Source organism: Panthera leo, chromosome F3, assembly GCF_018350215.1.
Source record: "Panthera leo isolate Ple1 chromosome F3, P.leo_Ple1_pat1.1, whole genome shotgun sequence".
Taxonomy (NCBI): Eukaryota; Metazoa; Chordata; class Mammalia; order Carnivora; family Felidae; genus Panthera; species Panthera leo.
Genome location: NC_056696.1, coordinates 31,772,936 through 31,917,114, shown reverse-complemented (window position 1 = coordinate 31,917,114; position 144,179 = coordinate 31,772,936). Strand labels below are relative to the sequence as shown.

Genomic DNA, 144,179 nt, shown 5'->3' with positions numbered 1-144,179 from the left:
CTTTTTGTTCTTATAAAAAAATGTTTCGTAACCACCTTTGCACATTAATCTGAGAACATACTTGGAATAAACCTCCCCTAAGTGAAACTTCTGGGTCAGGGTAAGAACATTCTAAGGCTCTTGGCATACCCCACCTTTGCTGGCTTCTCCCCCTGCTTCCACAGAAAACATTCCCACCTCGAGATCAGGTATTTGCTTGAACTTTCAGTAATGCTATGATTTTGTCATCATACGTTGGGATTACACCCCATCTGGATTCATCATAACACCAATAGGAATACTAGCTAATAGTTGTCAGGTAGGTACTATGAGTCACACACAAAGCTAAGAACTTTACACTCATTACCTCATGTGACCCCTCATTATGCTACAAGGCAAGAACTTTATTTCCTCCTTGTTATAAAGAAACAGATTTTGGATTTACCTTGGTACATGGGGATGAGGTAGGGATCTAGTTTTCTTTTCCCATGGTATTCTAACATCATTTACGAAACAACTTCATGTTTCCCCCACTTCATGTTTCTCTACACCTACTGGTTTTCCTTTAGACACGGTCTGTTCCTGGGCTTCCTCTACTTTTCCACTGAGCTTCCTGTCCTTGTTCCATTCCTCCCTGTTTTGTTTTGTTTTTTAAGTTTACTTATTTATTTATTTTTAATTTATTATTATTTTTTTTTAGTGTTTATTTTTGAGACAGAGAGAGACAGCATGAGCAGGGGAGGGGCAGAGAGAGAGGGAGACACAGAATCTGAAGCAGGCTCCAGGCTCTGTCAGCACAGAGCCCGATGTGAGGCTCGAACCCACGAACTTCAAGATCATGACCTGAGCCAAAGTCGGACACTCAATCTACTGAGCCACCCAGGCGCCCCTAAGTTTGTTTATTTTTGAGAGAGGCAGAGACAGCGCAAGTGAGGGAGGGACAGAGAGAGAATCCCAAGCAGGCTTCACGCTGTTAGCACAGGGCCCAAACCCACAAAACTGCAAGTTCATGACCTGAGGTGAAATCAAGAGTTGGACGTTCAACCTATAGAGCCACCCAGGTGCCCCCGTTCCTCCCTGCTCTTATCACTGAAGCTTTCTAATGTATTTTATTTCTTTTTTGATTAAATTTTTAATTTTAATTTCAGTATACTTTACATGCAGTGTTACATTAATTTCAGGTATGCAATAATGCATTTTAATATCTGGGAGTGCAGACCTACTCTGTTCTTTTCTTCCCAGAGATTTTATGACTCTACTCATACATTTATTCTTCTAGCTGAATTGTTCCACGCAAATGCCCTGTGTCAGATTTTATAAAAACAAACCCCAGATATTTTTATTAGAATTGCATCAAGCTTACCAATTTGGGAAAATGGCATTTTGCAGTGTTGAGTTCTCAATGTGATGTTTTACCATGTAATTAATGCCCCTTAGAGTAGTTTGGTAAAATTTTTGTGAGTACCGTGCATTTCCTGTACACTTTACTCCTTGGCATTGCTGTTGTAAGTGGGATCTTTTGCATACAGATCTCTGGGCCTCGTGTCTGTTGCCTGGACAGGCTCACATTCAAGGACAGCAAACACCTGAGGGCAGCAAAGTCCCCAGACTGGCTCAGCTCCTGGCCATGAACCTGTCTAGCAAACCCCAGAACTCAGCAAGAGCGGGCCTCTTCAGGTGGGGACAGCTACAGGCTAGGGTACAGAGGGGCTTTGGCTGCTTACTTGAAAGCAGTGACTCACACTGTTTGGGGTCGGTGTCTGGTGAAAAAAAACTATGGACGTACAGAAAATGCCCTCAATGCTGCTAACACTTCCAGAGGATTCAGGGACAGCTCCAAACACTCCTAAGGACAGAAACGGCCTTAAAATGATGGTCCAGCTACAGACTCCTCCAGGCGGGTGGTGCCACGGACAGAAGTCCTCGAGTCTGTGTGACCCTAGGTGAGTCACTTCTCTGTCTGAATCTTTATTTTCTCCGGGACAAAAATATCTGCCCAATCCAGTGATAGCATCATTCACGGGTCAACAGAGGTGGTGTTTGTGAAAGTACTTTGAAATGTGCAGCTCAGTAACGCAAAGGTAAGAGACCATTAATTCCAGGAAAGGGAATATGATGAGTCCCAGCTCTGACTCGTGGTGAAGCCATCTTGGTTTCTTAGAGAGCATTATCGGCTCCTGTGCCACCACTGCCCCCCCTCCCCCACCATGAACTTGGCCTTCGCCTTCGCCCTCAGGAAAGGCTGATAAAGGTCTTCGCGGATTTCTTCTTCTGAGGTTACTAGACTGTTATGCTGACCCAGCTAAACCCATGATTAAGTGGCTGGATGTTGGAAAAGAGCGTCGGGGCTCGTGGTTCACAGATATCAGTTTCTGGGTTGTTATAAAAATTAATAATTAATCCTTTCCTGCATACTGGAGGAGAACAGCCAGGAGTCTTAGCGAAGCCTTGCACAGAGTGACTGAGAGCAGGACAGACTGACAGGGTCCCAGTGAGTCCTGGCTCTGTGTGACCACAGGCTGGCCCTCCTCTCTGACCTCCAGGGGTCCTCACTATAGCATGAGGGGCTATACTCCCATGAAAGTGAATCTGCCGCTGAAAACATTCTACAAAATGTAATAATAAATCCAAATCCCTTACAAGAGATTTTAAAGGTCTTCTGAGTTGTCTTCCTGCTCCCAGCAGCTGATGCCACCTGACTTCATGCTGTAGACATACCAGCCTGTGTGTGTGTGTGTGTGTGGTAGGGGTGGGGGCATGTCACCTGGGGAAAGTCTTTCTAAATATAAATGAACGGCTGCTCCCTTCTTCCCAGGATAAATCTGAATGGGGGAAGGGATATGCTACGTCAGTCTTGCATCCACCCACATCCATATCCGAGACTCTGGGGCAGAGGGCAGAATAAGCCATATGAGGCATGGATGCCTTTCTGACTTCCCAGTTCCTGGCTCAGTGGCTGGCATACAAGAGGAATTTAAGAAAAGACTCTTGGACAAATGAACAAGGCCTTCTGCCATGGTTTGTTTAAACCTTCTCACAGCCTTCCTCTGCCCCCTCTCTGCCAATTCGGGGTCTCCTCTCCTTCTGACTTCTGCTCAAAATTCACCTTCCCAGGATGCCTCCAATGGAACCCTCACCCCTCTCCAGTTTTGCAGACTCAGCCCTGTGTCTCTGTGTCTCTGCTGGTCCTGCTAGGAAGCTGCCGGTGTATGTGCTCCCGTAAATGGCCACACGGGTTATTTAGCGCACAGCATTACAGATTATCTTTGTTTCGCCTGCTACAATAACACATGCACGTGCTCTGCCCACATGCGCAAAACTGTGGCTTCTGTTTCATGCAAGGAATCTAATATTGTTGCAGTATCAGTAGGTAGGTTGCAACATTGGTAGGGGAGAGAGAGAAACATTCAATAGGCTAATTGATTGACTGGTTTGGATGAATATTCAGTGAATTCAAAGTTCAAAATTTCACCCTTCCCAGTTCCCTAGCAATGTGACGACTGGTCCTCATGCCATTGCTGAGGGTAGTAGGGGGGACGGATCTTTAGCTGACCCTCTCACGGCTCTCTGTTTTAGGTGGCCCTCCGCCTCCCCAAAAGCGAGCATGGCTCCCCCTAGCCTCCAACTAGTTCCACTACCAAAGTTCTAAGTGGGGACTGGGGCACAAAGGACCCTCTGCTTTTGCCTTTGCCCTCAGTCTATTCAGCATGCCTCCTCTCACTCAGGGACTTCATCCTGGAGCAGGAAGGCCGGTGCACATGAGACTGACCACTCATGTCTCAGATGTTGGCCCTTCTTTGTCCCATAATTCCCTGGCCCAGGAAGGAGGGGGCTCTTCCCACTGAAGCCCTGCTGTCCCTCTCACCTGGGTTACTAGAGAGTGGTCCATGGACAGCAGCATCAGTATCACCTGGGAGCTTGCTAGAACTGTAGATTTACAAGCCCCGCCCTGGACCTACCGAATGGGAAGCTGCGTCTTAACAAGATGCCCAGGTGATTCACATGCACATCAAAGTGTGAGGAGCAGAACTGCTCATGTCACATTCTGGGTGCTTTTCTGTCCTTGCCTGATGTCAGGCTCTATAATCTGGTCCTCTCACCCTGGGTCTTGATATTCCTGGGACCTAAGCAAATTTAGGAAATCCTGTTCTCTCTTGCCAAAGTCCAACTTTCAGATGCTGCGGGCTTAGAAATCTTGCCTCCGTGCCTTGGACGTCACAAGCTGAATGGTGACTTCTTCTTGTCTCTCAGTGTACTTACTATAACGATCCTCATCCTCTGCAAGGTATGTTCCTCAGAAGCAGGGGTGGGGAAAATAAAGAGGCAAAGATACAGAACTGTGAAGAGAAAAACACACCGGTGTATTTCCAAAACGACTCTCCCAGTTCCAATAGCTCTTGCTGACTTGTGTGTGGGAGATGTCAGCAGTCTATGCAGAGGGAGGGAGACAGCACTCGGGCCTTGGTGTTGCATGTGCTGCAGACATGTCACTTAGGGGGGGTGCCCCTTGCACCATAGTGTCCTCTTTGTAAGGGTGGAAAGCAGAGCTGCTCTCACCGTAGCGTTCCACACCTCCTGGGCAAGCAGACACCTGCCTTTATCCTAGGGGCCTAGAGGGGTAACTAAGCACTTCCCCCTTTTTGCTTTGGCTGCTGGGAAGCTGGAAGTCAAATTTGTGGCCCAACAACGGGAAGTGTGTAGTTATGTATGACCCTCATGTGTGACTCATTCCTGCCTCCATTCTTCCTCCTTACTTTTAATACCTGCATTATATTAAAACCCATCTTTTCTCATAAGCCACTTTAAATCCTTTCTGAAGCCAGGAGGAAGAAATTCACAGGCAGCTACAGCTCTACGTACCTGACCACAACCTGCCCCGCCTCATCTTCACCAGAATCACAGACTCTTTTCTCCAGATGGGAAAACTGAAGCTCGGAGAGGATCAAGACACAAGTGGAAGGCAGGGCAGGGCTGACTGCCTACGTCAGGTGTCTTGGCTCTCTGTGTTCAGAGTCTGGCCCCCAGCAGGAAGCCCTTGGACATAGTTCTCTGTGCACGTGGCAGGTGGGCCAACACTGTGCAGAGAGGGAGCAGACGAGAGATGAGTGCTAGATTTGTACTGGGCCCTAGAACTCTCCACCAGGCATTATGGGGATTTGCCCAGCGGCCCATGCTGTTCGTGCCACATCCACTATTTCCCCAGTTAATTGACCATGAAGGTTCTTGAGGGCAGAGCTGCGGCCAGTGATCCTGTGCGTGGAGCAGGCGCGCGGCTTTGTGGGAGTGTATGTGTTCCATGGCGTGTGCCTGCCCCGCCCACAGGGCCCTCAGTTTGAGGCAGGGGCTGTGTCCCCCACACTGCAGGCACTCCGGGCAAGCTGGTGCCCTCAAAGACTCAAAGTAAGCCTGCCCTCCTAGGGCGAATTTGAGAAGAATGCAGAGGGTGACACGAGGCAGCTATTTAAGAACGAAGAGAATTTATAAGTGCCAACAAGAAAAAATGATTTTTAATTGAAAAAAAACAAACGGAAAAGCAGTATGTGTATTAAGATCCAATTTGTGTGTTTTATAATTTTTTTTTAACGTTTATTTATTTTTGAGACAGGGAGAGACAGAGCATGAATGGGGGAGGGGCAGAGAGAGAGGGAGACACAGAATCTGAAATGGGCTCCAGGCTCTGAGCTGTCAGCACAGAGCCCGACGCGGGGCTCGAACTCACGAACCACGAGATCGTGACCTGAGCTGAAGTCGGACGCTTAACCGACTGAGCCACCCAGACGCCCCCCAATTTGTGTGTTTTAAAAACACGTATTCAGGTTGCCTGGGTGGCTTAAACGGTCGAGCATCCGACTCTTGATTGCGGCTCAGGTGTCATGATCTCACGGGTTCGTGAGTTCGAGCCCCTCATCGGGCCCTGCACTGACAGTGCGGAGCTCGCTTGGGACTCTCTCTCTCTCTCTCTCCCTCTCTCTCTGCCCCTCCCCTGCTCACACATGCACTCTCTCTCTTTCTCTCTCTCAAAATAAATGGATACACTTCCAAAAAATGACTAAAATGACAAATTAAAAAAAAATACACATATTCAGATACATACCTGTAGACATACACACACACCACAGACCCTCATACACAGAGACGTTCCACCTCAATGCCACACACACACACACACACACACACACAGGAGGTCTAGAAGGAAACACCAAACACCAAATTGTTAACAGCTACTTCTGGAAAGAAAGAGAGAAAGTAAGGTTTGGGGTGATGGAGTTTTTACTGCTTAAATTTACTGCTTACACAGACTTTCATACTGTGAGAATTTTTACACTGATGTTATCACTTCATAATTTAAGGGAAGACTGATTTTTTTTTTTTTTTTCAACGTAAAGAATAAAGTCAGCCACGGTGAGCATTTCCTATGAATGTGCAACTAGGATTACGGAACACCTCATTGCATCAAAAGGGCCAGTGTGTTGCTTCAGAGAAAGTCTGAGCGGGTAGGAGGAGGGGATATTTGCTTCCTGGCTGGGTGGTCGTAGGGGGTCAAGAGATGGGCAGCCTTGGATGTCTGGGGTTTTAGCAGCTCAAGCAGAGTTGCTGTGGTTGTGGCAGGAGACATGCAGGAGGGAGCCTCCGGGAGATGAGCAAGGCTGCCCCTACCGGTCCCTCTGAATGTGCCGTGGAACCCAACCTTTTAGAAGTAGGAGGCAATGAGGCAGCTGCCCTGGGCTCCTCCATGAGGGTGGGGGAGGGGCAAAGTGAGCCAGGGTTTGGGGGAAGGCTGGCCTCACACACCCAGACTCTGTGAGCTGGTCATCAGCACCCACGTCAGTGTGGGAGGGCTGCGTTCATTCAGCCACCTAGTCACAATGAGCAATAATTCCCTCTTGTTGGGACTTATGAGTTCTCCTCATTCGTTTTTATTTTATTTTATTTAATCACTTTATTTTTTTTAATATATGAAATTTATTGTCAAATTGGTTTCCATACAACACCCAGTGCTCATCCCAAAAGGTGCCCTCTTCAATACCCATCACCCACCCTCCCCTCCCCCCCACCCCCCATCAACCCTCAGTTTGTTCTCAGTTTTTAAGAGTCTCTTATGTCCTCATTCATGTTTAAACAGCTGCCTTGTGTCACCTTTTACATTCGCCCTCAGTTCGTTGCAGGGGGCAGACTTACCTCAAGTGTTTGAGGGAACCAGCTTGCCTAGAGGAATGAGCTTTGTCCCGGAAGGAGGAGGGTCACCGGGAAACATAAAACACCTAAGGGGAGGACAATCCTGAATGCAGTGGTTCTGCAGAGGAAGCTGGGCAGTGCAAGTGTACTGGGGCATCTAGGCTGCGTTTTTGAGGCAATGGAGAGCCATAAGGTGAGAATGGAAGTTGCTGGGGGAAGGGGGTAAGGCAACTCGTCTAAAGCCATTTGGCCTGGGGTCCTACTGGGGTCACTTGAAAACCACATCTCAGCCTCCCTCCCCCAACACTAACCCATCTGTCCTAAGCGCACAGATCTGGAAGCCCACTGGACCCTAACCAGGCCAGCTCCACTCCCACCCTTCCTCGGTCATGAAAATGACTTGGGGAAAGCCACGGATTACGACCATCCACCCATCATCATGGGAAATTAGATGGTTTGGGAACAAAACCAGCTTTTTGCTGTCTTGTGCAGGCAGGCAGTGGAGGATTATAGCCAAGAGCATGAGCTTTGGAGTCAAAAACAAGTTCAGAAACTAGCTGTGGCTCTTCCCCGCTGTGATCTCTGAGCTTCAGTTTCCTCATGCGAAGTGTGACGCTCATGGTGCCTATTTCTCATGTGGTGTTGTGAGGACTGGACGCAATGATAGGAATAAAACATTTAACCAGCGCCTGCCGGGTAATCTCTCAGTAACAACCAATTGCAAAGGCTGGGACTTCTGGTCTAACAGGACCATGGCGCCACCTTGTGGTTCTATCTCAGAACTACTACTTAATCTCCCTCGGATCCAATGACCCTTTTTTCCAAAGCGTGTTGAGCAGGCTGGGCTTGGTAAAATTTATTACTTAAGTATGTAAAGTCTGTAATGGTGAGTATGGGATTGGTGTCCAGCAAAATATCTTGGGTCTTAGAAAGAGATGCTGGCGAAACATCACTTGGGAGGACTCCCCGCTCCCTGCCACCAGAGATGCCCCTTCTAATCTACCATCATCGCCCAAATACCCTTAGATGTTCCCAGCTGTAGAGGTGAACAGGAAGCAAGGTTTTATTAGCTTTAGAGAGGGAGCGGGGACACATCAGCCGGCTAAAACATCTGTGCTTAATTTCCGAGTGTCCCCCTATTTTCAAGTTCTGTCCTGTTGCAGTTCCCTCTTGTGCTCCCCTCTCCACCCCCACCCCCAGGTGTCCTTGCCTTCTCCCCCCACCTCCCTCAAACCTCACCTTTCCTTTTCTCCTCCAGCTCCCCCAAACCCTAACCTACCACAGCCTCCCCCTTTCCTTGAAAGGAATCTCCACGAGGGCAAGGACTTCAGTATTTCTTCATTGCTATATCTCCAGCACCTTAAACAGTGCCGGCTCATGGCAGGTGCCCCACAATTATTGGCTGAAGGAAGGAAAGCAGATGAAGGTGGAGTCTGAGGAGGGGAAAACTAGTCACTGATTTCAAAATGGAAAGACGATTTTTCTTGCCTCAGGTAGGAGAGGAGTTTCCTGAAGAAAGGGCTGTTTTCATGAGTGTGACCAGTGCAGACACACAGGCCCCACATGTAGCACGACCCGGTTTGCAGAAGGGCCCGGCACCTGGGGTTTGAAGCTCTGTGCTTGCAGCGCTTAATAACTGCGTCTTTGAATGGATGTTTTGTAAGTTGGGTCTGATGGGACAATAGCACATATGTGGGGGCTCAGAGCCTCAGTTCATGCAAGGTCCTGCCTCCCGCTTCCAGCTCCCCCACCCCTTGGTGCACCAGGCCCCATCCGGCTTCCCCTTCCTGCCTGTGCCCCATGACCACTGCCACACTCGGCTCCCAGAAAGGGTGTGCACACGGGCAAGGAAAAGGTCAGGATTGGGGGCCTGTGCCCTGAGGCATCTCAGGGCAGAGTATGGCAGCAGCTGCCCCCCATGCCTTTCTCTCTTCCTGGGCTGGCACCCCAAGGCATGGCTGGTGGGCAACCAGCTGGAGGCCTTGACAGGGGCGATCCAGGTACAAAGAAATCCCAGCTTGGAGGTGCAAAGATCCTTGGGAGTGACCTGTCTGCCATATGCTGGGGCGGTGGCCTGAGGGGGAGATGCCTGGCTGGACTGTAGGTAGGTCCAGAGGCTGGAGGGACAAAGAACTTGGCAAGCACCGGCCAGGGGTCCCCAGATGCCAGTGACAGGGATCTGTGTCTCTTATGCTCAGCTTGGGGCACCCTCCTGGATGAGCCACAGAATACAAATTACAGGTCAGTGATTCCACACATATGCAGAATGTGCTATTTGCATTTAAAACTGCCATGGCACAATATAAAAGAGGAGAATGAAAATTCACAATAGTTTAAAATTTTTTCTTTACTTAAAACATTAAGTAGCAAATCACACAATAAACAGAGAGACAGAGACCTTGGAAGGGAGGACAAGTCTTTTCCTGTACTTTTAATGGTACTTGTTTCCTGCTTTTTGAACAAAGAGCCCTACATTTCTATTTCGCACTGGGCCTACAAATTATACTTAACATGTTTATCAAAGTGGTCCTGCTGGGATTGATCTGTGGGGATACCACAAAGTCATGGATATCAGTTTCTGATTGTTTCGATAATATCATTTGTCTTTGATGGCACTGCATTATCAACTGTGTGATAAACCTGCAATAAAATAGCCAACAATACAGGAGCGGTTTCTTCCCATTTATTATTAACCCTTCATAATTCGGTCTTACTTCATTAAGCCGGAAAGAATAGCATCGCTAGGAAAACATCACATGCAAAATGTGGCAGGCACAGCAAACACTGCTAATTCATATTAGAAGTCAGACACGTTAAAAAAAAAAAAAAAAAAAAGATCCGTCAAAACTAAAATAAGTTTCCTTCCAGGGTGGGGTTTCAACAAGTTTTAGCCTAGATCAGATTTCTCAAGTGTGCACTACTGACATCTTGTGACGGGCACTGTCCTGTGCATCGTAGTCCCATTACATGCAGGCAGTCCCCGCCCCCCCCATGATCAGTCTCCAAACACTGCCAAATGTCCCCCGCGGGGGGCAGCGGAATCACCCCTCCTTAAGGACTGCCGGCTTAGACAGACTGATGAAATGGGGAGTAAAAGACCATCAGAGAGCAAAACCCGGTGAGCGTGAGACTGATGTTCTCTCCTCTTCTGCCAATGCCTGTGAATCATAAATACACAGACTCCCTCAACTAAGAGGTCAACAAATGCAAGAAACATAAATATAGGAAAACTAAAGAATTCTTTTATTTAGTGAGTCCCAGGTAGGTGAATGACAGCCAGCTCATACACTCTCAAATAGGATAAAAAGGAAGACTTCAGACATCACCGTGAAGAACTTCACCAAAGGTGACAGATGGGCACTGCAGACCAATGGGATACTTACAAGCAAGATGTCCCAGCAGTAGCGACCGATCTGTATCCAATTAGGTGTTCTAAGCTCAGAAACATGTACAACCTTGAATCTAGGCACGACTATCGCAAGCACAACACTCAGTAGTTCAAAGCTACCCCTAAGTACTTTTTTTTCCCTGACGTTATTTTCTCCCAACATTTAGAATGTAACGCTTCCCGTTCCAGTAGTAATCACACCCAGGATTAAAAGCCCAACCCACGAAGAAAATGTCATTCTTACTATGAAGTGTTCTTAAAAAAAAAAAAAAAAAAGAGAGAGAAATGAAAGGTGTGGGCATTTTGTACAATGGTTGCAGAAGAACCAGCAAGGCCTGGCTCACTGTACAAAATGGCACGGCTCACGGAACCAGGTGAGCAAAGCTACAGCAGTTGAGTATCAGTCTTTCGAGGGCAGGCAATGTTCAATACGGACACAGCTCTGTGTCTCTCTGCGAGGCTAGAGGCTAGCGCATGCCCAGAATCTGCCTGCTTTTCAGCTGGTAATTTTTTTCGATATCTGACAACGCTTGAGCGCGGAGCTGAGCAGCATGAAGCCTTTTCTTCAGGTCTTTGCACTTGGATTTGAAGGGGAGCAGACTCTCAGAATTCTCACTCCTCTTGACATTCTCTTTACTTTCCCCACTGAAATGAACTTTCTTCTTAATTATCGAGGATGGAAGATCAAAAAGTTCTTTAGAAAGAAAAAAAAAAGAGTAAGTTCAGCCTCTCCTTACTTAGCCGACTTCTCAAACACATTCTTTTTTTCTCTTTTTTGGATGTTTTACTTATTTTTCAGGGAGAGAGAGAGAGAAAATGCACCAGCACGAGTGGGGAGGGGCAGAGACAGAGAATCCCAAGCAGGCTCCACACAGTCAGTGCAGAGCCTGACACGGGGCTCGAACTCAGGAACCGTGAATCGTGACCTGAGCCGACATCAAGAGTTGGCTGCTTCACCGACTGAGCCACCCAGGTAGGTGCTCCCCAAAATATTTATTCAGTTCATATTTGCAATCTGGGGACCTGTGTTATTTTCTCTGGGATAGGGGGTGAGGGGCATGATGCTGGCAGAAATCAATCAACCTTTTAACCCACAGCATTGAAAAATAATCCTGAAATGTGCCAAGGAACATGTTTTATCCTCTTGACAATCAACTCTTAAGGTTAAATGCATTGGGGATTATGGGCCACAACCAAAAATTTGGAAATCAATGTGATTTATTTCTACCCTTGAAAACAAGTGCCATTCTACCTAGAACACATAACTTCCAGAAAAGTAAGAAGCAGAAGGTCTTTCTTACAGATGGCACCTATAGTTTGGGTTAAACATTCAAGAACACTCGTTTCAAAGCAGCTGAACGACCAGAAACTGGTTTCAAAAGGGACCTGAGCAAAGTCAGCATGGAAGAGATAAATATGTGAATTGTAGCTTTTACATGAAGAAAAATTTGCGTGAGGTGGCTACACTATTGGCTACTGACAGAACTATCTGGGGGTGGCGACTTGCAGTTTTGAATTCCAGAATCTTCTTATTTTTCCTTTGTGTTCGTTTAAAGGAAATACGTTCAAATATTTACTGAGCTCACTGTACAGGCCATCGTGGACTAAAGGCCCCATTCCGGTAGGGGGAGGCGGACCACAAACAAGTAAACTAGCACGTGTGAGGAGTATCTGAGGTGATATGTGGGGGAAAAGTAACACTGGAAAGGGAGACAGAAGTGCTGGGGGATCAAAGCTGCAGAGTAAGGGGACTTTTGAGCAGAGACAAGGAAGAAGCCAGGTGGCTCTCTGGAGGAAGATGTTCTAGGTGGAACAAATGGGAAGGCCCTGGGGTAGGGGCTGGGTGCACAGAGAAATGCTACCTTCCAGTTGTCCTGGCACCTCCTATTTCTTTTTTTTTTTTTTAATTTTTTTTTTTTTTAACGTTTATTTATTTTTGAGACAGAGAGAGACAGAGCATGAACAGGGGAGGGGCAGAGAGAGAGGGAGACACAGAATCTGAAACAGGCTCCAGGCTCTGAGTGGTCAGCACAGAGCCCGATGCGGGGCTGGAACTCACAGACCATGAGATCGTGACCTGACCCGAAGTCAGACGATTAACCTACCGAGCCACCCAGGCGCCCCTGGGACCTCCTATTTCATAGTGTTCCTGCTGCAAAGCAAACCTGATTGCTTTTACACTTAACTCCGCTGTTTGAAAGATATCCACCCTTATGGTCACCAATACCTATACATTCACAAGCCAACCATTTACACGGTAAATCCTATTGATGGGATAGTTCTCTAAGAAAGAAGTGTTTAGAGAAAGAATTAGTATTTCCCAAAGTTAGCATTTCATTAAATAGACCAAGAGCTTTTAAAGAGAGGCTGCTGCTTACTGTGATGAGTTTGATGCTTTACATCTTCCTCCACAGGAATTTTCTAGCCCGAGGGTGGGGAGAGGATACTTCCAGCCATCCTGAGTGCCCAGGGCACCGCTTCCTCCTGCTTTGTTTATTTTATGACTCTGATAGGCTCGGTGCTTTTGGCGCTTTCAGTGCTCAGAGCCATAAAGTACCTCCTAGCCCCAAGGGGACACTTGATTCCTAAAGCTCACTGTAATGTAAGTATTTGCCACGATGTGCAACAAGGTGGATCCCGACTATTTATACATCCTGCACTGAAATGCATCATCCTGCTTGAGCTCTCTTCTGCCTTTGTTCAGACTCTCAGGGCAAGATGTAAATCAAGTCCTTCCCTGGAGGAGACGACCCAGCAGGGCCTTCCGTAACTCTGGACAACAGGTTTGATGCATGAAACTCACCCAGATGAACACTTCTCCTCACTCTACCACATTGATTACAATTTCAGCCTACTTTGTCTTGGCGGGGGGGGGGGGGGGGGGGGGGGGGGGAGGTGCATAAAGAGAAAAGCTGGAATAAATATTATAAAAATACTGAAATAATAGGTAGCAATAGTGAGAAAAAAGAAGTTATTTCAAAAGAGATGAAGCCTAAATTTTATATAATTCTTGTTTCATTTACTTCCATCACTCACCACTATAATATTATAACCATCAAACTCACTTAGTTTTGTCTGTTCCATTTACAAAATGCTATCATGCTCACTGAAGTGACAAGATTCTCTCTCAATTTATTCCAGGTGGAAATGACAGCCCTCACAAACTCTGTCCTACATGGTAGGAGGGAGCCATAAGAACTCTGCCTAAGTTTCACTGGAAAATTCAGTTACTCAATTTTTAAAACAAACAAAACACTTAAAAAAAATAATTTATGTCACATAGAAATTTAGAGAAAAGAGGTTTAACGCTTTGCACTTTCCATAATCTTAAAGAGTAGGGTATGGGGTGCCTGGGTGGCCTCGTCGGTTAAGCGTCCGACTTCGGCTCAGGTCATGATCTCACGGTCTGTGAGTTCGAGCCCCAAGTCGGGCTCTGTGCTGACAGCTCAGACCCTGGAGCCTGCTTCGGATTCTGTGTCTGCCCCTCCCCTGCTCATGTTCTGTCTCTGTCTCAAAAATAAATAAAAACATTTAAAAAAAAATTTTTTTTTAAAAAGTAGGGTAAATAAGACGTAGGGTTTCTGTGAAATGGAGAAGGCCCATTAGACTGGCTCGCTGATATACCCACCAACCACTTCTCACTGGAGCACAGCGACAGGCCAGGGCCCACGAAGGCAGGGCCCTGGGAAGGCTAACTGTCTACAAACCGTCTACTCTGAATAACAAGGGAAACACAAAGAGCATAGGTAGATATCAACCAACTGAATTTTCACAAATACAGGTTTCAATTTTTTTAATGTTCATTTATTTATTTATTTTTAGACAAAGAGCGAGAGGAGGAGGGGCAGAGAGAGGGAATCCCAAGGAGGCTCTGCGTTGTCAGCGCAGAGCCCAACACGGGGCTCAATCTCACAAACTGTGAGATCATGACCTGAGCCAGAATCAAGAGTTATACGCTTAACCAACCGAGCCATCCAGGTGCCCCAAATACATGTTTCAATTTGCAGGGGTCTTAGCAAAGACCCAAAAATGATGGCCTATTCTACAGTTAGTTTATCACACCTTTTAAGCTATACTTTTTTTTTTTTTTTTTTTTTTTAATTTTGAGAGAGTGGGAAAGAAGGAGAGCACAAATGGGGGAGAAGCGGTGGGGGGTGGGGACAGGGAGAGAGAGAGAGAGAGAGAGGGAGAGAGGATCCCAAGCAGGCTCCACGCTGTCAGTTAGAGCCTGACGTGGGGCTCAAACTCCCAAACTATGAGATCATGACCTGAGCCAAAATCAAGAGTCAATGCTTAACCAACTGAGCCACCTAGGTGCCCCTAAGCCATACTTTCTATGAAAGATGTGGCACATATTATCTGCTCATGTGGCAAGCGTAAAATGCTAGGATTTTTGCTTGAAAATGAAGAGAAATGTGTAGTAATTTTGGTAATATACCAAAAGAAAAATCTGAAATGCACATTTTTTTAAGTGTCCTAGCTTTAAAACCTAAGTAGGAAAAAAACTAAACATGTAGTTTCATGAGGTAAATAAAATTGAAGATGAAATCATTATGGCTCACTGCCTCAAGTCTATGAACCCATTAAGTAAATCGTTGCTGTAACAAAATTATTTCTATTAAGATGCATATATTCAATGAACTCCATCTTAAAATACAAGACTTCGTAAATTAAAAGGGCTATCAAAGCCCCACGGCAGCGACACCGGTGCCATTTCTTCATCTGTGGTGGCAGCTTCTGTTTGCGGAGCGAATTCTCATACCTGGACCCCCCGCCAGACACAGCAACTTCTGCTCCTTCAGCAGGCTGTAATTCTTCAACAGACTCTCTGCCCTGGCCAGCTTGTCCTCTGCCAGTCTCTCACGGACACAAAGCTCACGTTCCTTCTCTTTAAAAAGGCAATGGAACAAGAAAGATATTAACAAGTGGCTATGGGTTTAAGACGGTTCACATTTGGTAAGCCTACCACTTTTCCTCATCATGCAGCCTAGCACGCCTGACCAGCAGTGCAAAAGGTTCCGTACCATAAACCTGGTCAACCTATTGCTAGGTTTTGATTCAGCATTTTAGTATGTTGTGTGTTGTCTTAGGTTTTCTCGTAAGGACTGGTTTAAGCACAAATACAAGGTCAGCATCAACTTTTGGTCATGTTGTCTGAGAGGAACTCATTTGGGAAAATAAACAACGAAAGCCATCTCTGCTCTGCACTGAAAACAGGCAATAGTCCACTTTCCGGGCTTTGCCTAGCCTCACAGAACAAACCCTCCTTCTTCTGGGTCAATGAGAGCACCCAAATAGAAGCAGAAATAAACCACAACTCGGGAGGTACTTCTTTAGATCAGTAACAAAGGCTATTTTTTTAATTCATGGCCCAGAATTCAGAAAGTTCAGACTTCAGTTGCTCTATGAAACCACAAAACATTGGGAAAGGTTTTAATGAAAGTTTTGTTTTACAAATTCTTTTGACAAAAGCATCAAAAAAAGGTTTCTGGGTAAGCGCAGGTTCTACTCCTCCAGAAAGCAGAGCTCACAGCACTAAACAATTATCATCAGGAAGTAAAAACATGAATGCATGTATGGGATGCCTTGTACGTTCATTTAAATAGAACGCTATCTCTCGGCTGCATGTGCATAAAGCCACAGAAGCAAAATCAAGTGAGCCGTGAGGGTGACGGGAGACGGTCATGACTCCATCTCCTGGCCCTTGACATTAACATGAAGAGCCTCGCTGCTGTTGCTACTTTGCTTAATCTACATCCTGGGTAGCAGGTCTTACTTTGGTGAAGTAGACAGACTTTCGGCATCAAAAACTAATTAGTACCTAATCAGTTACTACTCAAGACTAAGACTTACAGACCTAGAACATCTTTACCCACATGCTTTAATGAATTGCCCAAACATATCTAGTCCCACATGCAATAGAGTTTTACATCTGGGCTGTACTGGGCCAGCCATATCAGAAGTTAGAAGCGATGGTTTTTATTATGGAAGGCAGCAAATGCTTAAACCCTCTTTTCCGATGGAAACAATGTAGGGTATAAATATATTAAAGAAGAGAAAGAAAAAGTAGCTCCACAGTAACATATAATGGCTACTGCGTCAGGGTCATCACAGTTAGTGACCGACACTATAAGAGCACTCGATCTGAAAGAAAGAGGCTCAACGGGGAAGTGCCGGCAAGCTTCATTTACTATTTTCCAATACGTATTTCGGTGTCTCAAGGATTTATCAGAATGCTCTGATAGAACATCGACGTATCAAATACTCTGTTCAGAGAGATTTCACACACATCAGAACAGCCCTCTGTGACGCTCCCTTGCTTTGCCCCCATTCAGACTTACGCTCCAGCCTTTCTTCTCGTGCTTTGAGGGCTCGCTCCCGCTCCTGTAACTGTATTTCCTTTAGTTTCAGCTCTCCCGAGACAGGGCTGGAATCCTGTAACTTCTCCGGTTCCAACCGCCGCCCTCTTCTCTCAGGATTTCTTCTTTGCTCTTCTGCAACTAAGTCTGCTATCAAAGGATTCTCAAGAATTTCTTCAACAGAAGGTCGATGGTAATCCTGGGGGGAACAATGTTCAGTGTTGCAGTCAGATTTCATAACAGAATACTCATCCGAAAAGCGCAGGTACGTTAAAAACAGCATACATTTCTAAGACAAAAGAAAGGGCTTTATGGATGGGTCTTAAACACCTAGAAAGGTGAAGTTCACTAGTGGCTTTAACCCATGAGGTTCTGGGTCCACAAGGTAATGTAGACGTTAACTAACCTTTGTTCCCCCTTAACCTTTCAATCCCTGAGCTGGTGCTTGGTGGCATGCCAGGGCTGCTTTAGGGCAAGTGCTGCCCTTGTATCTCAAAACTACTTTAAGCAAGACCCTCCCTTACCAACCTTCAGTCCTATTTATTTCACCATTTTCCTTCTTTGTAATTCTACAGCATTTAACTCCTACTCTCACATCAACCTGACCCTAGGACATCTTCCTCCCCATCCCAGGACCAGGTCTTTTCCACACAATCTCTTTATTTATTTCCCCTCCCCCACTCCATCTCTGGTCTCTAATCTCTCGGCTGGAGCGAGAGGCTGGGTAATGAAGTTTGATTTGTGGCCCCTTCCCTTACCACCTGCCGCTTTGAGGTAGGCCAAGGGAACTGAGGATTTGGAGCTTTTCTGCAATCCTGTTTTACTAGCCACCATCTGTTAGTGTGGCAGAGAGAGGGAGGAGGCACGAAGAAAGCACAGAAGGTAGGCCAGCAAGGATGTACAACTTGCCAAATTTACATGTTTTCACTTCCCTTAACAGAGTAGATTTAGCTGAGGAACTATAGCTAATGCTTCTTCAGTCACACTGCTTCAAGAGAGAAATTGAGAGACAGAAGTAGACAATGTAATCTTACACTCTTTACCTTTAAATTTAACATCCTTGTAATAATGTCATTCAATTCATCAGAGTAACGATATGGAATTCGCCTGAATTTGCCTTCTCTAATCTTCCCAGCTAGTTCTTTCTGGTTGAAAGCTGTAAACGGAGGCCTGGGGAAAATTTTTTTTAATGTAGAAATGAAAATATATAATAGGAGCCAAATCAAAAGCACAGTTTAAGCTGCAGTTTGTGTTCATGTTTCTTCTGGGATTGTCATCCCTAGCTAAGCTGCCCACCCTTGGCATTACTGACATTCAGGGTCACATGATGTTTGTTAGGGAGGCTGTCCTGTGCATGTGGTATGTTTCGTAGCATTGCTGGCCTCTATTCACGAGATGCCGGAGCTCTCCCTAGCTGTGACACCCGAAAATGCCTCCAGATGTTGTCAAATGTCCCCTGGAGGACAAAACTGTTTCCTGCTCCCTGGCTGAGAACCACTGCTCTACAGAATAGTTTAGGAGGAAACAAAGAGGAGGCAAAGAAAAAAAAATGGCAAAGAATGGGAGCTGTTTTTAGTTCTCCAGATTCCCAGGCCTCTCCCCTGGATTTTTGTTTCATTTCTTCCACAAGCCTGGACGATGTACTCTCCCTTGAGCTAAGTATCAGTCTAGCAAGGGAACCATCTTTCCAGGTTAAAAGCATGAACCAGCCTCAGGGGTTGTATTATTAATTTGCAAATAATTTTTTTAACCCGTCCATCTATGTTAATTTTAACCCAACATATGATTCTTTCAGGCTCAAATACGCATGGATGCTCAAAAAGCTGAACCCAGTGAAAGGGGACAAACCTCTGTGAGTATAAACTTCAGACCAGAAGGCTGTTTTCCTCACACTTACATTAATGCACACAATTCATACAGCAAACAACCCAGCGACCAGATGTCCGATTTCTCATTGTAGGACATGCGATTCATCTGCTCCTAAAGGGGGAAAAAAGGGTAAAAGTGTAGGAGTGAAAAGTTTATTTTGTTTTAAAACTTACAAAATAACCTGAAACAAAAATGGAACCTTAACATTTGGTAATATTGCCCTGGAGAAGAAAAAAGGAAAAAAAAGGAAAACATTTTCTATCTGTACAAAAATATCAGATTCAAAAGACAGATCCAGGGGCGCCTGGGTGGCGCAGTCGGTTAAGCGTCCGACTTCAGCCAGATCACGATCTCGCGGTCCGTGAGTTCGAGCCCCGCGTCGGGCTCTGGGCTGACGGCTCGGAGCCTGGAGCCTGTTTCCGATTCTGTGTCTCCCTCTCTCTCTGTCCCTCCCCCGTTCATGCTCTGTCTCTCTCTGTCCCAAAAATAAAAAAATAAACGTTGAAAAAAAAAAAAAAAAATTTCAAAAGACAGATCCAGTTTATGTCAGATCTTATACCACAGTAAAAAAGATGGTACTTTACATTTTATCTTCAAATTTATAATGGAAAAAAGGCAACGATCTTATCCTAATATACTTTATCGCATATAATTCATTCACTTCATTTCACTCACATTCATTTCACTTTCACATTCATTTCACTCACAAATGTTATTGTGTTACAATAGAGCAGGTGCTGATAATTCAAAGGTGAATATGAGACCTCTACCCTCAAGGCATGCATAATGTAGCAACTCCATTTTGAAAGAACCAGAGCAAAAAATAAAATAAAATGACATAAAAACCCAGAGAAAATTTCAGAATAACCAAAACATACATCTGGTGCACATGTAAATGTATATAGACATAAATGGCTAATTGAATTATCCATTTATGTATTTTTCTCTTAGTCCACAGTATAAATCACAGTATTAACTAGTATTCTCATTTCCTATTTTAAGTATTTTCCTTTCTTCCACACTTACAGTATTAGTCTACCATAGTTCTTATTGTCAACAATGGGCACAGAAGTAGTACCAAAACCTTCAGGAAGCTTCTTGGTGTTCTAAACTCCAACAGGTGAGTCTGATACCACTTCCTGACAATCAATGCCTTAGGGAAGGCTGAACCGATCTAATTACAAGGGCAGGAGGGAAAAGGAACAAAAGAATTACACAGGTTTCAAATTTTCCAAGAACCACTTTTGGGTAATTTTCCTTTATGTTAAAGGCTTTCTATTTAGAATCTGATCCAGTGCGAAAACGACACTGTTCTGGCAATGTCTAATCTTAGTCAAAAACAACACATTAGTGATAGCACTTACTGCTTCAAGCTTTTATTTTTTTTTAAATATTTTTTTTAATTTTTTTTTTAATGTTTATTTATTTTTGAGACAGAGAGACAGAGCATGAACAGGGGAGGGGCAGAGAGAGAGGGAGACACAGAATTGGAAGCAGGCTCCAGGCTCCGGGCCATCAGCCCAGAGCTCGACACGGGGCTCGAACTCACGGACCGCGAGATCGTGACCTGAGCTGAAGTCGGACGCTTAACCGACTGAGCCACCCAGGCGCCCCAGTGCTTCAAGCTTTTAACAGCCATCAGGTAATATCTATCTAGAGTCATAAACAGTTCATACCCTTTGACCTAGTTCATACCCTTCTGAGAGCTACATGCCAAGGAAATAACCAAAAAGGAAGAATGAATAATGCATTCAAAGATGTGCAGAGCAGTGCTCCTTAGAATGGTAAGAAATTCTGGAAACAAAATATCTAGCAACAGAGAGAACAGATAAGTAAAGTGGGTCCGCTGCAGCTCCACTGTAGGAAAAGGCAACAACAACAACAAAAACACAAGTACAAGAAACTAACACTGTAAAAACACATTATCTGAAGTAAGCCCTGAATCTCCATACACAAGAATCACCTAGAGAGTCTACTGAAAGGCAATGTTCAAAATGAAAAGTGGAAGGGAAAACAAAAGCGCAGAGTGCAAGAACTGTTCCAGACACCCAGAGATCCAGATGGATCCGGATCCACTGGATCTGGGTTTGGGGCCCAGGGCTCTGCGTCTTGAACAAACACTCTAAATGAGTCCAAGGTGTTATACAGGGCCCATGTTGCTTTTGAGAACAGAGACAAAACCTATCTCATCTTCGTAATCCCAGAACTTGGCACATGGTAGCCATTCAATAAAAGCTTCACTTTAATTGTTGATATGGAGGAGTTTAAGAGTCTGGTGGTCCATTTGGAAAAAATATAAATTCCAAATGAACAGTATTCATTCCTCACTATTGTATATTACTAAGCAAACAAATAAACAAAACCCTCAATTTCCCTCCACTGAATGCTTAGCGTTAGGATGTTTAAAAAGTATCTAAGTTCTGAAATACTCACAGGAGACATATAATACGGTGTGCCAACAAATGTTTTTGCAAAACTCGTATCATGGTTTAATATTCTAGCTAGCCCAAAGTCTCCAAGCTTAACGTTTTGCTTGCCATCCAGGAAAACATTGGCTGGTTTCAGATCCCGATGCAGCACGGTATGACCACTGTCGCTTCGTCTGTGACATTCCTTTAGGGCCAACGTCAACTGAGTCATCACTCGAAGAACAAATTCTTCATCTAAGTATTGTCTGAAACCAAAGCAGTTACACAGCATATGACTTCTGAATAAGAACACTAAAAAGATGGGATAATGTGAAGTATCTAGTTTTCAGAGTGTACAACTAGGGAAATAAATTATTTTCAAGATAAGGTATGGGTGTTGATTCTAAAGTGCTGTGGACTCACAGAACAAATACAAGAACAGTCTTCCACATAACTAACTACTTCATCCCCAATCCTAAACTAGGATGCTTAACAGAAATGAAACTTGGCCCATTTTCAGCTTACATTTAAAAGATGAATTTACCGGGGCGCCTGGGTGGCTCAGTCGGTTAAGCATCCGACTTCGGCTCAGGTCATGATCTCACGGTCCGTGGGTTCGAGCCCCGCGTCGGGCTCTGTGCTGACAGCTCAGAGCCTGGAGCCTGCTTCGGATTCTGTGTCTCCCTCTCTCTCTGACCATCCCCCGTTCATTGCTCTGTCTCTCTCTGTCTCTCTCTGTCTCCAAAATAAATAAAACATTAAAAAATAAAATAAAATAAAATAAAAGATGAATTTACCTTTCCTTGGTTCCCTTTGTAATTACGCTAGCCAGGTCCCCTCCTTCGCAATATTCCATTACAATGTACAGTGTGGTGTTGGTTCGGTCAATAATTCGATCATAGTAACGGACAATGTTCGGATGTTTCAGTTCACGGAGTAAATTCACTTCAGAAACAAGCATCTGTTTCTCAGCTTCTGTCATGGAGCCATAGTCAAGTTCTTTCCAAACTAGTATCTGAAGTAAGAATTTCCAAGGTATGAATGAACTCATTACATACTCAAAGACAAAGAATGAACGTTCCAAAATTTTAAACTTTTAAAAGTTACTTCTCTCAGGGGCGCCTGGATGGTTCAGTCGGTTAAGTGTCTGACTTTGGCTCAGGTCATGATCTCACGGTTCATGAGTTTGAGCTGTGCATCGGGCTCTGTGCTGACAGCTCAGAGCCTGGAGCCTGCTTCGGATTCTGTGTCTCCCTCATTCTCTGCCCCTCCCCGGCTAGTGCACTGTCTCTGTCCCTCAATAATAAATAAACATTAAAAAAATTTTTTTTAAGTTACTTCTCTATTAAATAGATCACCACTGTCATTACCATCTAATTTAGTTCAATGAACTTAAGAAACCCGAGTTCATTTCCATAATCTTCCCCTAGTTTTCAAGGGGTAAATGATGCCATGGGAGAGAGGTGGAGTCACATTAGGCCTCCTCCAACCCCCTACCCTCAGTTGCTTTGTGGCACGGTAGCAAAAGGTACTTGGGTCAAAGCTGGAGCAGAGGCAAAGTCCCTGACCATTCCCACTGTCCAACCGGTCAAAGTTTTCCAGGGTGAGAGCCCTTAGTAAAGATCCTTCCGTCAGCAGCCAGGCAGTTTCCTCTCCATTGTTTCCTCCTGTATAAGGTCTACCTACACACACTGGAAAATAACAATCCAATAATCCAAGTAATGGATATTTTAAGTGAGCTCTGACTGCAAGACAAAAAGCTCCAGGTTCTGGGGGTCCTGCCTCTTTCCCACGTCCGAGAGGGATACTCTTCTCTGAATAGAACTCAAGACTCAGCCACCTGTCACTAAAGGGAGGCCCTTAGCAAGTCAAAGCAGGAAAGAGGGACAGGGAAGAGAAAGAAAAAAGTAGAGATACATAGATACATCTCAAAACACGCAGGGTCCCAGCCCTTGAGCGAGCCAGGACAGACACAGACCTGGAAGAGATGGCCTCTTCCAGGCACCCCGCCCTGGAGACCCACAGCCCCAGGCCTCTCGCTCTCCCGCCACCCGGGGGCCAAGGGCGCTCGCCGCGGGCGGGTGCGACCGCAGCAGGGGCGGAAACAGGGAGGCTGCCCGCGCTCACCTTGCCGTCGCTCTTCCTCCGGATCTTCTGGCAGCGGCCGTAGGAGCCCGCGCCAATGGTGTACAGCACCTCGTAGTCCTCCGCCCGACTTGGCATGGCCGGGCCCCCCGGACGTTTCCCGCTGGTCTCCCGCAGATCTCTCCGCCGACTCGGAGACCTGTCCTAGCCACACTACCTATCTGGCCACTCCAGTCTCCAGCCCGGTTTAACCGACGCGGGCCCCGGCCTGGCAGCCTATTGGCCCACGGTGAGGCCGCTTCGCCTCTCTGATTGGCTAAAAGAACACAACAACCTAGGCATCTTGGGAAAAGCGTTTCGCTAGGCAACCGTTGTCCGCCTCGGTGTCCGCGTCCGCCGCTATCCCCCTTCTAGGGAAAAAGGGGCGGAGCTAAACCGAAGGCGGGCAGGGGTGGAAAGCGGGTGTGGGCGGATCTCCGCACCTCTGTCCTTCCAGCGGAGCTCGCCCAAGTAATCGAAGTCCGGAGACGTCTTCTTGGACTTCTTTGCACGCTGCTGCCACCAGCTGCCTTCTGATCTTTGCACCCTGACCCCTCACACTACCCACTCTTCTGTGCACATGCCCTTCTCTTAGGTTCCTGAACCCTGAGCCTAGGCGGGGTCACACGGAAGACTTCGAGGAGCTGAGAACCGAGATGAAAAGTACAGAACCACCCCGAAGGGTGCGCGAACCGGGGCAGGCTATGGTTGGGGACTGTGCCAGCCACTATGCGTGTGTTGTCTCGTCCATTCCTCAACACAAACCTATAATGCAGGAATTCGTGTTGTTTCCCATGAGGAAAGGAAAGCACAGAAAAGTTAGATTATCTCTTTTAGGCCTAACGGTCGGGAACAGAAGAATCAATTTAAAAACAGTGGATACTCATAGAGATGATTTAAAGCTTACACATGACTTTAGGGTGTAACCATCATTAGAGAGACTACCTTTTTGAACACCAAATTTAGAGTCCTGTTTAACAAGCACAGGGTGTGTGCAAAACCTCAGGATGTGTGCAAAACCTCAATATAGAATACGGAAGTCCTGAAATACCCAGGAGAATATGGTGGCTCTGAGGCAGAGCTAGTTGAGTTTACCTTTAAGACTCCTACAAAAGGGGCCCATGGGCGGCTCAGTGGGTGAAGCATCTGAGTTTGGCTCAGGTCATGATCTCAGGGTTTGTGGGTTTAAACTCCAGTGTCAGGTTCTGTGCTGACAGCCTGGAGCCTGCTTTGGATTCTACAACTCTCTCTCTCTCTCTCTCTCTCTCTCTCTCTCTCTCTCTGCCCTTTCTCCGTTCACACACACTGTCTCTCTCTCTCCCTCTCTCTCTCTCAAAAATAAAAATAAAACATTAAAAAAAAGACTCCTATGAAAATTTCTTTTATTAGTAAAAGCTACCAAATAGGTTATCTGGGGGTGTCAAACAATTAATTGACAATACTTCATTAGACATAGCCTCTTCTGGGCACCCAGCTCACCCAGTCAGATGCAACAGTCCCATTTCTACCTGGGAGAGGGGGTCAGCCCTGGATGGAGCCCATTACCAGAAAGCTAATAATCTGGCAGTGCATAAATAGGTCAATTTTCTTTAAATATCTGTTCAGCATGAAATTGAAAGGAACTTGCTTTTCTATTAATAAGAATTACAAACCTCTTTATATTAACAATAAGGAATTTATTACATGCACTGAATATAGCATAATTGGAATTGCCAGCCAGAAGAATTTTTAAAGTAACATTCAAGAACACTGTCTTACTTCAGGGAATAAGGCCAATTTAGGTTTCAAAAGTTATGTAAGGAGCTACAAGTGGCTGAGTTAATTGGCATTGTATTTTTTACTTTAGTACCTCTTAACGATTGACATCGGGGCGCCTGGGTGGCTCAGTCGGTTAAGCGGCCGACTTCGGCTCAGGTCATGATCTCGCGGTCTGTGAGTTCAAGCCCCGCGTCGGGCTCTGTGCTGACAGCCCAGAGCCTGGAGCCTGTTTCGGATTCTGTGTCTCCCTCTCTCTGACCCTCCCCCATTCATGCTGTCTCTTTCTGTCTCAAAAATAAAATAAATGTTAAAAAAAAATTTAAAAAAAAAAAAAAAAAAAAGATTGACATCCATGGGGCTCTTTGGCTGGCCTGCCCCAAATCCAGTCCTATACCTTCTCTCTGGCCATGCTTCTACTCTCATGCTTTGCCCCAATTCCCCAAACCTGGCATACTTTCTCAACTACCACCGCCACCCACGATCACCTTTGAACCTGTTATACCATGTGCCTGGAATACCGTCCAACCTACTCCCTTAACCACTCCACCACCCCATGTCTGTCTAGAGGACACAACTTGTCTTTCGATATTCAATGCCAGCTTTCTTTCCTATTTTCCAGGAAGCCTCTTCTAATGTGCTAAAACAAGCAATTTCTCCATCTACAGTGTTCACAGACCACTTTGTACATAAGTCAACACTTACTTTATCATTATTTGTTTACATGGGTCTCATGGTAGTTCAGCTCTAAGCTCCTTGCAGCCAACATAAATCCCGGAGGCATGCAACAAATCTGTGTTAAATGAAAGTATGAGAAAGTAGCTTATTAATAATCATTCAAGGATTTGATGTGAGCCCTAAAGTGCTCATGTTTCAAGTGCCCCAGCCCGATGGCAGAGAATATTGGGGAAAATCCATCCCAAGATTATGGAGAGGGGCCTCTAGACACATATGTTCATTGAAAAAAATATTTATATTTGTTGAGCACTTACTACGTGCCAGGCATAATGATAGGCATCTATATGCTAGGTGGTCATTAAAGAAGAGACAGGGGAGGGTGGACAGGTGGAAAGCGGGTGTGGGCGGGTCTCTGCAACACTGTCCTTCCCATGGAGATCGCCCAGGTAATCCAGTCAGGGGCAGGACAATGCAGCAGAGACCACTAGCCACTAGAGCAGAGACCGTGGAGGCAGAGGAGCATATGCAGGTCGTTCAGGAACCCTTTACAAGAAACATCCCTTCCCCCATCACTTCCTCTCTCCTTCCTTCGTTTTCCACCATTCATTTTTTTTAAGACTCAGCTCACTCCCAGTTTCTTCCCTGAAGATTTCCCTGACTGCCTCCAACCCACTGTGGTCTCCTAAAAGAGGAATTAACTGTGCTTTTTACTCATTTAGAATATGCCAGATACTAGCCTAGATCACTAGCTTCTCATGTATATCTATCTTATCTGACCTATTACAACACAACTCATCCTTCAGCAAATATAAATTGAGACCCTGCCGGGTGATAGAGATACCCCAGTGAGGAGGACTCACATGCAGTTCTGGAGGTGAAGGAGGTACATACACTTGTGTACATCATGTGCGGAGAAATTCAACCATTACAAACTGTGGTCAGAATGAAGAAAACAAAGAATCGAGACAGAAACTGAGATTACTAAAAGCTGAGATTACTAAGAGCTGAGCAGTTCCGTGAGAATGGGGCCAAGGCTTGAACTTCTCTCTCACACCCAAGGTCTAATTCACTGTCTTCACAGACTTTTTCATGTTGTCCATTTTAATTCAAACGTGGTAAAATCCCAAATAAAGAGATTATCTGCCCTATGTCCATGTTTTCTCCTCACCAGTGCCCTACATTGTTCCCAAAGGCACCAACAAATTTTGAAAAGAAGCTAGTTGGGAGACTAATGGGTATCTCCAACCTAACATGTTCAAAATCAAGCTCCTGATCTTTGCCCCAAATTTGTTCTACTCGCCATCTTCTTTGTCTTAAGTGACTAAGGCATATGATTTTGTTGTTGTTTATTTGGTTCACTGCAGTATCAACAAAACGTGCCCAGAACGTAAGTAGACACTCAGTTGGCATTTGTACATTGAATGAATGAATGAATGAGTGAATGAATGAATGAACGAGGGAAGGAACAAACAAAAGAACAAAGCCATACCTCAATGCCCTCAGCTTCCCTTTAATTGTTACATTAAAGACCCACTAGAGGGCTGTAAATCACTGCATAATAAACTGAGCAGTTAGTACCTCCACACCAGTCCGCCTGCAGAAACCTGCCCTTACGGGGAAACTCTGAGATTTGCATATTGAACATTTCAAACTGCAGACAAAAAGCTTTGTGTGTTTCATTTCCACAATTCTGAGGAGCAATCTGAAGTTAGGGATTATGGAAGTTCTTTAAAGTGCTCAATAAAGATTTCTAGAAAGAAAAAGAGAGATTCTTTGTTTATAGCCAGCCATTGGAAGCTAAAATATGTTTCTTAAAAAATGTGCATGATATGGCATGTGCTGAGTAGATAACCATGTTCCGGGAGAAAGAATGAGGTGCTATGGAGGCTGGCCCTAAGACCAACACACCATTTGATGGAAACAGAAGGGCAAGATGCAGCCTAAGAGACAGCTTTGGATTTGATGTGGAGCAACTGAAGGAAGAATAGGATGAGAAGAAATTTATCTTTGAAATCAAATAGTGTTGAATTCTGATCTCTACCACATTTTAAAGAGGGACAGTGTACCCAAGGCTGACTTGTGTTCGATATAAGGGTACACTTTCAGACAGAGAGACATTCACAAATTTTACATGATTTTTCATGATAGTTGTCAATTCAGGATATCTGTTATCTCTAAGAACATTGGGAATGTCAATTGGTAAAGAAGAACATTAAAACTAATCACAGATGCTGAGGCCATAATGTGTTTCTAAGGGACTGGAGTAGCTTCTAGAGAACGTTCCCACTTTTTCCTTCAGGGGGCAGCAGAATGAAAGTATAAAAGCAGTGGGTTTTGACGTCTAGGAGCCCCATTCTGTTTTTCTGAGCTGTGTGACCTAGGGAATCTGTTCCATCTCTCTGGCCCCTACAAATCGAGAGTGACCTTAATGACCTTAAATGACCTTTCCAGCTTTACGTGGTATGACTCTATCTCTATCTCCGGAAAAGAGCCAGAACCCTGGTCTGTTTATTAACTCTTGGTTTGACCCCAGGTGACAGTTTTTATTAAGTAGCTATGTCTGCATTAGCTTCCTCAACATCCCTTCTCTTCATTCTTTACTTGCACCAGCAACATTTACTGAGTGACAGGCACAGCGAGAGTGCCGGACCCCAGAGAGCTCACCTACCACAACACTGTGACATGGCAAGAGTCTGTGAGGGAAAAGCAGGGCTCTTGTGCTCCTGCTCCCGAATCACATAGACCTGAGGCTGGCGTGTGGCCCTGCACACACAAGTTGGATGACACTGTGGACAGTTCCTGAGCCCCAAGCATCTCCCCTGTAGAAAGGGGGACATTAATGCTTCCCTCACAGGGTTTCACTGAAGGTTGGATGAAATAACAGTCGTGTTGTCTGACCTGCCGTAGATGTGATGGCTGTTATGGTTTATAGTAGAATTCTCTCGCCGTGTGGAGCCTCGGAGGGAAACACCACATTAGACTTTCTGCTGACTGCCGAGGCTCCATGACAGGCATTAATACAACCTCCAACCTGCCTGCCCTGGACAGCATTGCAGATGGCAAACACTGCCCCGGATGGCCTGGCTCCTTCCCCTGGCTCTTGCTTTGCCCGCCCCAGGTGGCATCCTGCCCTGGGAGGGTTCTCAACGTTGCATTCAAGGACATTCAAGACAAGGGGAGCAAGGGTGAGGCACAGCTGTTTTCAAGGTGGTTTTAAATCCACTTCCCCAATGATGAGCAGATGTAAAGAGCTCCCAGGTGCCTGCCACCCTTCTTCTGCTGTGCTTACCTTCTTTCTTTCTTGTTTCCTCTCTTTCCCCCTCACTGTCCAGTGCAGAGAGGCAGCTGAGGGAAGCTGAGGAGAGGAGAGGCCCTGGTCTGTGGCACTTCAGAGTTAATTCCCTCCCTCACAGGCCTCAAGTTTCCAGAACTGGCCTCCCTTCGGCCTGAGACACGTTGCAGAGACCTCACTCTTCCTTTCTTAGTTTTCAGGAAACATCTGGAAACCCTCGGGGGAGATCTGCTGCCTGGCCTCTGGTGAACTTCAGACTCCTGTATAGTCTTCCAGAGTTCTTGGTTTGTTGGACGTTAGGAGAAATGACATACACATCTTTCTCCCAAATACATACTTTGAACCCAAGGCACAACGTTCTTCGTTAGATCCCTGCTTTTAGAGAACCCAACACGTGAAATCAGCATTTGCCACACAGGTAATTTAGGGAAGGGGATTATTTGTGACACAAACCACTCACCACCATGTAAAAGTACTTGCTACTGATTATTTTAAATGCCAGTCTTCTAGAGTGTTCTTAAGACATGGTTTAATTTGAAAGGTATTCCTTGCACTTTTGTTTTTCTGGAGCAATTTTGTGGTGCACAGAGAGAAGCCTTCATTTGAGGAGGTTTTGATGACTGTCAACGTATCACTCTTCAGGCCCGTGCCAGGCTGCCGCATCATCACGTTGCCACCCTCATACTACCCTCCACCCTGGGCAGCAGTGAAGGGCAGTCCTGGAGTATCTGGCAAACCGAGGCCACAGTTACACCTGGCATGACTGATGGTGGCCCCTGGAGCCAGGGAAGATAAAGGCCACTCATCCATGCCACGCACTGGGCTACTCACTCTTCTTCATTCTTCAACCACACACCCATATTTGAAATGTTGGTTTATTCCCATTTTTCAGTAAAGAAAACCGAGGCTCAGAATGGTTAAGCCGAAGACCCCAGACCACCATACCAGTTCTCATCTGCAGAAGACAAGACAGAAATGTGTCCACTCACCCTACAGATTCTTGGAGGTCTGACTCACTAATCTCTGAGAAAGCCCCGCATGCCTCCCCCGACCACTCAGTAACTGTATGATTCCTGGAAGGAGTCTGGTCAGAACAAGGGCCTCCAGGGGGAACAGGTCAGGGGTTAGCACGAGCCCGGCTCAGTGGGGGTGCTGTTACACTGGATGGCCACACACCACGGGTAGGCATTTTTGCACAGGTACGTTTGTGCACAGAGAGGTCAGGGTGCAGCTGGGGACGAAGGTCGTTTCTACAAATCGAAAAGCTGTAGCCTCCTCAACAGCCTCACCACAGAAGGGAAGCCAGACAAAACCTGAACAACTGGACTGCAGCAAGCCCTGCCCCAGTGGGGAGCCAGCATGGGACTCCCTGTGAGAAATGAGAAGGGCCGCCCTGGGCACCTAAGGCCCGGACAGGGACCAGACAGTTCAACATCCCCCAATTGCTTAGGGACCCCAGCTGAAGGCAGCCCCCCTCTTCTACAATTTCCTCTCTGCTCCCAGCACCCAGCCATCCATGATATGTGAGGTCTGGCAGTGTGCTTTGGGGGGCCCTGGCCTGGGCTGGAGGCTGACAGGAGCAGGTAGCCAGGCAGGAAAGGGTGGCACGGAAGCACGTCAGGGAACCTAGGATGCCTGCAGAATCCAAGGTGTGCAGTAAGACCCAGTGACTCGCCACAGTGACACATTAAGGAAAAACTAGACCATTTCAGTGTATGGCAGAATTTTACCTCTGTGCTAATGGCAAGGGAGGGGGTTGGTGCACACCATCAGAGCAAGAAGATTATGGAGAAGAGGGTTCTAGAATTCCCTTCAGTGGCTCTGCAACCTCCTAGGTCTGTTTCTTCTTTTGTGAAAAAAGGTGTCTAGTCAAGGGTATCAAAAACAAGGCATGTCTAACTGCCAGTCTAGAGGACCCTAAGGAGCCATGACAATGACAACTAAATGTCATGTAGCATCCCGGATAAGATCCTGGAACAGGAAAAGGACATTAAGGTGGAGAAAAAAAAAACCCAAAAAACAAAAAAACAAATAAACCCAACCCTGCAGGAATCAGTATTAAGTATGGACTTCAGGTAATAAAGTAACAATATTCATTCATTTGTTGTGACAGAAAAACCAAATGTAAGATGTTAACAGTAGGGGAAACCAGGTGTAAGGTATATGGGAATTCAATTTCTATAAATTGAATATTCTTCAAAAATAAAACTTTTATTTAAAAAAAAAACCGTCAATCTGATCTCTAAGGTCTGTGAACTGAGAATTGTTCTCTTTTACTGAACGTGGATTTCTAGCTCATCTCATTTGGCAACATCTTGATGCTTTCAATTACCAGTAGTTCTCTCTCTCTCCCTCTCTCTCTGCCCCTCCCCTACTCTCTCTCTCTCTCAAAATAAATGAATAAACACTAAAGAAGAGAAATAAAGCTGCATTAATTTAACATATTTGGTAATAAAGAAGTCTTTCCATACCCCACCCTAAAGGGTACCATTTCCAAACCCACATACTCTGAGTTCTAGGAATCAAAACGCATAGGCCAGAGTATGACTGCCTCCCCAAAAATACTGTCTGCAATCTCTGTAGTAAGAGACTTTGTGGAACAGCCCCAAAGCCTTCCCAGGCTCTGTTAAATAATGGCAAAGTCCTGGGTCTCCAGGGAGCCCTCAGGACCCTCATGCCTCAATTGTCCCTGTGAGGGGAATGGGATGAGCAGGGACAGGGAGACACTGACCCCCTTCCTGCCCAAATCACAGGGCACATGGCACAGTGGAGACAGGACCAGATCAACCAGTAATGGCTGCAGCCATTAGACCACTGATGGCATGACATTCTCCAGAAGCCCCCTGGGCAGGGAAGCCAGGGCAACTTATATGCAGGCCCACGTCACCTGCCATTGGTGGGAGGGGAAGTGGCCTATAAGAATTAGATGCAGGCATTTGGTACAAATACACCAGCACACACCCGTGATTTTTGATGGTCTGAGATGGACTGAGATGAACTGACAACGCGTGAAATCGATGCTAACAGAAGCTGGGGTTGCGACGGGAGCCCTTCCCCTCACTCTGGCCTCGGACCCTCCTCTCGTCCCTGTCCCTTCCCTCTCTGACTCAGAGCTCAGCCTTTCCTGCTCCATCCACCCTACTTCATGGTGACCATGAGTTTAATCTACCTTCCCTCAGTGCTTTTTCTACACTGAAATCGATGTATAACATCTCGTTACTTTGTAAGCATTCTTGAGCCTTTTCTGCTTTTGAGGCACACTTCCGTGGGAGCCCCGATTAGAACTGGGCCCAGGCTTTGGGGAGGCTGGTAAGGCACTCGACCAGTTTGAAACTCCCAGTGGCAAGAAGGCGGTCCGGGACAGCTCTCAGGGAGGGCTCCAGTGGGGCCAGGAGGCCTGCAGGGAAGCACCACCAGCCTTTTCTCCCGGACAGTATAGGGGAGATCAACAGTTAAGAGCACCAGCCTCACATCTGCTCTAACTTAAATATGGAAGAAGATAAATGAGTCAAAATGTTGGTGCCTTAACTATGTATGAATAGCGGGGAGGTATCTGTGATGCCTCATATCTGATCACAATATCCTCTGGTTCTCAAGTTGAGCATTGATCAGAACCCTTATGGGGCTTCATTTTTCAAAACAAAGATGCCAAGGCCACACCTCGGGTGTCCTGCATCAGGGTCTCTGGTGAGAGGCCAGGTTTCTATGATCTGGGGAAGTCCCCCAGGGGTTTCCGAGGGGCATCCAGGGGCCAGAACCATTAATAGCCACTCAGCCCTGCCCTTTCTCTGCCATCCTGCCTGTCACCATCTGAGGGGGTCTTTTCTTCCCTCCAGAAGGCACTGAAGGATGACAGGGGTGCCTGGCCCCTCACCTGCATGCGCCAGCATGCTCTATTTTGGGGGGTGGAGGTGGGAGACAAGAGAAGACGGTAAGAGACTAGCCTCTGAAGAGCTCAAACCCTTGGATGCTTAGGTACAGAGTGTCCGAATATGAAAACCTTGACCCCCATGACTGAAAGAGTAACGGCAAAACTTTTGCTTTCTGGGGACAGACCTGTTCCTAAACATGCCTCAGGGCCTGATTTGCCCTTGAATTGGGTTTTGAAGGTCAAGTAGGAGTTCGCCAGGGATCTGAGGCCTGGGTGGATGGTAGTGTTCTAGGTGTGGAGAACAGAGGGGCAGCCCTGGGTGTGTGTAAAGATGCTACGTAGCAAGAGGCTCAACCAGGCCTTAAAAGTTCTTGAATCTTGGAAGGTCGTGCTCCATCCTGACAGTGACAGGGAGCCACTGAAGGGTTCTCAACAGGAGGATGGGGAGCATCATCAGATGTGCACTGACATAGACCACCTCAGGGTTGGAGGAAGGTTTTAGGCCGGGAGGCAGAGCGTCCAAATAAGAGGTTACTGTGGGGTCCGGGGCATTTGAAGGCCTCTAAACCAAGGCAATAGCAACACAGAGGAGAGGACACCATCCGATCACGTTTAGAAGGCAGAACGACTGGGACACCGTGACTGGAATGTGGGCAATAAATGGGAGGGGAGAGGGGCCCCCCGGGTGGCTCAGTCAGTTAAGCGCCTGACTTTGGCCCAGGTCATGATCTCGCAGTTGATGGGTTCAAGCCCTGTGTGGGGCTCTGTGCTGACAGCACGAAGCCTGCTTCAGATTCTGTGTCTCCCTCTCTCTCTGCCCCTCCCCTGCTCGTGCTCTGTCTCTCTCTCTCTCTCAAAAATGAATAAACATTAACTTAAAAAAAAAAAATAAATGAGAGGGAGGAGTTGAGGCAGACGCCCAGGTTCCTGGACGCGCCGCCTGGCGAATGATCACTGGGGTGGAGGTCAGCAGGAGGGAAGGGGGAGGCCTGTGGAGGAGGAGGTCAGGCCCTCCATTTGGAGATTCCTTTGTGCAGTGGACAGACCATGTGGGGAGGAGAGACATAGAGATCTGGAGTCACAGCAGCAGGGAAATGACAGGAGGCTCGGGAGCGTGGCGTGGAGAGGGCGTCGTCCCGGGCAGAGTGAGGTGAGCAGAGGGTCACAGGGCACCAGCTGCGGAGGGCAGGGTGTGTGGGGAGGGGGGGGAGTCTATTTTCATGACTTTGGATTCTGTGAATCCCACATTGGCCCAATTCTGCCTACCATGACTAAATCAGGAATGGGGCCAGGGATCAAAAGGAGTTTGCCACTAAATGGTTTGTTTTATGTGATTGTTGGTGGCCACCTTCATTAGGAGTGTTGGTAAAAGCGTTAAAACTACGTTTACTGAGGCTGCTCAAGTGAAAAAGGAAATTAGGACACAGAAGGAGTTAGACGTGTGCCCGGCTCCCCACGCCCAGTGCAGGGAGCGCGTCTGCAGACACGAAGAAGAGGCTGGAGCGAGGGCACCTAAGGCAGGCGGAAAGGCCCAGAAGCTGCTGCTCAGCTGACCCCACCCAGTCCTTTCTTCCCGTGCCACACAAGAGGTGGTGGGGGTGGGGAATTCGCACCCAGGACGGGAAGAACCAGAAAGGGAAGTCTGCAATTCTACATGAACCCTGTGGCCAACTTGGCTCTCGCCCAGGGTGCCGGGGCAGCCGGGCTCAGGAGGCAGCCTCCGGTTCCCTCGAGCGCTCAGCCCTCAGACCTTCTCTACCAAGCCCAGGAAACAGGTGCAGCTGCAGAAGAATCCCCAGGTGTGATCTTGCATCCACTGACCAGGGCCGGGCACTTTTGAGCTCCTCCTCAGCAAATCTTCTCACAGGCCTTTCACTCCGAGCCTGTTTCCTCATAGACATAAAGGAGGAACTTACCCCCCCGACGCCCGGATCTTGGACTTCTGGTCCCCAGAGCTGTGGGACAGTTTCTTGAGGAAGCCACCAGGTTTGTGAAATTTGTAATGGCAGCCCCAGCAGATTGATACACGTCTGTTCAGATTACTGTGGGGGCAGGAACACATCAGGCTATGCCTCCCGTACCTGGGAAAAGGTGACCTCTTTCAAGAAGGGAGAGGGGGAAGCCGAGAGTCCTACAACAGCTTTTTCGTCTGACTTACCTATTTGGCCAGTTGACATTTCAGCTTCTGTGCCAGTCGTGGCTTTTGCTCATTCCCACTCCACAGCCTGTCCATGACTCTTCTCTGCATCTGCTCGTTCACTTATTCATTTGCTCGTCCCGCTATCCATTTGTTTATTTGGTCATTCGATTCATTTTTCTGGTCCACATTCTGTGAGCCAGCCACCAGTGGTTCTAGATACTGGGCACACAGTGGGACACGAGGCAGACGAGAGGCCTGTGCAGGATGCCTGCGTGGCTCAGTTCGTTGAGGAACCAACTTCAGCTCATGTCATGATCTCACAGTTGGTGAGTTCAAGCCCTGCACCCAGCTCTGTGCTGACTATGTAGAGCCCGCTTTGGATCCTCTGTTTTCCTCTCTCTCTGTCCCTCCCCTGCTTGTGCTCTCTCTCTCTCTCTCTCTGTCTGTCTCTCTGTCTCTCTGTCAAAAACAAACATTAAAAGAAAAAAACAAGACATGCAAAATCTTAAAATTGAAAAAAAAAAAGAAAAAGTCACCTGGCCACAGGGCACTTTTGTTACAGTATGAGGCCAGGGCACCAATCACACAACACTGAAGTCAGTGTCAATGATGTGATGTGCTAGGTGCTACGTGACAGAAACGAAGTGTCTGAGAGTGGTCAGCTGGGGGTCCTGACTCCTGACCCCGTCTCCTTCCATGTGGGGGCAAAGATGGCTGAGATATGTATGAATAGACTTGTCATGCTGGTAAGTGTTTTGCTGGCCACAAGAAGTTGTGCATCTTGAGCACAGAGGGGGACCTTAGTTTGTGCCTGCCCCCTCTGCAGTGCCATTTTTGGGGACCGATGGACTGTCGGGCCCCTGTGGCATGGACATGTGACATCTGCAGGGTCTGGATATTTTCTAGATAAATACCACCAGGTGACAACACCAGAGGATTGTGAGAGACTCAGTTGGTCTCTGCAGGGAGTTGGGGGGGCGGTGTCACAAGGGTAGCACAGAGCAGTGCAACTGAAGAGGTGCCTCCTGGGATCGCCAGGGGCACCTGGGACCTTTTGAGAGATGGAAATTCAGGCTCCACTGCAGATCTACGGAATCAGGAACTCTGGGGTGGGGTTACCCCGCAGGTGCTGATGCTCCCGGAAGTTGAGAAACACTGGTATTGAGTACAAGCATGGCTCTGGGGACAAATATGGTCCAGTTTGAGAACCGGCCTTCTGCTTACTGAGGTTGTGTTCTCTTATGTTTAATAAGGGCATTAAAAAAAGCACCTAACTTCTATCACCAACTTCTAAAGTTGTCAATAGTATGTTAGATAATGCATGTAAGTGCCTGGGATTCACTACAAATACAGTAAAAGCTAGCTAGTTACTCTTTTGTTATAATTATTATTCTCCTATCTGCTTATGGAGAACAGGCCTTCCTACCCAACACTTCAGAGCATGAGGAGATTGTTCAAAAACTTCAGTGTGACCCAAGATCCCTTGCAAAATCGCAGCCTGGCTGGCTGGGTGCTCTCTGCTGCCCAGCAGAACCGGTGAGGCTGCCTCGCTCAGGGCCTTATAGCTCTGGGGGTTAATAGGCCAAGAGTTTTCAGGAATCTGGGCCTCAACTTGTTTCAGGAAGTATGGCTAAAGATAAGGTTACATATGCACACTATCATTGCACCACTAGACAATGTAAATCGGGTGCCCCTGCAAGATCTAAGGGAGGAAGGCTGGTGGCATTTTGGGTAGGAGAAGGTGCTGAGAGGGGGAGCAGGGTGATAAATAGGTCTGTGTGTGAGGGGATGGGGCTGGAAAGATAGCCTAGGAGCCCGGGCACTCCAGGGCCACAAGGACCAGGGAAGGCAGGAGAATGGTCTCAGTTTTCTGGTTGCCTCATTGACTTCTGGATTAGGTCATCCCTTTGAGCACCTGTATTTGGGACACAGAGACTAGGAGGTTGTTCAAAATTGTAACAAATCTCAGTGCTTGAAACAGCTTCGACACGGCTGGGGACCACTGCCCTAAGCAGTTCAGAACGGCCAAGGGAAACTTGCACACGCACTGAGCTCAGGCCCAGAAAGTGCATTTCCTGTCCCGCCCCACTCCTCCACCAGGAAGTTTTAACTGAGTGATGCTGGTGGGGGTGGGGGGTGGGGGGGAACATGGCATTAAGACCCCCAGGCCTGATCACATGGTACAACCAGGCTGGAGACAGGTCAGCCTCTTCTTGCCCAGGAACCGAGGTAGGGCCCACACACTTCATCGGAGGACGGCTGCTTTTCCTCAGCTCTTTCCAAAGATTCCCTGGGAGGTAATTCAGTTGTGGGGCCAACATGTCAGGGTCATCCTGTCCCAGAAGAAGAACCATACGTAGCCCAGCTTGAAGCCTATGGCTGCTAGGATGAGACCCTGTAGAGGTTGGGAGGTAGTGGTCTCCCCTGAGGTCAGAGGGCCTTGGTCGTGTCTGCACAAGTGACAGCTTCCTGTGCTGCTCTTGACTTAGATTTTCCTCTGCGATGGCTTCTGTGATCCACCCCAACCCCTGCATAGATAACCAGCAATCTTCCCCTGGGTGGCTCTCCTGGCTTCCCCTCTGGGGCTCCCAAGGTGGGGTGAGAGCACTAACACTCCAGGAAGAGCTATGCCTGTCCAGGGACAAATCAGAGAGAGAAAATAAAAGGTTATATATTCCTGCCAACCTTACATTCAGATATGAATTTTCCTCTGATCATCCTTATTTTTATCGTTTATATGTCTCTTTTATTATCCAGATTCTTAAAAACCATCTAAAATTATTTGTGAAAAAGACATTTCACATCTTATTTGTGAAAAAGACATTTAAAATGTGCTCCCACCCGTGCTCCTGAAGTCTGCCAATTATGTAGACTCTGATTATTTTGAATTTGTGGTCATTTATATACAGCAGGCTAGAATTTCTGAGTCTTTCTCCCTTCTTATCTCTAAGAGGGATGAAATGTAGGGAAGAAAATTAACCCCCCAAGTCAGGAACAGTCATGGCTAAGACACATGAAAAGGGATGGGGGGGTCTGTGCTGAGTTGACCATTGTGCCCACTCAGTCTCTTGATCCTCTCCCTTCCCTGTCCCTGCGCACAATTCCTGTTCCCTTCCCAAGAAAGAGGATCAGAGGCCACTTGAGGGGGAACCTTTCTCTCCCCCTTCTTCTTTGCTCCTCAGAGGTAAAGGAAGAGGCAAGGGAAGCCGGTGCCCTTCCTTCTGTGAGTCCCACCCAGGCCAGTCACTGAATGTGGCTTCTTGGCACATCCACCTTCACGCACCCTTCTGACACCCTGTCTCCCCAGCCTGTCCCAGTCTCAGGTCATTCTGTGGCCCCTAAGCCGTCAGTTGTGGGCCTATAAATCCCCCCCAAACACTAGGACTCTGGTCTTCTGTATTTTGTCTTCTGTCTGACCCCATCGCTCCAGCATCTAACTCTGTCTCCCCCTCTGAGCCCTGTGCGGACTGCCCATTGCTGCTGGTGACAAACCCTGAACCTGAATCTACAGCGGTGCACGCATCTTGTGTTGTCCTAGAAAGACTCGGGGCCTCAGGCTTTGTCTGTGTGATTTCTCTTCTGAGAGAAAGTATACAGCAGGTTGTAAAAGATCATGGACACAGGAGCTCGCCCACCTGGGTTTGGACTGCCACTTACTGTGTGCCTTGGGCAAATCTCACCTGTCTTTGTCGTCGTTTTCATTGTGGTAAAACACACATTTATCATTTTAACCATATAATTTTTTTAATATTAATTTTTTAATGTTTATTTTTATTTTTGAGAGAAAGTAAGAGACAGAGCATGAGCGGGGGAGGGGCAGAGAGCGAGGGAGACAGAATCCGAAGCGGGCTCCCGGCTCTGAGCTGTCGGCACAGATCCCGACCCAGGGGGCTCGAACTCCTGAACCGCGAGGTCATGACCAGAGCCGAAGTTGGACCTTAACCAACTGAGCCACCCAGGCGCCCCTCATTTTAACCATTTTAAAGCATACAGTTCAGTGATATTAAATACATTCATATTGTGCAAATCACCACCACCCAGCCCCAGGACTAATCTTGCAAAACTGAAAGGAAATGAAAATTCTGATAACCTGGTATAACACGGATGACACTTGAAGACATTATACTAAGTGAAAGAAGTCTGTCACGGAAGGACAAATGCTCCCTCATTCCACTTATACGAAGTACCCGGAGTTGTCAAATTCGTAGAGGCAGAAAGTGGAATGCTAGTTGCCTGGGGCTGGGCAGAGGGGGAAGTGAGCTATTGTCTAATGGAGACAGAGTTCCAGTTTTGCAAGATGAAGAGAGTTTTGGAGGTTGGATGCAGAAGCTCTATTGGACACTAATGAACTGTACACTTAAATATGGCTAAAAAGGTAAATTTCGTGTTATATGTAATTTACCACAATTTAAAATTTTTTAAAATAAAAGACCTGGAAACTCTGTACCCTCACCTGTCTTTGCCTCAGTTTACTTATTTGTAAAACAGGAATAATCATGCTACCCATCTCAGAGGTTGTTGTAAGGCTTAGCTGGATGATGTGTGCAAAGGGTTCGCATCAGTGACTGGCCACCTGAGTGCCCCGTGTCAACTATTTCTAGTGTTTCATGTTGAGCAGGGTGGGGAGGTGTAGATCGTAGATCTATTTTTCAGAGAAAGGGGATGGGGTGACAGGCAAGGGTGGGGAGGTGTGGGGGTAGGGGAGTCTATTCCGGGACCTTGGGAATCTGCCCTCCGAGCTGGAAGAATTCCTTGAGGCTTGCTGACCCGAACACCTGGGTCCCAACCGTGCTCCTGAAGTCTGCCAATTATGCAATTATGATCACTTTGAATTTGTGGTCATTTATATACAGCAGGCTAGAATTTCTGAGTCTTTGACTTCGCAAAAGGGTGAGCTGAACTGTTTTGGCATAAACCAGATTGGTTGAGGGCAGGGGAGATTTCTGAATGCCTTAACAGAAGAAACCACCTCTGAGTCCTTCAGCAGGATTTCTGGGAATATGGTTGCAAACTCTCTTACCTTGCAGTTGAGTAGACCCTCAGAGCAATTTTATAAAACGTAGTCATGAAAAAAAAATGTAGTTACATGTAAAAGTCAACTGTATTTAAAGGAAAAAATCACACCCTTGAAAATCTGGGAAGAATTGTCCTCTGTAATTGGGGTGTCACCACAGTGAAGCCTGGGTCCTGGACTCTCTCCTCCTCATTGAACTCCCTCCACGACTGCAGACAGCAATTGAGCAGAGCCCCTCCCTACCCCCACCCCAGTTCCTGTGGAAAGATCCAGCTGCAGATGGGAAGCAGACTAATGAAGCAAAAAAAGGGATTACTCCAAGGGCTTTTACAGCATCTGTTGGACCAAATGTTTTCTGATGTTTGTACTCACTCTCTAGGGATCTCGCTTCAAGAACTCTAAATGACCTCATTCTCCCCCTAACTTTACCCTCAGGCCAGACCTCAGGCCTGCAAGGACAGTTGCCTGATGGAGGGGCTGAGAAGTCAGGACAGGCAGCCTCCGGGTCATTGCATCCTGTCCTTGGGGTGTGTGTGTGTGTGTGTGTGTGTGTGGATGGGGGTGAGCTAGCATGGCCCCTGGGAGTGAGGCCTCAGTCTCCCCTTCCCTCCGCCCTCCATCACTGGCAGTGGCTGCAGCACTAATGCTGGGAATGCTGGAGATACTGGTTTTTCTTCGTTTCTGTTCTCTAGCTTTACTGAGGTTTAACTGACATACAACGCCCCACACATATTTCAATTGTGCACTTTGAGACGTTTTGCCATATGCAAACACCCATGAAACCATTACCGGGAGATACATATCCATCCTCCCTCCCCTCCGCACCCCTGTACCCCTCCCAGGCAACCACTGGTCTGCTTTTTGTCACTACACATTCATTTCATTTTATAGAATTTTATACAAACGGAAGGGTTCACTTTGTCCTTCTTTGGTCCAGATTCTTTCCCTCGGCACAATTACTTTGAGATTCATCTGTTGTCCCATGTATCACCTGTTCATTTCTTTTTAATTCTGTAATTTGATTATCCATTCAAGTGTGGGTGGGCGTTTGTGTACAAGTCTTTGTGTGGACATATGCTTTCAGTTCTTCTGGGTAAATAGCTAGCTGTGGACTATCTGAGTCACATGATCAATGCATGTTTATTTAAGAAATTGCCTCACTGTTTGCCAGAGTGGTGGTTCCATTTGATGTTCCCACTGGCAGTGCAGGGGGGTTCCAGTGGCTCTGCGTTCTTGCCAGCGTTTGATATGGAAGGCCTTTCATTTCATCCGTTCTTACACATGTTTAGTAGTATCTTGTGGTTTTGATCTGCATTTCCCTAACTAATGATGTGGAGCATCTCTTCATGTGCCTGTTCGCCATCTGTGTACCTTCTCTGGTGGCATGTCTATTTGAATCTTTGCTGATTTTTAAAAGTGGGTTGTTTTTGAATTATCGAGTTTTGAGAGTTTTAAAAAAATATAACTATGCACGAGTCCTTTATTAGGTGTATGCACCCTGGTCTGTGACTTGCCTTTTCATTCTCGGAACAGGGTCTTATGAAGAGCACGAGATTTCTACGAAGTCTAATTTATCAGTTTTTGTGGGTCATGTGTTGGCATCATGTCTAAGAAATCTTTGCTTAGGGTCGCCTGGGTGGCTCAGTCGGTTGAGCGTCGGACTTTGACTCAGGTCATGATCTAGCGGTTGGTGGGTTCAAGCCCTGCGTCGGGCTCTGTGCTGACAGCTAGGAGCCTGGAGCCTGCTTCGGATTCTGTGTCTCCCTCTCTCTCTACCCCTCCCCTGCTTGTGCCCTCTCTCTCTCTCTCTCTCAAAAATAAATAAACATTAAAAAAAAAAAGAAATATTTGCTCAACAGAAGGTCACAAAGGTTTTGTCTTATGAGTTCTTCCAGTTTACAGATTTGGTTTTACATTTAGGTTTATGATCCATTTTGAGTTAATTTTCATATATGCTGAAAGGCACGAATCCAAGTTTATTTATTTGCATATGTATATCCAACTGTTCCAGCACCATTTGTTGAAAAGACTAATTTTTTTTCTACTGAATTACCTTTGCACTTTTGTAGAAAAAAGTTATACATTTGTTTCCTAAGACTGCCTAACAAAATACCACAAACTTTGTGGCTTAAAACAACAGAAATTTATTCTCTCACAGTTCTGGAGGCCCAAAGTCTGAAATCAAAGGGTTGGCAGGCAGCACTCCCTCCAGAGGCTTTAGTCGAGAATTCTTTCTTATCTCTTCCAACTTCTGGTGGCTCACACATTTCTTGGTTTGTGGCCGCATTACTCCAATCTCTGCCTCTGTCTTTACCCGGGCTTCACCTGGGGATCTCTCAGGATCTTCCCCTCTTTTCTTTTGTTTTTTTTTTTTTTAAAGTAGGTTTCACACTCAGTTCATAGCCCAATGCAAGGCTCAAACTCACACTGTGAGATCAAGACCTAAGCTGAGATCAAGAGTCAGACGCTTAACCGACTGAGCCACCCAGGCAACCCAGGGTCTTCCCCTCTTCTTATAAGGATACCTGTCATTGGATTTAGGACGTATCCTAAATCCAGAATGTTCTCATCTTAAGATCTTTAACTTAATTACATCTTCCCAGACTCTTTTTCCAAATAAAATCACAACATAGGTTCCAGGTGGACATACACTTTGAGGGAGTGGGATAGAGGCCAGCCTACTACATGCATCTACGAGTGGGTCTATTGGTTACTACAGCTTTACAGTAAGTCGTGAAATCAAGTAGTGTTAGTCCTCCAAATTTGATCTTTTTCAAAGTTGTTTTGGCTATTCTAGTTCCTTTGTATTTCCACATGAATTTTAGAATCAGCATTCTACCAAAATGACTATTGGGATTTTTTTGAGATTGTACTGAATCTATCTGAGGAGAATTAACATCTTAACAAATATTGTGTCTTCCAACCTCTAAATAAGTTCTGTTTCTTCATTTATTTAGACCTTGTTTAATTTCTCTCATCAGTGTTTTGGAGTTTTCAATGCACATATCTTTCATATCGATTGCCATGTTTATCCTTTTTTCATATTTTTTGATTCTATTAAAATGGGTATCAGTATTTTAATTTCAACTTTGATTGTACATTGCTAGAATATAGAAAAACAATTGATTTGAGGATATTTACCTGTATTTTGCAATCTTACTAACTCACATATTAGTTTCATGGCTTTTTTGTAGAGTCAATCAGATTTTCTTCATATTATCTGGAAACAAAGACAGTTTTACTTTTCCTTTCCAGTAGGGATTTCTTTTCTTTGCCTTATGTGGTGGCTGGAATCTCCAGCACAATAAACATGTTAAGAGTGGACATTCTGATGTGCACCTGACCTTAGGGAGAACACATTCAGTCGTTTACTATTATATATGATGTTAATTGGGTGTAGTGTGACCAATCGTCCCAGTTTTCCTGGGACTGAGGGGTTTCCTGGGCTGCACCACTTTCGGTGCTAAAACTAGGATAGTCCCAGGCAAACCAGGACACTTGTCACCCTAATTGTAGGTTCTGGGCCAGTTTCAGTGATTATTTTTTCTCCTCGTTATGGGCTGTATTTTCCTGTTTCTTTGCCTGCCTAGTAATTTTTTATTGAATGCTAGACATTGTAAATTTTACTTTTCTGGGAACTAAATACTTTCATATTATGATAAATATTGTTGAATTTGTTCCAGGATGCAGCAATTTTATCCTTTCATGCCTTTAAGATTTGTTAGGCAGGATGAGAGCAGTATTTAGTCTAAGGCTAATTATTTTCCACTACTGAAGTAAGATCCTTCTGAGTACTCTATCCATAAGTTATTAATTTTTCTAGTCTTACTGGTGGGAATAGGGAGTGTTCCCAGCTCTGTGTGAGCTTTGGGTACTCTTCCCTACATCCGTTGGGTGATTCTTTCCCCCAGTTGGAAAGTTGGGGCTAGTTTCCCCACACACACATGTGAGTCAGTGCTCTGCTTAAAACTTGGAGATTCCTAGGGTCCTCTCTCCACGCAGCTCTCTCCTCCTGGGTACTCTCTTGTGCATACTGTAGCTGCCTGGGTCTCCCCAGACTTGCAGCTCCTTCTCCTCACTCACAAAATCTGCTGGGGTCCACCTCGGCTTCCCTTCCCTGCGTCATGGCTTAGAAATCCTCTCAAGGCAGTACACGGAGGCAGTTGTAGGGCTTTCTTTGTTTGTTTCCACCTCTCACGTGTCAGTGACCCTTGCTGCCTGATGTCCAGTGTCTTGGGAACCATCATTTCCTGCATCCCTCCATCAGGCTAGGAGTTCCCAGAAGGCAGGTTCTATGCTTGCTCCATCAGGCTGGGTGTGACTTGTGAGGAGGTAAGACCTGGGCCTCTCCCTTCCTCCTTATCCCTTCCTCAAAGCATGTTCTAACAGATACTTAAGTCCATAGCATTTCACTGCATGGATATTCCCCCCCGAGTACGTTTGTTTCCATATGACAGGGGTTAAACTGTGGTCCCTTGAGATTGCCCTTTCTTCTCTCAATGGTCCCTGAGACCACACATCCTCTAGGAAGTCTTCCTGGATGGAGTGAGATGGATGATGCATGTCCTTGCCACACTATTTGCCCGAGAATTCATGAATCCCTTTCCCCTGGTTTGCCATTATCCCGAGGACTCCTAGAGCTACTGTTCCCAATCTTGGGTTTCCCCAGGAAGGTTTTAATCAACCTTAACAGTTCTGTGGGAACATATGGGGTTTATAGTTTGAATAACGTTGGGAAGTTTTGCTGGGCCTATCCCACTCGTGGAGATTTGCAGAGCATAAGATTTTACAAGCCCTGATAAATATTATAGTGGAGAGACTTGTTTGCTTTGTTTACACATATTTTCTAAATGTGTTTGATTCCAGTAACTCTTATTTGAGCTCAGAATCTCTCTGGATTATTTATTGTTCTTAGGAAAACGCTTAAAGAAACACTAACCTAAATCATCATGAACAAATAAGGAGACTTCTCTTCTGTGCCTGTCTCCTCCCAGAGACCACATCAGATGAATGTTTGTTGAACAAATGATTCAGAGAAAGACTTTGCAATCACTCTCAACAGCCCATTCTGACTTTATCTTTACAGATTGGGCTGGCTTTCCACGGGACTCTCATGAGCCTCGCTCACAACATCATCAGTGGCCCCCCTCCTACCCCGTGTTCTTTTAACCTCACCTTAGTCATTTGCTCCTATTTGGAATTGGTTAGATGTAACATGAGCAAAGCCTGGGGACACAGACTTATAAGAATGCAGAGAAGAAGGGCAGGACCAGATTTTAGGGGGCACCCTTCACACTGAATTCTATGTGACGGGTACTCCCCAGAGTCATGCATCGTGCTAGCCCTGCAGAAGGGTTTGAAAGTAGACATTCTGTGGGCCTTCTCACTTCCAGATCTCTGATCATACCATTGTTCTGCATGCAATGCTCTTCTGTACATTCTCTTGTCAAAATTCTACTCCAGTCCTAGCTAAGTGCCACCTCATTGAAACCATCCCAGGTTCCTCAGGGATGTTAGTGTCTTCTTTCTCTGTAGTCCCATGGTCTTATCAGAGTCTGCCTTTGAACATAATTAGTTGTGTCCAGGCCTTCCTCCCTGACAAGAATGTGCATTTCATGAAAACAGCGACTCTGTCTTATTCATTTCTGTATCCCTGGCCCTTAACACAGGGTCTGGTCTGGCAGAAGCTCGTGGATCGTTTGAGGGGCAAGTGGATAAATGATTGGAGAGTTAGTGGAAGCTCCAAAGATCAGCCATCCTCTACCCTTCTGGGTAAGTCTTGGGTATAACATACAAGAGTTCTTCAGGGACTCAGGGCGAGCTGAGAAGGAAGAAGGGGAGTTTGAGACATTAAGTTACATGTATCAGTTCTGGACAAACCCAGGGAAATGGTGAGACTCAGCTCAATGTCCAGGCTGCTGTATTGATGTTATCATGTTGCTGGACATTAAAACCTAGTAGATGAATGCTTGGTGTCTGCAATGAGGATCCCCCGCCCCAGCACACACAACTGGACACATTCATGTGTACACAGGGGCAACTTAGGCAAATACGGGAATTATCACATGTGGTCACATCTACATGGAGATATGCAGGTGTGCACTTGGAAGGCCGGGCATAGAGATGCATGAGGTATACAAGAACACACACACACGCACACACACACAGGCTCAGCCATCTTTGAGAGCCCAGAAACACAGCAAGTGTGATAACAGGTATTCAAGGGTAGGGAAGTGAGAGCCCTGAGCAAACAGATGGGCTGTCTGCTGATAACCAAAGCCAAGGAAAACTTGGAAAGACTGAACATTGATCTCTTCCCCACCTTCCCTTCTTCTTTTGCAGAGAGTAGTCTGGGACTTAAGGCAACAAGCCAGCAAGATCCTTCCAGCATTGCCCCCCTGTGAACAACCACGGTGTCTGATACTCAGCAGCCGGAACCAGCAAGCATCCAACTAGCTTGGACCCTGCCTGGCACAGCTCTGCACCAGATGGCAGGGGGTGGCCTCTGGGAAGGGGGCAACTCCAGATAATCCCCTCCTCTGGGCTACCCGTCTGCAGTGATCTGGCTAGTTCCAGCCTCCAGCACAGTGCTTACACCCTGTCTGTATCTTGTTCCAGTTGCTGTCATTACAGTCACAGTGTGTGTGTGAGTGTGTGTGTGTGTGTGTGTGTGTGTGTGTGTGTATGTGTGTGTGTGAGCACACACCCCTGGGTGACCTCTGTCTGGTCAGGAACTTCCAAGGGCAGGGATCATGCCTTCCACAGTGAGGCTGAGCCTCTCTCTCTTGAGCAAAGACCATGGCTCCCTGGGCTCCTCCAGGGGGAACAGGGACTGCTTTCTCCTCACCTGCATATCCCCCCCAAAGGCCCAAAATGAATGTAGTTTCTCAGTTGGGTTTCTATCTGTGGGCTGTTGCAGTCTCTCCCCTCCAGATCATTTGGGAAATCCTGGCTGCTGGAGGGCTCTAATGAGCCTCCAGACTTCAAGTTTCAATCTCTGGCAGGCTCAGAGGCCACAGGCCGGGGAAGTGATCACCTGCACAATCCCAGCTGTGAACACCCCAAAGGCAGAGTCCTCTTGGGTTTCTTGGCATATTTGACTCACTAGGGAGTTGTTGAGAACCTAAGATTTCCTCAATAATTTACATCCATGCTCCTCCCTTGACAGGATCACATGGCCTCGGACAAAGTCAGTGAACACTATCCTGGGAATCTGATCTCCTGGGTCCAATAACAACAACAAAAGGAACAATGGCGAGGATTACTCTGAACTCTGGCCAGCACCTGGGAGGTCTGGACCCAGCTGGAGGCCAGTGACCTGATAACACCACTCAAGCTCAGCAATGGCCTTCTACTTGCTGGGAGGTGGAGGGTAATTGAGAGAAAGGCAGCCGAATGTTCTGGGAGTCTTAGGAAAAAGTGTTCGGCCCAACCTCACTAGCCTGTGGGGCTCCTGAATGTAAACTGAGTGTCTGCTGGGCATTCTTGTTCTTTGTCCTTCTACCTGTGCTCACGCCCATCCTCTACCCTGGTTCCATGTCTTGGTTCCCCTGCATCCTCACCCCTGTCTTCCCTGGCCTCACTCCCTCAACATATAAACACACTTAGAACTTTGGAATCTTCAAATAAATCCCCCTTGTCCTTTCCAGTCACCCTATTACTCTCCTTCCCTCTTTGGATAAGCCACTGGAGACAGACCAAGGGCGTTCCTCACTGTTCACTGCCCACAACCCACTGGCCTCCTACACCTGTTCCACAGAAGCACCCCCTCTCCCCATGACTAACATACCCAAAGCCCCCACCCCCCGGCACCTGAATGTTCCACAGACAAGTTCTGAACTTGTTATTTGCTCATCGAAAGTTTTTTTTAATACCTTCTCTGTGCCAGGAACTGAGGTATGATATGAATACAATTAGGGCCAAGGAGCTTACGATTTGACAGTAAGCAGAAATATGAACCAAGGATAACATATCTAATTGCTAAGGGATACTACTGAAATATGCCCAGAATGTTATGGGAACCCAAGGGAAGTGCATCAAACCAGGAGGGGAGGAGCAACTGGTCAGGGGAGACTTTCTGGGGGAATTGGGTTGGAACTGAATTTTGAAGGATGTGTGGGAAGTGGGTAGCAGAAATTGGGATTTGGGCTATAGGAGTCTTTCACTTTTAAGTGACAGGACAGATTTAAGCAAACCAGGGACACCTGAGTGAAGCTGGCCTCAGAACTCACACAGCATTCAGACTTGCTGCTGTCCTTGCATCGGGTCTGTTCTTTCTTCCTCTGGGTTGAACTCATTCTCTCCTAATCAGTTCAGCTTCTTTCATGTTTCAGGGGTCAGTTGGCCACAGGAAGTTCCAGGCTTTTATCAACTCAGTTGGTTAGCCCCAGCATATATATATATATATATATATATATATATATATATATATATATGTGTGTGTGTATGTATGTGTATATATATATATATATATATATATATATATATATTTTTTTTTTATATATTATATATATAAAATCCCAGAGGAGGGCTCTGATTGGCCCAACTTGGGTCACGTGCCAATCCTAGGCCAATCACAGAGGTGTGGGATACTCTGCTTGACCAGACCCGGCTTCCCTACCCACTCTTGCCACCAGGGGGCGGGATGCTGTGATTGGCAGCTCCAACAGGGCCACATGGAATGAGTCAGGAGAGGTAACCCAAAGGAGAGGGTACCGAGAACACAAACAACAGATGTTCATAACAGAGTACTTTCTAGCCAGAGAGAATCACATGTACAAAACTATACAACAGCCATGGAATGTGTCTTGGAATAACTAAGAGTTTTATATAGCTGTATCTAAGGAAGGACTTAAGGGAGTGACAAGAAAGAAGCCTAGAGAAGAAAGAATTGGGGGGGCCATATGTGCTAAACAACAGAGTTTAAATATTATCCTAAAAGCTAGGGAGACTCTTTGGAAAATGTTATGTCAGATATTTGTATGATCAGATTTTTTATTTGAGAAGAAAAAACTCTTTTGCCCGTAGACCTGTTCTTTTCCCTTCTTCTCTATTTCAGTCAATGACACCCCCATTCCTCTAGTTTCATGAGCCAGAAATCTGGGGGCAACTTGAGGTCATCTCCCTCAACCAAGTGCTTCCTGGACCCTCTCCCCATTCGCCAATCCTTTCCTTTCTGTGACACTGCCTTAGTTCAGTCCTGGGTCTGTTCTTGCCAGGAATGCTCTAGGGGGTGGGGCGGGTTCCTGCTAATATAGACCAAGGAAGGAGGCTTCTAAGCCCCTTCCCAGCCTCGGCTAGACCTGGTCCTCTCTGCTTCCATGGCACTCACGCCTCTCCTCACCATTATCCCACTGCATTATAACTGTGTGCCGTCCTGCTCTGACCCTCGGCCGTGCACATATGCTCTGTGGATGCCTCAGAGCATGAGTCCTGTGTTTCATTTCTAACCCCGGCTGTATGGATAGTGTCCAATACACTTAGACACAGGGTAAATGTTTGTTGATTAATGAAAACACAAAGAAATAAATGAAGCTCACCTCCTGCCATCAACATAGGCAACTATAAACACATGGACAACTGAAAAAAGAAAAAGTTCTAATGCCTTGGTGAAGCCCTCTGAAACAAGGGTGTTTTCCTCATCAACTTTCAATGTTCACATGCTTTTCCTCTATCCTTGTAACCCCTCTTTTCAGTTTCCCTCTCTATGTCTAGGTCTCTACCTTGTCTGGTCATCTATGATATGGAACTGAAATCTGCACTGTGTGTGTGTGTGTGTGTGTGTGTGTGTGCATAAAATGCTTTTTGTTACCTATTTTGATTTTTTTTAAGTAAATAATATCCATACTTGGGTACTTTGTGATAAGTATCACTTCTTGCAACACATTTCACATTTGATCATGTGAAGAGTCTGAGTTTACCCCTGGGATCTCTTTATTGAGGGTTAAATGACAAGGAAGGGGTCCTCTGTGTACCCCCCAGCTAAGGGCCCACAGCCAGTTCACACCAGTGTCAGGGAAGCATACAGAGCAGCCCTTCCCAGCCCTCCCAGAGCCCCTTTGGCTCCTATTTATTTATTTATTTATTTTGAGAGAGAGAGAGAGACAGAGAGACAGAGAGACAGAGAGAGAGAGAGAGAGAAGCGGGGCTTGTGCTCACCTGAAGCAGGGCTCAAGCTCACCGGATGTGGGGCTCGAACTCACCAACTGTGAGGTGATGACTTGAGCCGAAGTCAGAAACACCCAGGTGCCCTCTTTGGCCCCTTTCTCTGTGCAGAACTCACCTTCTCTGGAAAGCTTCTCAGACGGAGCCTGCCCTGCTCCCGACACTCCTCTCTCTGGTCCAATCGCCATGACCGGTCTCTTCCGGGCTGGATCCACACGTGCCTGCCCGCTTGGGAAGCCAGTTGGCCTCGTGCTTCGGGAAGACTGCCAATCCTTGCTTTACACTTTGTCATCTTTCCTTCCTTCCATCCAGGAGCTTCCTGGGGGTGGAGAAACAGGCTGCTCCCGTGTGCCCACCTCCCCCTCTCCTGTACTGTCTGGTTCCACCCTGGGCTCAGTCCCCCAACCTAATGGCTCACAGACAGTTGATGATCAGGCTCCCTCTTATTCTCCCCCAAGACTCTTCAGGAAGGTGACAGTAAGGCTGCAGTCTGACCTTTCATCTTAGCCCCGGGGACATCTGTATGTCCCTGTGTTTAGCTTCAGTTTTGGTCTCTTCCGGGCGGAGCGGGACGGGTCCTGGGGCAGGAGTCAGCAGCTCTGACTTATGCTATCAGGCCTACCAGCAATTAGCTCTGTGACCTTGGGGGTCATTTATGCCCCCTGGCCAAAGCTTCCTCATTTATTGTTCACTTACCCTCTTGTCTTTTGTGAAGATTGAGTAACATCCGTACATATAAAGTGCTGCATGAACTGTAACGTTCCTTTCAATGGCACGTATTACCAGTGTTATTTTAACCCTGGTTCCCTTGCCAGTGGAGCAGTAGATTATAAAGTGGCTTCAACTGTGAAGATATGCCTTGTCTCCCATGTCAAGCAGCCTGGAGGGAATCCCAAGATGCAGCAGCTCCATGGCTCTTGGGTTTCTTCTCACTGGGAGCTGCAGGTGCTGTAGACCTCAGCCTCTCACGCCAACAGCTGGGGCAGGAAGGTGTGGGCCATGGGGGGAGCTGGAGAGAAATGGGAACTGGCTATTACCCAACTCAGGTACTGCCAGGTGGGACAGGACAGGCTCTGGAGGGGCCTCGTAGATGGGGAAGAGGGAACAGCCTCCCTTGTCTCTCTCTCTGTTTTTATCAAGGAGGACAATCTTTCCCAGAAGCCCCCAGTGGACTCCCCCTCAGATTCTATCGGCCAGCACGGGGTCACACTAATCAGCAGACTAGTGGTATAGATTAAGATTCTAAACCAATCATGGTTCGTCCATGCGGTCGGGAGAAGGGCCTCTCTGACACACAAGAAAAATTGGGGTTTAGCCAGCGTGCAGGTCGGGGAGCCCCTCCTGCAGCCTCTGCCCCGTCTCTCACTGCCTCATTCTAGGCTCTGCATATTAGACCTTGCCTTACTCTTTCTAGTTCCTGCTGTCCCTCCAAAGACGTCTTTGCCATTTTTGTCCTCCTTTTCTGGGACTCAAAGTCCACTCCCTTCCCTCCTGACCCACAATAGTTTCATACAACAACCCCACCCCCATAATGGTGACAATTACCTGTACTTCTAGCTACTAAGAAAGCGGAGTCTTTCTCTTCCTGCACCGACTTTCTTGGATGATCTGGAAAACATTTCAAGATCTTGACTGTGCCTCTAAGTTCACACTAGGCCTGATGGGTGGATGCGTGCTGTGGAATCAAGTCAGAAAGCCCTTTTTCCAGGAACAATCCCCAGCATTTACACAGCACAGGAGCATTTCGCACACCCTTGCCTAGACCCCTGTAATCCATCTTGACCCTCTTGAGAGCCCAGGAGGCAGACAGGCCAGACCGGGGCAATAACCCCCTTTGTCAGATGAATCACACAGGGCTCTAGGAAATCAAGGCGCTTGCCTAAGGCCATGGAGCTCCTAGCAGTTGGGTCTGGAGGGGGAATTCCTGGCTCTGGCCCCTGACCGAGCGGCTCTTCCAGGGCACAACACCCCAAGACAACTCACAACTGGCCTGTTTGGATTCCAGACAAGCAGGAATTTGCCAAGCTCCCAAGTTCCAAATAACAAAGGCCCCTGTGTGTGCCAGGAAGAGAGCAGAGGAATTCGGTCTAATGGGATGTCAGGCACAGGGCAGCAAACAATGGTTATTACAAGTTACATTTACATAAGACTCTGTTGGTTTGAAAATTTTGCTCACAGACGTTCCATCTGGTATCTCAGCGACCCTGTGAGGTGGATGTGGCAAGGCTGATTAGTGTTGTACATGTGTAAACTGAGGAAATGTGACCTCGCTGGCTAGAAAGAAGCTGAGCTGTGACCTTCCCCTGAGATTTCTATTTCCCAGGCCTGGATTCTGTCCCCTTGCAGGCTAACATCGTAAACCTACCCCTCAGCTCCCAGGTTCTGGGCTGGTCAAAATGTCAACTAGTTTCTCAGAACAATGCAGAAGGCAGCTAGGGCTTAGAAAGTGGTGTCAAAGCAAATGTGCCCAAGTGAAGAGGGTCTTAGGGTAGGAAGGGAGGGGGTGGTAAGAGGCTCAGAGCAGGCCGGCTGAGCCCAGGCCAGCCTCAGGCCAGCAGCCAGGTGGAGCCCCAGAGAGTCTATATGCAGGAGTGGATTGAGAGCAGGGTGGCGAAATCTCCAGAGTTCTCAGGCCAGTGGGGAAGCTTTACTGGAGTCGTTCCCTGGGCTTTGTGGCTCCTGTCCCAACGCCTGCAGGGATTAGCCACTCCCCTGGAGCCCTGCATCATAGCCACAGTCAATCTCTATGATGCCCTCCAGGGAGTGTCAACATGCTGCTGTGGGGTGACAGAGCCTGGGTCCTTCCCTGTCCCTCACCCCTTTGGCAGCCCGTTTAGTAAGCACACTCAGTAAACAACAGCTGACTGGCGCTAGCCTGCTATCCCATCTCCTGTGCTCTGGAGCTGAGGAAGCAGGTCACTCGAAGAATGAACGACAGCAGCCAGTGAGCAGACACAGAGATCCACAATGGAAATGACATTTTGCCCACATATATTCTTGCCACCCCCTGCTCCCATTCTCCATTGAGAGCCGGCGGCTAGTGAAATCTGGTGGTTCCTGGACAGACGTGTTGGGTGTGGCTCCCTACATTCCCTTGGCCCACTGTCTTCAGCTGCCCTTGTGATGGGACTCACACTCACCTTGGGCACATCCCAGCTCAAGCACACTCCCTGAATCTTTTTGCTTTTGGCCTTGGGGCTTCTCCAGGGCCAGGAAAGTCTCTCCCACCCACTTCAGGGACAGCCCAGAAATTTGGGGAAGTTAATGGCCACAGGGGCAGCCCCTAATCAAAGGGGGACAGGAGGTGGTGGGTGAATGCCTGGCTTCCTGCAGAACTGAGCTCTTGTTGCCTACAATGGCAGCAGCAACAATGCTCCCATATTCACATTTCCTTGTTCCTTTTTCTTTCCTCTAAATGCTGTCTGATCCCCGACTTATTCTGGGAATCATCTCCCAAATAAATCATCTGCACCCAAGTCCTTACCTCAGGGTTTGCTTTAGAGTGAACCAAACTAAGACACCTGTCACTTGGACAAGGTACATGATCATTTCTGCCTACCCGGCCTGTTGCATCTCCCAGCAGCCTTGCCCCCTTGTAGGTGGGTTGGTGTGGTCTTACTAAGGGCAATAAAGAAGAGGCTACCACCTGGTGATCCATTTACATTCTGGTACCTGTTCCCTCTGCCACTGTTCCCTTCTCTGAGCAATTATACAGAAGCCCCTGGAAAAAGAGTAAATCAGGGGCTCCTGGGTGGCTCAGTTGGTTAAGCATCCAACTCTTGACTTGGGCTCAGGTCATGATCTCACAGTTCATGAGTTCAAGCCCCACATCAGGCTCTGTGTTGACAGCGTGGAGCCTGCTTGGGATTCTCTCTCTCCCCCTCTCTGCCTCTCCCCTGCTGGCTCTCTTTCTCTCTCTCTCTGTCTCACAAAATAAATAAACTTTAAAAAAAAAAAGAAAAGAAAAAGAGTAAATCACAGTGGCTAAGAGGACAAGACTCTGAGGCCAGACACCCTGCATCTGAATCCTGGCTCTGCCACCTTCAGCGATGTGATCTTGGGTAAGTCACCTAAACTCTATGTGTCATCTCATTTACATATCTGTAAAAGAAACCTCATAAGGTTGTTGTGAAAGTTAGCTACCCGAGGTGTGTATAAAGTACTTAGAGTATTGCCTGGCACACTAGAAATGGTATTTGTGTTTGCTGCTCTTATCTCCTCTTCCATAAAAGCCCCTTGTGCAGTGGCTTGGGAGGAGGAACAGAGCTGGGACACTGAGGACCCCCAGGGGCCTGGCTCCTCCCCATTCCTCATTTCCTCCTTGGTGGTCCTCTTGGCGGGGCTGACTTCAGGCTGCACCTGTTTTAATGCCCTGCAGTTGCCATCTTGAAATTCTTAAACTTTTTGAACCAGGGGCTCTACATTTTCATTTTGCCCTGGAGTTCTACAAACTATGTAGCTGGTCCCGCCTGGTGGCTCAGATCTTGGGGAGAGGTCTCTGTGAGTGATGAGAGCAAAATAAACCCTGTCTTCTGGCCAAACTGAGTTCATGGCTTCTTGTCTCCTCTGAGGGCAGCGGAAGATGCAGGCACAGTGGAACTTTTATCAGAGTCCTTGTGACTGACAATGGCTCATGGTGGGGAAGGCCACAGGGACCAGCTGGTCCAACCCTCACCCAGAGTTGGGTTCTTCCACCCACCCCTGGCACAGGCTCACCCAGCTTCTTTGTGAATTCTTTCAGCAACAAGAAAGGATCCGTTTCATTGTTGAATCTAATTGTAACTGCTCCTCATTCTGTGGAGTGTTTAAAGTTCTCTGAACCCTTTCACAAGGACTATCTCACTGGGTTGTCACCAACCCACTGTGTGACAGGCATTTTCTAAGGAAGAGAAATTGAGGAAATGATAATTTCCAGATTAGCAGCCCTGGCTGCCCCCACTCAGCCTCCCCCCTTCCTTCTATCAGTGATTGAAATCTCACTTCATTTAGGAAGTCTTTCAGCCTATCGAAAGAGAAAGAAGAACACCTTAATTATTTTTGTACTAAAATTATTTTTCACCTGAGCCATAGGTAATATATTGTAATATCTTTTTTTCACATGTGCTGTGCTTTGAATAACAGTCATAAGAATGGCATGAGTTAAGCAGCCTTTTGAGGAACTGAATCTTGTTTTAAATGTATTTGACTTTTGTTTAAAGACGGATAAAACAGGATCACAGAATCTCCCTCCCTTATTGCCCCAAAAAATAACGCAGAAATTTAAACACAAAACAAAAACACAACGACCTCAAACAGCCAAAGAGTCAATCACACAAGGTAGAACACACACTTTAAAAAGTGCCAGGCAAGGAATGAGATGGAAGCTTCTAGACCCATGTGGTTTTGTCCCACCGCTGATTGTGGAAGTATGTTGAATGAAGAGATCCAGAGCACTTCAGCAGTGCCTTCCCATTTGGAGGGCAGCCACTAGAGGGGATGGGTAGGGCAAGGAATTGTCTGAGAGTGGAGGTCCCCAGTACCTGGGGCCTGAGTGGGCAGGAAGGGGTGTCCTCGGCTTGCCATCTTCCCGGTAAGGTACAAGTGTTGACCAGACCCCACAGGAGGAGCAGCTCAGGTAGAGAAAGCCTCACCATGAGGACCTGGCAGCTAGCACACACCTGTCCTACCAGATGTCTGTGACAGGGTGTTACAGGGGCTCCTGGAAGGATACACTTGTTGCTTCTCACTTGCTCAGTAGATTTACCACTTTCCTATTTCCCAAGCTTCTGGAAAAAAAAAAAAAAAAAAAGAAAGTCTTGTCTGTTCATTTCCTTCTTGTCTGTAGTTTTCAGACTCTTTGTACCTATGTTCTACACCCAACACTCCCACTCCTCACCACCCCAACCCAACCATGAATGCCTTCCAAATGGGAAACCCATGGGGCATTCTGCCTGGACTGGTTTCTCTGTGTTAGAATCTACTCCCATGGTTAGGTCACTACCAGTGGGGCTGGTAAGTTAGTCCTCTTGTCATTCCTTTCCTTCCTCTTTCAATAATGAGTAAGTCAGTCTGAGTCAGTGTTCCTCCTGACACACCAGGTTTTCCCATCATTCAAACATAACTCCAGTTTATTCCCATTACTATGCCTGATCTTACATGGAACAGTGTCTGAAGGCTGAGCAATCAACTATTCCATTTCTCTGCCCTCAAGGAGAAACTGATTCATAAATTCCACATTTGTTAACTCATTCAATCCGTTGCGTTTTTAAGTAACCCTTTAGGAAACCAAAGCCAGCTTACCTTCAGTATAGGCCAGCCTAGGACTGCTCTGAGCCCTGTCATGCCTGGGCGGGCACAGGTGCATCTCTATGAGTCATTGTTCATGCCAAACTTCTCACCGGACAATGGCTTCTAAGTATTTCCAAATCTCCTCTAGGAGATCTGTTCTGTAATCGCACCTTTGCCCATCATCCTCTCTCTCTCTCATGGAATTACTGCTTCCTGGGGTTGATACCCTGAAGAAGTTCTTGGATGGTGGGCTGGACAGCCTGATGGGCATCAGGCTGGGGCTCTTAGAGAAAGATCAGGCTTTGAAACATCACCTTCTTATCACCTCCCACCCCCAACCCCAGCGGAGCTAGCCCTCAGACCCATGCCTGCCATCCCAGTTCCACATAGAGGATCCTCTGTTGTGTACCTGTCCCAGTTCCACATAGAGGACCCTCTCTCGTCTACCATAATACCTCAATAACCAAAAACAGCACTGATTCTAATCTGCCCACTGTCTGCTGGCACCCAAATCCCTAAGGATTGAGTACATAGCACTTAGGACTGGAGGATAAAATGTCAATTATCAAGATATAAACTTCAGAGTCTTCTGCAACTAGAAAGGAAAACATTTTCAAAATTACTGTGGTTTCCTGAATCGTCAGAATGCCTTCAGCACAGGCCTTTCTATTTTAGGATCATATGAAATATACATAGACAACTATGGGCTGGTGGATAGCTTCCAACTACTAGAAATTATATTTTCTTCCCTTTTGATAATTAGTTCAAGGTCTTTACCACAAGTGACATCATGTCTCAGAAGCAAAAAATAGGTCTCTACGAAGACTATGTAATGTCTTCTGTCGAGCAGATCGTATTTCCTCTTTATACCCTACTCTCCTTACCTTCCTAATTGGCTCTCCGACCTCAAAGCTCTTTGTGGCTGTCGGGAGCCTTAAATAATGAGGTATATAGTCTGACTAGGTGAGGTTAGGAGCTTGGCCATGTTGACTGCGTTTCAGTTTATCGTGGAAACCCAAGTGACCTAGGGCTCAGAAAACGGGATGGCAGGCATTACAGCCTATGTGATAGTGATAAAATTCTTAGGAGCCAAAACAGGTCATGTGGTCCACAGGCATAATTTCCATACTCTGTTAAACCCAGTTGGGGTGAGATAAAACAGCCTCCATTACTGAGCATTTGACACAATGTGCTTCACGGAAAAGATCTCATGTAATACTGAAAAGAACTCTTTGAAAGTTTCCCATTTAACACACGAGGAGAGTGAGGTTTAGAGGATAAGAAACATATCAAAGGGGTTACGATTTAAGCTCATGGGCTGAGTCCTGGGTGTTGCTGCCCTTCTGTGGGCTCTTCTTGGACAGGCCCTGGAACCCAGCGGCTGCCACGATGGAGGGACATTTGGGCACTAGAGGCAGTGGTGGCCCTGAGTGTATTACCTGCTGCCGGTGTCATACCCGGATTTCAGAAATGAAAGAAACTTGTTATGAGATTGAAATCTGTCCCTACTTCAGTCTAAAGTCAGGCATTTTCTTTATCTTCTACTGTACGGGGCAGAGATAAAAACAAAATACATTTCATTTCCACCTCCAAAAAGATAAGAAGCATGGATTTCAGATTTTTTTAGTGGCTAATTGTATCTCTGCAACAGCTGAGGGAACAGTTATAAAAAATAATCTAGGACTTGGGAACTATTATGTTTAAAATTGAGGAAAAGGAAATTACAGAAGCTTTTGAATCTATTACCCCTTTAAGAAGTGTACTTAGGGGCGCCTGGGTGGCTCAGTCGGTTAAGTATCCGACTTTGGCTCAGGTCATGATCTCGCGGTTCGTGGGTTCGAGCCCCGTGTTGGGCTCTGTGCTGACAGCTCAGAGCCTGGAACCTGCTTCAGATTCTGTGCCTCCTGCTCTCTCTGCCCCTCCCATGCTCATGCTCTGCTCTCTCTGTGTCTCAATAATAAATAAACGTTAAAAAATTAAAAAAAAAAAAAAAAGAAGTGTACTTCATCCTTTAGATTTAACTCTTATTTACTCAAAACAAAAACCCAAACAGAGGCAATCTGCTGTTTGGGGGGATTTTGAATGGAAACCTGGTTTTAGTCCCCGTGATTCTGTTAAGTAGCCATTTGATGCAAGGGACTCAATTGCACCAGAATGAAATCCACTGGCTCAAAAAAACAAGGTGATGTCTAAAGTTCCTGCTAGCTCTGAAATGCTAAGGGCCAATGAGTTATGCATCAATCAACGCTGAAAATAATATAAAGGTTACTTCCTAACCAAACCTCCATTCTTTGGATATGTGTCCTTTTGATTAATGTGATTTACATGAATGAGTGATGGACCAACGTATCTAATCCTCTTAAAGTACTCAGAAATTCAAAAACCTTCCAACTATTGAAATTATGGGCAAACTTGTTAAAGTGTGAGAATTCTAGACCCAGCTAGTGGTCTTTATTCCAATAGCTGAGGAATTGTTTACTGCGATAGCTGGACTTCAAAGATGGCTCCCAATGAGCCATGACTCCTGGTATTTAGACCCTTTAGTAGACTCTCCCACATTGAATCTGGATTGGCCCTGTGACTCACTTTGGGGTGCCTGGGTGGCTCAGTTGGTTAGTCATCCGACTTTGGCTCAGGTCATGATCTCACAGCTTGTGAGTTCAAGCCCCACGTTGGGCTCTGTGCTGACAGCTCAGAGCCTGGAGCCTGCTTCGGATTCTGTGTCTCCCTCTCTCTCTGCCCCTCCCCCACTTGCACTTTGTCTCTCTCTTTCAAATATAAATAAACATTAAAAAATAATGTTTATTAACATTGGCCCTGTGACTCACTTTAACCAAAGTGACATTTTGCCAGTACTGGATCTAAGCCAAAGGAAGTCTTGGTTGGCTTCTACTTTTTGTGCTTTTTGGAGCCCCAAGGTACCATTGCTCCCACTGTCCCACACTAAACATGTCAGAGTTCAATACATCCAACACAGACAGGCCCAGATGCCTCATTTCCAATGCCATCCTTTGTCCTAACTGAAATGTGTACATTCGAAGGAAAGATAAAAGCCCTATTGTGGGCTCTAGATGCCTTGATTAAAAGAGGCTCCTTGTCACCAATATTTTGAATTGTCTCTTTGTTTAGCATCCTGGAGATGCCTAATGGCTCAGAGGCAGGCTTTTCTTCTGCCAAGAGGGCAGAGTGTCTGAAATGGCAAGTGGGACCCTTCACAGGTGAACCCTGAGGACGCAGTCTTAGGACAGAGATCTTACAGGAATGGATTTCCCGAACACTGCCGTGTTGGGAGTACCCCCTGGGGTCCTCGTGGGTCAGTGGTGTGTGTACCTTGTTTAGAGAGCAGCCTTTGCACTCCCTGTCTTCTATCACTCCTGAGTTCCTCTTCCTAGTACTCTAACTCTTCTGATTTCTCCACTTCTAGGGGCCCTGATCCGGATACAGTGTTAACTGGTAAAAAACGGAAGACAAGACCCTTGTCAGGCAGTTTTGCATGAAAAATGAAACACAGGCCTGAAGATGTCACAATTGATAATTTGGGGAGGCCTCTCAGCCCCATGATTTCTCAATGACACCACGAAGACAACAGCTATAATTGTGAGGACGGCCCAGGGTTCTCTCTCGGCCACGGTAAATAAATGGTGAGAGCTTTACCACCATCTCTAGAGCGAATCTCACCCCTAAAAGTCAGAAAGTACTCCGAGGGGAGGCACCAGAAACCTTCCAGGGGAACACTCAGAAATGAGCTATGTGATACGCTCATGTTGCCTAGCAAAAAACATTGTTCCAATCTCTTCCTTTGCAAAATGGGTTTGATCATACCTAATTAAGAGTATTTTTTTGATTATTAAAAGAACCTGTCTCACTTCTAGTGGCTAGCCAACCCTCCTCCCTTCCATGTGTGTGTTGTTTACATGTGATCTGGATTATTGATACTTCATGTTTCTCATGCCTCTAGGAGTTAATAAGAAGGTTATACAAGTCCTGAGAGGTAAAAATTTATTGATTTATATATCAGCATGTTATGATACGGTCACACCTGCTCATACAGCTGACTTTTTCTTATAGCCAAAAGAGGATGTTTTTCCTTTTAAAAATACATTTTTTCCAGCAGGAAGAAACATTTTAAAAACAAACATTTTCATATTAAGTGGAAATTTAAAACAATGGCTTCTTCCCCTCCACCGCGCCCCCCCCCCCCCCCCCCAACTCATGAGAAATAGGGCTGGTCAGCAATCTCGGAGTGCTTCAAATCTGCTTTCAGTCTTCTGCCCCCAATTTGTTCTTCGTCTTGGACAGAAGCAACTTCTAGGGGGAAAAAAATGCAACCTCAACTCAAAACAGCAGCCTGAATCCAAACAGAAGAAGAGGTAGACTGAACTGCAACGTTTTAACTTATTTGGTAGATCGTATATTTTTAATACATTTAAATTGTTTTCAGTGGGATCAAACATATTCTACAAACAAATACCTGAACAATAAAGGTTTTGAAGGCTCAAAACAAAATCTAAGAGAGACTTCTATCGGTCTACTTAGCTTTGAGACCGGAAAGCATAGAACCAGCTTTAGAAAAATGCAAGCTTCCCATGCACTTCAGGAAAAAGTTTGCATTTGTCAAATTCTTCCAATCAAAAGCATGCTCTGTAGGACTGATGTTAATGCTTCTCCACCTTTTAAAGCCCCTGCAAGGGTCAGTGATAGGAATTTCCTTAGAGTAGTGAGTAGCTTAACTGTGAGGAGTTTATTCAATACTAACAGTTAAACCGAAAAGACAGGCCAGTGGTATGCTGGAGACAGCTCCTGCCGGCTCCTGCCACTACAGCCGATTGTTACATTTTAGTGTTTTGCCAGCAGTTGTTAAACAGCTGTTATTAAAATTATATAAGCCTATAATTGGTGCTGGAGCTCAAAGTGGTTCACCTAACCAGTGAAATTTGTACAAGGGTAAGAAATAGTTTCACAGATCACATATCAGATTGAGTGACAATCAATTTGAGAAGTAGGTGAATTAAGATGTTATTCCATTTTTCAAACCATAGGTAGGCTACAAGAGTTCGGCAAAATCAGTTAAAGCATCCTGGGAGAATCACTTGGCCATATGGAGCTGACAATAACGTATATTTTATTATTATCTGTTAATTGTGTTCTATGTCCTTGCTATCAGGAAAATTTATAGCAAATGTATGTACACTTTGCATGCATCATTTTTTTTTTCCAGGAGAGCGGACTGGTGAACAGTTACCAAGATACCAACAATATACCAGTATCTCCACCATACCATGGGGAAAAATGGGGAAGGAGTGGAGGAAACAGGTTAAAACCAAAGAAGGAAGTACACCGTTTTTCATTTGGTTTTTCGGTTTGCCCTCAGCATCCAGCTGCCATGATGTGCTCTAAGTACATGTCCACAGATGTTAATGCTGAAGAATCTCCAGAAACACACAAACACCCCATCCCCACCACTAAGAAGTAAAAGCACTTTACTTGAAAAAAATCAACTTTATTTTTCTAGGTTAAAAAAAAATAGAACCAGCTATTCATTTTTGTTGTTGTTGTTGTTGTCGAGAAAATGTTTCTTTTGGTGTTCACATCTAAATTTCTGAAAAGGTGATCTGGTTACTAAAATAATCCCGTATGCATTCATAACCCAGATCCACGTGTGACCAGCCCTTTACAAAAATTAATTACAGTTGCCACAGCCTTTACATTCATTCTTATAATACATTACAACATGCAGATACATGAAGAAAGAAAAACAGGTCAACAAGCAGAAGTAAACATATGGCATCAGGAAAACTAAAATCCACCTGTATAAAATAAATACGACTTTGCAATAACTGTGATGAAAATGAAAGCACTTAATGTAACAATGGCAGGTCAATGTACAACTGTGTCATTACCCAGTCACCACAGAAGTTACTGTAAAATGCAGACTCCTCCCGTGGAAAGAACTTGTGCCTCAGTCATGTGTTCAACAGTTCTACACAATAAAAATAAAGCCATTTGAAATATGTGTGCACACTTTGCAACTAGAATACACTTAAAAATTTTTCACTCTTTCAACTGTTCTAAAAAGTATTAAATGTAAAAATCCTCAAATGGAAATTCTGCAGAAAAACCAATATTTTTCTTCCATATGGCTACAGTCACCCTCCCCAACAGTTCAGCACCCTCAGCTTGTTCCCAGGGTCCGGTTCCTGGGATTGTTGAGGATCAATGCAAAATGATTGCAATAAAGCACCAACCAGTGACCGCTCCAGAGGACACCCGGCCCCTTTGTGATCTAGAAATGTCCAATTTAGGTGGTTTTGGTCCCAAACGTATTAGACTCCACCCCCTCATAAAATAAACCAGTATACCTGCTGCCCAGTGCCGCTTTTGACTTTGCCTTTCACATTAACAGACGTAAGGCTCACAGCACTCCATGGCAAAAAATGAGACTAACCATTTTTATTCATCTTTATGGACCCAAGGGGACCCGCTCGTAATGGTAACTCTGGAGTGAAGTCCTGTGTAATGAAGAAAATGACGAACTCTTCCTATTCAGCAGCGCAAATAAAATTTTCTTAAATATAAAAAGAATCCAATAAGACTGTCCATGATTAAAGACTACTTTCTATGATTATAACCAGGTCCTGCTAGTTCAGAAGAGTCTTTAGGGAAGTGATTGTCAAAAACATTACTAAAGACAAATCCACAAGAAGTGAATAACATGAGCAAAGAATGAAGAGGCATTCTTAACATCAATGTGAACGATATTAACACTAGGATGATGTGAGGTTTACATTGGGTGATTTAACATTTCATTTTCATAAAAGGCTTGAGTATAATCGCAATACTGCCAACTCCTGATTATTCAGGGATTCCTTTTCTAGCCCATGGATTACTTAGGCTTTTGTGTTCCCTCTTTTTGCAGCGGTCTTCCCAAATCTTTTCGCCACTCATTAACAGTCAAAAATACATAAATGAGAGAAACTAATAAACAACTGAAATCTTTTTTTTTTTCATCAACAAGCATCCCCAGAAGAAAAAAAAAAAGTTTGATGAGAAAAAAACTCAAACTCGTAAATACACACTAGATTTTTGGCTAACTATGACATATTATTGGATTAATTATCCAGTAACCCCTAGTTCCTTTATAGTGGGAAATTAACAGTTGATTGTAATATTAAAAACTACTTAATATTATGACAGATCTGAACTCAGAGCTATCTTTCAAAAATCTAGATTCTCAACTTATTTGCCCACCCCAAAACATCATTTTCCATTCTATAGTTTTTCTTTACCTTCCACTGGTGCATAGCTTTCTCCATCGTATCTGTACATTTCACACCAATAATGGTTTCTGAAGTTAAGAGTGAACTGCCAGTGTGGTCACTTCTGTATTCACTGCACCTGCTCTTGGCCCATGGCCAAGCAGGGGCTCCACTGCTGTGACTTGTTGAGACCAGGATCCAGTAGGGAGTTCTCAACCTTCTCTGCCACGGGAATCTAGGCAGATCAACTGAGATCAAGAAGTGCTGAGATTCTACAAGCTACTGGTATAAAACTGGCACACTTTAATTTTTTCCCCCTTAACAAAACATACAGTCTCTAAACCTTTCATCTCACTTTGCGCAGAAAGTACAAATTGGGAATTTTTATTCAGTTCTGTACAGTGGCGTATTGCCGCTTCCCTGATTTGCCATATAAGAACACTGATTCTCTCTTCGCATTCCCTAGTGCGAGCAGGAGAACTCCAGTTACTGGTAAGGAGAGCACTATCGATGCTCTCAAATGAACGTATTTTGCAAACAGAAGAAAGAGAACACATTGATAAGCAATCAAAGAGGGATTGATCCGTTGTAAATACGGATCTATTTACAACCCACAGGTCTATTTTCAAAAATGAACTCATGTATCTATTGGTATTTGTCACTCTAGAGTCTGTTGAAATGACTCTGCGCTTGAAAAGTAAAGCATCTTATAGAATAGTTGGTTTAATGTGTACAGTATATTAACAGTATCACGTTCCTTTGGAGCACAGTGATGGTGACAGTGGCTCTAAATCGCATCTATGTATGCACGTATGCATTTCTTTCTCTCTCTCTCTTTTTTTTTTTTTTTTTTGGTAGGAGAACTGGCCACTCCTACCTGTGGTTTGCTTTAGCAATGAGGAAAAGGTCTGTTTAGCTAGGACTGTACATGCCATCCCTGACAGTGAGCAACTTATCCCCCCGATGGCTGACTAATCTCTCAAATGAACAATTTCAATTCATCCTGTAATCTAGCAGTGTTTGCTGGGCCTCAAACAGAAGCATCATTAAGCTTCTCTTTGGCTTCCTATTGTCATCCATGCCTCTTAATTGAGATTGATTTCACCTACTCACTGTCACTGTAAAGCACACAATAAAATGCCTGGACTTCAAAAAAAAAAAAAAAAATCGCATCTGATCACAAGCACTACCGAAGCAAACACATTAACACCGTCTTCTGCATTTTACCAGTAGTGGCATAATATGCAACGAGGTATTTCATTAACACATTATTCTCTTTCATATATGCACGGAATTAACCTAAAGACGAAGCTGCTGTGGACTTCTATTTGGTGTTGCTTTACCTTCCCACATAACTGGGAGAAAATTCACATCTTTTCAGTTTCCTTTTTTGGTTTATTTAAAAATAGAAAACATTAGCCTTTATTTTTATTTTCTGGCCTACTTCTCAAAATTGCCATTTGAATGATTAGCGACAACACGGGAATCTACAATGCTCATATCACAGAAAACTACCACTGACTTACTCAGATCTTAATAGTCCTACAGTCCCAAACTAAAACACACGCTCTGTCTCAACACTGGGAATGCACGGGAAGAGCCGATGCAGTCCCAGCACTTTGTGGGAAGAGTCTGGTTCTACTATGAGGTATAAATCACATGAACATAGTAGGAAAAACATCTTCTCTAGAAATAGACACTTGACTTTATTCTCCTTGAAAGCAACTGGAAGAGACAGGGGAAGCCTTTTGTGCTGGTCTGAATCCTGGTCACACCACCCTGACACAGGCAGCAACGTGACGTGACGACAGAGTATGGGTTCAGGGGTGCTGTGTGACAGCTTGTCACCATTTTGAGCCCGTGTCTGGCTCTAGCTCCTATTTTTCTGATCGAACCCCTATTTCACCTCAAACGGATCACTTAAATGCTTTACAACGTTGGTTTCAGCTGCCCCCGAGCAAACTTGGTGCTAATACCCCAAAACGGGAGACAAAAGCCTCGGAGCTGGACGGAAGCCTCTGCCGAGCATCAGGGTCCAGGTACACGCGCAGAGACAACACAGCCTCTCGAGAATTCCACTCACGGATTAGGCTTACGTTTGCTTTCAGGCTATATTACTAATCCTCTGCTATATATGCATCTGATAAAAGTGCATTTTGTAAAAGACAATTATCAATCTATGATATGCCTTCTGTACAAAAAGAGAAATCAAGTGACCCCCTCATACAAGGGAAAGCACTAGCGATGTAAACACGATATTAGACTGAGCTAGCCTTTTTTAGAAACACATTCTAGTACCAGAATGTGTCCAGTGGACACTGCTTTCCCCCCATGAGAATGCCTGACACTGGAGTGCCACTGCAAACCCCTGGGGAACAGTTCTTCAGAGGGTGCCAATGGCTCCCCTGCCTCGAGGCTCCTAGGGACACGGCTAGGGTCGGTGGAAATGACGGTGCTCTGCAGCACTGCCCTAACAGACACTACGAGCTAAGAGGAACGGACACAACTTTCTGAGCTTGAACTAGATTACCAAGTACATCTAGTGGCAACAGCATTTCTCTCAGATAGTCTTCTAGGATGGTTTTATGATTTCCTCTTCTCGAGTGGGATGTTCGCTTAAGTGTGTGGTAGAGTGTATCTTTTGAAAACATGAAAAGTCCTTAAAACATATTAGCAGGTCATTATATTACTGATCCTCATTTTAGTAGAGTTTTAAAATATCCCGAAGGGGGATAAATATTAATCCATCCATTGAATTTCCTTTGCTTTTTTTTTTTTTATATTCTGATTTGCACATGTAAAATAATGCACACTTATGAAAGTCTGAACTCCTCTGGTGACCTTGACAAGTCCCAGTCAATTCCTAAAACAGGCAATGGTAAAAATACTGAATGATCTTATACCACATATAGCCTGACAAAAATGCAAAAGACTGTATGAGAAATATCCACATATTGCTGAGGGTCATCTCCCTGGAAACAGCTTCCTTCTGGCCCTTGGGAGGTGGAAAAGCCCCTAAAAGACAAGATAGAAATATTAATTTGTTTTACTGTGGTGGTAGGTCTCCCGAACAAAAGCTGAATATTAGTTTAACTAGAATTTCTGTTGTTGGGTTTTTTAAAGCATTCTTCGACTTCCCTTTGTTCCTGAAGAGAGATCTCATTTGAAATAACAATTTTCAAACTGCTGACCCCTTTCCTGCCTCTGAACATTTGCATTTATTTTCCCCACTTGAGATGCTTCTCCTCATCTCTGTGAATAGCAGGTTTAACTGCATTCTTCCAATATCAGAAAAAACACCATCCATCTCCCTCCCCCGCCCCAAGGACATCACGCTCATCACTACGTTTATTTCCTTCTCGGCACTTTCCATGATCTGTAATGATCCAGATCTATCTTTTCTTTTTGCTACAGACTTGTTTACTGTCTGTCTCCTTCTGGAATATAAACTGCATGAGAGCAGGCACTCTGCCTGCCTTGTTTCCACTGGAACCCTACAGATTTCCATGGCAGCCAGGACACAGGATGTATCAAGTTGATATTAAATATTTTCTGAAATAACATAACTTACACTAATTCCTCTATTTACAAGTTAAATGTTTGCAAAAAGCGGTGGTAAATCACATATTATTTTCAAAAGGCAATATTATTTATGAAATATATCTTAATAATATAAAAAGAAACAAAGTAAACAGATGTCTTTAAATTCTTTTCTGGAAGGGAAGGCTAGACTACTTCGGAGCAATAGTACCTAAGGTCATCTTGATAACACTTCAGCATTTCAAATAGTCTTTGTCCTTGCTGATAATCCCTTTGGGTAAGCTGATTCATGTGGGGATTTGCTTCTCACAAGCAATTTACAGAGAGCACTTCCAAGTTGCAAGGTCTATTATACAAATAGCTTTCTTAAAAAAAAGACTTCCATTATTGTTGCTGTAATTTTGCCTAAATATCATAAAGCAAGACATAAAGATTGAAAAAGAAGAGATACTCTCTTCTCTTAATCACCTTGTGCCTTCTTACACATCTATCCTGTTTTATCTTTAAAGAAACTTTGAGAGTAAGACCAAAGATTGTACGTGGTGCAGAAGGATGTCTTGTTCAATGGGTCTTACTAAGAATTCTAAAGACATGCACAGCGTCCAACCCCTGTCATAGAATATGTACTAGTCCACAGCCCCAGAGTCGGAATGTTAGGATCAGGAAGGAATCCTGTTGTGGGTAAAGTGAAAAAAAACCCTAAACACAAAAACAAAGGCATTAATGGTAATTAACAGTATCAGCTTTTGCCCACCATCAGGACTTTGACAGTCTGATTTAAGAGGAACATTAATTCTGAACCAAAAAAATCTAAGTGGGAAGAATATAGCACTTTCTGTTCATCTAAAATCTCATAGCCATCAAAAAAACTTAAAACAACCTTCTCTTCCTTTTTTATCCTCTTCTTATTGTAAGTTGTAGAAATTAAGTGTACAATATACTTAGTTATTTGTGAAAGCACTTTGGTAATGCCGAACATTCTACCAATTTTCTTCTTTCCTAACTTCCTTTCTTCCTCCCTCTCTCCTCCTCCCTTCCCCTCCCTTCCTTTCACCGCATTGTAGTTTTCACAGAAGGTAGAGAATATTAAGTACAGATAAGGGACCTTACAATAAATTGACGTTTTTCTCCCAAGGAGAAAAGTGTAAGGTTGAGTATAAGAAAAGTATAAGTATAAAACTTAAAAAGTAAGATTTATCTCTAATATGTAAAGAAAAGAATAACCACGCATAAAAATGCAGTTCAAAACGATCTCAAATGACTGCAAGATGATGGCATTATTTAAACAATCAAGTAAGTACAATGCCAAATCATAAATGTTATTTGCTATTTCATAAAACAGCCGTGTAACTGTATATGTATATAGTCTTTTGCATACTGGTACCCTCCTGCATTAGTTCCATTTATATAGTTTACTCATCATTTGATCTTGCATATTGCCTGATGAAGTAAAAGCCTGAATACATTTAACACTAACATTGTTCTTATGAATATTCTAAGCTGAAATTCTTAACTGTAGAAATCCTTTGATTCCTTTAGGGTATCTGAAGAATGGAAAAAATGGTTATCTCCCCCAAAGTACATCTTTGGAACTACCACTAACTTCAGAAACCTATGTAATAGGATACTCTGTACCTGTTTCATAAAAATGTGATAAGAGTTCCTCTTTTTCAATAAAACGTTGATAGAGCCAATCAGAGAGGCCATCAGTCTCCAGGGGTACATCTTTAATTGGAAAGATCCTATGAAGAGTTAGAAAAAAAGCAAAAACTACTTTAATTCAGGAATCGAAATCATTCAGAAACACAACTTAGATTTGGTCACTGAAAAGCTGAAGAAAGTTATGGAATGGCCTTTGTTTTTGCCGCTTCTCAGATCATCTTGGTTTTTAAAATTTTGTTGATTACACAACAGAGTTCACTCATTCATTCATTCATTCACTAGCCTATCATATGTTAGGTCCAGCACCAGAAGATGAAAAAATATTAATAAGTTATGCAGTATCTATAAATAATTATTGAGAAATGCCTGTCTTCCTCTGTGGGTTTAAGAAGAAACGGTATTCAGAACAGATGAAGTTTTCAAGTGTAGCTACTTTAGGACACATTTAGAGCAGTCGGATGCTAGGCCGAATGCTGAATAATGCATCTTGGCCATGTTCTTTGGGAGGAGATGTCTGTGAACCAGACAGAATCTGCCTAAATTGGTGCCTTTTCACTAATTAGAGCACAGATATTGGTGTCCTGAAAGGGGCCACCTCTTACTGGAGCACAAATGTGAAGATTCTGTGAACGCGTCCCACCTCAACAGGAAACAGACTGGGATGACTAGTGACCCATAGCTGCTGGATGGGGGATCGAAAAGGGTAGCTGGGTAAATACTATACATTTGCTGACTCTGAAAAGTTTTTTTTTTTTTTTTTTGTTTTGTTTTGCTGTTTCTTGGTAGGGGGTTCTTCTTTTAAATTTCTTCAAATTTTATTTATTGAGAGAGAGTGTGCATGTGTACACATGCAAGTGGGGCGGGGGGGGGGGGGGGGAGGGAGGAGAGAGAGAGAGAGAGAGAGAGAGAGAGAGAGAGAGAGAGAGAGAGAGAGAGAATCTCAAGCAGGCTCCAGGCTCAGCACAGAGCCCACACAGGGCTGGATCCCATGACCCTGGATGATGACCTGAGCTGAGACCAAGAGTCAGACAGTGAACCAACGAGCCACACAGGGGCCCCTCTTTATTTTATTTTATTTTTTTAAATCAAAAGCATAAAGGTACCCAGTTTTAAAAGTCTGCAAAAAGTTTGTTTGTATGAAAAATAGCAGTCCCTGTCCCTCTGCCCTTTGTTTCTCTCTCCCCAGAGGAATTGATTTTTACCTCTTTTAACCAATTATCTTGATATTTATCACCATGTTTCTTCAGTTTGAGGGCCTATCTACTGACCTCCCCTATGGAAGATGGGGATCAAGCTCCTTTCTTTTCCCACCACACATTCATGTCCTTCCCATCTTCCCAGTGCAATGTGCAGTAATTTTAATTAGCACAGTATTAGATGTTTACATTGTTATAATCAGGTACATATATTCAAAGCTAAGCTCTGTAGTAAATCAAGGCTACTATTCCTTTCCTGCTCAATTTTTGTTCTCCCTGAATTGAGCAATCATATTGTTTTCTCTGAATATGTAACTAATTCAGCCATCAGCTCTTGTCTGTCAATTCTCTAGGTCAGGTCTGCAAACTTTTTCTTTTTTTTTTTAAGTTTATTTATTTTGACAGAGATAGAGAGCATGCGCATGTGTGCACAAGTGAAGGAGGGGCAGAGAGAGAAGGAGAAAGAGAGAATCCCAAGCAGGCTCTGCACTGTCAGCACAGAGACTAATGCAGGGCTTGAACTCAAACCATGAGATCATGACCTGAGCCGAAACCAAGAGTCAGGCTCTTAAACTGACTGAACCATCCAGGTGCCCCCGCAAACTTTTCCTTAAACGGCCAGATAGAAAATATTTGGACTTTGCAGGCTATATGGTACCTGTTGCAACTATTCAACTCTGCTTTGTAGTGTGAACGTTGCCTTAGGCAATATAGAAATAAATGGGTATAGGGGTATAGTTATGATCAAATAAAATTTTATTTAAAAAACAGGCAGTGCAGGGTGCCTGGGTGGCTCAGTCAGTTAAGCGTCTGACTCTTGATTTTGGCTCATGATCTCTCAGCTCATGGGTTCAAGCCCCGAGTCAGGCTCTGTGCTGTCTCTGTGCTTGGGATTCTCTCTCTCTCCTTCTCTCTGCCCCTCCCTGACTCATGCTGTCTCTGTCTCTCTCAAAATAAATAAACTTAAAAAAAAAAAATCAGTTTCAGGAAATCACAGTCTTGATTAAAAATTTTACTTTCAAAGCCAAAATATAGTTTTATTTACACAGAAAATAACTTTCCCAACCTTAGTCACCTTTCTGTTCCTCCAAGGATAGTACTACGTTGCTCTAAAGCAGTCATATAGAAGGGTTTTGGTCTATTAAATATTTTAATGGGGTAGGAGATTCTGAGGTCCAGAAACTTCAAGTTTCAGCTTGCTACTATAAAATCCCCTACCAGAATTAGATTTTCTTTTGCTTTGAAAGAACATTTCAAAGCATTTCTTTTGCTTTGAACAAAAAGATGCATTAAAGAACGTCATAACTTTTAAAGAGGAAAAAATACTTGAAATACTTATGCCACATAAAATCATCCCATAGGCTTGTATTTCTTAGCCCTTTCAGTGCTTATACTGCTGAGTAATTGAAAGATCTCTTTCAAATTAAAATTTTTACTTCTGCACTCTCATGTTCTCATATGCCTCACTAAAGTAAGAGACTGAGACTTCGGGGCCGAGATCCCCTTCCACAAACGGTACAGCTTTTATTTTGTTTTGTTTTGTTTGTTTTTAATATTTGGAGAATCTTTGTTCTTTGGGCCCAATTAAAATAATCCCAGAAGGTAGTGTGGCATAGTGACTAAGGGTATAGACTCTGGGATAGATGGCCGGGGGCTGAATTCTGGCTCAACAGCACTTGCCAGCTATGTGACCTGGCAAGAAAATTGTCTAACCTCTGTACGATCTGGTCCCTCCATCTGTAAAATGGGGTTAACAGTATTATGTACCTTACAAAGTTGTTACACATGCGCACTACTGGGCACAGGGGAGTGGCATAACTTGGTATTGGTACTGATGGTGGTGGGGTCATTAAAGGCCGGACCACTCATGGCAAGTAGCTGTGTTTTCCAGCTCTCTGGCTTCAGCAAAAGTTGTAGTGATTAAACTGGACCCAAAGTTGCTATAAGAGTTTGACAGTTCGTGACTATTTTCTTTTCTTTTCTTTTTTAAAGTTTATTTGTTTTGAGGGAGATAGAAATAGCATGAGTAGGGCAGGGGCAGAGAGAGGGGGAGAGAGAGAGAATCCTAACCAGGCTCCATGCTGCCAGTGCAGAGCCCAATGCAGGGCCCAATCCCATGAACAGGAAAATCATGACCTGAGCTGAAACCAAGAGTTGGACACTTAACCAACCAAGCTACCCAGGCACCCCTCCATGACTATTTTCATACGCGTAATACTCTACACATTTTTCACACAGCGTAATACTCTATACATACAGTGTGTGCGTGTTTCTATACCAGTGAGGCAATCACTGGTATAGCCAGTGATAGTCAGCCTCAAGCCAGTCATGTAAAAAGATAAATGTTGTTACCAAGTATTACAGAGGTGAATTCCTGACAGAGATTCTAAAGATTCTTTTAATATCAATAATGAAATAAATACTCAGAGGAGCAGAGACATGGAGATAAAATTTCAAATGAGGGGTCAGTTCCTTGGCTATTTAAACAAGTTTGTCTTTCCATTTCTTCAAAGGGTAACTCTCTACTCTTTGAATTATAAGAAATTCTCAAAGTAGAAATAATATTCCAAGAATTTTAATGTCTCCTCTCTTCCTCTCCCCATTAAAAAAAAACTTTCTCTAAGATTTATTTATTTTTGAGAGAGACAGACAGACAGAGAACGAGCAGGGGAGAGGCAGAGAGAGACATACACACAGAATCTGAAGCAGGCTCCCCTCTCCGAGCTGTCAGCACAGAGTTCGACGCAGGGCTTGAACACACAAACTGTGAGATCGTGACCTGAGCCGAAGTCAGAAGCCTAACCGACTGAGCCACCCAGGCGTCCCTTCTTCTCCCCATTTTAACTAAGAATGCAGATCCCTATGGGGGAAAGTTACATAGCCTGTACAAGCTCCTCAGGCTGTTCTGATAGACTGACCAACCTGCAGTGGACATGGAATCCTACAGAATTTAGCCACTAGGCAAACATATTTCTATGGAAAAATGTTGGCAGTGTTCACCATACAATGCTAAATTCACATTGTCTCATCTGCTACATCTTTGTCCTTGGCTGCAAAAGGCCAAACTCCCTTGTCTCAAGCCACTATCTCTACTTAAAGTGGGTTTGAAAGGGAGATTTTTTTTAAGTCAGTTTGTGAAGTAGCTTTTCCTAGCCTCTTGCCTTGTCTGAGAAGTCTCTTTAGGTACCTATTGTATGAAACAGCCATTTATATTATGAGGACTGAAGGTCTACATCCACCAAGCAAACTTACAACCTTAATTTGCAGGTAGGAAGAGGAATTAACACAAATAATGACTTTTTTTTTTTTTTTTACCTTTTCTATATTTACACTGTTGATTCCTTTTTCTTGTCACTAGAGCTGGTAATACTCTAGTCAATACTGACAACACTGACTGGAGCTGGTAATAATGAGTTTCCTTGTCATTCATTTCTCCTCTTTCTTTAAAAAAAAAACTTTTTTAACGTTTATTTTTTGAGAGACTGAGACAGAGCATGAGTGGGGAGGGAACAGAGAAAAGAGTCACAGATTCCGAGCTGTCAGCACAGAGCCTGATGTGGGTCTCAAACTCACAAACGGTAAGATCATGACCTGAGCTGAAGTCAGATGCTTACCCGATTGAGCAACCCAGGCACCTCTCATTTCTCATCTTTCATGGGGGAAACATTCAATAGTTTACCATTAAGTGTGACATTTACTGAAGATTTTTTTGTAGATACCATTAGTAAGATTAAAGAAATCCCCTTCTATTTCCAGTTTGCTAAAAGTGTTTTCTTTGTTATCATGAATGACAGTTAACACTTCATCAATTGTTTCCATCTATTGACATGTTTTTATAATTTCTTCCTTTATTCTGTTAATGTGATGAATTAAATTGTTTTTTGAATGTTTTTTTTTGACCAATTTTGAATGTTAAACAAAACTTTCATTTGTGGAATATATGTTCTTGGTATGCAATCTGATATGTTTTTTATATATTGCTGGGTTAGTCTTGGATTTATAATCATGGAAGAAATTTGCCTGTAAATTTTCCTTTCTTATAATATCCTTGGTTCAGGTTTTGATATCAGAGTTATATTGGTTTCATAAAACAAGCCCAGAAGTATCCCCTTTTCTATGCTCTGGAAGAATTATACTTAATGTCCTTTTTTGTCCTTTTAGTGACTATAGAATCTGTAGTAATGTCCACTTTTTCATTCCTGATATTGGCAATATGGGCCTTCTTTTTTTCTTGATCAGCCTTGCCAGGAGTCAATTTTATAGTGCTTAAAAAAAATTTTTTTAGTGTTATTCTTTCTACTGTATGTTTTTGATTTCAAGAAATTCTCCTATATTATTATTCCCTGATTTCCACTATCTTTGTATTTAATTTGCTTTTCTTTTTCTAACTTTCCGAGATAGACATTTAGATCGCTGATTTTCAGGTTTTTTTCTTTTCTAACAGAAGGTTTTTAAGGCTATAAATTTTCCTCTTGACACAGATTATGCTATATCCCATAAATTTTTATATTTTCCTTATCATTTCTGTTAAAAATATTTTGTTGTTGTTGAAATTATTTTCTAATTTAACTGTAGTCTCTTAATACACAGTAAACATTAATTATTTCCTAATAATAGATAGAGTCTCATCTTTTGTTATTCTTATTTTTTAACATTTATTTATTTTTTAGAGAGAGACACACACGGGTGCCTGAGCACAAGTTGGGGAGAGACAGGTAGAGAGGGAAACAGAGGGCTCCAATCTAACAGCAGAGAGCCCCATACAGGGCTCAACTCAGAACCATGAGATCATGACCTGAGCTAAATTCACACCCTTAACCAACTGAGCCACCCAGGCACCCCATCATCTTTTGTTATTCTAAACAATGTGGCAATGAAGAACATTATGCAAATGTCCATCCTTCTGTGTACAAGTGCATCTACAGGGTAAAATTCCAAAATGAAATTGCTAAGTCATGGCTAAATGTATTAGTAATTTTGAAAAATGTGGCCAAATTGTCTTCATAAAGATTATATCAATTTATATTCCCACCAGCAATTTATGAGAATGCCTCTCATGGAAAGATTTTTAAACTGGAGAATAGCAAAAGTCAGAGGCTCTGCTTTGGAGGATAGCCAGCAATGTTTCACAACCGGGATATGCAAATTTGGGGACATATTCTTGGGGATCCATCTAGGAGTTCTCTTTAAGTATACAGAGCTCTTGTGTTTTCATTTCAATATTAATCTTAATAAAAATATTCTGAATTATACAGGTAATCATCTTTTTACTAAGTACTGCCATTTGACTTCAGTGCCAATGTTTATAGTAACTTTGGCACAACACGGTACTACTTAAAAGGCCAAAAAAGTGAACGGGGGCATACTCAAGAGCAAAATCTATACTTTCACCTCTTAAAATCTGAGAGTTAGCTCTAACTCTCCCTGTGACTTGTAATATCCACTAAAATGAGACAAGAGATGAGTTCTGCCTCTTATAATGGCCGAGGAGCTCACAGGTTCCAGTTATACATTCTGGACAGAACACCAAAAGTAATTAGTAGAGAGCACTGGAGAGTGACTAAAGACAGGCAGATATTGGAGGAGAGTCAACACGGGCAAGGCAGGAACGGTACTGGGCGAGTTTTCCATTTCTTCCAGCTTTTTACCTGAGGGAAATTCCCAGTTAGTGCCACACAGGGAGGCTTAAAATTTAGAGCGGGGAGTCACAACTTCAAGTCTCTGGATGAGCCCTGAGCTATGTATGTATGGGGCAGAGTCCAGGCAGAAGAAAGCCTCACAACTCCAGCCAGCACAGTTCCAGGTACAAGGAAGGTGTGCCCAGGGCCACGCGGGGAATTTAACCGTTCAGGAAAATGTAATCATCTGTTTCCTCCAAATGAGATATCCTTGAGTATTTGGATTTTTAGGAAAGTTGGTTAACTTCATCCGGAAACTCCAGGAATGTTTTAAAATTAAAAACTTAAATTTAAAAACTGGGTTTTATTTTTTAACTGAATGGCATTACAAATTACTGACTTTTTACTTTTAGATAATTTAATACTATCTTAACACAGTTTTGCAATATAAGCAACACCCTTTAAACTACTCACTTCTACCACACTGAATAGCAGCCAAATGGTTTGGGGAATTATTTGCATTACTTTTTGACTTATAAAAATATACTATTTCTGTAAATATAAAATCAGGCCTAATCAACCTAAGGGAAACTTAGCAAGAGCCATAGGGCTAAAGAATATCTTGAAATAGTATTTAAAACATCTTTAGGGGCACCTGGGTGGCTCAGTTGGTTAAGCATCCCACTTCAGCTCAGGCCATGATCTCACAGTTTGTGAGTTCAAGCCCCACATCGGGCTCTCTGCTATCAGTGTGGAGCCTGCTTCGGATCCTGTCTCCCTCTCTCTGCTCTTCCCCCGCTCATGTGCCCTTTCTGTCTCTCTCTCAAAAAATAAACATTTAAAAAAAATTTTTAAAGCCCCACCTTATAAGGAGAAAAGTGACTAAAAATATGGCTGAATTAAACAGAGGAGTTTGGATTTACCAACTGGACTCTTGAAAGAACTTGGTGACGCTGGTGAAGTATATATTGCTTTAAGTGGGGGTGAGTGTGGAAATGGGGCTGTGTTTTAACAGAAAACCTTCCCTACCATCTGCCTAGAACAGCTTGGACATTCTCTAGGCCTGAGGAGACAGCCAGAAGGGCAGACCAAATGCTCCCTCAAGAGCAATCTACTTTTATTACTCTGTTTGATCACCGTGGGATTAAAATATTAAAACAACTAATCCCCTAATATGGCAAAGTATCAAATGCACTCAATACCAGTCCTCTTGGAATCAAATAAAAGGAGTTCTTGTGGGAAATAAATAAATAAAGAAATAACAGAAATAAATCTTTCCAGTACCAGTAGCTATCCAAATTAGAAACTAGCTTCTAATTTTCAAGAAACAAAAATTCTAATCATCAGTAATCCAGAATGTGCTCTTAAAAAAAAAAAAAAAAGTTTATTTATTTATTTTGAGGGAAAGAATGAGCACACAATTGGGGCAGAGGGCAGAGGGGGAGAAATAGAATCCCAAGCAGGCTCCATGCCCAGTGCTGAGCCCAATGTGGGGCTCGAACTCACAAACCCGTGAGATCATGACCTGAGCTGAAACCAAGAGTGCGATGCTTAACCAACCAAGCCACCCAAGCGCCCCCAGGACGTGCTCTTAAATAGAGTATTCTACCAAAATCCATTGAATCAGATTTAAGAGCACTAGACAAATTACACTTGCAAAAAAAGATATAAATAATGCTTAGCAGCTGGCACCTCTATACATTTGTTAGAACATTTGAATTTTCATGGTACCGAGAATCCAAAGTGGGAGCTAGCTAACAAACAACATGGCTAAACCCTCGATTCAGTTATGCCAACTCCAAGTAAGGGAGCTAATAAACACTGAGGAAGATTTTGAGATGCACAGTTCCTGCTTTCAAAAACCTAATAATCTAGCAGAGGGAAAAGTAAACAAATACTCTACTGCCAGAATATGGTCAATGCTGTGTAAGGAATTTAAAGAACTTCTGTGTGACTTTAAAGGAAGGGGGTGTGTTGTCTACTTATGGCACAGGATACGTGGAAATGGCCTCACTTCAGTTGGCCTAAAAAAGTAATTAGGATTTAAAAAAATTTTTTTAGTTAACAAAGTAACAATATGCATATAGTTTTCAAGAGTCAGAGTACTCCAAGGTTCACATGAAAAATAATAGGCCTATTTTTTCCCTACTGAGATACCTGTTTCTCAGATACAGCCCTTTTCAATTTTCTTTTGCCATTTACCTCCATCTTGCTTATAAACATGCTGCTACCACTATTTCTAGATTATCCAACTTCAAATTTATTCACTGACTTCCTACTATGGAAGAAGGATTTGGCTCTCTTCCCCTTTGTCCTCTTCCCCTTCAGCTTCTTCCTCCTCTTCTCCTACACAGTTAATAATTCTTTCTCAGTGCCAACTCTGTCCCTTGTAACTATGCTTATTAGTTTACATTCTATGTATTTTCTCATGTGTCTATGGCCTCTATTAGACTGTGCTGTCCTCATCGTTGCATCCCTGGTGCGTAAATCAGTGCCCAATCCTTTGTGGGAACTCGAGCTTGCTGAACTGACTTAAAATGAAAGTAATCTGCCACTATAAAACTTACGAGGTGCCATGTGTAGACAGCCATCAGTACCACGGGTGTAGTTAAGTGACACCCACCAGGACGGGTGTGATAAGAATAACTCAGAAATGCAGAAACTGCTTGTCACCAAAAGCAGATTTATGGACAAGAACAGGCAACTGCCAAATTGAACATATCAGAGTATCTCCCAGCATTCAAGTTCCAGAAGTTTTGCTTTGAGCCACTGTCCTGAGGTAAGCTGCTCAAGCCTTCACCCTCAACATGCTAAAATGTAATATTTACAGCTTCCCCCTGAATCCACTAGCAACGTTAAAAAAAAAACCCTCAGTTATCTGAAAACAGAATTTAGTAACTCAGATATAAACTTGTACCCACTTTAATACATGGATAAACCAAGGCTCTAAGGCAGCAAATGTAGGGTCATATAGGAGAGAATTTCAAGTGACTTTAATGTTTACGTAGAAGGAGAGAAGGCAAATAGCACATGGGCCACTGCTTCCTTTCATAGTCAGGAAAAATTCAGCCTGGGACCCCTTCTCCTTGAGCCCTGCTCCTTGTAATAATCAAAACTATAGCAAACCAACATGCCACGTGAAGGTATAAACAATGAAGTGGCATTGTTTAGAACTCAAATTTATTTATATCTTTATTCACGTTGTATCTTTTGAGACACAGTAAGATGCTTAATAAATGCTTGCTGAGTGAACTGAACTATCAAGTAAGCAAAACACGACACTGGTATATTTGCTTAAGAGAATCACACTATTACACTTTCCATGAGTCTAATAACTTAAAAATTTACTGTTAAGGCTATTTTTTTTAAGAGCAGTTTAAGGTTCACAGAAAAATTGAGGGGAAGGCACAGAGAATTCTCCCTGTCTCTCTAATGACTTTTTAAAACTTTTTTTTAAGCTTATTTATTTTGAAATAAAGAGGGGAGGGAGGGCCAGAGAGAGAGAGAGAGAGAGAGAGAGAGAGGGAATCCCACGCAGGCTCCACGCTGTCAGCACAGAGCCCAATGCAGGGCTCAATCTCATAAACCGTGAGATCATGACCTGAGCCAAAACCAAGAGTTGGATGCTTAACTGACTGAGCCACCCAGGTGCCCCGACTTTTTAAAACTTTTAATCTTGAAATAATTTCACAAAAAAATTTGTAAAAATAGTACAAAGAATTCACATATATGCTTCATTCAGATTCCCCAAATATCAGTATTTCCCACATTTGCTTTATGTTAACATTCCTTCTCTCTATATATATCTTTCTGACACATATACATATGAGTTTTCAACTTTTGAGAGTAAATTAGTGTCCCCTAAATACTTCCATGTGTATTTTCTAAATACAAGGGCAGTCTCTTACATAACCATAATGGAATGATCAAAATCAGATTAACACTGATACAATATTATTATCTAATCTAAAATCTACAAACTTCATTCAAATCATGACAATTGTCCCACTAATGTTTATAACAAAACAAAAATAAAAAGGAAAAAGGAAAAAGAAGGTATCATGCTGTAGGAAGAGGAATATAGCAGTAAAATAAGTAAAACAGACTGAAGATGGAACCAATATCAATAAAGGGAATATTTAACAAGAAAATACACTCCAAGTAAAAGGTAATGAGGCCTGAACTAGTCTGTGGTATTTAGATTAAAAAAAAAAAAAAAAAAAAAAGAAACATCGCAGAGGTTTCCTTCATAGGAATTGGTAGCTGAATTTGAGATGCAGAATTAAATTAAAAACTAGAAGGGTCAAAGAAATTCAAAATTTTCATTCTGGGTGAGGGCAGAATGATATCAGCATAAATCCCACTTAGACATCCAGGAGAAACAAGTTTGTGTGAAGGAAAGTGAGTTCAGTGTTAGAAATACCAGGCTTGCAGAAACAACAACTTGTTATCCCAGTAGGGAGAGTGAAATAAGGGTCTGGAACTTGGTAGAAGGGCTGAGAACTAGCAGTAAGACTCTAGAGGGGCTGTTTCTATTTACTCTACTATGAACTCAACCTCCACAGACAAAAGAGGGCTAAAAACAGGATCCTGGAGAAGTCTATATTTAAGCAATTTGTCACTCTGTGTGTGTGTGTGTGTGTGTGTGTGTGTGTGTGTGTGTGTGTGTGTGATCCTGCATTAAATGAGTGGTTAGACAAAAAGACCTAGCTAGCCCTGCCACTTCTCAGATTCAACTGACTTCAAGTAACTAAAAGATAGTGATCTTCAGTGAGAGTTATGCTTAACCATTATTCAATCAAAAATTAAATGCTAAGAATTTTTTTTATTTTGGGAATATAATATTTCTAACAACACTAAATTAACCGTTAGAAAACAAAAATAGTTTCTGAATACCAGTGGCAGTCACTGTGCTTGATCCTGAAGAGGCCAGGGAGGTGGGGAGAGGGCTCTTCATTTCCAAAGCTCATCCTAGTTCTCCAAATCATATTATGTCCAGATTCACGTACTGAAAATAACTTAGTAAATTAGATTTATAGGTTTTGGTTTTTGATCTCAACTATGTCAACAGTACAAAATTTCTTCCATGTATAACTTTTTATCAATATTTGCGAAGAAATTAAGTCTATCTTCTAAGTAGAGGATGAAGATTTTATCTCACTTGAAATGATGGTTCACCTCTTTCAAATTTCAACCTCATTACAGAAATACAGAATTCAACTCACAATTCAGTCAAAATTCAATTAAGACCAATGCCTCTGGCATCCTAAATGCTGCCAAACTAAAATGTTTTCTTTTCTTAAAGGAAAGGGGGGAGGGGAAACCTGTGGGTACAGAAAAGAATGGACTTGTGGGTGGTGAACATTAATAAAAACAGCCAAGCAGAACTAAAAACTTGAAGACTGAATTTAATGTGTAACTTTCCATTTTCCAACTAGAAGTTCTGAACAGTGACTGAAGACAAAAATGTCCATGCTTTTCCAGGGAGAGGCTAGGATACAGAGACAAAGCAACAGAAAACAAGAGGTGAGAAGAAAAGCAGACAGGAAGAAGAGAATTATTAGACACAGCAGAAGTAGGGGTGAAATGAACAATAATTCTAAGCAAGGATAGAGAAAACCCTAGCATAAAAAAAAAGTAAAGACAGGGGTGCCTGGGTGGCTTAGTTGGTTAAGCGTCTGACTTCATCTCAGGTTATGATCTCACAGTTTTTGAGTTGAAGCCTTGCGTCAGGCTCTGTGGAGCCTGAAGCCTAGAGCCTGCTTCAGATTCTGTGTCTCCCCCTCTTTCTGCCCCTCCCCAGATCGCACTCTGTCTCTCTCTCAAATATAAATAAACATTAAGAAAAAATGTAAAAAAAAAAAAAAAAAAAGAAAAACTAAAGACAAGACACTATTTCCTTCTGCTAGGAAAAAAGAAAGCCTAATTTTAGCTCAAGAGGCACTCTTATCACCTCACTCCCAGATGGGTAATTTGGGGGCTGGGGCAGAGGGTGGTAAACCTCTAAGGGTGCATCATTAGTACCTAAGTGTGTACCACTTAGGCGTGAACTACTTTAGACTTACAGTTACTGGGAAAAGGTGACCTGGAATTTGGTCCCCATTATGTTAAATGACTGATTTTCACCATATTAATTTTATCCTACTTTCTTCCAACTTTTACACCAAAAATATATTATAGAAATTTAAGCCTCTTAAAGTTCACTTTTAAATTACGGATAAAGCACTAGAATATGAAAATCTAGACTATACGAGTATTTCAATATGCCGGATTTAAAGGGGTAAAATCTATTTAGCATCTATTAAATTATATATATATATTTTAACTTATTTAAATGTTTATTTATTTTTGAGAGAGAGGGAGAGACAGAGTGTGAGCAGGGGAAACACAGAAAAAGAGACACAAAAGCCAAAGCAGGGCTCAAACTCACAAACTGTGAGATCATGACCTGAGCCGAAGTCGGATGCTTAACTGACTGAGCCACCCAAGTGCCCCAAATGATATTTATTTTACATGTGAACTTATTAAATACTTATAACTACCTGATGAAAATGCATTCGTTGAAATTATGCAAAGGACTATTAGACCAAAATCCTAAATTCTACAGGCAATTTCTTTTTTTTTTTTTAAATTTTTTTTTTTTTTCAACGTTTTTTATTTATTTCTGGGACAGAGAGAGACAGAGCATGAACGGGGGAGGGGCAGAGAGAGAGGGAGACACAGAATCGGAAACAGGCTCCAGGCTCCAAGCCATCAGCCCAGAGCCTGACGCGGGGCTCGAACTCACGGACCGCGAGATCGTGACCTGGCTGAAGTCAGACGCTCAACCGACTGCGCCATCCAGGCGCCCCGAAATTTCTTTTTTTGATTAGGTTTTAAATTGAAGAACTAATACATTCACGTTGTAAAAAAAAAACTTCAACTACTATAATGAGAAGAAAGATCCCTCCCCACCAGAGGCGTTGTCTGTCCACAGTTGAATAGCAACTCTATGGTAGGTCACTATATGTGATATAAAACCAATGGTCTCAAACCACTTCATTTGTTGAATAATCTGTTCATGTTCCTCTGATAAGTGATACTTACTAAATCATATAGAAGTTCCAAAATAAGTCTGGATTTTTAAATCTTTCCATTGATCTGGCCCTGCCCTCATAATTACATTAAACCCTGACATCTGGTAGGAAGTATTCCTCTGTTTCTTTCGTCTTCGAACTACCTTAGCTATGTTCCGTTATCTCTGCTCTCTCAAATGAACTTTAGAACAATCTTGTCAAGTTTCCAGAAAAACCCTCTTGTAACTTTAATTATGTTAATTTTATTGATTAATTTGGGAGAACTGACATCTTTGTAATTTTGAGTCTTCCCCTCTATGAGCACAGTCTCTCTTTCCATTTATTCAGGTCTTTTATGTTCTTCAATGAAGTTTTATATTTTTTCTTCATAAAAAATAAACTATACATTTTTTCGTTAAGTTTTATTGCTAGGTACTTTATAGTCTTGCTTCTGGGAAGAGTATGTTTTTAAAAAATTGTATTTTCTATTTATTGCCAAGATAAGGGATACCAATGATTTTTCTGTAGTGATTTTATATGAAGATTACTGAACTCTATAAATAGATGGTCAACTCAGTCTCTTGGGTTTTCTATGTAGACTTTTGTGATGGTTCACTTTACATGTCAACTTGACCAGGATAAGGAATGCCCAGATAGCTGGTAAACATTATTTCTGGGTGTGTCTAGAAGAGATTAACATTTGAATCAGTAGATCTAGTAAAGAAGATTTGATTGATGCCCCCATCACTGGCAGATGGGCATCACACAATCCGTTGAAGGTCTGAATAGAACAAAGTGGAAGAAGGGTGAGTCTGCTCTCTCTGCTTGAGCTTAGCTGTCTTTTCCTGACCTAGAGACATTAGTGGTCCTGCTTCTTGGGCTTTCAGACTCAGATAGGTACTCACACCATCAGCCTCTCCTGCCCTCCCTTTCCCAGACCTCGGGACTCAGACAGAATTTTCCACTTGCTTTGGTGGTTCTTCAGCTTGCAGACAACAGATTATGGGACTGCTCTGCCTCCACAATCATGAAAGCCAATTCCTAAATTGAACCTCATCTTACAGATCACTCTGTATATCCTCTTGGTTCTATTTCCCTGAAGAAATCCTGACTAAAACAACGACCAGTCATCCCAGTGGATGATATATAGTTCATTGTTCAATTAAGTTTAGAACATTTCCAACACCTTTATAGTTTGGGACACAGGGAAAAACCCTTTTTAATGGTTCATGAAATAATATAAGGCTATGAACCTTCATATAAGATCACTAGGAGGGTATTTTAGGCAAAATTGATACTTGTTATGTGTTACATGCCAGAAGAGGCCCCAATTCTAAATTGAAGTTCCTAACATCATGGGGTTAAAGGGATGGAATGAGGAAGTATCATTTTTTCCTGAAAGCATTGGATGTATTTTTTTGAAGTTTTTTAGCTAATAAAAGCATTCAAAAATCATTTCTGACAACCAGACATTTTATGCATCCTGATGGAAGTAAGTATCACTATTTATGAAGCATTTCTTATCAAGCAAATTCAAACTTCAATCTGATGAAGTTTTAGTCCCTACCCCCCAATTAACAGGAAACAGAAGGGACAGAGAAATACACAGGATACAATCAGCAAAATAAAAATTGTAGCCAGCCTGCAGGGCAAATAATCTGGTACCCTCAAAAATAAACTACAAGGACAAGAAAAAAGAAAGAGAGGGGGAATCAGTAAATAAGAAGAAACATAAGAGATATATTGACCAATTATAATCTAATTGAATCCAAACTGTTTTTAAAAAATCACTTATGAGGGGCGCCTGGGTGGCTCAGTCGGTTCAGCATCCGACTTCAGCTCGGGTCATGATCTCACAGTCTGTGAGTTCGAGCCCGTGTCAGGCTCTGTGCTGACAACTCAGAGCCCGGAGCCTGTTTCAGATTCTGTGTCTCCCTCTCTCTCTGACCCTCCCCTGTTCATCCTTTGTCTCTCTCTCTGTCTCAAAAATAAATAAACGTTAAAATAAATAAATAAATAAATAATCACTTATGAGATAATTCAGAAAAACTGACAATTGTCTAGATATCTGATGGTATTAAGGAACTGTTATTAACACTTTTAGGTATGATACTATGTAATTTTTTTTTACAAAAGAACTCATATTTTAGAGAATATGTAATGAAATATTTACAAATGAAATGATAGGATATTTGAGACTTGCTTCAAAATATTCCAGCGGGTTCTGGAAAATAGCATAGGGAAAACAACATTCCCCATAAGAGCAGGATAGGTACCTGGGCTGAATTTATAGGTTTGATATTTTCCATAAGAAAAGTTTTAGAGAGAAAAACTATTTCTGAAATTATAGCCTCTAAAACTTACAAAAACTTGTGATTTTTAAATTTTGTTGTTTTAGGAAGTAAGGAAAAAAAACAGAAAGGAAAACCAGAATCACAAATATATTAGGTTTATGCATAAAATTACCAAAATAATATACTGTTTTTGTATGTCGGTAATTTTTCTCATACACTTTTCCCTCATCTCTCTGACAATCACTTTCCCCATTCAGATGTAACTTTAATAATACTCTCCAAGCTAACATCAGAAATAACAGGTTAAAAATATCTACTATAAAAGGAATCTAAAACATGGGGTGGAGGGAGCTATATGTAAGTACTAATATATTCAGCATGGCATTATTAAAAGTCAAGAATAAAATCTGACAAGTCTATGACTAATAGGGAAATGGGTCATTAAATGTATATACTATGTAGGATTTTGGAAAGGCACTAAAAATGTAAAGACTTTATAACAATATTTTAAAATACTTACAAAATTTATAATCGTAACACCTAGTACATAGGAAGTATGGGTACAATGTTCATTAAAATGCTCTATGAAAAAGTAGCATACAAATAACTTTTATGCCTATTACAGCTACAGCTACATTAAAAACATACATAAAAACAAATATTAAAGGGAAATATAAAAAGGGAATTTTATGGGAGCATGCTGGAACAGCATCTTCCCTCTATGAAATATTTCCCATAGTTGCAAACTTTTATTTCTGAAAATAATTTTAATGTTTTACAAAGTACATAACAGAAGGCATCTAACAGCATTAGAGAAATGTACTCCTTTAACCCTCCCAATCTAAAATATTATCATTTCAACATGTCATCAACAAAAATCATTAATGAGATATTTCAGATTCCTTTTTCCTCCTAGTTGTTGAAATTCAGTGTGTATTTTACACTTAAAAAACATCTCAAATCAGACTAGCCACATTTTAGGGGCTCAACAGTCACATGTGGCTAGTGGCTGCTATAACTGGACAGTGCATGTCTAGACAGCATAAACTTTAGCCTTCGTACATTCATAAGTATTGCATTTCTACTGTATGCCAGCATTGCTCTGGGAATTGTGAAACAAGACAGATGAAGTATCTGCTCTCACGGGGGTTCAGTTCTAGATGTGGAAGACAGACAGCCATGAGCAAACCAGTAAGATTTCTAACAGCGATTGAATGCTTAAAGATGTTAGCTTCACCCTAATCTTTGTTTCATGGCAGTGGATTGTACTATCAGATTGCAGGATTATATACGTATTTCATACGTATGAAACCTGAGGGCTAAATAATATATAACATTTCAAGTGTATCACACTTGAAAAAGTTAAAGGTGATGACTTTGACATACATACTGGAAGAGGTGATCTCTATACTGCTAATGAGGTTGTAATCTGATGTCACCACTTTGAGAGCTATTTGACTCTACGCAATAAAGGTAAAAATGTGCATACCCTATGATCTGGCACTTCTACCGCTGGGCGGAGACACACCCTACTTTAACTCTCACAAGTACATGCTTAGTGAAAGAGGTATAAAAATGTTCATTCAACATTGTTTATTATAGTAGCAAAAATACTGAAGAAACAAGTATCCAACAGTAGGAGAATGAATAGATGATGTGTGACAATCATATCATGGGAACAGAATAGCGTGTTAACAGTTCAAATAAATGAAAGGGAACCATAAATGTAAAAACAAAAAGATCTAGGAAATAATACAGAGTGGAAAAAATACATGTTGTAAAATGATAAACTACATATGATTGTATACATTTTTAATAACATACAGAACATTATATGTTATAAATGTCTCTGTGTAATAACATTAGGACAGGAAGGTTACACACAAATTACAGTAGTGGCTTTGATAGTGGGAGAGAAGGGGTATGGAACTGGAAAGGGAAATAATGGCAAGATTTTGTTTTTAAGTAATCTTTACACACAGTGTGGAGCTTGAACTCACAACCCTGAGATCAAGAGTTGCAGGCTCTACTGACTGAACCAGCCAGGCACCCCTAGTGAACATATTTTCTTAAAAAATATTAATTAGTCAAATAATCATTTTCTGAATGAATTCCCTCCCTCCAAAACCAAAAGTAAGTTCCTGCTCAAAGTCCTTAATTGGATGTCTTCTCCAAAGTAACCAAAATTCCAATCAAATAAGACGTGAAAGCAACACCTTTTAAAATTTTTAAAATAAAAATATAAACTACTTCTGCACAAGAGGATCATTTTCTCTAACTCAATGTCTTATTTTTGGAGTGAAGACATTTATATTAAGGATATAGATTACTTTTGCTTTTATCCTTATAAACATTCAATCCCTGTAGTTAAAATCTAATCATGTTTAATTTTCCTATTAAGTTCTTAACGGCAGCACACTGTGCCAATTACTTCTTTAATAGGAATAAGCTGTCTTCCAGTGTGACAGTAATAACATAAAAGGGAAAGTGGGAGGAAAAAATGTTCCCTCAAATGTTTCTCATAATTAAGCCTTAGTTCCTTTTTTAAAACAAGCATTACTTTTGAAAAAGATCAATAATGTGGTTGTATGCATACTAATAAAAAATATTCCCCTGGTTAAATAATACATAATACTGGAAAGTAAGTAATAAGGAAGGACCTCTTTTCTCTTAAAATAATAAGTGGCTTAGATGGGGAAGGAACACTAATTTACTAACACTGGATTTGACAATAGTCCATACACGTTATATACCTTAATAATGGCACTTTGCATTTGTAAGGTGCTTTATGGTTTTTAAAAAACTTTTTAATCAGTATATCATTTGGTGCTTAAACAATGCACTCACTGAAGCTGGGGCAACCTCTAGCCAGTAAGGTCCTACGATGGTTTGCCTGAGGAGCTACGTGTGCATTGGGTTTAATTAGCAAAATGGTCTGGGTAATTAGTTACCACTTACTGCAAATTTTCTAAGGAATTAGCTCCAAACATTTGCCTTAAAAGTTTGACTTCTGACAGATAACAACACTATTTGTAAGATGGGATCTAACATATAACCATGTCACAAATTTTTACTTTCTCATTTATGTGGTATTTTAGGAAAGTATTTTATAACATATAGTAACATACATGTTTAGGGTTTGTCTCTTCCAGAAATCCTAAAAGTTTACATATAAACCCAAGAAGAAGTGAATGGACAATGTAGAAAACTGCTCTTGGGAAAAAAATAGTTTATTTCAGAACATTTAAAATAAGCTATTGCACTCTTATGCTTTTTCCTAAGCATCAATACAGAAACTTAAAACCTAGAAGAATGTTCTGCCGTACATTCTGGTAATCTAGATAGTCTTTTCTTATTTAAATAAAGACTAAATGTTTTCTAAGTATTTGGTTTTACTAATACATTATGACTGGAATCACTCTGAAGGAGAAAATGCCTTTTTTAAAAAAAGTTTTGGGGTGCCTGGGTGGCTCAGTCGGTTAAGTGGCCAACTTTGGCTCAGCTCATGATCTCGCGGTCAGTGAGCTCAAGCCCCGCGTCGGGCTCTGTGCTGACCGCTCAGAGCCTGGAGCCTGTTTCAGATTCTGTGTCTCCCTCTCTCTCTGCCCCTCCCCTGCTCATGCTCTGTCTCTCTCTGTCTCAAAAATAAATAAACGTTAAAAAAAAAAAAGTTTTATTTACTTAAGTAATCTCTAAATCAACGTGGGGCTCAAACTCATGACCCTGAGATGGAGTCAAGTGCCCCTCTGACTGAACCAGCCATGCGACCCCCAAAATGCCTTTTTTTGCTCAGAAATCTCCCTACACCTGTATATTCCAATGAGGTATAGAAGAGGCAGCAGAATTTACCTGGCAGCCTTGATAATAATTTCCAAGAAAAGAAATGTATCAAAGAAATAAAAAGTGGCCCAACTACTGATTAATGTTAACTAAGTGATGACAATCAATGATGACAAGTAAATTCTGATGGTCAGGAATGTTACAGTGTTCTAAGACTACCCCAGTCACCCAGAGGCACAGATGTATCACACGGGAAAGGACAGTTGCTGTCCTCCATGAAATATACCTAAAATGTGGTAAAAGTACTTCATAAATACAGAAACTTATTACAGACTTAGTGGTTACTGATGGTTAAAGTTTTCCTTAGCCTATTTATATTTTCAACTGGTAGTTTCTCTTGGAATTATGTTTCATTTAATAATTACCAACCCCAAATTTGCTTTGATTTGATCTAAAATGGTCTTTTAAGCAGTAGTCGTGTTGTAGGATTTATATATACAGTATTAGGTATTTTCATAACTTTCTACCAGCCGTATTATTTCTTTTAAAATAGAGCAATTAAAATACACTCAATACTCTAAGTGGCATCTGATAAATGCTGAGCAGAATGGAATAATTATTTTTGACTCTCACATGTATACCCTAGATCACACTGAAAAAAACTAGCAATGGTACCAACTTGCCCAGCTACACCATAATCTCAAGTAATCATTTCAATTAAATTCTCTAAGACTGATGTGGTGCTTTATTAAAAGAAAAAGTCATCTGGAGCTAGGAAGAAAATAAATACTTTCTAAATGATATGAAACAAAATTGGCTTGTACATATGGCTTAATAGAAAAGTTCTGGAAAAATTATGCTAAATTTCAGGGAAAAAGTACATTAACTAATAATTTTAAAATCTGCCTATACAGTTTCCTGAGCACCTTTTCCATCTCTCTAGGCACCTGTTCCCTGCTTTAAGTAGTCAGCGCTGTTTAGTTTTTCTTGCCAACCACCCCACAGTAAAAGAGAAAGATTTAACTTCAGTTATTTACATTATTCACATTTGTATATACGTGATTTCCAATGTCGCATTTTAAGTCTCTTATTCTAACTGGAAACATCTCATCCTTGTTTAAAACTTTTAAAATATAACCAAACAACTGGAGTGTTGGAACAAAAACCAATCTTTCTGAGAACAGGAAAAAAAAAATGAGTAAGGAGTACCATGTTTGTTTAAATTTATTTTAATTTCTATGGTGTTATTCCCGCCAGGAAAACTCCATGATAAACAATAAACAGTTTATTTTAGAATTGAGAAAACTGGAGGCGGGGGGGACAACTCCCCCCAAAACCCCAACCAAAACAAAAAGCCAATCTTTCTTTCCCTATCTCCCAGGGTGTCCAGATGGCCTTGAACAATACAGGCGGAGACCTAGTCAACCCGTGGGTGATAGAGATTTGTCCCTGGCAGCTGCCACAGACATGGCCCACATCCCTTCTCACAAGCTTCTTGCAAATCTCAAAACTATCCTGATGCCAAGACACCTCACTCTTTCTTGCCCCTTTCACTTCCCCTCTCTTTCCCATCTGAACTTAAGTCCTTCCCTTTTCCTAACACTGGTTAGACAATAAATTTTTTTTAGTAAATTTCTGTAAAGAACAGTGTATCTCTCAGGGTGTCTGGGTGGCTCGGTTGGTTAAGCGTCTGACTTTGGCTCAGGTCATGATCTCACAGTTTGTGAGTTTTAGCCCCATGTCTGGCTCTGTGCTGACAGTGTGGTCATGTGCTGATAGCTCAAAGCCTGCTCCAGATTTTGTCTCCATTTCTCTCTGCCCCTCCCCAGCTCACATACTGTCTCTCTCTCTCTCTCAAATATAAATAAACATAAAAAAAAAAAAAAACCCAACAGTATATCTCTTTACCTGTCACGAGACTCCTAGGGTGTGTGTGTGTGTGTGTGTGTGTGTGTGCGTGTGTGTGTGTGTGTGTGTGTATAAATAAATAACTGGGCATGATGTGTATTGTAATTACTATTTCAGGATATGGTTCTGTATCATGATTTCATCTCTGCTAATCTAATATTTTAGAATTTTCTTTATTATTTCTATGTCGGTAATAAAATTTCTATAGTCAAATATACTTCTGAGAAGCTTCACTTTTATCAACAGAAGTATTTTTTGTATCAAACTAACCATCCCACCTCTTCTATTTACTATTTGGTTTTGATCTCTAAATCAGGGGTCATTAATCTTTTTTTAAACCCGTAATCTATATTGAGACTAGACTGAAATCTGTGAAGCTTCTCTGCAGAAAACTGCACACATCTTGAACATTTTGTATAGAGAAGGAGTTGAAAAATTCAAAATTCTCTGAGGTCAGATGGTAGCTGCACTTGTGGTGAGGATAATGTAGAGAGAAGCTGGATCACCGTGGTATATACCGGGAGCTAACGTAACACTGTATGTCTGTCAAGTATACTCAAAATTTTTTTTTTTTTAATTAAAACAACATCTAGGGCGCCTGGGTGACTCAATTGGTTGGGTGTCCCACTTTTGGTTTCAGCTTAGGTCATGAACTCACAGTTCGAGTTTGAGCCCTGCGTCAGGCTCTGTGCTGACAGTGTGGAGCCTGCTTGGAATTCTCTCTCTCCCCCTCTGTCTGCCCCTCCCCCCTCACTTGATCTAACTGTCTCTCTCTCTCAAAATAAATAAATACAAAAAATTAAAACAACATCTGATTTTGAAGGCAAAAAAGAAAAATTCTCAGGTTCATCCATGAGACCCACAGTTAAGAACTCCTGCTTCAAGTGAATTTCAGGACCTTGCACTTACTTCTGGTAAAATAATTTTGCTAAAAATTGACATTTCTTGAATTTCTAAGATCCCTTATTATTCCATTCATTTTTTAATCCATAAAATAAAACTGTTTTCTACTTATTGGTTAAAAAAGAAAGCAGGGTGAACTATAATAGAATGCCTCTGTAATTAATGTTTTCTTCCTTGTCTCAGTTCCTTTTGGGTATGATGTGCTAGGAAGATCTACATATATCTGACTCAAATACAATCTACACATGTCCAGAACATACACCCAACAGTCATGTATTTTTGCTTGGGCATCAGAATTGAGCTTCATTTATAGATTACAATTTAAAAGTTTATTGAAGGCTAGATAAGCCTCTTCTATATGAAAATAAAACCGTTCCTGGAGAAATTCTTTCAAGGCCTGGCACACTGCCTTATATATAGTAAGTGCTCTGTAAGTAAAATGGACAACACATGTGAAATGTAGTCAGTACAGTTCTCAAGAATTACTTCTTATCTTACACATGAACTTCATAATTTGGCAACGTTAAGTCACACAGTGGACTCAACTGTAATTTTATAGTCCTCTCTTACACACCAAAAACGCAAATTGTAACATTTAATTTTAAGTTTTAAAATTTTAGTTTCAAATTATTCCAAATTTGTACTTCTATGTGTAAAACTATGATGGTTTATCTATATGAAAACATGTACCTATCTACTTGCAGTGAGTATGTAATTTGAGTAGTTTTCCGCTTGAATTGAGGGCTTTTGTGGCAATTGTGATCTTTCAGTGGACCAACTGCTCAGTTTGTAACTTAGCTGCCATGGGTTGAGTGAGATCTTTGGCCAGGAAATACAGTAAAGATAAATGGCTTATAAAGCGGTCAAATCTATCCAAGCCTCATCAGCATCATGCTTTGATATAAATACCTACACATATTTGCATGATACTCTTTTTTAAAAAGCAATCTACTTTTAAAAATCTCAAGAAGCTGCAATATTCAATACATGTTTTTGCTGTTGTTTATGCAAATGAACATGTTAAAATGTTAAATATTAAAATACTAAAAATTTTAAAGTAGAAGTTTCAGCTAAATTCTCAATTTAATCATTTGGAAAATCTTATGTGATTTAATGACTTAAAAACAAATTTCATTTCTATTCATACAAATCTGCTTTGCCCAAATGAGTATATATTTATGTTTGATGTTTGCCCTTAATCACCCTTGCTCAGAGTGTCAGGCCATCAAGTAATCATAGTGCCTCTAGAATACCATTTTGAGAGACTTTTATCACTCAGTGAAAATAACTACTTCAAATGATATTTTCATATTAAAAATTCAGCATAAGAATGATTTTGAGCCAACTATTTTCACTATTGATTAAAAATTTAATTTTAAAACACTGCTTGAGATAATACTTTAAGTTGGATATATGCTGAGTACTAACACAAAACTCGTACCTGTAATGTACATGTGTGACTGTTGGTTTCCTGTATCCAAGGATCCAGGTTTGAATATCTATGGGTTCAGCTTTGGGATAAGCTATAGTTGTATCTATTATCCACTGGAGGCCTTTTGACTTGCTCTCTGAGGACAAAACAAAACAAAACAAAAACACTTAAAATTAGATCAATTTTTACATTATTTACAGCAAATAATATAGTACAAGTAAAGCATACTGATGTATCTTTTGCTTTAAGAAAACAGATGAACTTTGGTTGTTACTGTTTTATATGATATAAGGATGTATCATTTAGTGTATCATCTTCATTTAGGATGAAACCAAGCATTTCCTAATATATTATAAAATGGCTGAATCTCAAACAAATTAACAAATAACAGAGCACTATTATTTATTGGACATGCACCATTCAAGCATTCAATACAATTACTTACTATCAAAGTCTAATTTATATTTTATCAGTCATAAGAACTGGCCTATCAAAAAGTCAGAAGCTAAGGTATCACACAACAAAAGTAAAAAAAAAAAAAAAAAAAGTAAAAGTAAAAAAAAAAATTAATAAATACTGGAATAAGGTCCCAAATTAAGCATTTTAGTGTCACACGATTGTCAGTTGCTGTTTTTATTTAACACAAACTCCTCCCATTTTAGCAGGAGTTCTATACAAATAAAGCAATAAAGCTGTCCACCCTTTGGTAGGTACAACAGGTAACTGCTATTGTGAGAGGCAGTAAGAAAGTTCTGTTCACTTTGGTCCTCTGCATGCTGCTTTTATTCCCCGCATGGAGTTAGAGCAAGAATTGAGAGATGAATCTTCCCAGAGAGTACAGATAGCCAGACTTGTGTGATAGTCTGTCCTTTGTTTGAAGTATTTAAGAGATCTCTAAAAAAATAAAACTTAAACATAAGACTAAATGTGCATTAAGAATTAATGATATTTTACTTGTGTATATCAAATAGCTAAAAGCTGACCTTTGAGTTAAAAAAATTTTTTTGATAATATTCTGAAGGGGAAAAATACCCATAAAAATAGGTTTAAAAAAAAGAAAAGAAAGAAAAGAAAGGGCACCTGGGTGGCTCAGTTGGTTGAGAATCCAATTCTTGATTTCAGGTCAGGTTATAATCTCATGGTCATGAGATCAAGGCCCACGTTGGGCTCCACGCTGAGCATGGGGCCTGACTGGGATTCTCTCTCTCCCTCTCTTTTCTGCCCCTTCCATGCTCATGCTCTCCCTCCCACTTTTTCAAAAAATAAACTATCAAAAAAAGGGTTTAAACAAAAATTAGGTAAAATAATAATAATGTTTAAGTAACCTATTGGTAAAGGAACAGAGTATTTATGTAAGGAAACACATTTTAACAAGTTACCAATGATGTACATGCTGAAATGATTAGGAGTAAAGTATATACTGATGTCTGTAACTTACTTTGAGTGCATTAAAAAAAAGAAGATGGACTAATGGATGGATAGAAAGGTAGAAAAAGACAGGATAAAGTAAATATAGCAAAATGTTAATTACAGAATCTATTTGGCCAGCTAGTGGTATATGTGCTGCCGAAGCAAGCACTCAGCTAGTGGATATTAACTACAACATTCAGCTTTTGTGGATGCTTAAAAAGTTTTATAACAAAATGGTTGGGAAAAATCATCAGAGTTCAGTTTAATATATATTAAATCACACAATAAACAAAAAAATACTAACCCTTAATCAGACACAACTTAATTTTGATATGTGTATGGATCACATATTAAAACAGATATAAAGGCCTGTTTTGTGTTTATATGGAACAAAACACTAAACAGTGAATATGAATACTAAAGAAAATAAGACACAAAATACCAAAACATAGAGAAGAAAATGGTAAAATACAAGTAAAACTAGTTTTAGGGTATATAACTTTCTAGAATTTATTTTTCCTAAACATCTAGAATAAAAATTTTAACTAAGGTAAGATAAATTATAAACTACTTTGCTTTGGTTATAAAAAGAAATTGTTTCTCTCCAAAAGAAAAAAAATTTCTTCACTATTGTGTGATCAATATGACAATTGCCCCTACCTTTGAGATCTAGACACCACAGGGTATTATTGACAGGATAAAACTATTGCAAAACAGCAGTCTTTATTAGTGCAACTAATTCTATTTGGAAGACCTTTGCCTTCAAGCCTTGGCTTGGCTGACATTGCCACAGTGGCTGTCTGAAGCTATTCTGAACTTTCCTTTTCTATTAAAAGATTATTTCAATTTGTCTTTTTAATAGATGATGAAAGATTAAGAGAGCTGACTGCCAAGCAGCTGCTTAAAAAAACACATGAATGGAAAACTCAGTGCAATCTTACAGGCATTATCTCTATGTCTGGTCCTAACCCTCATTTAAAAACACATATTTCTGAGGGCCAATCATTTCTATTTTTATTTTATCTGAAGAATATATTTTTTAAATAGTAAAACACTACTGAGGAAACAGGCCTGGTGAGTTTCTTTCAGTTTTTTAATTTATCATTTGTCACCAAATTTCACAGTATCTCAGATAAACTTGTTCAAAACAGTCTTCGTGTTACTGGCACAAATACCTTCTGCAAACCTTCACAATGCACCAGGCTATCTCCAAGACAGTTGCATCTTTGAGTGTGGTTTGCATTTTCCTGGCCATAAAAGTAATACATACTCATTATAAAAAAAATTCAGGGGGTGCCTGGGTGGCTCAGTCGGGTGAGCGTCAGACTTCGGCTCAGATCGTGATCTCAGGGTTCCTGAGTTGGACTCTCCACCATCAGCACGGAACCAGCTTCAGATCCTCTGTCCCACTCTCTCTCTCTGCCCCTCCCCTGCTCTCTCTCTCTCTCAAAAATAAATAAACCTTAAATTTTTTTTTTTAATTTCAGAAAAGTATTAAGAAATGGGGGAAAATCATCCATAAAGTTATAGCTCTGAGAAGCAATCACTGATAACATCTGGAATCTCTCCTTGAGCTCATCTCCTACATTTGACACATTTGAGCTCATAACAGTTTCACTAGAGTTGTATGTCCCTCGCACTCCATTAACATGATACAGCATGAGCCTTTTCCAAAGCCATAAAACCCCTCTGTAGACATCATTTGTAATGGCCGTAGTTACTATAGTAACTAACTATATTGTGTTGGATGGATATTTGATATTACTTCTCTGTTCTCCCCTCTATTTCCAATTTTTTGCTATTAAAAATAATGCTGAGAAAAAATTAAAAATTAAAAATAAATATATAAAAATAATGCTGGGATAAACCCTTTGGCCGGTATTTCAGATTATTTCCTTTTGATAAGTATTATTTGTAGTGGAATGATGGGAGTCATTTGAAGGCTCTTCATAAACCCTGTGAAACTGCATTAAGTTCATATTCTTAAAAACAAACCCTCAAAACTTTCTACATTTGATAAATGAACGAAATATACATTATTACTATTTCCATTTGCGTATCTATCATTAGGTTTTCAAATCAGTCATTTCTATTCCTGTACCTTTAACCTAGCAATTCCATTCTAGGAATCTATACTACAGACTTCCACAGATATGTAAAGATATTTATATGGATGTTTACTGCAGAAGTGGAATGACTAGAAGCATGGGTAAGCAGTGTAAGGAAAGACACCTTTGACTTTATGCATTTCTGGGTTATGTGAATAAATGATTATAAGCATGAACTCTGTAAATAGAAACATTAAAACATTAAATTTTCATCTTCTCCTTGAGTATTATTGCTATTTGATAAAAATTATAAAAAAGAACAATAATGTTATCTTCTGGAACTCCAGATAATCCCTGAGTTCCAACAAAAGAAAAAAATGCTAAAAACCATCATACCTAATTCTTTAGCATCTCCTTCTGATGGACTTCCATTTTCCTGTCGTGCTACAAGTGCACTCAAAATAATGTTTGTTGCCCCGATCCTTGGCAGAGTGACATGTGTAAGAAATGGCAAGTTATTTTTCTTGGCAAATGCTTGACTTGTTTCTCGCCTCTTCCTGAGGAAGCCCCCTTCTGGAAACAAAACAATCCATTTTCGATCTCTGCTCCTGTAGTTATTTTCTAGGTGCTTTTTGAGAAGAAGAAGCTGCTGGTCACGATGTGATTTTCCCTATGAAGGCAGATACATATAGAATAAGTAAATATACATTGGAAATTAAGATGCCATAAAATTAAATAGAAACAACAGTTTCTAAAGTATCGTGATGTCCCCCCTCCTCCCTCCCCTTCTGACCACAGTGGTAAAATCAAGTGATTAGCACTTATATTACATTAGCACTCCAAAAGAAAAACACTGCTCTACTTGCTCCTGAGAGTTCACTCATTCATCAGATCAGTGACTATTTACAGAGCCCCTGCTGCTCAGCAGGCACTGTACTGTCCCACACACTGGAGATAGAGAGGTAACAAGAGACCCTCACGGAACTGACTCAAATGGAAACGACAGAGAACTACAAAGTGTAAACTCAGTTGGTGATGTGTTAGGAATAAAAAGAGTAAGAGGATAGAGAAGGCCGACAAGGTCAGGGTCAGCAGCCCCAAGGAGGCGAAACTGGAGCAAGGAGCTAGTAATGCGAGGGCCCCAGTCAAGTGGAGAGGAGAAGCAGAGTCTTCTAGGTGACAAGAGCAAACAGGACAAAGGCCCTGAGATGGGAAGGAGCTCTGCATGTTCAAAGAACAGTTCCAAGGCCAGTGTGGCTGATGGGTGAAGAGTGAGGAAGACAGAGGTAGGAGGGGAAATTGCAGAGAGGCTCCAGCGTGTGCTTTTATTCATCTCTCTGCTCAGAAGCACCAAGAGTGTTTCCAGAAGAAACCAGATAATTGCACAGCATATGAAAAACAAAAATGTTCTGTACATAAAATTGTCTGGAGTAAAGTATATGTGTTTTCTCACACCTACATTCACAGAGCTTAGAAGTTTTTCTACATACTTCCAGCTTTGTGGTCTCCAGAAGGTTTCCAGAATTTGTGGTTCTCATATGAGGCTTAATCAGATTCATCAGTTATTCATTAAGTAATTATTATGTGCAAGGCTGAAGCTGCTAAATATATAAATACCAGAACAGTGAAGCATTACCATACATAAAAACTCCTGCATATCGTATTTCAGTTTTTGAGAAAATAAAGCGTGTGATCCTTAGCATACAGGGAGATACTATCATGTAGTGCTGACTGGATAAGAAGGTAGGATTCTTTCTCAGACAGTGAACTATCCCTAATGCTTCGGACCCACTCTCAATCTACCTTTCTCTAACAAACCCATATTCATTCTTTACATTTGTGCCAAATATCATCTTCTACTCTACAGTTTTTCTGGATTCAAAAACATAAATAAATAAATATTTTCCGTATTCATAAAAAGCTGATGGATTCACTTTTCCTAATACGAGTCACCAAAATATATATATTTATCTATCTATCTATCTATCTATCTATCTATCTATCTACCTACCTGTCTACCTACCTACCTACCTACCTACCTACCCTACCTACCTACTGGTAATTTAGATACCTTCTTAGAACAATGACTTGTAAATAAAAATAATAGTGAAAATACAGATGATGATAGGGGTAATTGTGATGAAAATGACAATGAAGGGGGCAGGCACTGTTCTGAGTGTATACTTAATTTAACCCCTACACCCACCCAATGAGGGGAGTACCTATTATTCTCATCTGAAAAATGAGGAAACTGGAAATTTAAATAACTTGCCTGATTCACATGGCTAAGAAGCAGAAGAGCTGGGAATGTGGCGGGTGCTTGATAAATCGTTACTAAGCATTGCACTGTTTAGATAGGAGGAGGAGGATAGAGACTAAAGTATTTGCAATGTCACCATTTCACTGCTTGAGCATACTCAAATTCAGATTGAAATAAATGTTTCAGAGAACAAAGATTTGGAGGAAGAGCTCCCTAAGATAGTGTAACTGGCTCTATCTATTATAATTGGTCTTGTTATGCCCATGTTTATAATAAATTGTCAGGTTAATCAGGCTATCACTGTTAAAAAAGAATACTCATTACTTACCTGTCTTATAAAGAAGTCTCCATGAATCAGAGAAACAATTCCAAAGTTTGTATACTTAAAAATATGGTCCATCAACCACATCATTTGAGCAACAACCTAAAATATATAAAAGCAAGAAATAATTATACGTTAAACAGAAGCAACCTGCTATAGTCTAGCCAGGTCTCTAATTTTTAAATATAATTATCCAACCACACTCTTAATTAACCTAAATATCTTAAATCTAGTGTTTATTTCTACAATTAAAGCACAAAGTCTCTATGAACAGTTACTGGTATTGATTCCAAGTCCTGAAATCCCAAGTATGTTATTGTGCAACAAACAAAATTTTTTTTATTTTCTATTATTATTATTATTATTATTATTTTTAACGTTTATTTATTTTTGATAGACAGGACACAAGCAGGGGAGGAGAAGAGAGAGAGGGAGACACAGAATCTGAAGCAGGCTTTAGGCTCTGAGCTGTCAGCACAGAGCCCAACGCGGAGCTCAAACCCACAGACCATGAGATCATGACCAAAGCTGAAGACAGTCGTCCAACTGGCTGAGCCACCCAGGCGCCCCTTTTCTTTTCTTTTAGAGAGAGAGAGAGTGAGTGGGGAAGGGGGCAGAGGGAGAGAGAGAATCTTAAGCAGGCTCCACACTCAGTGTGGAGCAGGACATACAGGGCTCCCATGACCCTGGGATCATGACCTGAGCTGAAATCAAGAGTCAGACACCCAAATGAGCCACCCAGGAATTCCTGAATTAACTTCTTAAATTTGGACTTAACCATTCCAAATTTGCTCTCCCTAAGCAAAGTCTCTGGTAATTCTTACAGAACTTGTAAAATTATTTGGAAACAATAAAATGGCTAATGTTACCAAATGAGGGCAGTAAGTTTAATAAGCACTAAAGCTTTATAAAATGGGACTTTAGTATGGAAACCAATTTGACAATAAATTTCATATTAAAAAAATAATAAAATAAAATAAAATGGGGTTTTAATAGCTAAAATATTAAAAGTTATAAATTATAAATATATAAATGTATTTTACATATAAATGTAAAATTATAACATTTTATAAAAGTACAAAAATGTCCAAAATACACGAACATTTAAAATTTCATTTAATAGAATGATTTAACATTCTATTACATTAAGAAGAATATTTGTTACTTTATGCAAGGCTATCCTCTTCCCCAGCAAAAACATATTTACAGAACTGGGGCCCCTGGGTGGCTCAGTCATTTGAACATCCTAATCTTGTTTTCGGCACAGGTCAAGACCTTGTAGTTCGTGGGCTCAAGCCCTGTGTGGGGTTCCACACTGTGGAGCCTGCTTGGGATTCTCTCTCTCTCTGCCCCTTCCCCATGCTCACTCGCTTTCTCTCTCTCACTCTCTCTCTCTCTTAAAATAAATGAATAAATTAAAAAAATTTACAGCACCTCAGTTCTTAAACACAGAAATAGTATCCCTTGCTGATAAGAATTAATATTCATATTAAGAGTGAGACTTTATTTCAAACAAATTTCAAAATTATAAGTAACTATAAACAGGGGTCTAATTAATAAACTGGTTAATTGTTCTTCCCTGCTGAGGAAATAGCATTCCTGGTTATAATCCTTAAAGGAATTAATTAAAAGCTACAACCTCAATCAAGAGTGCAACAGAGCTCTACTTTGGTTTCTATGGGAATAACATATGTAAACTTCACCTCTAAACACCAAATTATATGAACTTAAATATTAGGAAAAAAGTAAGCATCAATACCATTGCTGCTTTTACAAAAACACTAAAAAAGCTGACAAAGAATGTAACATTAAAGCTTCCAGCATAATTTTTCAGCATCACTAAATAGGTCAATTACACAACTCATACTTCATTCACACTACTATGTTAAATCACTTTACAAAATAAAGATACATGCTCAGTGAAGTACTGATTCCCCAAGTCAACTAATACAGAATAAAATGATCACCAACATCTCACTTTTCAGTCTTGTTTTGTAATGATGACTACTTGTTTAAATAAACTGAAATCTGAACTAAATGGAATCTGTTGAAAAGTGCCCCAAGGAACAAAACAGAAAGCAAGTGACTTCAACCTATAAAATACTTGAGCTTTATACACAGTATGAAGTTTAGTGGCAATTTATTAATTTCTGGGTTTAAAATACCAACACTAAAGGAATGAGCTTTACTTGTTCTAGCTTTAATGTATTTAATGTATATAACTTAACCTTGTACTTACAGTGGATTTGCCTCTTCAGTTAGAAGGTCACCTAAAACAAATCAGTTCAATAAGATAGCCAAGCTATCTTCTAAGATTTGTATGGATAATTCTGTCCTAACTTATTTTATTTATTTTTTAAAGTTTATTTATTTGAGAGAGAGTGCATGCACACACAAGTGGGGAAGGGCAGAGAGAGAATCCCAAGCAGGTTCCGCAGCATCAGCGCAGAGCCTGACGCAGGGCTTGAACTCACTAACCGTGAGATCATGACCTGAGCCGAAATCAAGAGTCAGACTCCCAACCAACTGAGCCACCCGGGTGCCCCAAGTCCTAACTTATTTTAGGGGAAATGTTACAAGTCAGCAAATGTTTATTACATGTCTAATAAAGTTCTTTTGACAAATAAAAAAAGTTTTTAGTTTTATCATCAATTGCCATAAAAGAACATGCCTCAAGTCACAGATACTTATTTAAAAGGTACCAGCACATTTAGAAAATACAATTAATCCTTTGTTTCATATTCCTCAAAAGAAGCTCAGTAAATACCAGCTGCCTGAAGCAACTCTTGTCAACGTTTCATAGGCCTGTCACTGAGAAATTTCTTAGGTATCTTCAAGAAACAAAATTGGCCCATATCAATTATTCTTTATCCGGAAGCACAGATTTTCTACATATCAAAAGATCTAGAGAGGCTTACATGAAGGACTCTGTTCTTTATATCCTTCTGAAATTATAGTCAAGTCAATGGTTCTCCCTTTTAGAAATTTCTAAGGCCGATTTTGGCTGTCACATTGACTAGCACATGCTACCGGCACTTAGTGGGTAGTAGCCAGGTATGGAAAACATCCAGCAATAGCCAGGACAGTTCAGAACACAACACAACAGTCCGACCAAAATGCCAACGGGACGCCCGCTGAGTAACACTAACGGGTGTTACAAGAAGATTCCTGAATTCTAAAAGCTGTTTACACTCACATCACAATTAAACTAATATTTTTTAAAATTGGGCCACAATTTAGCATTAGCCTTCTTTCTTTGAATATACCCATGGAATATTCAATAAGTCAAGCAAACATTCTTACTGGTAAATGAAAATTAATATTGCCTTATACTTGATAGGCACAGGAGGGAGAGATTATAATGCTTCCAGCTTTATATTTCTCTATTACCCTTTATGAAAGAAGATAAAAAAAAATTCCTCAAGATTGTACTAATATCTACTCACTAATATCAGATCATAATCTGGACAGAAAAATGAACCTAAGACAAACTAACAGAAATCTTTTTATAAAAGGAAACAAACAAACTAAATTTTCTTTTGTTCACACAATTGGTGAGTTTCAGGTTATCTAATATTCTAGTTAATACAGTTATCATCCATGCCAAACTGGGGTTAGAGCACTAAAGTTAGGCGTATTTATACTGACCACACTGTAATCATTCTTTGAAATTCAAAAACCAATCAAGGACACTGTAAGCCTTCAGAATAATCACTGTGAGTGTAATGATCCTATCAATAAGATTAAAAATGTCTGTTAATTGGGGATTCTCTTTCATACAAGACCAAATAATCTAGTTTTTACAAAATTTTAATATCACAAGTAATAAATATTATTATAAATGCAAATATATTTATACAGCAACATTCTTTTAACAGTTCAAGAAAGGATTGAATTTATTCCACATTCCAGTGAGATTATGTTTCTGCTTTTCAGATAAACAAGAAAAGATTCAGCAGTCATCAAACATATTTTCCTTTACTCTCACCTCATTTTATGACCCCTCCCTGACCTACTGAGTCAAAATCTCTAGGACCTAAACACCCCAGGCTTAGTCTTGCCTTGGTGTTCTGGCCAAGAGTATTTCACTAAGGAAGAAGGCCCCTGCTTCACCACTCTAACTAGGCCACGCTTATGTCCTTGCCCCTCTACAAAGTCTTCTATGCCTATCATGGGGAGCACCCTCTCCACTGAATACTCTTCACTTTGCTACACTTTCCTCTGTTGGACTGTTCACTCCTTTACGAGGATAGTGTCTTACAGGATGGTGTTCTATCCTTGCAGTCACTGATAATGAACATGAAGCACTTAATAAAGTTCTTTGATTTGCTTCTTTACTATTAGGATAAATATTAACTCCATTAATTTATACACTTTCCATTTATTTGGTTTTCTAGTAACACAACCTCTTCAACTTCTAAGGTGATAATTCTTTTAATGCTAAAGACTGAATTTATTTTAAACCCACCCAGTTGATGGATATATTTTATCTTGACTTATTAATATAAGTCATGTAAACTGTAAAACAGTTCACACAGCCTAGTAACACTTAATAAAATGGGTGTAGTATCTTTCTGTTCAATTTCCTTTGTAAAGGAAATCCAAAATATTTACCTTTTTTCCTTCTGGCTAAAGATCCCCAAGATCATCTAATTCACGGACCTCTCTCTTAAACACTACTGCTTTTTGTGTATTTCTCAAACCAGTGATCCACCACTTCACCTCAAGACAGTCCCCGATTTGAACCATATTAACTCTGCTTTTACCTCAATTATTTTTAAAAAAAACCAGCTCATTCACATTATTTTCCAGCTACTTTTTTGAAAGTCTCCAAATTCCTGTCCTGGAGTTAGAATAGTATTTTGAATTATAGATTAGAATTCTTTTTTTTTTTTTTTTTAGATTAGAATTCTAATTATAGTCAGAATTACTTAGAATTGTATATATTTTTCTTTTTAAAATTTTCTCAATTTTCAGAAAAAGTATACATATTAAAGTTTATGTTCCAAACCCTAGTAAGATACTTGAATTGATTCTTTGTTAACCTCCCCCTTCTCCCGTCCACCTCTGCGTTCAGGATGGCTTACCAGTCCTTTGTCTTGGAGGCACATCATCAGAGTGCATACATCTCCTGTTGCCTGATGATTCACCAACATTACTGCTTCATCTTTGGAAACCACTTTAATATCATCCCCCCATTCCATCACTGTAAGAATAAAAAAGCTGTCACTTTAAAGGTTTTACATTACTAAAAACCTTATATTAGAACAACTGGTGTACATCAATGATGACACATCACCTCGCTAAAACTTCTTAAAGTCTGAACTAAGTTTATTTCCTATAAATATCAGGATGTTGATATATTGATGTAACATTTTATAGAGCACCAAAATACCCATTAAGATGTAAAATGGTCATCCTTTGATATATAAGTTCTACTTCTTAGAATTTATCCTGCAGAAACATTTGTCCAAATAGGTAGATACATGCATAAGGGATACTTATTGGAACTCCAATGTTTACCAACAGGGGAACGGATAACAAAATTATGATATAATAGAAGAGTATACGTCCACTTAAAGAGCAGAATGTATCTCTATGCACTAACCCAGAAAGGACCTGTTATCAAGTAAAGCAAATCACAAAACAGTATATATAGCATGATTCCACCTTTTTAAAGAAGGAATAAAATTTAAATATTATTTTATACGTTAAAAAAAGTCTGAGGGAATGAATTCCAAACCACTGATGGTGATCATGATTGGGAGAAGGTCTCCAGAACCCTTCAAATATACTGCATAATAAAGTATATTTCTACTTTATAATAAAATGTGAAAACGTCACAAATATATGCAAATAGTTTCATTTGAATATAAGAAAACTAATGTTTAAAATCTCCAGATGAAAAGTCATTGTACTAAAACCTGTACATACACTCTGAGGAAAACAGTGGTATCTCCATGCAGGAAACTGCTTTAATATGCCTCATTTTACAGTAAATTTACTTCAGAGAAATAATATAAATGAGCATCAGTTTCACACATCAGGATTCTACGAGACAAAGCTTCTAGGGCTCCTCAAACGTCTGACATGAATTACGAGAGGCTGGTTACACATTAGTACTCACTAACCTCACACACTGCTAAAAGTAAAGAACTCAAGCCACCCGTGTGTAATAATTCTGGATGAACTAGGCTTGAGGAGATGTGGAGCCCACTGGCTCTGCCTCCCCCAGCCTTCTTCCTTCTCCAGTCACCCTTCATTGTCACCCCAACATAGTGGAGCTCCTCGTAAGAGTTCGTCTGAGGGGCACATGGGTGGCTTGGTTGGCAAAGGGGCCAACTCTTGATTTTGGCTCAGATCCTAGGATCGTGGGATCGAGGCCTGCATCGACAGCACAGCACACAGCCTGCTTGGGATTCTCTTTCTCTCTCTCTCTCTCTCTCTCTGTCTCTTGTCTCTCTGCCCCTCCGCCACTCATTCTGTCTCTCACACAAAATAAAAAAATTTTTAAAAAAGAATGCATTTCAGAAAAGCGGTCTGTTGATTTTCCTTTCTGTTAAAACCCATCTATTCATTGATTTTAAAGACCTTCGAATTTTGTATTAAGGAAATTTTCAGCCGAGCTAAACATATAGTATTAAGTTGTAGGACCTCCTTGCAAAGTGAGGTATTCTAATCATTCTATCAGATTCAAATCTATTTTATTACCAACACTCAAATAGCCTATATACTATGTGGGAAAATTTTTTATTTAAAAATTTTTAAGTGAATGCAGGATAAAACTACACTAAAGTACATCAAATAATTCTTAAAGAATAGAGACAGAATACTGGGAGAGAGCCCAGCCCCTTGAAAAATGCAGTAGCACCAACTTTCTTACCGAGCGGCCTTTCCTTTCCCAAGTTCCCAAGTCAGCTCAGCTGACACGCTAACTACTGAAACACATTTAAACAGCTGCTCTATCGTACATTGCTGTGGGGAGTCTGAATTGGTACAACAGTTTGGGAAGTCAATTTGGCAATATATATCAAAACTGAGAAATGCAAAAATCTTTTTACCCAGAAATTCTACTTCTAGGAATTCATCTTGCAGATATACTTATTTATGTGCAGAATGACACATATGCAAAGCTAGTTACTGCAGCCTTGTTTGTAAGAGCAAAGAGGATAACGATTCAAAACAGAGACTAACTCAAATTCATAGAAATTGAAAAAAATGATGGTTCCCAGGAGGGGGAAATGGAATGGTGTTGTTCAATAGCAGAGTTTCAGTTTTGCAAGATAAAAAAGTTCTGGAGATTGACTACACAATAATGTGAGTATACTTAACAATGCCAAAGTATATACTTAAAAATGGTTAAGATGGTAAATTTCATGTTCTGTATCTTTCACAATTAAAATTAAAAAGAGAGCGTAAATTATTATATATCTATGCAAAGGAATATTATGAATCACAGCATCTGTATACCAATATGAAATGATATACTAAAAGTAATAACAACGAAATTCAGACCAGTGTGTCAAGGATGCCACCAGTTGGGTTTTTTTTGGTTTTTTTTGTTTTAATTTTTTTTTTTTAACGTTTTTATTTATTTTTGAGACAGAGAGAGACAGAGCATGAACAGGGGAGGGGCAGAGAGAGAGGGAGACACAGAATCGGAAGCAGGCTCCAGGCTCTGAGCCATCAACCCAGAGCCTGACGCGGGGCTCGAACTCACGGACCGCGAGATCGTGACCTGAGCTGAAGTCGGACGCTTAACCGACTGAGCCACCCAGGCGCCCCACCAGTTGGGTTTTAAAAAGGAAAATTCATTCTATCATGCCTTTGCTGACAACCCTTCAACATAGAGACAGACAGACAGACAGACAGGCGCACACACACACACACACACACACACACACTCCATTCTTTCATTAATGCATTATTCATTCAATAAATCAGCACCAGGAGCTGTTAGATGTCGTGGATATAAAATAAAAAGAATAAAAGTATTATTCTTTTTTTAAATTTTCTAAAATGTTTTTTAATTTATTTTTGAGATAGAGACAGAGAAAGAGACAGAGAGAGAGAGACCATGAGCAGGGGAGGGGCAGAGAAAGAGGGAGACACAGAATCTGAAGCAGGCTTTAGGCTCTGAGCTGTCAGCACAGAGCCTGATGCAGGGCTCTAACTCCTGGACTGTGAGATCATGACCCTCTGAGCTGACAAATTCATGTACTGTGAGATCATGACCTCCTGAGCTGAAGTCAGATGCCTCACTGACTGAGCCGCCCAGGCACCCCAAAATTATTATTCTAATAGCAGTTAAAGAGTTCAAAAAAAAAGTCTAGCTTGGTTCTATAAATATTGAGCTATTAAGAGGTAATGTGGAAAGTGTTCTGGCTCCACATCTATATAAACAGAGGTTTCATAACAAAATATTCCTTTAATGTAATTTCTATCACATGAAGGGAAAATGCTAGATACCTAGGCCTGAGCCTACACAATGGGAAAGCATGTAAGTGAATATAATTGCAAATAAAAAATTTTTACGTAAAATGTATCTTACCTGTTTGCTTTGTATAAGGCAGATAAATCTAGTGTGTTGGCTTATCTCAAAATTTAAATTGAATTTAGAACCCTTTGAACTGGGTTGAATAGCGTCCCCTCCCTCCCAGTTTATATACATCCTATATCTGTAAATGGGCCCTCAACCTAAATCCAGTATGACGGGTGTCCTTTAAGAAGGAAATGTGGACAGAGATATACACAGGGAGAATGCCACGTGACAACAGAGGTTGAGACTGGAGTGACAGATCTACAACATAAGGACTGAGGACAACTACTAGAAGCAGCAAGAAGCAAGGAAGGATCCTCACCTAGAGCCTTCAGAGAGAGCACAACCATGCCGACATCTTGATTTTAGCACTTCAAACCAACAAGAACCATGAGAGAATCAATTTCTTTTGTTTGAAGCCATCCAGCTTGTACTACTTTGTTATATGATAGCAGCCCCTTGAAACTAATATACCTCAGCCGCCTCAGCTCTCCCCATCCCTTTTCTCTCTTTTCCATTCTATTCCCCCCAAGTTATAGCTTTTTTTTTTCTTATCATATATAGGGAAAAAATGGCGCTGTACTTTAAACATCTAGAACATTTCAACAGACATCTAATGTTATGCATCTTATGTTATGCATTATAAATGGCTCTCAATGTTAGTTTCTACAATCCTTTCAGGGTATAATCATTAAGAGTTAATCTAATATATGTTTTATCTTACAGCCACAACTTGGCCAAAATTTCTTTTCAAACTAAATGTCAACTTATTAAGACCCACATGGGATATTAAATCAAATAAGTAAAGGTAGCTCAAACAACTTTTTTATTAAAAAATGATCCTGATATAGTAACAAAGTCATCCTGAATTTTATAAAATCTAAATTTCATTCAATAAATTTAATTTCTAGGGCACCTGGGTGACTCAGTTGGTTGAGGGTCCCACTCTTTTTCTTTTAATGTTTACTTATTTTGAGAGCGAGAGAGAGAGAGAGAGAGAGAGCGCGTGAGTGGGGGAGGGACAGAGAGAGAGGGAGACACAGAATCCACAACAAGCTCCAGGCTCTGAGCTGTCAGCACAGAGCCCGATTTGGGCACTAACTGTGAGATCATGACCTGAGCTGAAGTCGGATGCCCAACTGACTGAGACACCCAGGTGCCCCTACCGTCCTACTCTTGATTTTAGTTTGGGTCATGATCCCAGGGTCGTGGGATTGAGTCCTGCATTGGGTTCTGTGGTAAGTGTGGGGCCTGCTTAAGATTCTCTCTCACCCCCGCCCACTCACGCTCTCTCTCTTTCTCTAAAATAAAAAACTCCAAAAAACCCAAACATATTTAATTTCCAATATTTATGGTATTCTTTTACCATACTTTTACCATACCACTATATACTTCAAAGATCACTGTTAGAAAGTCATGTGACTAACAAAATCAAAGTAAAAATGTTTGTAGAGACAAATAATTTATTATATATGAAGTAGCTATGTTCCTCAGTTCAAACCTTGCTATACCAGAAAAAGTAAGTATAATAATGGAGTCAATATCTTAACCAAGGAATAGAATTATGTGCATGTTAAAGAATAGAAGCTATGGATGCCTGCCAGTTCTTACACTGTACTTGACTGAAAGAACAAAAATATTTTAACACACTGTTCTATGAAATGTATTCTCAAAAAAGAACTGGGTCAGGTCCACTATTTCCAAAGGGAATGAAGGACAACTGAATAAAATCTGGAAGAAACTTCTCTAGTTGTAACTGAATTTTTAAAATTCTGGTTAAAAATGAAAGTCAAAGATCATCACCTACCGCCCACCACATACACACACTTGCTCTCTCTCTCTCTTTCTCTTTCTAACTTAACAATAAACCTCCCCTAAAAGTTATAGACTAGTATTGATCAGGATAGTTCACATCTCAAAAAGAAAATAAAAACAATAAGAATCCACCACAAATTCCTTAAAAACAGTGATCCTAAAGCCATTATACTGACTCACAAAACAGAATCAATTTGAGGAAGGAAGGTTACTTAACATTTAAAAAAAACCTCACAGACTATAAACTACAAAAGGTAAATTTTACTGTAATTTATTTACTGCAAATTATACTGCGATAAGCCAGGCTAAAAAACACATGCACAAATTTAGAAGACATGACTTTTTAATATGTTCTTTGAGTCAGTCAGTGAATAAACTCATACAGAAATCGAAAATCTTTTTTGGATATAAATAAGTCCTAAGTGGATAACAGAGTACCAAAGAATCAAAAGAGCAGAAACCGATGAAATCAATAAAATAGAAAACAAAAAAAATAGAGAAAATCAATAAAATCAAATGGAGCTCTTTAAGAAAGTAAACGCAGTTTTATAAACCTCTAGCAAAACTAACCAAAAAATCCCCAAATTATCAACGTCAGGAATGATAGACAGGTCATCATTACACATACCACAAAGACTTTAAAAAATTAAGGGTATATTATGAGCAACTTTGCAAACACAAATTTGACATTTTTGAGTGAAATGAGCCAATTCCTTGAAAACCACAAACTGACAAATTCATTGAAGATTAAGTAAATAATCTGAAAGTCTATCTCTATGAAAGAAATTGATTTACACAGGCAAGAACCTTCCAAAAAATAATTCTTCTGGCTCAAATGGTTATCACTGGCATATTCTACTAAACATTTAAGAACACCAATTCTAAAAAATCTCTTCCAGAAAACAGAACACATTCAAGTTTATTTTATGAGACCACCATTACCCTGATACCAAAACCAGAAAAACACAAGACTATAGACTAATATACATTAAAATCCTCAACAAATATTAGTAAGTGGAATCCAACAGTATACACCACAACCAAGTAAGATTTATCACAGGAGTGCAAGGTTGGTTCAGTATCAGAAATCAATGAATGCAATCCACCAGGTTAACAGTCTAAATAAGAAAAACCTTATTGCTGATCATATTGCTCTGGTCTGAATGGTCTGAATGGTTGTGTCTCCCTAAAATTCTTTTGTTGAAATCCTAACCCCCAAAGGTGATGCTAATAGTGGGGTCTTTGGGAGGTAATTAGGTCACAAGGGTGTGGCCTTCATGAATAGGATTAGTGTCCTTATAAAAGAGATCCCACAGAGTTCTCCAGCCCATTCCACCATGTGAGGGCACAGTGAGAAGGGCACAGAGAGAGCTCTCACCAGAAAATGATGGCACCTTGATCCTGGACTTGCCACTCTCTAGAACCGTGAGCAATAAATGTCTGTTGTTTATAAACCACCCAGACTATGATATTTTGTATAGCAGCCTGAATGGACTAAGACACATATGAATTGATGCACAAAAAGCATTTAACAAATTTCACTATCCATTCATAATAAAAATGCTTAGTAAATTAAGAATAGAAAGGAATTTCCTCAATGTAATAAAGTGTTTCTACCCAAAACCCAAGGCTAACATAATATTTAGTAGTAATTATATACTAATGTTTTATCCATAAGATTCAGAGCGGGGCAAGGATATCAAACTCTTTTTTCTTACTTCACAGTATTCCAGAAGGCCTAGCCAATTCAATAATGCAAGAAAAAAAAAGTCCTACAGGTTGGAAAGGGAGATAAAACTGTTCATATTCACAATGGCATGACTCTATGTAGAATATCCCAACTAATCTAAAAAAAGCTTTCATTATTAATTAGAGTTTAATAAAGTTGCACGATGGGGCTCCTGAGTGGCTCAGTTGATTAAGTGATCTTGGCTCAGGTCATAGTTTGTGAGATCAAGCCCCGTATTGGGCTCCACACTGACAACATGGAACAGGTATGGGATTCTCTCCTTCTCTGCCCCTACCCCACTTGTGCTCTCTCTCAATCTCTCTCAAAATAAATAAACTTAAAAAAAATAAAGTTCCAGGATACAAAGTCAACACACAAAATATCAATCTTTTTTATACTTGAAATGAACAAGAGGAAATAAAAAAATATTTAAATCCCATTTATAATAGTGCAAAAATATACTTAGATATAAATTAAAACATATAAATGGATATATATGCTAAAAACTATAAAACATTGATGAAAGAAATCAAAGAAGACCAAAATGAAATGAATATCACGTTTGTGGACTGAAAGATTCAACACAGTAAAAAGCCAATTCTCCCACAAATTAATCTACAAATATAATGTAATTCTAATCAAAGTCCCAGTAAGAATTTTTTCAGATACAATTAGATTTACTGATTTATAAATTTTATTATAAAGAAAGGGCAACAAACTAGAATAGCCAAAATAAATTTGAAAAAGAAGAATAAACTTGGAGGAATCATACTACCCAATTTTAAAACTCACTATTAAGCTGCAGTAATCAAGATGGTGTGGTACTGGTGAAGGGACAGACACATAGATCAACAGAACAGAAAATAGAATCTAGAAATAGAACACACAAATATGGCTAAGTGATTTCTGACAATGGTGTAATGTCGATCCCATGGAGAAACAAATAGTCTTATCAACAAACAAAGTTACAAAAGTATGAAACCTCAACCCATACCTTATACAACAAATAATTCAAAACAGATCAGAGAGCTAAATGTAAAACTCAGAACTACAAAACCTCTAGAAGAACACTTAGGAGAACATCCATCATCCGGGTCTAGGCAAAGTGTTCTTGGACATAACATGAAAAGCACAATTCATAAAAGAAAAAAACCAGTAAATTGGACTTCATCAAAACTTAAACCTTTTGCTAGGCAAAAGATACTGCAAAGGGGATGAAAAGACGGGGAGAAAATATAGACAATCACATAGCCAACAAAGGATTGGTATCTTTGTATCCAGAATATATAAAGAACTTTGAAAACTCAACAGTAAGATAACAAACCACCCAATTAAAAACTAGGCAAAAAAGTCAGACGCTTCACCAAACAGGATATAAGATTGGCAAACAACCATATGAAAAGATGTTTAACACCATTAATCATTAGGGAAATACAAATTAAAACCATGATGAGCAACCTTAAACATTGATTAGAATGACCACAATTAAAAACACTGTTAATACTGAGTTTTGGCAAGGATAAAACAAACAAACAAACAAACCCTGGAACTTATAGATACTGCTGTTGGGAATACAGAATGGTATAGCCATTCTGGAAACAGTTTGGCAGTTTCTCATAAAGTTAAAAAGACACTTACCACATGACCCAGGAATATGGGTATTTACCCCAGAGCGGGGGCCAGCAAACTTCTTCTGTAAAGGGCCAGCCATTAAGTGTTTTAAGCTTTGTAGGCCACATAGGGTCTCTGTTTTATATTCTTCTTTTGTTGTTGGTTTTTACAAACCTTCACAAATGTAAAAGCCATTCTTAGCTCATAGGGCCATGTAAAAACAAGCAACAGGAAATTTTGGCACATGGGGCATAGTTTGTTTACTCCTACCCTAGAGAAAGGCAACTTATGTAATACAGAAACTTGAACATGAACATTAATACTGCCATTTTTCATAATTGTTAAAAACTGGAAACAGCCCAAATGTCCTTGATAGCTGAATGGATATAAGCTGTGGTACATCCATTCAATGGAATATTACTCAGCAACAAACAAGAACATTCTAATGATACATGCAACAATTTGGATGGCTTTCACAAGCATGCTGAGAGAAGAGGCCCATCTCAAAATGTTCCATTTATATGACACTCTAAAAAAGACAAAATTAGAGTGAAGGAGAACATATCTGAGTTTGTTGGGGGTCTAGAGGTAGGGGGAGACTGTGATTACCAAGGATAGTGATTACTGCAGCATGGCAAACTTACGAATGACTTTTGTTCTATTTTTTTCTCCTTTATTTTTTATATTGTTCTGTTTCTCCAAATTTTCAGCATTTGACTTATTACTTTTGTAATTAAGAGAGTTCCCCTGCTCCCCAAGAACAAAGTAATAATGAAAGTTTTTACTAATACATTGCACTCTTATTTGTTTCTTTAATGTTCATTATGTCACATACACTAACAACCTCTCCCCCAAAGCAGCCTGGTCCAAATTTATTTTGTTAAATCACTGAGAGTCAAAGTAGCAAGACTTACATCTTAAGTTTTTTTTTTTTTCTAGTATGTTCTAATAAAAGTATTTTACTCTATGCAGAATCCTCAGTTTGCTCAGTTTTGTTTTCTCAACCTTTTATAGTTTTTGACATTTTTAAGATTTTATTTATTTTTGAGAGAGAGGGGGGGGGGGAAGAGAAAGGGAGGGGAAGAGAGAGGGAGAGAGAGAATCCCAAGATGGCTCCATGTTGTCAGCACAGAGCCCCATGTGGGTCTCTAACTCATGAACTGTGAGACCACAACCTGAGGTGAAATCAAGAGTTGGACGCTTAACTGAATTAGCCACCCAGGCGCCCCTATTTTCTCAACCTTTTAAATAGCTTCTTTCATTTACCTATACTAAATACAATTAACACTATACTAAATCAGAGATCAGAACTTAAATCAAAGTTAGTTTAATTTGATTCCTCTGGGACAGTTTAAGCAACAGAATTCAGTAATATCTGCCTCAGATTCCTGAAATGAGTAATTAGAAGAAGGGAAATTCTAACTTCTAAAGATTATACCAAATTGCCAGGAAATAAGTGTGCAGTATAGGTACTTTTTTGCTTTGCTACTAGAGCTTTAAATAGTTTTAGAATCAGACCATGAAAAATGGTGGGGGTCTTAGGGGCACTGGGTGGCTCAGTTGGTTAAGTGTTCAACTTCAGCTTCGGATCTGTGTCTCCCTCTCTCTCTGCCCCTCCTCCGCTCATGTTCTTTCCCTCTCTCTCTCTCAAAAATAAATAAACATTAATTTTTTTTTTTTCAAAAATGGTAGGGGGTTGATTTTAGAAAGCTTAGAACTAGGAAGGAATTTAGAGATAGCTGGACCCAAATCTCTCCCCTCACAGGTATTTTAAATCAAGTACAAGAAACAGAACTCTTAGGCTGCTTCTTGCCTGACCAAATTAGTTGCAAAGAAAAACATACAGATGGTAAGTATAATTAATTTACATCACCTCCTGCTCACTATCCCCCAAAGCACTGTTTCCTGTATTCATTCATTCAACTAGTTTTATTCTTTTCATAGAGAAACAGGGTTTTACCACTGTGGGAGACATAAAGGTAAACTGGGGTTCCATCATGAAGAAATTAACTCATGAATACAGTGGGAGGAATCATACTACCCAACTATCTGAGCTTAGCAAAAATAAAAGAGAGAGAGAGAGAGAGAGAGAGAGAGAGAGAGAGAAGTACAAGGTGAGGGAAAGGAGAAGTGAGAAAGACCGAAACAGAGAACATACTAAATGGTATAGGCAATTCTGCCTGCCTTTCCAGTCCACAGAAGTAAGCCCTTGTGTAAGCTTGCGACCAGAGCCATGAATCTGCTATTCCTGGTCATTTCACCTCTCATGTGCCTTCGTGTCATACCATCATCCCACTCACCAGCATCTCAATAAGCTGTATTTTAGTTTTTTAAAAGATACATTTTCTTCAATATAAAACATAAGCAAACTTTCCAATTGATGTAACATGATCCCTGCCCTCAAGAAGTTTGCTCACTTATTGAGAATAAAAGACACACTGGGGAATAATGCATTATCTATGAAAATATGTACCACAGGTGGCAGGAGGAGGAGAAATCACTGTGAGCTAACACACAAAGGGAAGAGATACCAAAGACACATGGGAACACAACCTAGGTAGACACCTTCTGGGATAGATAGCTGGTACTTTAAAGAATGAAAAATAAGGTTATATCTGTAAATCTGAGGTCAGATAACAGATACACTTTTTAAAAAAAATTTTTTTAATGTTAATTTTTATTATTTTTGAGAGAGAGATAGAGACAGAGACAGAGCACGAGGTGGGGAGGAACAGAGAGAGAGGGAGACACAGAATTCAAAGCAGGCTCCAGGCTCTGAGCTGTCAGCACAAAGCCCGACATGGGGGTCGAGCCTAGGAACCTCACAATCATGACTTGAGCCGAAGACAGAGGAAGTCAGACGTTTAACTGACTGAGCCACCCTGGTGCCCCTAAGCAATGGGACTGTGTTAAAATAGACAGCACATGCCCCACTCCCATCTCTGGGAATGTGAACCCAGATTACCATATTCTACAACTTTTTAAGTATAATTGGAAATTTGAGAGTTTTTGTGAAAGGTGAAGAAAGAGGACCTTAACACTAAAGGAAGTTTCCTCAGCAAGCAAGAAGGAATGGAATCCAAACAAAGGGACGGGCTCTTGATAGAAAAAGGACATTCTGCACTGTAACTGGAAGAATAAAAGAAAGGCTCACCAAAAGATAAGGCTGAGCAGCAGGCCTGAGCCAGGTTATTAAAGCACCAAGTTTTTGAATATTATCTTATAAACCACAGAAAGCCAGCAGGGAAAAGAAACTGGCCATATGTGGGATGGAGGAAAGGAACGAAGGTGTTTGTTAAATGGGGGTATTTTTTAGGACGGAATGTCTGTAGTATCTTTATATCTTGGACGACAAGGGCAAAGATAGAAGGAGCCTATAATTAGTGAGAAGTAAGAGAGACGGGATTTTAGCTTTGGATAAGAAACTATCTCCGGATGAATGAAGGTGTCAAGAAATTGGGGGGGGGGGGGCGGGTAGAGAAAAGGGAAGGGTCTCCAGAGCATAGTCCCAGGCCACCACCCAAACCCATGGCAAAGAGGCAATGAGAGGAGTTAAAAACTAACCTAGGAGAGAGAACTGCTCAGAAACTCATCACACATGTAGATATCCTAAGTGCAGCTGAACTAGACAAAAGTGGGGATTCCCCTAAAAATGAAAGAGAAGAAAGCAAATGTAAGCACTCACACCAGCCAAGCACCCAAGAGGTCTTAAGCAAACAAATTCAGCCTTGGAACTAATGTAGCCTCTGGTTGGAGGCTTGACCATATTCCCAAACTTTGAAATCTAGGATAGTAAAAGAAGAAACTACTAAAAGTATAATCAAATGAGAAACTAATTAATTATACTGCATATTAGTAAGATTTTCTGATTTTGAGGAACTTTCATTCATAGTCTGTCAGTTGTTAGAGCAGCCCCATAAGGCACACAAGCCAGGTATCGGTCTTACTTAAAGCTAGGGATCAGAGAAAATATTGTACAAGGTAATACGATAAGTAAGCACTGTAAACCTGACTGAAATCCAGGTCTGCTGGTTCCTGACACCAAAGCATAGATAGCCCCTGTTACGCAGATTACTAAGCATTCAACTAAAAGGGAGGTATGCTATGTTTTCATGGTATAGTGAAAGCAGCATGGGCAGAAGACCTTCATTCACAGACCAGCTCTGTCCCTTGCTAGCTCCGTCACCCACAATGAACGAGTTACTTAACTTCCACCAGTCTTTATTTCCTCACTTATTTAGTAGGACTGATATGACCTCCCTCTGAGGATGGGTTTCAGTATTTAATTAAGCCATGTGAGAGCACTTGCTAGAAGGCCTGGCACATCGTACTCCAGGTAAGTTTCTCTTCTCACTGGAGGCATAATCAGTTACATATGGTTTGCACAGAAGTTAGCCTCCTTGATACAGAATTCAGTAGAAAGGCTCGGGAAAAACTTGGCTTTTCTTTTAAAATAGTAAGTCTTATCAGAAGATAAAGAGTTCCTAAAGGAAGCAGAGAAACCAGCTCAAAAAGCAAACCCTAAAGAATCTAAGGTCATGAGAAGAAAACAACACCATTTCAAGATTCAGTGGTAATAGCATGCTGAATATAAGAACATGATATAAGAGGAGAGGGGCGCCTGGGTGGCTCAGTTGGTTAAGTGTCTGACTCTTGATTTTGGCTCAGGTCATGATCTCACAGTTTGTGGTTCAAGCCCCACATTGGGCTCCACACTGGCAGCGTGGAGCCTGCTTGGGCTTCTCTCTCTCTTCTCCTCTGTCTCTGCCCCTCCTCTACTCATGCTGTCTCTGTATCTCAAAATAAATAAATAAACTTAAATTAAAAAAAAAGAATATGACATAAGAGGAGAGAATAGGGACTAATAACTAGAATACACTGTAGGTGTAAGGTGCTTCTCACTGAGCAAAGAGTTTAAACCTGGAGTCCATGGAGTCCATACACGGACCTCAGAGTCGTGAACCCTTTGAAACTGTAAAACTGTGAGCATGTGCAAAGGTGCTATGGTAAATCCAAAAATGCCCACCCTCCACCCCACAAGACATCCACATCAAATCCCTGGAACCTGTGAATAAAGGATCTTGAGAGGAACTTATTCTGGGTTATCCAGATGGCCCTAAATCAATGATAAGTGTCCTTATTACAGATACACACAGAACACAGAAGAGGCAGCAATGTGACCCCAGAGGCAGAGGCTGGAGTGATGCAGCCATAAGTCCAGAAATGCCTACAGCTACCAGAAGCTGGAAGAGGCAAGGAATGTCACCTGGAGTCTCTGCCCTGTTGGCACCTTGACGTGAACTTCTGGTCTCCAGAAATATGCATGAATAAATTTCTGTTGTTTTACACGCTTCTGGAGTAACCTGCCATGGCAGTCATAGGAAATTAACACAGGTGCACTGTTCTAGGGGGTGGGCCCATAACTTTTATCAGACTCTAAAAGCAATTCTTATGAATCCCAATAGGTAAAACAACTACTACTGTAGAGGACAGAGCAAAACTGTCTATAAACAGATGAACTGGAAATTTTTTAAAAACCTACAAAACAAGTCACTACTTGGATATGGTTCCATAGTTGGTACATGTTGAAGTAAGAAAATAAGAAGCTGTCCTCTGGCATCTAATCCAATATCCATTTCATTAGCTCTTGGAGTTTAACCCTACAAAATGCATGAAAGAACAGTGACTCCCAAACAACTAAACAGCTTATTAAAAATACAGGTTCCCAGGTTCCATCTCAATGTACTGAATCAGAATCTCCAGGATGGAGGAAAACACACATACATAAAGCTCCTCTGATAATTCAGATGTGCAGACAAATTTGGGAACTACTGCTATAGGGCAGGGGTCAGTAAACCTTTTCTGTAAAGGGTCAGATAGTAAAGATTTTAGGCTATTAAGGCCAAGAGGCAATATTGAGTATATTACATAGGTATTTCCATAACAAATTTGTTTGCCAACATATTTCTACAAATTTTTGGTGGACAAAGTTAAAAATATGAAATTGAACACAACTTTTGCAATACAAGTCTACAACAAATAAGAACCACGGAATTCTCTCTTGGGAGGAGGTAACATTTCACTTAATTGGGGTTCAAAGTGTTTCCTATCAGACTGACTGCAAATGGTGGTGTGTAAAAACCAGGATCTGGAGATTTACAAAAGGAACAAGTCATGGGCTGGATTTGGCCCAAGAGCTGCAGCCTGGCCCAAGAAAGGTAAAAGGAAGAAGAACTACAACCCCTGCCCTTAAGAAACTGACAAATTAAAGAGACAGAACAGCAAAAGAAAAGCAACAGTGAAAAACCTGAAGCGGAATTCGGCATGTTTTATTTGTGGGGCAGTATATCCTAACTTGCAAACACAAACGGTCTTTATTAATGTCAGAAAATATGGCAGGTATCTATACAGTAGTTCTTCTACCACTGAGTGAAAATCTCCATAACAAAAAGCAACAACAAAAATGTCTATGATGCTTTTAAGGGATTTATTAATTAAAACAGCAGCTACATGTTTGGAAAATATTAACACATATGTACAAGACACATCATTTATTTGTCCACAGACAGCGCTTAACACGCGTATGGATTCTTGACCCTGAGAGAACTCTGAAGCAGTGCAGCCCAACAGGGAGGAACACAATTACAGAGTAGATGGCAAAGTGGTTCAGAAAGGAAGTTAACAGTGGAGGCTATGGTGGGTGGAGGAGGGGGACGGTAGAGGAGGGGGACGGTAGCCGGCGCGCCAAGGGCACAAGGGGTGCAAGAGCGCCTGGTGTGGGGATCCCAAACAGACCAGGTCCGTTAACTGGCAGTGACAAAACACAAAGGCAGAGAGACGAGTGGTGGTGAAGCAAGAAAGGAATTTATATCAGGGAGGCCAACACCAGGAAAACAGCGGACGGTCTCAAAGACTGTCTCCAAAATGTCGAAAATACTTCCAGGATTACGTAAGGCAAATGTGGGGCAAAGAAGGGTAGGTACGTGCAGGTAGGCAGTGAAGGTTAAATTGATCATCCTCTTGGGGCCAATCGTGGATGGGGGTCTTGCTGGCTCAGGGCAGTCCTTGTTGCTTGAGGGCGTAATTTCGGTCCCCCTCGGGGGATGCTTTGCCCTCAGGGTCTTCTGCCTGAGCCAAGAGATAAGCTAGAAAGAAAAACCCAACTAAAAAGTTTGAGGTCAAAAGGGAGGAAGCCAAAGTCCTCTTTCGGGATGTCAGGGGTTTACATAAGTAGGTAGAAATTTTCAAGGAAACTGAAGAACAGATTTGAGGGTGTTCAAACACACACACATACAACCACAGACCCAAAATGATTGTCACTTAGACCTAGTTCTCAAACTGGTGCCTAATATGTAATCTAACTGCAGTTCCAACCTCCCCCAGAAATGTAGTCTTAACCTGGTCAGCCAGGAATTTTTCAGTCTGCACCAATGAGCCTGTCACGCACTCTGGGTTCTCTCTATCCCCTAAGGAAAGATGAGGTAATGTGCATAAGACACCTTGCCTTAAAAAAAAAAAAAAAAAAAAAAAAAAGACAGCTTGCTAGGAACTTTCTTGCCCCACCCCTCCCCCCCAACTACAAAATCGTCCCATTTTTGTACAAATCCTGGGAACACCTCCCTACCTGCCAGATGGGCTGCTGCTGACTCACAAATTATTTAATAAGGCCAATTAGATCTTCAAATTTACTTGAACTTTGTTATTTAACAGGGGAGAGGAAGAGAACACCAATGAGAGAATGAAGAAGGGTTGAGGGACAGCAGCCTGAGTAATAAGAGCTCAGAACGGACCAAATTATGGAGACGCCCCATCACCATCTGTCTCTGCCACCAGAGCCAACGGTTAAGTGCTTTCCATGAATTGTATTGAACCCTGATAAGTATGCCCTCATTCAATCTCCTCTAAGAATAGTTTCCTAAACATCTGAGTTGTGTAAGTAAATGACCATGGTTTCATCATGAACTACTCTAAGTGGTTCAAAATCTAGACTTTTCCATCTTAAAAAATAAAAAAAAAATTGAAAAGCCTTCTCTTGACCCAATTTCTCTCCTGCAACTATGCAACTATTGCCCTCTATTCTTTGACAGCCAGACTTTTGGTAAGTCACACGTTCATGTTTCCATTAGACCTCCTCCCATTCGTCATCACCTCCAATGCACTACAATCTAGTTTCCACTCCTACCACCTCGAAGAAGCTGCTCCTGCCAAATGCAGTAAAAGAATAAATCAGCTCTGATCTTACAAAACAGACTGTCAGCAGCATTCACCCAGCCCTTCCCTTGAAACGCTGCTGACTTCTGCCACCACATTCCTAGGGCAGGCACACCTTTGGCTTCTCTAGCCTTTCCTTTTGAGGCTCAAGCATCCCGCTCTCCCCAACCTCCAAAATGTCAGCATTTCCTCAGTCTGGTTCTGGGCCTCTCATCACTCAGTACTTACAGGTACTTACAATCTCTCTAGGTGACCTCCTTCAGCCTCTGGCTTTAAATACTATTGCTAATTTCCCAATTCTTCCTTCTAGCTCAGGTTTCTCCTGTGTGTTTTGGACTGTATATCCATTTACATTGCAGAGCTCCACTAAGGTGCTTCTCATCCTACCCCATGCCAAATTTTTATCTTTCCTCTCAACGTTGCCTCTTCTGAGATTCCGCATCTACCCAGCAGCTCACACTGGAAACCCTGTCATCCCTGTCACCTGCCCTTCTACTACATCCTCTATGTCCTATCGCTCAGAAACTCCTGACCATCTTCCTCCTATAAAACTCTCCAATTGGTTCACTTCTTTCCATCTCTACTGCCATCACCTAGACCAGGCTACTGTCACCTCACCCGGATAAAGTGAGAATCTTCCCAAGGGCATCCCCTGCACACCCTCACTTTCTCTAATCCATTTCCACAAAGCAGGCAGAGTACAGAATTACAAATGTGAGTCTGATTCCGTCATTCCCTTACTTAAAATCCTTGAATAGCTTCCTCTTAGGATAAATTTCAAAATCCACAACACGCGCTACACGACCTCAATGGACTTGGCTTCCTCAGCTTCCCTTCATCCCCCAACCCTGCTCCTCTCTGCCTCATTCACTCCATGCTGCAGCCAACCTGGCCCTCCTTACTCCCACAGCCCCTCCACTTGTTCTCTGCAGCCCTTTTCACAGTTGTGATCACATGGTTACCATGTGACTCCTGTTGTCTCCCACAGAAAAAGTCAACTGCAGAAGAACAGGGGCAGTGCTGTTTTATTTGCCACCGTTCCCCCACCACCAGCACAGTGCCTGCAGAGGAGGCAGTCAGAACACTGTTAAACATAAATTGCTTTGAAGATTTCATAACTTATAAACATCAACACTAGTTAATATTTCAGTTGGACTATGGCTTAAATTACTAATGATAAATTATTTTTATTTCTTGATTAGAGAACTTTATTGAGCTATACTATTAACTACACTTGAGTGTTGTCAAATGTATTTCTCAAACTATCCCATGTTAGCTTTTATTCATTTAGACATGCTTTTCCCCAGAGATTAACACAGCTGTTTTCCTAGACATTAATATAATAATAATATTATTATTACTGTTATTATTTATAGAATAACAAATACCATGCTATTCACGTTACACTTAAGCTTCATATGAGATAAATATAATCTCCATTTTTACAGGTGGTAAAACTAAGGCTCAGATAAGTAAGTAGCTTGAAATTACACAACTAGCAAGTGGTGGTGGCAGGAACTAAATTCCTACTAACTCAAAAGTCAAGGACTTTTTCTAATATATCATGCTATCTCTAACATCACACTTACTTAGCAATATCTATTATTTGTTAAAAATACATCTGTATAAAAGTATCTGAGGCTTAAAATTTCTTTAAATGATTCAGTTTTAAAATCACTGCCCTGGGGGGATGGGTAAAATAGATAAAGTGGACCAAGAGTATACTTATCATGATGAGTATTGAGTAATGTATAGAATTTGTTGAATCATTGTATTGTACACCTGAAACTAATACAACACTGTATATTAAGTATACTTCAATTAAAAAAAGTAAAATAAAAATAAAATGACTGCCCAACTCAGTCTCTCATATACAAAAAGCAATTTTATTCCACTCATAAAAAACAGCCTGCAATTCTTATTGAAAATGACACCGTTGTTCTTTATCTATGTAATCCATACTTTATTCTACAAAATAAATTTAGCTTCTAGTTAATTTTCTTCTCTGCAAGGAACTAACTTAACTTTAAAAAATGGAACCATCACCTTAAGGGAAAGTGCGCATACTGATCTCTGTTTTTCAGAAAACTTTGCACCTGGTACATTTTGGACACACAGTTCATAGCAAACTCAAGTATTCCCAAAGGCATCTATAAAAAATAAAAACTATGTCCAAAATCCTTTTGGTTGGAATTAATCTAGATCATACTCTCTAGCACAGTATCTTACAAATTAATAACTTTACAACTGGCAGCAGGCAGTCAATAAATATTTGATTGATCAATCACACAAGATACAACTGAAGTTCTGTTTTCTTGAGAGAGCAAACTGGAAATAGTTATTCCCTATAACCATATTTCTAAGACAACTACTAGTAAAACACATAACTAGGAAGCATCTCCTCAATAAAGAGGTAGGAAGGGGTCACTTAATAACCCAAATCTGAATACTAATTCATACTGATTCCAATCAATTCCAGTTGATTTTCAACAAGGGTGCCAAGATCGTTCAATGTGAAAGGAACAGTGTTGTCAACAAACACTAGGACAACCGGATATCCACAAACAAAAAATGAAGTTTGGACCCTTATCTTACATCATATAGGAAAATTAACTCAAAATAGATCAAAGACCTAAATATAAAAGCTAAACTCAAAAGGTAGCCTAAGTGTAAATCTTCATGACCTTGAATTGGGCAATGGTTTCTTAGATACGACACCAAAAGTATAATCAACCAATGAAGAAACAGATGGTGTAGTATACAGAATATAGAAAGAAACTTAACAATAAGTTTCAATAAAAAGACAGTAAGAGATAAATAACCCAACATAAAAATGGGCAAGGGATTTGAATAGACATTTCTCCAAAGATACACAAATGGCTAATGAACAAATGAAAAAATGCTCAACATCATTAGTCATCGGAGAAATGGAAATCTAAATTATAATCACATACACTAGGATGGCCAAATTAAAAGGACAACAAAAGCCCAGAAAATGATAAATATTAGTGAAAATGTGAAGAAATTGGAACTCTTCTACATTGCTGGTGGAAATGTACAAGGGGACAGCTGCTATGGAAAACAATTTGGCAGTTCCTCAAAAAGTTAAACATAGAATTATCATATGACACAGCAATTTGACTTCTAGGTCCAAAAGAATTGAAAACATATGTTCACACAAAAACTTGTACATGAATGTTCATCGCATTATCCACAATAGCTAAAATGTGGAAACAACCCAAATATGCACCAACTGATGAATGTATAAACAAATGTAGTCTATCCATACAATGGAGTATTATTCAGCCATACAAAGGAATGAAGTACTGACATGTTACAATATGGATGAACCTTGAAAACATTATGCTAAGTGAAAGAAGCCAGGCACAAAAGACCACATATTATACAATTCCATTTATATGAAACATCCAGAATAGTCAAATCCATAAAGATAGAACACAGATTAATGGTTGCCAGGGCTTGAAGGGAACAGGAAATGGGGAGTGACTGCTAATTGGCTTGGGTTTCTTTTGGGGGTGATGAAATGTTCTGGAATTAGTCAGTGCTGATGGTTGTACAATCTTGTGACTATACTAAAAAGCACTGAATTGTACAGTTTAATACAGTGAATTTTATGCTATGTGAATTATACTTCAACTTAAATATATATATTATATATTCTTAACACTAAATCCATACTGATCATAGTTTAGTCCTCTGATGATTCAGAAACATCTTGATGTATTTAACTTTACAGATGTTTTTCCCTTAAAGTGCCAAATAATGCAAGCTTCGAATTAACAGCATATGCAAAACATGTCTTATGTACATGATTCACAATGGTTTCTTAAAGTTTAATGAGTAGAAAAAAAGTTTACAAAAGGTGTTATGCTAGCAAACTTTATCAGATCTATTAAACCCTAAGAAAAAGTATAACCTCATAACTAAAATGTATGCATGCTTTTTACAATACTAGTTTTTAACTATCTTACTATAATTTAGAGATACAGAAATCAACTGGGCTTGCCTTGTTCTTCATATTTCAAAATATGAAAAGCAAAGGGAAGGAATTTTAATAATCTAGATTTTATACGATTATATTCAGAAGACGAAATGAAGGTTCTATTAATTAATGAGTGTACAAATAGTAGGAAACACTTCACTAGCTTAGAAATATAGTACATGAATTGAAAAACCTTGTGGCCACAGTTCTTACTAATGGCACTTCATTTTTTAGTTCCCATCACATGCCTCTGCTACATGAAATCCACAGCCGAGGTCTCTAACAAACTTTCAGTTTTCAATGATAGAACTCATGAGTTTATAGGCACTTGTAAGGCATATACATGCAAAACTATCAAATGCCTACCAGAAAGAGACTAGTAATTGTTATTTGAGGTTCCATTTTGTTTTGTTTTAAATGAACATCATCTATGCCTCTGGGATGTAGGCAGGTAATGTAAATGAGCAAAGCAGGCCCAGAGGAAGACAAGGACGGAGTGGGATATCTCGGGTGCTCTAGAGATCCCAGGCCCCATCTAAAGGAGGTGGCCATCACTTAGCTCCAGCAAACTGCTGCCAGACAGGAATGAGGACCCAGCACAGCTGGAATTCCGATTTCCCAAGGAAGTCTTGGTTTTATTTTTTATGTTCTGTGAAATCTCCCTAATTTCAAAATGTTGAGAACTAATTTAAAAAAAGTTGAAATAGTGCAAAGGGCCAATAAAGAACATCAGCTATAGAATATGGCCATGAGTTTGTAAACTCTGAAAAGAAACTCTTGAAACTAGTTTATAACAAACTACAAATACACTATAACAGATTTAGTATATAATATACTTTACATAACTAATATATATTACACATATGCTCAATATATATAATGCATGTAATATATTCTAAATATACTTACTGAGGTTTGAGGAGCATGAATACAAAAGTTTGTCCATCCTTAAAGTTTTCCAGGTGATCCACAGACCAGACCCTAAAGACTAGTATTAATATTACATTTCATTCATATTCCTTACTGAATTCTTACCAAAGATAATTCACTCCTTCCATTCATTTTGGTGACTTTTTTTTACTGCAGCCAAGTAGAAATAGAGTGGATGTCTTACCTATACTGACAAGTAGTCCAAGAATCAAAACAGTTTGGGAACCACTAGGAGGGGAAAAATTAGGGAAGCTATTTCTTGATTTTAGACAGTCCTTAAAGAAAATTAATTAGGGGAGCACCTAGCTAGCTCGGTCAGAGGGGCATGCGACTCTTGATCTCAGGGTCATAAGTTCGAGCCCCACTTTGGGTGTAGAGATAACTAAAAGAAATAAAAGTTAAAAAAAAAAATTAAGTGGTAAAACTTGTCTCCAGTTTCTAATAATCAACCAGTAGTACAACAGAATGGTGACAGAGCTATCTGAATTACACATAGTTGAATAAAAATCTTGTGTTGTATTTTCTGATACGAACATGGGGAGTTATAGACAAGAGTCTGAAAAATACACATAGCAACAAGGAAAAAGAGAAAAAAAAACTTTACAAAACTTCTCTTTTAGCAAACCTAGGAGAAAAACAGAAATATAAAAACTCCAAAAATCATGAGATCAGGAATGAGATCAAACAAGACTGACATCAGACAGAATCTGTGATGGGAGTGAAAAGCAGAGACAGAGACAGAGACAGAATATGGCATGTGATGAGGATTGTGGCAGATCTCCAAAAACAACAGCAAAAACGCACTTCCCTAAAGAGAAGGGTTTACATTGGCACACTCAGGCTGTGTCCCTCCATTCACAGCCGCAAAGGAAGGAGTGGGAAGTCCAGAATTGGTGGCAAAAAGCCACCTAAATTCAGTCTGGTTTGGAGAAAAGCAGAGGACCTGTGGCAACATAGAGAAGCACACCCAGGTGCCATATGTAAAAAAGACTTTCTCTGAGGCAGAAATCTGGAATCTACCTTGGCCCTCCTACCCGTACCTCCTGCAAATAGCTGACTGTGAAGAATCCAACGCATTAAGGTACAAGGAATAAAAAGGTAACTGTCACAGCATTCACTTAGAGATACCATAAGAAAAATGGTAGAAATGAGCAGCACAATGTACCAAATGTCAAAGAATGCTCACTAGAAAAATATTACACTATATAAGATAAAAATTATAACTAAATATTCTTGTATGAATTTAAGAAAATCAGTGAAGTCACTACCACTATGAAGAAAATCACAAAGCATAAATATAAGAACTCAAGGAAGAAATGTCTAGGCAACAGGAATAGTGAAAGCATGAACTGATAGAACTCAAGAAAGAAACAGAAGAATACATAAAACCGTCACAGAAATGAAGAAGAAACTGAAATGAGAACAAAGAGAGACAGTGCAGAAGACATGGTAAGAGACATTAAAGATAGAAACACACATATGAGGGGCGCCTGGGTGGCTCAGTCGCTTAACCATCCAACTTTGGCTCAGGTCATGATCTCAAGGTCTGTGAGTTCGAGCCCTGTGTCGGGCTCTGTGCTGACAGCTCAGCTTCGGACTCTGCTTCGGAGCCCTGCTTCGGACTCTGTGTCTCCCTCTCTCTCTGCACCTCCCCTGTTCACACTCTGTCTCTCTCTCTCTCAAAAAATAGACATTAAAAAAATTTTTAAAAAACTTACACATATTAAAAAGTGTTTAAAACAATTAATGAGAAAATGACAGATTAAAAAGGGAGAGCCAACAAATATAAAATTAGGTCGCCAAAAAAGAAAATCAAAACAAGCAAACTAAATAAATATTTAAAGATATAATTAAAGAAAACTTCCCTAAATAAAAGAGACTTAAAGCCACATATTAAAAGGGCACAGATGAGCCAGCATATACTATACCAGCATATCTTAGTACAATTACTAAATATTAGACAGAAAGAATCCTTTGAGCAGATAGGCAACAAAGATAAAATCATTAATAATGGAAAAAAACAAGCTGGCTACAGCAACAGTGAATGCCAGAAGACATTTGTATAACACTATATTACTCTAGGAAAAGGTGAGCCAAGGATTTTATTACCTGCCAAGCTGTCCTTCAAGTATAAAGCAACAAAAAAATGAAGTTCTAAACATGTTGCAAGAATAATTCCCACATTGTTCTCATGATCCTTATTGAGAAACCAGTAGTGAAAGAACTTCAGCCAACCAAAGAATGACTGGGAAAAATTTCTGCAAAAGTCCTTGGGTTAGCATTATATATGTATAAAACTGAAGAATTAAGACTAAAACAGAGGGAGATAAGGGTGATAAATTTAACATAAATATTATAGGCCTTGACAATGTATAAATGCAAATAACAAAAATTGGGAGCAGGAAGTATAATAAGCTTACTGATTACCTTAACATAATAGCTGGAGTCAACAGATAGTCTTAAAGCTCAAAAATCAAGTACTAGAGGCATACATAATATTATAAATGCAAATACTATTGTGAATAAATGCTACTGAGTATTGACTAAGATTGGGTGATGGAGAAGAGAAAGGGGAAGGGAGAAGATTTAAACAGAATTTTGCCTTTGTTCCTAGAAGAGAACTAAGAGTTACTATCAACAGAGAACTAAGAACATCATATAAAGCAACTAACAAGAGAAAAATACAAACCTTCCTAAATACCACAACAACAAAAGAGCAACAAACAGCGAAAGACCTAAAATTGATATAAAACAGGAAATGGGGCGCCTGGGTGGCTCAGTCAGTTGAGGATCCAACTCTTGATTTCAGCTCAGGTCATGACCCCAGGGCCATGGGATTGAGCCTGCTTAAGACTCTTCCTCTGCTCCTCTCTCTCTCTCTCTCTCTCTCACACACACACACACACGCGCGCGCGCTCTCTCTCTCTCTCTCTCTCTCTCTCAAATAAAAAAAAAGAAAAACCAACAGAAAACATAAAATAAAATGCCAGAGCCCAAACAAAGCATATCTGACATACAAATAAATATAAATAGATTCAACTCATATTAAAACAAAGAGATTTACAAATTTACTCATAAAGTGAAAACCTAACTCCATGTTGATTACTAGACTACTTTGAAATCAAAGTAATTTTAAAAGTTTGAAAACAAAGAATGGGCAAAGAAATACCAGCCAAACAAACAAAAAGAAAGCAGGAATTGTTTTATCCAGCTCTTTTTGACTCAAGAATCTGTGGTCTTAACCATTACAAACTGCAATACTGCTTCGTGTGTTCCTGGGTATGTGTGCATGAATGAGTATACTTTTAAAGAGAACTATCTAAATAAATTACTCAATTGTATATGATCTTTGAAATAAGACTAGATTCCAAACTTAAAGTACTGCCAGACTGCTGAGTTCAAAGCATTTAATACTACTTTTTCATATAAAAATCAAAACATTGTACTGAAAATTCCTTGCCTGGATTTCTGCCCATGATGTTATGGACCTAACATCATGCACTAACCCTTCACTCTGTTGACAATCTATTGTCAAGCACTCAAAAACAGAAATCCTAATTGAACTGTCGTTCTCTGTAAGGGTAGAGACTTAAGGAAGTGCCATTTCATTAAATTTATAGTATACTACAAATATTTCTATTGAAGCAACAGGTTTTTTTTAACCTCCTGCAGAAATCCATAGCAATGACATTGCTTTCGGGTGTTAAAAGCTGTAGTTTAGTAAAAAGATTTCAAGCCTCAGAAACAAAAGGACATACAGGTAGTAAAGATTAAAAGACTCTAGGAATATTATATAAAGATCAATAATGACTCTACTCGTAGTGACATCAACTCAGTTAGTGCTTAAAGGGAAATAACTGTGACCCTCTGTGTTTGAATTTCCACAACAATAACAAAAGGAAGGTATTATCATTACACCATCCTGCTAAGTACCGACCTGGTAAGACTGTTGTAGGCATTAAATGGCCGAGACGCTCAGGACACCGCTTGGTTTAATGTGTCAATAAATGCTAGCTAGCTAATATGATCATCACAAAGATACAAATTTCAAACTGACACATTATGCAAGTCTTTTAAATCTGATATAATTACCGATTATCCAGTTAACCCCACAGACAAGTACTTCCCTAGTGGGAAAAAAAAAGGCATTTAAAGCAGCTCCGTCCCTAAGTTCCCTATTCCCTCTCTGCTACCACCTACCACCTGCATGAGATCAGGAGCCCTTCCTCTTTAATCCCATGGTAAATCTCCACTAGAGCATTATACCAGGATGTTTTCTTTGTTGGTGCACTGTCTTCCCCACCAAGGCTTCTGTGAACTCCTTAAAGTCAGCAACTATGTCTTTTGCATCTCAGCATCTCCAGGGCACCTGTTCCCACATATAATAGAAGCTCAGTAAAGGTGTGTTAAATTAACAAATGTGACAGTGTAAGAGATGGATATATAGATGCATTTATGTACATGTGTGAAAAACATGATCCAGCTCAGGGTTTACATTTTGTGGACTGCAATGTGTTTGCTATCAGAGGTTTCAGGAAGTTAGGGGAAGGAGGTGCAAGAAAAAAGGAATCATTCAAGAAATACTTAAGGGGAACTCTGTGAGCTTCTGGCAAGAAACTTTACTCTAGGGTTATAAAGACCATAGCTCTACCTGTAAAGAGTTCACAGCGCTGTGGGCACTGAGCAGGTAAGGATCTCACCCCCACCAGTGAGCAGAGATGTTAAAGTTAAAGCCAGATTAAGCCATGTGACTCCCAACTCTAAACTGCAGGGCTCTTTCCACTAGAACACTGCCTTTCAAATGTTGAGTGGGCTTATAGTAAAAAATACATCCTGTAGCACTCCCCAGTAGATACACGTTTCTGATCTTTTTATCTTCATTCTATTCTATTTCACTGTTTTTCAATGTTCAGCCTGACACACTAAATTGGCTTATGACTCAAAGGTGGAAAAATACTGCTCTAGGAGATATATTTTTAATCTCTAGAGTTTTGATGTCAGATAGAATTCCTAATAGTTTTTCTCACACAATGAATGTGTATCCCAGCAAAAAAGGTAAAACACTATCAAATAATCAAATAACCCACAAGGACTAATGGAGTCATGCCAGCTGTCACTTGGGGAATGGGGGGAAGCTAAACCTAATCTCCATCCGCTTTCCCTAAAGCCACAAATACCCAATCTGAGGGAAAGAGTGTTTTCTGGGCAGAAACAAACTGGTGGCAAGCCTCCTGACACCCCAGCTCCCTTCCGCCAGACTATGGCCCAAAGACAATTATTCTATATAGAAATTCTGGGGGCACCTGGGTGGCTCAGTCGGTTAAGTGGCCGACTTTGGCTCAGGTCATGATCTCGTGGTCTGTGAGTTCGAGCCCTGCGTCGGGCTCTGTGCTGACAGCTCAGAGCCTGGAGCCTGTTTCAGATTCTGTGTCTCCCTCTCTCTGCCCCTCCCCCGTTCATGCTCTGTCTCTCCCTGTCTCAAAAATAAATAAACGTTAAAAAAAAAATTTTAGGGGCGCCTGGGTGGCGCAGTCGGTTAAGCGTCCGACTTCAGCCAGGTCACGATCTCGCGGTCCGTGAGTTCGAGCCCCGCGTCAGGCTCTGGGCTGACGGCTCGGAGCCTGGAGCCTGTTTCCGATTCTGTGTCTCCCTCTCTCTCTCTGCCCCTCCCCCGTTCATGCTCTGTCTCTCTCTGTCCCAAAAATAAAAATAAAAAAAAACGTTGAAAAAAAAAAAAAAAAAAAAATTAAAAAAAAAAAAAAAAAAAAAAAAAATTTTAGAAATTCTGGAGCTTCCACTTACAATGAATATTTTTAAAATGATTTTGTATAAGAGACTTTGAAGGTGTTTGGATGGGGAACAATAAATTTATTAAAATAAGTGAATGGGGAGTGCCTGTGTGGCTCAGGTGGGCTCTTGACCTTGGCTCAGTTCATGATCTCATAGTTCATGAGATCGAGCCCTTTGGGCTCTGCACTGACAGTGTGGAGCCTGCTTGGGATTCTTTCTCTCTCTCTTTCTCTGTCCCTCCCCCACTCTCTCTCTCTCTCAAAAATAAATAAATAAACATTTAAAATAAATAAAGTGAACAAAAATTGAACTATTTTAAACACATTTTATGTAAAAAAAAAAATCTCTCTGAAATTTGCCATGCTTCACTTAAATTGGGAGGAGGGAAGTGATTTATCCCAGATCTGAATAAAATATACAGAAGATCATTAGTTAAGCTAGTATCTCTTCTTGTTTGCTCTCAAAATATTAGGTCAAAGACAGTATACAACTTTTCCTCAACATGAGATGTTTGTACAGCATTTCCCATGAAAGGAAATGTGGTAACAACTACATCACTACCTAGTAGCAAGCTAGGGATGAACAAACTCCAATGTCCTCAGAGTTCTTTCAACAAATGTGTTCTCCTGGGGGTGCCTAGAAGGCTGTCAGTTGAGCACCTGACTCTTGATTTCTGCTCAGGTCATGATCTCACAGTTCATGAGTTCGAGCCCTACATCAGGCTTCCCACTGACAGCGCGGAGCCTGCTTGGGATTCTCTCTCTCCATCTCTCTCTGTCCCTCCTCCATTCTCTATCTCTCTCAAAAATAAATAAATAAACTTAAAAAAAAAAAAAAAAGAAATGTGTTCCCCTGGAAAGTCACAAACAGGCAGAAAGACCAGAGAATCTCTTTCTCCATGTTCTGGGTCCACAGGCAGTACTCCAGCTCTAAAAACACAAACTAAGTATAAGAATGTTCATTCAAGTTCTTTGACTGGCCTTGCCATTCACCATCCAAGAAGCAAGTCTGAGTTTAAAGCAGTAATTTTTGTGACATTTGCCTCAAATTAAAAGACAATTTTAGGGCACTTGGGTGGCTCAGTCAATTGAGCCTCTGAATCTTGGTTTCGGCTCAGGTCATGGTCTCAGCATCATGAGATCAAGCCCCAAGCCCCACATCGGGCTCCACTCTGGGTGTTGAGCCTGCTTGAGGTTCTCTCTCAAAAAAATAAAATAAATTAAAAAAAAATTAAAACACAATTTTATAAGACTTTAACAAATCCTCCTATCATCCCCAAAGAAATCTGTTTAGAACTATCTTCAGAAAAATATTCTTTTTATAAAGACAAAATGCATTTTTCCTAAGAAAAAGGAAAAAGCCATACTTACTATTTATCAGATCTATCCAATGGAACTTTCTCTGGGGATGGTAGTGTTCTGTGTCTGTGCTCTCCAATACAGTAGCCACCACCCACCTAATATAGAGCACTTGAAAGGTGATTGATGTGACTGGGAAAGTGTATTTTAAGTTTTTTTTTTCATTTTAATTAATTTAAATTTAAATAGCTGCATTCGCCCAAGTACCTACCTTTGGGGTAGCATAGGTTAGATAATCAACAAAAGCAGCAGAGAACTCACTTGTCTTAGACTCAATGTCACAATTTGAAAAAATGATATTATACACAAATATTCAATCTCCAACTTCCCAATTAACATTTCATTACTTAATATTTAAGTTGTCCTCAGAAGTGTTTTTCAACAAAGTTTGGCGATTTCTATTCTGAAATATGAACATTTTAGATCTGCCGAGCAGAATCCCTTTGGCAGCGTTCAATTTTCTGTCTGTGAAACTTAAGCACAGGGAAAGGAAAAAACTGAATCCCACCTTCCTCTTGATACAAAGGGAAGAAATGGAATACATAATCCAGACAAAGGCTAATGTAACCTCTTTCATGGGTACATCTGCTCACCAATCCCCTGCTTATGTAGCTTTAGACCCAGCTGTGGCTTTCCACAAAAGTCATTTCTACATTTGTTTGACCTCTTGATTGTGTTTCCTTATGATCAAACCCTCTCAAAGCATTCTACCTATTGGAAAACCATTTAAAATATAAACACTAAAATATTCTATATTTAAATGGTTAGAATGCAGTAGCCTGAAGAGAACAGATGCTTCAGAGAGACTAAAATATGCAGATCATGCCAGGACCACTTTCCAAGCAGGTGGCAAAAGAAACTGCGCAGTTCCACAGTCAGCAAGGGAAAGACACCACAAGAAAATATCCTCAGAAATGCCTTGCAGCCATGCTGTGGCCAAAGGTTAACTCACTTTAACTTCAAGCAGCATCACTGCACTCACTACAATCTCAAGGTCAATGCCAATTTTTTTTTCAGCTTCTCATCATGCTAACCCTTATACACAAACAAACCACACACACGGGCACAAACATTTCACTAATTTCATTGTGTTTAAGTAGAATGAACTTCTAGAACTCTAATCTATGAGTTGACTTAAAACTGGCCAGCAAGTATACAATACAAAGAGCACAGTCACGAGTACCACATATCATTATTTGTGGAAGCTTAAAACTACACAGAACAAAGCAATTCTAAGACAGCAGTACTTCAGATAAGAATTCAGCACCATAGTTGAGAACTTCATTTTTTCCCCCTCTACCACTACTACTGCTACCACAAGGTCCTAAAAGAGGACTAGAAGCTCACCTACTGTACCCAAAGGGCACGGGATCTCAGCAAGACCCGTGACAGGGAAGCAATGCACACACTATCCCAGGAGCTTTGGGTCTTGCAGAATAATAAATAGCATTGCCAAAAGGAAAAAAGACTTCATCTGGGGCAACTGAGAGCACTCTGACCTAGCAAGAGTCTGTTGGACTCCATAAAAGCTATGTGTTGTCAGTCCTTTTTTTATGTATATGGATAAAATCTACAGATGCAGCCTGGGCAGGAAAGAAGGAGACAGAGAATTTAAAACGGGGAACTGCCATGCTGTGTGACCCCGAGAGTACCCTCATACCCTCCTCACTTTTCCAAGCTGTGAACTACAGACTCCACTGACCGCAGCATCTGCAGCATGATCTCTAAGGAAACTATCAATTATAAAATCCTATGATAACAGCCTCAATGTCTAAGACAAGTGCTAGAAACCTCAATGCTTTTTTTTTTTCATCTTCGTAATTCTTAGGGGGAAAAAGTCAAATGAACATAATAAACAAAGAATTTTCACATCAGAGGCCCAAGTTCTCAAAGCACATAAGGCTTATAAAGAGAAAATAAAAATAAACACTACTTCTCATTTAGTTCTTTAAAAGTCCACTTCAGAACAGCATTAATCTGGCTCCCCAAAATGCAATTTAAAGGCAGAAATATAAATCTACTTAAAGACACTCAGAACATAAATTAGTTTGGCATAGATAAAACTTAATTCTTATATTTAATATTCTAATACACATGCATGAGATTAAAATATAGATTCTAGTAAACAAAAGAAACATACATCACAGAAAGAAAGCCATGTTTTGCTTGACTCAAAATGTTAACACAATACTACATTAAATGAAAAAACTTATTAAACTATCTTAGCACAAATATGGCCCAGTCCTTTTTCTAAATTCCTAATGTGTTTATGGGCTAAATATGTGATCTCATTTTATAAGCCCTCAAGTCCTATATAACCCACTCCTATTCCTCTAGGTGAGCCTTGGCAGACCGGTTTGAATCAATGTCAATCACATTAAAAACATACTATTCAAGGAATTTGTCAGGATGTAACTATGAAATTATACATCTGAAAATATCATCGTTCCTAAATTGGGATTCTGAAGAAAAAAAAAAAAAAACTCAATAGAATTGTTTTCTATGTATTTTTTTAATAGCCAAAGCATCAAGGCGTCTTCAACCCCAAATGTAATATATATTTAATCATGGCTCCTGACTTAGGCATAACATTATAAATTGTTTCATACGCGTTAAACAAAAGTGCTCACACTCTTACCTGTATATCCAGCATACCATCCCCAAGAAGCCACCATTCCTAAAAGCCATTTATACATGAATCCTTCAATATACCAGAACCGCTTACTGTCCAGCAGTCGAAGGGGCTGAAGTACAATTACATAGCAGAGGTAGGATAAAAGAGCAACCAGGTTGTTGGCGACCATGAAGGCAAACCTCAACAGGGCTTTCACCAAGATCCAGCCCAGCCACGGAGCTTCTTCCAAAGTCACAGCCATTCTCACATGGGCGTCCGTCCTGTCTTTCTGAGGTGAAAGAAAAATTCATTTAAAAAGGAAAATGGATCATACACATCCAAATAGTCACTAACACAGAAATCGCCTCCAGCACAAAAACACGAGAAAAATCGAGGGTCTAAGCTTTCGCGGTGTAGTACCTCGGTGATCTCTCCGGGAAATTCCAGAGGGGGACAGAGAGCGAGGGAGGAGGAGCCGCACAAGGTCAAGGGAGCTGTTCACGGAGGCACAGGGTATGTCATAATATATTTAGCAAACGATAATACTATCCCCACTAACTAATCAGTGGCCGTCCCCGCACCGCGCCTCACTGCAGTCTGCTGTCTGGACTTTGGGGAAGAAAAACAGACCCACTTGCTTCAGACCCCCCTCAGTATTTCCAAACTGACGACACGAGTGAAAGGAGGCTGTTGCAGGGACCCGATCCCCTTTCCCAGCTAGGAGAACCTGGGTACCCGAACCACTACCATTCCTGCACATCGATCGTGCCTTAGAACGGTCTCTCGCCTTAGCAAAACGAGTTACGCTAACAATGTTCATTTGCGGCAAAGGGGTTTTTGTTTAACCTTTGACTCAGGGTGAAAAAAAAGGAGAAGGGCCTAGAAAAGAGGGCAGGGAGGTGAGAGGAAGAAAGTGGGGGCTAAGACAGCGAAAGGAGGAAGGACGGGAGTAGGGGGAGGGGAGCAAAAGCCAGAAGGAGGTGAAGGCACGGGGGGCACAGATGAGAATGAAGTCCCGGACCGGAGGGCAGGCAAGCCTGGGATGATGTTAGAAGCGCGGAGGAAGAGGCGACGGCAGCGCTCGGGAGGGGGTGGGGGTGGGGGGTGCGGGGGGCGCCCGCAGCGGTTTCCGCGGCTGGGGTTGGGGTCGCGGCGGCGAGGGCGGCTCGCGCGCCGGGCTCACCTCGGCTGGCGCGGACGGCGGGCGGTGGAGCGCGGGGGCGAGCGGGGCCGGGGGCCGGCGGCCCGGGGCGCGGTGCTGCGCGGCGGCGGCGGCGGCGGCGGCGGCGGGTGTCCCCGGCCGAGGGGTCGCGGTCATGGACGCGGCGGCGGCTGAGGCGCGGCGCGAGCGGGCGCGCGGGCACCCTATAACCCTCGCGGCTGCCTGCGGACAGAGGGACGGCGGGGACTCAGGGGCCGGACCTGTCACCGGGGCGGGTCCGGGGAGGCGGGCGGATGCCCCGCGCCCCCGCCTCCTCCTCGGGGCCTACCGCGCCCTCGTCCCTCATGCCGCCGCCGCCGCCTCCTCCCCGGACCGCACGACGACGACACCCCTTCCCCGCCCCCTCCGCGCCGTTCCGGGCCCGGAGCCGCCGCAGCCCCGGGCCTGCGCCCGCCGAGCCGGAGGTTACCTCGGGCGGGCCGGGCCCCGGCCCGGGCTGCGGGAGCCAGAGGAGCCGGAAGAATGCATGGCCGGCGGCGGGGCCGGCGGAAGGAGGCGGCGGCGGGGCCCGGCCCCGCTCCGGCTGCGGCGCGGCCCGCGCCCGGTCCCCGCGGCGCTGAGACTCGCTCCCCGGGGCCCGGCCGCGTTCGCCGGGGTGGCGGGGAGGGGCGGCGGGGAGGAAGCGGCGGGAGCCGAGACTTCGGCGGAGCCGCCCCCAGAGCGCCCTCTAATGAAGGCTCGGCAGCCGCCGCCCGCGTCCCCGATCCCGCTGGTCCTCGGGTCCCGGCCCTTGGGGCTGCCTGGTCCCTAGGCCGGCGGGACCTCGCCGAGCCCCGTTCCCAGGAGGAGGGCAGCTGAGAACGGTCTGGTAAGGAGCAGCTGTCCTTACACCACACGAGGAGTGCCGCGGTCCGATCGAGAGCCGCCTTTCAGACCACACGGCCGGTTCTCATTGTTAGCGCTCTCCCGCGTCGGACCAACCCATTACTGCCCAAACTGGGAAGCTGTCTCCTGGGAGGCTGGATGCCCTCTTTCCTTTCCTAATAAAACCCAGTTGCTCTCACGGCTTCTCTTCTGAACCTCCCCAGAGTATAAAGGTCTAGAGTTTAAAATCAATTCATCTTAAGGGTCAGAATTCCTGTTTCTAGAGAACACCCAGAACAGTAATGACAGTTCCAATCGCCCATCCACGTCCCCACCCCCATCCCCCTAAAGAAAAAAAAAATAGGAATCCAGTGGGAATGAGTGAGTGGTCTACCCAGAGACACTGAAATTTAGTTAGTCAAGGAGGGAAAAGCACTTAGGCAGAGCCTGCCACTGAATAAGTGCTCAAAAAATAGTGGCCATAGGTACCCCTGGGCAGACCAGGTCACTCCTGGGACACTGGAGCTGCATTCTGTTTCAAATTCTGGACGGCCATAAGGAGAATAGACAAAATGACCCAATGACCTGCCCACTTGAACATTCTCAAATGGCCTACCTAAATTTCAGCTTAAAAAAAAAAAGGGATGATATCCCTTAATCAAATTTGTTAATGGGTGGGGAGCAGTTTTTACATGTCCCTAAGTGAACTGCCACGTTTAAATCAGAATGCCACCTATTCTATTTTGATGATATTTGTTACTGTGTTTGCTTGGGACTCTCAACTATTTCTAATTCCCTCCTTGGTCCACAAATGAAAGAAAGAAAATTCACTTTTATGCCATATGAAAGAATGCCTTCTATTCCCATTCCCTCCATTCTATTCCCTCTATTCCCATGCATGAAAGCACAGAGCCTGGCTGAAAGAATTGATTAGAATTCCTTTCCACCTATTATTAATTTGTTTTTATTTATAGATGTTATTTATCTCTTTCACTAATATATACAGTTGTGTGGGGCATAAAAAGGGGTAGACCCTATCAGAGAACTTTCCGTATAATTTCAACTAATGTGTAGCAAAGAAAAGTTAGATATGCCCTTTCTATTCCTTTGTATTTTCTCTGAGAATATAGGTACCAACATAGTAACATCTTTAAATAAATCTCGTGAGAGAAAAAATATTCGTACTGTAGATTATTGTTGTTCAAAAGATACCATTATATTCTTTTTTATTCAAGTATAGTTAACATACAGTGTTATATTAGTTACAGGTGCACAATATAATGATTCAACAATTCTATACATTACTCATCCCAGTAAGGGTATTCTTTTTTTTTTTTTAATTTCTTTTTTAACATTTATTTATTTTTGAGACAGAGAGAGACAGAGCATGAACAGGGGAGGGTCAGAGAAAGAGGGAGACGCAGGATCTGAAACAGGCTCCAGGCTCTGAGCTGTCAGCACAGAGCCCGACGCGGGGTTTGAACCCACAGACCGCGAGATCATGACCTGAGCCGAAGTCGGACGCTTAACTGACTGAGCCACCCAGGCGCCCCCAGTAAGGGTATTCTTAATCCCCTTCACCTATTTCCCCCATCTCTCCACCCACCTCCCCTCAGCAACCACCAGTTTCTTCTCTGTAGTTAAGAATCTGGGTTTTGTTTGTTTGTTTGTTTGTTTATTCCTCTGTTTTGTTCCTTAAATTCCACATATGAGTGAAATCATATGGTATTTGTCTTTCTCTGATTTATTTTACTTAGCATTATATCCTCTAGATCATTCATGTTTTCGCAAATGGCAAGAGTTCACTTTTTTATGGCTGAGTAATATTCCACTATAATATATATCTTCTTCATCCATTCATCTATGGATGGACATATGGTTGCTTGCTTCCATATCATGGCTCTTGTAAACAATGCTGCAATAAACGTGGGGGTGCATAGATCTTTTTGAATTAGTGTCTTTGTTTTCTTTATACCCAGTAGTGGAATTGCTGGATCATATATGGTAGTTCTATTTTTAGTTTTTCTAGAAACTTCCATACTGTTTTCCACAGTGGCTGCACCAGCTTGCATTCCTACCAACAATGCATGAGGGCTCCTTTTTCTCCACAGCCTTGCCCGCGCTCGTTATTTCCTATGTTTTTTAGTTTAGCTATTCTGACAGGTATGAGGTGATATCTTACTGTTTTGATTTGCATTTCTCTGTTGATTAGTGATGTTGAGCATCCTATCATGTGTCTGTTGGTTATTCGTATGGCTTCTTTGGAAAAATATCTACTCATGTGCTCTGCCCATTTTTTAATTGGACTGTTGGTTTTCTTGGTGTTGGGTTGTATAAGTTCTTTTTTAATTTTTTTTTTTTTCAACATTTTTTATTTATTTTTGGGACAGAGAGAGACAGAGCATGAACGGGGGAGGGGCAGAGAGAGAGGGAGACACAGAATCGGAAACAGGCTCCAGGCTCTGAGCCATCAGCCCAGAGCCTGACGTGGGGCTCGAACTCACGGACCGCGAGATCGTGACCTGGCTGAAGTCGGACGCTTAACCGACTGCGCCACCCAGGCGCCCCAGTTCTTTTTTATATATCATTATATTCTTAAGTGAATAAGATAGGTGAGGCATGGATTCTATTTGATCTATCCCATTCAGGATTCCTCATATGCTGGTAAACACTGGCTGACACTTAATATGTACAATGGGATTTATACTTGGTTCCTGGATCACTGAGAATCTGCCAGAGCACAGATACACCAGCACTTGCTACTATGTAATTAGTACTAGCCAGCCAGGCCCAGAAAAGGTCCAGAGGTTGAGCAGGACCTTGAATAGTGGGTCTCAAACTTTAGTATGCAAAATACCTTGGGATGTCTATTCAAAGGATAGATTCTTGGACCTCACCCCAGAACACGTTAGTACTTCCAGAGGGGCCTGGAGCCTGCATTTTGAAAAGTATCATAGGTAATTCTGATGTGGGTAATATGCAGACCTTACTTTAAGAAAACCTGACCTAGAGGTATCCTGAGATAATTACATTCTTTTCTAGACCCTTCATAATTCTACATTATTTGATCGTATCTGTTCTGATCTGTATGAGTCAGCTTTGGCTGCTATAACAACGTACCACAGACTGCGGAGCTTAGACAACAGAAATCTATTTTCTCACAATTCCGGAGGCTAGGAGGTTAAGATCAAGGTATTGGCAGGGCCACACTCTCTCTGAAGTCTCTAAGGAAGTTCCTTCCCAACAGGGTTGCTTTCTCCTGAGTCCCTTCTCTCTGGTTTGTAGATAGCTGCCTACTTCCTATGTCTTAACATGGTTGTTGCTGTGTGTGCACATGTGTCTGATGTCGGTCTCTTTCTGTGTATCTCAATCTCTTCTTATAAGGACACCAGTCACATTGGATTAGGGCCCACCCTAATGACTCCCATTTTAACTTAATTACCTCTTTAAAGGCCCTCTCTCCAAATGCAGTCACATTCTGAGGTCCTGAGGGCTAGGGCTTCGATATATGAGCTTTAGGGGACACAGTTCAGTCATAGCTGTGTGAGTTCAGTCATAACATCATCCTTCTACTGTTTACACTGCAGAATTTTGCTGTTTAAGTAGCTCCTTATGGAAGGGATGTAGAAGCCCTAATTCTGATTATTTTAGCTGTTCTCCTCTTGACTGGCTCCTGCCTCATTAGACTTTTCTTGAAGTTAAGCAAACAAAGCAATACACCATATTCCAAGTGTAGATATACCCTGGTCTTTTGTTGTCCAGGGTGAATAAAAGGGCTTATTTTTCTAATCGCAGCACATTCAGTTTCAAGCCAATTCAGTACCTACAATGGTTAGGAATCTGCATTTGAGCTGACTTCAGGGAACAATATCAGATGATGCTTTATTTATTGTACTTCAGAGTTCATTCTAGATATAAAATACCTACCTACGTAAACCTTTTCTTTCCCCTGTCGCCTTTCAACCCACTTAGGTACCCTCCTGAGATGTTTTTTGGGGTTTTTTTTTTTTTTTTTTTTGGTAGCTTATTTCCAAAACAGCACAGGCAGCCAGATGTATAAATGCTTTGAATGACTGTAACAAGAAGTTTGAGAAAGCCAGTTTTTCTAGAGAGATCTGTAGAAAGCAAGGACCTTCCTCAATAGCTCCCTGCTACCTTAGAGCTATGTTTATCAAAACACAAACATTAAGTCAAGAATTTGAGAGCCTTCATATATCCTCCAATAGGGGATAGGGGAGAACAGACGCCACCCTATATGTGGCTATAGCCACAGGCCTTATAGTTTCGGTTTCAAAAGCCCACATTTGGACCACAAGAAGATGGTCCGTTGGAGGAGAAATATGACTTCTTACATTTCCAGGAGTCTCCAGACACTTTAAAACAATCTAACCACAACATCTCAGAAGGTTGATTCCACCCATCTGGTCCACATACACCTAACAAACTAGGTTATAACCAGGAAGGGACTCCCTTGGGCAGAAGAATCCCCCCGGGCTCTCTCTTTTCCTAGTAGCAATTACAAAAACATTTCACCTTCCCCGGGCTGCTCTCTGCACTGGAGCCCCTGTGACTATTTCCTGTCTAAGGGGAAGCCCCGTCGGCAGTGTTATAAGTGTAGGATGACTTCGCATGGTTCCTCCCCATCACCAGAGTTGTAAACCAGGCATTAGCACCCCAAGAGAATCAAATTCTGACAGCTGTCGGCTTTAACTTCAAATCAAAAGGGAAATATATATATATTATATTAATATATATATATTAATATACATATAAAATATATTTTTTCTTTTATATTAGTGTCAGTAATCATTTTATATAAAATGTATTAGGGATTATAGCCTTAATATTTTTTAGACAAGTTGGGTCAAATCATCAAGACTTGACTACAGTTTGATGTAAGTCATTTCAGCAACTTTTTATTAACAAGGTTGGCCCTAAACAATATTGTGAAGTAAACAATTCTCTCTTCTTGTCTGCACCCCTCTCCTTTTCAACTTCCTTCCCTTTTCCCCTGTTAATACTAAAATGGTCCCTAGTTTCCAGAAGGCACTGAAGACCCTGCCTAAGAACCCCCATACACACACACCGGACAACCCTCCAAGCTGGAACTTTCTTTCTTACCTGTCCAACATTGCATTTCCTTGTTTCAGCCCTGTCGTTCCTACCTAATGTGGTAAACTAATCCCTGCTGAGCTGCTCGTGGCTACATGTTCCCTCTTCCTAAAGTCTGAACACTTTATAAAGGCCCTCCTAAAATCCCCTGAGCCTTAATTCATGTGCAGTGGTAGATTCTCAGGTACTGTAGTAGATGAGTATTCTTGTAAGATATTTTGGAGAAGGCGATTTCAGCAAGTTCTTATCCTGACAAAACCTAGGAAGTCATATAGTACATCTATGAATAAGACAGATTCAGATTTAAAATCGTATTTTCCTGGGGCGCCTGGGTGGCTCAGTCAGTTAAGTGTCTGACTCTTGATTTCGGCTCAGCCCCGCCTCCTGCTCAGCACTGGATGTGGAGTCTGCTCACGATTCTCTCTCTCCCTCTGCCCCTCCTCTGCTCACATGCTTTCTCTCTCTCTCTCTCTCTCTCTCTTAAATAAATAATTTATAAAATTGTATTTTCCTAACATAAGAGCCAAAATAATGATGTTATTGCTGATTATGTTAGAATGGTAATAATAGCTGATGTATCGATCACTTTCTACATTCCAGGCCCCGTTCTCAATGGCATACCTGAATTAATTCATTCAGTCTTCACAAAGACCTTATAAGGACCGTATTGTTAGACATATTTTATGGATGGAGAGAACAGACGGTCTGCCTGGCAGGTGGCAGGGCTGAGACTTGATTTCCAGTTCTCTTGATGGGTTCTCAGGCTCCAGAGCCCATGCTTCTGACCACACACTATATTGCCTCTCTGAGAGAGATTGGTGGAAAATCTCTTCTCCACTGAGAGAGGGAGAGGAAGTTTCAGAGATGCTACTCTTTTCCAGTCTCACCTCTTATCACTCCCTTCTGAGCCCTCCCCTGTTTTGTGTCCCCCGCCCACCGTACTCTATTATTCTAGCCATGCTAAGGTTCTCACCCTCTTGAAAGGATGCACAGTGCAACTTTGCACATACAAGTTCATGCATTTTTTTGTTCACGCTCTTCCCTTCTCTGCATCCATTTGATTATATTCATCCCTTGTGGTCCAGCTAAGATATCAAATAGTCTCCCACCACTTCAGAATTCATTGCCTCTTCCTCCATATGTATGCTTCTGCCTCAGTGCTTACTACCTTCTAACAAGCCTGGATATGTTATATTTCAGGATCTCTGCTCAGGTTAGGAGTTCTACATCATCTTTCTTATTATTTTCCTGGTGTCTAGCTTAGTGCCTTATA

The 144,179-nt window shown here is 41.7% G+C and overlaps 2 protein-coding genes and 1 long non-coding RNA gene across 7 annotated transcripts; all 3 read right to left on the bottom strand.

Annotated features, from left to right (window-relative positions):
• Positions 1–10,375: 10,375 nt before the first annotated feature.
• NEK2 (NIMA related kinase 2) lies at positions 10,376–23,524 on the bottom strand. Its single transcript, XM_042925799.1, has 8 exons — positions 23,307–23,524; positions 21,977–22,194; positions 21,205–21,445; positions 18,800–18,882; positions 17,946–18,072; positions 16,885–17,101; positions 15,306–15,431; positions 10,376–11,237 (listed from the first exon to the last, which is right to left on the bottom strand). The coding sequence occupies exons 1-8, from the start codon at positions 23,400–23,402 to the stop codon at positions 11,011–11,013; spliced, it is 1,335 nt and encodes a 444-aa protein (XP_042781733.1). The 5' UTR covers positions 23,403–23,524; the 3' UTR covers positions 10,376–11,010.
• Positions 23,525–45,780: 22,256 nt separating this feature from the next.
• On the bottom strand, positions 45,781–60,621 carry LOC122211874. Of its 2 annotated transcripts, XR_006198877.1 has the most exons (4): positions 59,815–60,621; positions 50,914–51,825; positions 50,336–50,536; positions 45,781–45,874 (listed from the first exon to the last, which is right to left on the bottom strand). It is a non-coding gene; the product is annotated as an uncharacterized LOC122211874 (long non-coding RNA). The 2 variants fall into 2 exon arrangements; XR_006198876.1 differs by lacking the exon at positions 59,815–60,621 and having other exon boundaries at positions 50,914–54,004.
• A 2,636-nt stretch (positions 60,622–63,257) lies between these two features.
• On the bottom strand, positions 63,258–137,003 carry LPGAT1 (lysophosphatidylglycerol acyltransferase 1). 4 transcript variants are annotated; one of them, XM_042925851.1, is made up of 8 exons: positions 136,952–137,003; positions 135,793–136,057; positions 104,256–104,374; positions 99,175–99,270; positions 96,983–97,256; positions 93,138–93,264; positions 68,916–69,022; positions 63,258–66,755 (listed from the first exon to the last, which is right to left on the bottom strand). In XM_042925851.1, exons 2-8 carry the CDS (start codon positions 136,028–136,030, stop codon positions 66,604–66,606), a joined length of 1,113 nt encoding a protein of 370 aa, XP_042781785.1. In that variant the 5' UTR covers positions 136,031–136,057; positions 136,952–137,003; the 3' UTR covers positions 63,258–66,603. The 4 variants fall into 4 exon arrangements, with proteins under 4 accessions (XP_042781785.1, XP_042781786.1, XP_042781788.1 ...); XM_042925852.1 differs by lacking the exon at positions 136,952–137,003 and adding an exon at positions 136,189–136,274; XM_042925854.1 differs by lacking the exons at positions 135,793–136,057; positions 136,952–137,003 and adding an exon at positions 112,890–113,902.
• Between the last annotated feature and the right edge of the window lie 7,176 nt (positions 137,004–144,179).

Excerpts from the sequence above, each read along its gene's own strand:
- NEK2 (XM_042925799.1), bottom strand. The coding sequence starts at position 23,402 with ATGCCAAGTCGGGCGGAGGACTACGAGGTGCTGTACACCATTGGCGCG. Across the intron at positions 22,195-23,306 it reads GGAGGAAGAGCGACGGCAAG|ATACTAGTTTGGAAAGAACT; the intron begins GTGAGCGCGGGC and ends TTCTTACTTCAG. Across the intron at positions 15,432-16,884 it reads ACGAGAAGAAAGGCTGGAGC|AGAAGGAACGTGAGCTTTGT; the intron begins GTAAGTCTGAAT and ends GCCTTTTTAAAG.
- LPGAT1 (XM_042925851.1), bottom strand. The coding sequence starts at position 136,030 with ATGGCTGTGACTTTGGAAGAAGCTCCGTGGCTGGGCTGGATCTTGGTG. Across the intron at positions 97,257-99,174 it reads GAGACTTCTTTATAAGACAG|GGAAAATCACATCGTGACCA; the intron begins GTAAGTAATGAG and ends CTGCCTTCATAG. Across the intron at positions 66,756-68,915 it reads ATCACATTTTTATGAAACAG|GGGCTTTTCCACCTCCCAAG; the intron begins GTACAGAGTATC and ends CTTGTCTTTTAG.